This window comes from Seriola dumerili, unplaced genomic scaffold, assembly GCF_002260705.1.
Source record: "Seriola dumerili isolate Sdu_G_001 unplaced genomic scaffold, Sdu_1.0 BDQW01000149.1, whole genome shotgun sequence".
Classification (NCBI taxonomy): Eukaryota; Metazoa; Chordata; class Actinopteri; order Carangiformes; family Carangidae; genus Seriola; species Seriola dumerili.
In genome coordinates this window covers 6,084,036-6,225,633 of record NW_019174404.1, presented here as the reverse complement: position 1 = coordinate 6,225,633, position 141,598 = coordinate 6,084,036, and the positions used below count along the sequence as shown (strand labels likewise).

The 141,598-nt window shown below is 41.4% G+C and overlaps 10 protein-coding genes across 10 annotated transcripts in view; 6 read left to right on the top strand and 4 right to left on the bottom strand.

Moving 5' to 3' along the window:
- Positions 1-2,168, top strand: part of LOC111225456 (plastin-1-like) — an 8,412-nt gene extending 6,244 nt beyond the window's left edge. The window contains exons 12-16 of the mRNA XM_022750342.1: positions 701-815; positions 905-1,038; positions 1,192-1,315; positions 1,412-1,545; positions 1,657-2,168. Coding sequence (XP_022606063.1) covers positions 701-815; positions 905-1,038; positions 1,192-1,315; positions 1,412-1,545; positions 1,657-1,795 — 646 coding nt within the window. The 3' untranslated portion in view covers positions 1,796-2,168. The remainder of the gene's footprint in view (positions 1-700; positions 816-904; positions 1,039-1,191; positions 1,316-1,411; positions 1,546-1,656) is intronic.
- A 1,290-nt stretch (positions 2,169-3,458) lies between these two features.
- Positions 3,459-22,024, top strand: atr (ATR serine/threonine kinase). The gene is made up of 47 exons (XM_022750309.1): positions 3,459-3,511; positions 3,687-3,778; positions 4,520-4,672; positions 4,808-5,715; positions 5,832-5,971; positions 6,228-6,404; positions 6,632-6,795; positions 6,940-7,092; positions 7,316-7,514; positions 7,600-7,856; positions 8,046-8,242; positions 8,430-8,530; positions 8,674-8,845; positions 8,996-9,151; positions 9,240-9,434; positions 9,830-9,925; positions 10,112-10,201; positions 10,668-10,763; positions 11,009-11,139; positions 11,408-11,551; positions 11,814-11,907; positions 12,020-12,145; positions 12,299-12,505; positions 13,001-13,114; positions 13,257-13,372; positions 13,642-13,762; positions 13,854-13,991; positions 14,075-14,253; positions 14,542-14,725; positions 14,846-15,010; positions 15,163-15,254; positions 15,467-15,558; positions 15,698-15,875; positions 15,961-16,146; positions 16,538-16,697; positions 17,023-17,202; positions 17,515-17,657; positions 17,773-17,870; positions 17,987-18,216; positions 18,512-18,646; positions 18,886-19,086; positions 19,227-19,370; positions 20,147-20,454; positions 20,642-20,795; positions 20,976-21,127; positions 21,438-21,543; positions 21,631-22,024. The coding sequence occupies exons 1-47, from the start codon at positions 3,459-3,461 to the stop codon at positions 21,802-21,804; spliced, it is 7,851 nt and encodes a 2,616-aa protein (XP_022606030.1). The 3' UTR covers positions 21,805-22,024.
- A 1,200-nt stretch (positions 22,025-23,224) lies between these two features.
- Positions 23,225-29,673, top strand: LOC111225775 (endophilin-B1-like). Its single transcript, XM_022750804.1, has 10 exons — positions 23,225-23,528; positions 23,806-23,947; positions 25,847-25,975; positions 26,187-26,320; positions 26,478-26,570; positions 26,760-26,843; positions 26,962-26,985; positions 27,271-27,360; positions 27,738-27,838; positions 28,496-29,673. Exons 1-10 carry the CDS (start codon positions 23,472-23,474, stop codon positions 29,178-29,180), a joined length of 1,539 nt encoding a protein of 512 aa, XP_022606525.1. The 5' UTR covers positions 23,225-23,471; the 3' UTR covers positions 29,181-29,673.
- Positions 29,674-34,079: 4,406 nt separating this feature from the next.
- Positions 34,080-36,442, top strand: LOC111226079 (pentraxin-related protein PTX3-like). Its single transcript, XM_022751172.1, has 2 exons — positions 34,080-34,292; positions 35,694-36,442. The coding sequence occupies exons 1-2, from the start codon at positions 34,163-34,165 to the stop codon at positions 36,335-36,337; spliced, it is 774 nt and encodes a 257-aa protein (XP_022606893.1). The 5' UTR covers positions 34,080-34,162; the 3' UTR covers positions 36,338-36,442.
- A 2,054-nt stretch (positions 36,443-38,496) lies between these two features.
- LOC111225887 (solute carrier family 35 member G2-like) lies at positions 38,497-43,740 on the bottom strand. Its single transcript, XM_022750928.1, has 2 exons — positions 43,377-43,740; positions 38,497-40,117 (listed from the first exon to the last, which is right to left on the bottom strand). The coding sequence occupies exon 2, from the start codon at positions 40,089-40,091 to the stop codon at positions 38,730-38,732; it is 1,362 nt and encodes a 453-aa protein (XP_022606649.1). The 5' UTR covers positions 40,092-40,117; positions 43,377-43,740; the 3' UTR covers positions 38,497-38,729.
- Positions 43,741-53,468: 9,728 nt separating this feature from the next.
- On the top strand, positions 53,469-96,936 carry stag1 (stromal antigen 1). Its single transcript, XM_022750114.1, has 32 exons — positions 53,469-53,614; positions 81,407-81,632; positions 82,284-82,404; positions 82,634-82,789; positions 83,161-83,257; positions 83,382-83,458; positions 84,226-84,430; positions 84,883-85,034; positions 85,279-85,352; positions 85,516-85,639; positions 85,837-85,935; positions 86,039-86,118; positions 86,200-86,307; positions 86,552-86,666; positions 87,129-87,246; positions 87,458-87,561; positions 88,444-88,536; positions 88,862-89,155; positions 89,542-89,612; positions 89,857-90,025; positions 91,243-91,335; positions 91,749-91,923; positions 92,112-92,251; positions 92,357-92,458; positions 92,594-92,742; positions 93,281-93,409; positions 93,559-93,761; positions 93,903-94,071; positions 94,284-94,400; positions 94,542-94,656; positions 94,769-94,849; positions 95,293-96,936. Exons 2-32 carry the CDS (start codon positions 81,604-81,606, stop codon positions 95,314-95,316), a joined length of 3,783 nt encoding a protein of 1,260 aa, XP_022605835.1. The 5' UTR covers positions 53,469-53,614; positions 81,407-81,603; the 3' UTR covers positions 95,317-96,936.
- Positions 96,937-97,629: 693 nt separating this feature from the next.
- Positions 97,630-103,184, bottom strand: pccb (propionyl-CoA carboxylase beta subunit). Its single transcript, XM_022750115.1, has 15 exons — positions 102,925-103,184; positions 101,786-101,905; positions 101,610-101,678; positions 101,456-101,512; positions 101,185-101,298; positions 100,854-100,964; positions 100,588-100,696; positions 100,264-100,384; positions 100,072-100,153; positions 99,806-99,929; positions 99,623-99,730; positions 99,445-99,545; positions 98,986-99,084; positions 98,777-98,876; positions 97,630-98,694 (listed from the first exon to the last, which is right to left on the bottom strand). Exons 1-15 carry the CDS (start codon positions 103,168-103,170, stop codon positions 98,573-98,575), a joined length of 1,683 nt encoding a protein of 560 aa, XP_022605836.1. The 5' UTR covers positions 103,171-103,184; the 3' UTR covers positions 97,630-98,572.
- Positions 103,185-104,430: 1,246 nt separating this feature from the next.
- LOC111226218 (E3 ubiquitin-protein ligase MSL2-like) lies at positions 104,431-109,910 on the top strand. Its single transcript, XM_022751335.1, has 3 exons — positions 104,431-105,434; positions 106,562-107,973; positions 108,310-109,910. Exons 1-3 carry the CDS (start codon positions 105,293-105,295, stop codon positions 108,610-108,612), a joined length of 1,857 nt encoding a protein of 618 aa, XP_022607056.1. The 5' UTR covers positions 104,431-105,292; the 3' UTR covers positions 108,613-109,910.
- Positions 109,911-111,159: 1,249 nt separating this feature from the next.
- Positions 111,160-117,781, bottom strand: LOC111225861 (tumor necrosis factor ligand superfamily member 10-like). Its single transcript, XM_022750900.1, has 6 exons — positions 117,540-117,781; positions 115,838-115,981; positions 115,277-115,322; positions 115,049-115,159; positions 113,628-113,881; positions 111,160-112,082 (listed from the first exon to the last, which is right to left on the bottom strand). The coding sequence occupies exons 1-6, from the start codon at positions 117,651-117,653 to the stop codon at positions 111,873-111,875; spliced, it is 879 nt and encodes a 292-aa protein (XP_022606621.1). The 5' UTR covers positions 117,654-117,781; the 3' UTR covers positions 111,160-111,872.
- A 5,771-nt stretch (positions 117,782-123,552) lies between these two features.
- On the bottom strand, positions 123,553-127,968 carry LOC111225577 (neutral cholesterol ester hydrolase 1-like). Its single transcript, XM_022750536.1, has 5 exons — positions 127,679-127,968; positions 125,320-125,575; positions 124,802-124,871; positions 124,484-124,655; positions 123,553-124,384 (listed from the first exon to the last, which is right to left on the bottom strand). Exons 1-5 carry the CDS (start codon positions 127,817-127,819, stop codon positions 123,764-123,766), a joined length of 1,260 nt encoding a protein of 419 aa, XP_022606257.1. The 5' UTR covers positions 127,820-127,968; the 3' UTR covers positions 123,553-123,763.
- Between the last annotated feature and the right edge of the window lie 13,630 nt (positions 127,969-141,598).

The window sequence follows — 141,598 nt, the reverse complement described above, 5'->3', positions numbered from 1 at the left end:
GTTTTAACAAATGGGCTTTTATTTATTTAATTTTTTTAATGTACTGTATATGTTTTTTGTTCTTATTTTGAAGTTAATTCCTTTCGAATGGTGCCATATAAACAAAAGTTATTATTATTATAGTAATAGTAGTATTCTACTGGTAGACATTGAGCAGGGAGTTAAGTGCCTTAGTTAAGGGTTATAGCTGAATATTATTACACAGCTTCACTTAACCTCCTAATCTAAAATGAATCATTCATTTATATGATATTGTCAGGATTGTGAATGTGCTGTGTCCTTGAGTCCATGTGAATCTGGTGGGAAGTATTGAATGCTGCAATGATTTTAATTATTAATTGTCGTTAAAGTAATCAAATGTAATCACATTGACTCTAAAATATAGTTAAATTAACCTATGAAACATCAGCAAAGTGTTAGACGCCCTGACAACAGCCCCACCTTTTTATGTACAAGCCCAATAATGAGTAACTCTTTGAAGTTTACTTTCAAAAAGTTCAAAAGTTAGGATTAGTTATTACATAGTTATTCCGAATTAGTGATGCTGAAACAAACAAGGTCATGGTCATGGATTACAGTTGCCTTTGTTGTAATCCTGAGTACCTGTAGACTAAATCTTGAGCTCCTGAGAGATGTATAGAGTAGCTTTATGGAGTTTTGTGTTGATTCTCCTCACTTTATCTGTGCATGTCTTTTGCAGGGATCTGTGTGATGGTTTGGTGATTCTGCAGCTTTATGAGAAGGTTAATGTGCCTGTGAACTGGAAGAAAGTCAACAACCCACCTTATCCTGTCCTGGGAGCAAATATGAAGAAGGTACAGCTATCTGCAAACATACAAGAGAAATGCATTAAAAACGTTTTGGTCGGTAAATAAAAGACGTGTAATTCTTTCACATGTTCAAGCTGGAGAACTGTAACTATGCTGTGGAACTGGGCCGGGATGTAGCTCACTTCTCTCTGGTTGGCATTGGAGGAGAAAACCTGAACGAGGGGAGCCACATGCACACCCTGGCACTGGTCTGGCAGCTGATGAGGAGGTACATGCGCCGTCCACAGCCGCGGGACATGTCACTTGCCGTAGTAAAAATTGTTTCTGAAAGAGAGATTGTCCATTTTCATCTATTTCATTGGTTGGAATACAACTTATCTTTGTACAGTTTCAGTTATCACTTCTGCTTGTTGTCCTTCAGGTACACATTGCTGGTTTTGTCAGATTTAGGTGATGGAGAGAAGGTTGGAGATCAGATCATCCTCAGCTGGGTCAACACCACGCTGAGCCAGAAACGCAAGGACACACAGATCAGCAGCTTCAAGGTGTGTGTGTGTGTGTGTGTGTGTGTACATGCATATTATATTTGTGCAAACAGATGGCTGCATGTGCATTTGACCTGGTTTTCCTGTTCTCTGCAGGACAAACTGATCAGCACCAGTCTGCCAGTAATTGACCTGATTGATGCCATCGCTCCCGGTACTGTCAAGTGGGACATGGTGAAGCGAGGAGAGAAAGGAGTGCTGAAGGATGAAGATAAACTCAACAACGCCAAGTAAAAAAGCAAACATTTCAGCTGGTTTTGTTCCCCTTTTCCCACCACTTTGTATTTGTCACTTGATCATCATCTCCTCTCAACTCCTCTCTCTTCCCATTCCTCTCCCAGGTACGTGATCTCATTGGCCCGTAAGATCGGAGCTCGTGTTTACGCCTTGCCTGATGATTTGGTCGAGGTGAAACCCAAGATGGTGCTGACAGTGTTTGCTTGCCTCATGGGCCACGGTTTGAAAAAGGCCAACCGCTGAAAAGAAAAAAGAAAAAAGACATGAACAAACCTGGGGACCAACCACCAACGTACTCATTGCAACATGTTGTTTCCACTTGCTATCTCTTTAACTTTTGTCATCTTTTTCTCATCATTGTAATTCCTTTTCCTTTGACCTTGCTGAGAATATCCAACAGAGGCATTTATATTCTGTTCATGAAAAGAAGCTCTTAACTGTTCTTTGCTGTATCATATCTAATATGCACTTACATCTACTTATTTCTTCAATTTTAGCAGGTGATACACCAAAGCAGAACTGTACACACCTCTTCCTTCAGCAATACTTTAAGTCTGTAAATGTTGTGCATTGAAATATTGCCTATTTAATTATTAAAAATAATCTATTAAATGTACGTAACAGCTTTGTACGTGTGTGTTGTCAGAACATTCAGAAGTTTCAGAATGGTAGATTATAACATTTGTTAGTCCATGAGTACATAACCACATTGCTTTAATTGAAACAGTTTTGAATCTATTATCATTTTAGACTGTTTATGCTGGTTCATAATTCTGGTTTGTTTGGGGTACGATGAACACACTGTTGGTTGTTCATGCTGGGTCAAAGGGGTATTATTATTTTTTCAATAAACCTAGCTGCTATGTTTGACCTTCACACATCTAATGTCAATGGGAAATTAAATGGTGAGTGTAACATTAGCTGCTAATTCTGGCTATCACAAATTAAATACTGATGTGAGATGAAACAATGACAGTCACCTTACCTGCCAGTGTTGGCTACAAAACAAGATAGTAAGGTAAAAATAGAAAAAACAAAACGTAATGATTCTAAAGTGAACGTAATGAATATTTACTGATTTAGACAGAAATCTAAATAAGATTACTTTAACAGGTGCTGTTCCTTTGAGTAAATGCATAAAAACATAATACCTTAAACAACGCATTGTATTTAACTTTATTTTATGCTTTTCAAATTTTCCATTAAAACCACTCCCAGAGAAAAAGTATATAAAAATACACGAAACACAGGGGCATGACGTAAGTTATTGGTGGCTAAATTAGACTGGTGTTTCAGCCACAGCCCTTTTAATCATCATGTCCTATGAATTCATGAAAGAGAGCTTCCAAACAAGGAAATTCATTCACGCAACAATGCCTTAAGACCTGGTGTGTCCAAATTAGCTGTGTGTGTGTGTGTGTGTGTGTGGATTTGTGTGTTTTAATGTTAATGACAATGATAATTTTAACTATAATATTATTACTCCAAACTACTATTTCAAAAATAATTTACATTTAGATTGCAAAGACTGAGTTTGCCACTTGCTGGCTGGGCGCATGGCCCACTGTAATATTTACAGATTACACATCTTCTCACTAATTGTCAAATTATTCACACAAATAATATTGCAATCTACCTCCATAAATTTTCATAAGAAATTAAATATTTTACTGTGGTATGAAAAAAGGGGGGAGCAATTTGCCGTTCGAGTGTTTTTTGTAGGTATATTGACTCTCGGTGGCTTCCGTATCAAAACATATACGTCATTTTGGAGCGAAAGTTTTCGAAAGACTGGCTATAATGCACAGGACATGTAGCAGCGTCCTGGTGAGAATTACATGACAAATCCATGATTTAATTTCTCGACAAAGTTGTTAAAATAGCGACACACCAAGCTGCTGTAAAAATGGAAGGACTGGAGATGTCCGCGATGATACCGGCTCTTCAGGAGCTAGCTAGGTGAGTAACCGGCTAAGCTAAGTTAACAACAACTAACAGACTTTCAGCTTTAGGTTAAACAGAGTTTTGTCTTATCTATAAAACACTCGCTAAAATTAATGAAAGGTAAATGCTGTACCATGTTTTTTTTTTCTTTTTTTAAATAAATAACGTTATACCATGTTGGTATTTGCAGTGCCAGCGCGGCTGAGTATGACCAGGCGGTGCAGAAACCTCGACAGATCCTCTGTCAGTTCATTGACAGGATACTGGCGGATGTGGATGTCGGTAAGTCAGGAGTATCAAGCACATACAAGGAGGTGGACACAGTAACAGAAACACCTGACAGCAGAGTACAGTCTTAAATCACAGCTTGTTAAACCTATAAAGGCTGTAGTGTTCAGTTTTTGATGGATGCTGTTAACTAATCTTCCTTGTGCTATTATGTTTCATTTATTTGAGACTAAAGCCAGCTGTGACTTCTGTTCCCCTTTTCAAATTTAGTTTTTAATGTCCTCATGAATCTGACTGGTGCACTCAAGACTTGACATGTCAGCCAAATACTGTTACATTCATTAAATTATTTTTGTTTTAATTGTCGTTTTGTATCATAGCAACTACTTACCAGGGCTGTTTGGTTTGCTGTTTGGTTTGCTGTTTGGCTTGGGCTCCTCCTGAAGTTTCATTTAGGCCTCCATATTTTGCAATAAACCATCAGAAATTCAACAATCAACCAGCCGTATCGGCAGCTATCTGGCATTTCACTTTGTACTTCTGTCTTGCGTTTTCCAAAACCCTTGTCTAACATTTAAGATCGTGTTCTGTCAGTTGAGTGACCTTAGAGAGGCCCTGTGCAGTTGAAGAGGTTAATGAAGTAGTTCCTAACTGTTTTGGCTTATAACACTCACACAAGTGAGGCAGTGTCTGTCGGACTTCTTGCCGCAGGTTGCACATCTCAGACCTTGAGCAGATTAATTAAAGAGCGATTGTGGCAAGTTCCTGATCTCCAGATTGTCTGTGTTCTTCCAGTTGCTCTGGGGCTGAGTAAGAAGTCCAGTTCAGAGCCAGCTTGCGTGATGCTCTTGGACTTTGTGCAACACATAGTAAAATCCTCATCTCTGATGTTTGCCAATCCTGCCTGCCAGCCTGCGGAGTATCCAGACACCACACAGAGCTGTACAGGTAGGACATGCTCCTAAAGATTTCTGAGATTAAAAAAAAAAAAATGTCAAGAATCAGATAAAACTGTGGTTATTCATGTTTCCCTCTTTGCTTTCCCCTCCAATGTCTCCTCATCCCTCCCCTCCTTTCATTCAGACTTCAGTAAGTGGGTGGCGGTGCGTTTGCTTCGTGTGGCGGCAGCTCCAGACTGTGACATCATCCACGGACGGGTCTCTGCTGTGTTGTGCTCTTTACTTCACACTCTGAGAGTCAGGGCGCCGTTCATCTCCAGCCACCTCACTCAGGAACTCATATTTCTGGCCCAGGACCTCAGCAACATCTTGTACGCCCACATTGCCACATTTGCAGGACAAGGACACACTCTGGACACGCAGAACCGATGGCCTGTGACACTCGAGTGCTTCAGTTTGTCCCGTGGTTGTGTCTCCCCGTACCTCACTGCCTCTCCTCTTGTTCTCTCCTCGCCTGCTGCGCTGGAGTCGCTCACCGCTGTGGCGATTGGTGTCGTAACTGACGCCCTGAGGGGGGTGCTTTCCCGTCATGACCTCAGTGTGGCCTGGGAGACAGCTTGCTCCGTCCTCGCCAACGGCAACATCAAGCTGAGGAAGATCGCCATGGTGATGTTGAGGCGACTGGTGGAGCTTGGAGGATTTCCTGTAATGCAAGGACATGAGTTCTTCACAGCCTACCTTCAGTTGCTGGAAACACACTCCTATACATGCACAGCAAACACATGCTTAGATGAGACACAGCCCTATGAAGGGGAGCTGCTGCACCTGACTCGCTGCGTGTTTCAGTCATCCGGTGCCTCTGACACACACTTTGAGCCCATCTATCTCTCGCAGATGTTTGAGTGTGTTTGTACTCTTGGAGGAGCAGGTGTCAAGTTGGGGACAGAAGTTACCGAATCACTCTGCTTGCTGTTCAGCTTCTTACTATCTGTTGCCCCAGTTTATGAGACTGCTACGATGTTAAGGAGACAGCGCGTCACAGCGGTCTGCAGGACACTAGCACGCACCGTTGGAACAGAAAATCAAGCTGAAGTATGATTTTATTTCTTTGTGATTATTTGTAAAATCTCTCTCTCGTTCTTGCGGTATTTGTCACAGCTCTTTACTCTTGCCGTCTTCACACTGACTGTGTTGCATGTGTTTTGCAGTGTGCGGAGGGGTTTCTTCAAGCCGCACTGAAGGCTGAGACTACTACGGTGATGAAGGAAGCAGGAGATGGAGAGACTGCTGCCAAGAAATCCTGCAAATCTGCCGGTTCTGTCAGCAAAACAACAAAAACATCATCAGCGTGAGTTCATTAACCTTCACAACTGTGTTCTGTTACAGAAGTAGTCCAGTGGTCAGGCTTAGTGTTGCAAAAGACACCATAGTGCATTGTATCATATCATGCAATGAAATATGACAGAGTGGGGGGTGTAAACAGGTCTGTTGTTTAATGGAAACATGACACAACCATAACATCAAATTTAAAAGGGAGTTTTTTTTTGATTTGTCACTAGTTTCAAAATATATAATATACCAGATTTCCTGTAAAACTTCCTTAGTGAGTTGGACATGCGTGTTCGGAGCGAGGTGTGGGCTGTGGTGAACAGTCGGCTGGAGGAGCTGCTGGCGCTTTTGAACTCAGACTCTGCCGAACCTGAAACCACACAGACTCTCTCTGCTCTGGAGGGTCTGGCCCTCACCTTCCACCTGGCAGCCCTCTGCTCCTCTCCCACCAGGTAACACACCAACATATACACATGCTGCCACTCGAGTGCTGTTTCTCTATCTTTTGTCTTTTCCTTTCTCACGCGGAAATGCCATCTTTCTATTATTTTATTAATCACCTGACTATAAGAATGACTTATTTTGCTGGCATGCTGCAGTTTTGTGACATGTCTTTCACAGAGCTTTGTCACATATTCTGATAATGTCACTCTTTCTTTCTCTGTCTCTTTGGCAACAGTGTTTCTCCTCCCCTCTGGGTGCCTTCAGAGACTCTGGGCAGGGCTCTGAAGAGCTGTCAGTCAGTGTTAGAAGGAGGCTCTCAACCTGTCTCAAACCAGAACTACTTTCAGTCTGCTCTCCAGACGACTGTCAGGGTCCTTGACTCTGTCTTGTACCTGACAAGTAAGGATAGACACACATGCAAAACACACATTAAATGTGCAGCTCTGGTGGATTTTTTAATTTTTTTTATTTTTATGTCATAATAAAAGCATATTGTCATTTTCTCCACCCCCCCATCCCCCTCCTATGTATGTGTGACTATAGTGAGCAGCCAGTGTGAGGACGGGCTCCAGCGGCGTGTGTGTGCTCTGTTATCTCTTCCCTGGGTGTGTGAGAACAAGTCTGTCTCAGCCTATAAGAGTTCAGGATTCCCCTCCTGGCTTTCTACCTTGGCTCAGAGACTAAACTTTTGTTATTGTGAGTATCTCATCCGCACCGCAACTCACAAGTAAAATTTTAGATGAATTTGTTGTCGCCTGTAGTGGCTGTCTGCATCGGTTTTATGAAATCAGGATGTAAATATTTTTAGTTTTGGCTCAAATCAGTTGAACAATCACTTAAGGAATCATAATTTAGAACCACGTCACCAGATCATGATATCATTGTGATAACTTGACGTCGAACTTGCGTGTCTTTCCAGCACCTGAGGTCCAGGTCAACTGTGTGTCGCTGCTGGCCATCCTGCGTCGTGGTGTGTGTGAGACGTGGCGCGTGTGTGTGTTTTCTAAGGCGCTGCAGAGTCCAGATGAGGTGGCGAGAGCGGCGGCAGTCAGGGCCTTCCCTCTTCTTCTTCACCACCTGGGAAACACACATCACAGCCTCATCAGCAGTACTCTGCTGTACGTAAACTCCCGCACTTTGCTGTCATTGTTGGGTTTATTTTGCAGTGTGACTTATTACACTGTGTAAACTGGACATTTACAGTTCCACGCTGGAGGACAGTTCGGAGCAGGTAAAGAAGGAGCTTGCCAGGTCCATCGGTCAGCTGAGCTGTATCCAATCAGGGGTCTCCCTGCTCAGTGACGCTCAAGCAGAGTCCCCCTGTCTTCCCAGAATCCTCAGCCTCCGCCTCAGCCTTGCAACAGAGCATGCTGGAAATGCTCTTCCATCCCTCAGGGCAACTTTTGTCAGACCTTTTCTGCCATTGCTCAGACAGGAAGCTCCTAGCAGTGTCAAACAAGGTATTTCAGGTTTTCCCATTTTATGTTTTCTTCCATAATGAGCTGATATAATATCCAGTCAGCAGAAAAGTATGTTTACTTCAGTATACTGGACAGTTCATTGCTGCAAATGTCTTTATTGTTAAATTATTGTTTCATACAGCTTTTCTAAGAAAGCAATTATCTGTTTTATGTATTTCACTGTTCCAGCTTTCTTAGAAGCTCTGCCTCACCTCTGCCAACATGTGAATCTGATTGGTGGCGACAGCGAATCCAGGGCAGTTCTCTGTGCTCTGCTTGGCCTAATGGAGGACTCAGATCCAGTGGTCAGAATCCGTTTCGGCCAATCAGTTCGTTTCCTGCTAACGGAGACCAACAAAAACTCAGAGCAGGGCTCCCTGAGTGATGTGAGTAATTATAGTGGTAAGATTTTCACTATAAATATATTGTAACGATTATTTTTGGTAGGTATGCATCTTTGACTTTGACTTATGACTAGAATAAATACTTTTTAAAAAAAAAAAAATATTATTATTATTTTTTTTTGAGAACGACAGTGAGATCGATTGTGTGTGTTTCTTCTCACTATCCCAGCTCCTGGTTGCACGACTTAAGGAGGCATTCAACAACGCTAAACTCAACAGAGATGACGACCTGCGCAACACTCTCATCCTGACCACCGGAGAGATTGGCAGGTATCTAATATATTACTGTGACTGTGACTGTAGTTAGGTGATATATGTTACTCTTCCTAAAGTACCACCGTTTTGAAAAGTGCTTTGTAGATGACTGTTGTGGTGAAACTTTCATTTATTTTTTCCCTCTCCTCTTCTGTCAGAGCATCTCAGGGAAGTTTGGTGTCGTTCTCTCTGCTGCGTCTGCTCCACTGTCTGCTGTCCAAGTCATCCTCTGTGTCTGTCGCAGCTTACACTCAGATCAGAGCTCTGGCCACCGCCAAAGGCCTTAAACTGCAAACCCTCTTCAGTCAGTACAAGAACCCTATTTGCCAGGTATAAAATCTGATTAAATTCAGGGCAGAATTTGCTGTTGGAAAGTCAGTGTTTTTGATGTGACTGTTCAATAAAGGTGAAATTGCAAAAAAAAAAAACTGTAACAGACATTGTGCCATTAATTGTCTCTTTCTTTTTCTCTTTTTGTAGTTCCTCGTGGAGTCGCTGCATTCGCGTCATGCCGCAGCCCTGCGGAGCACACCTGACCAGGGCAGCGAGTCAGCCAATCAGAGAGAGCTGGCCCTGGACATCCTGGCTCAGATCGCACACGCTTTTGACTTCCCCGACCTCCACCGCTTCCTCACTGTATGTACAGTCACGGATGCAACCATTCTCATCTGATTCTGAGTGTTCTCCTGAGCATGTCTGCTTTTATGCTTGCTTTTATATGTAGAGGACCCTCCAGGTGCTGCTGCCCTACCTGGCAGCAAAGGCGAGCTCTACAGGCTCCTCCCTCATCCGTACATTGGCCAATGAGCTTAAAGCAAACAGGAGAGAGATCCTGATCAACAACTTCAAATACATCTTCAGCCATCTGGTCTGTTCATGCACCAAGGAGGAGCTGGAGAGGGCCTTCCACTACCTACAGGTATTAATAATATAACCCTACCTAGCTGTAATCTGTAATTATTTACACAGTAAAGACAACAGAGCAATTAGTCTTGCATTGTGAGTCTTGCAATTTTTCACCTTGTGGCTGTAGTGTTTAATAATGAATTTAGACATTACTGTCATTGTCACAGAACAGAGTATAAACATTTCATAACACCAGCATATGAGGAGCATCTCCAAGCACCGTGCTTTACCACAAGCCAAAATAAAGATCCAAGGGTGTTAATCACATATAGTAACACTTTGGTGGTGTTAGCCCCAGCTGTGTTGCAAGGCTTTCTCTGACAGGGTGAATAAATAAAGCAGTGGTCCCCATAGTAAATAATTCAATTACCAGACTGATTTATGTTTGCTTTCCTAATGTTCCTCCAGAGTGAGACAGAGATTGAACTGGGCTCTCTGTTAAGGCAAGACTTCCAGGGTCTCCACAACGAGCTGCTGCTGCGCCTTGGAGAGCACTACCAGCAGGTCGGCACACACACACACACACACACACACACACACACACACACACACACCCGCAAGCACAAGCACAGGTTCCCCTACAAATGAATCCTTTTTCAGTATATATTGTTGTTGCACACAGAGTGCAACCAGTGTGCTTTAAAACTAGTTATTGTTCACATATATTTTTTACACTTCTATGTACTGCAGGTATTCAATGGTCTGGCAATCCTGGCCTCCTTTGCATCCAATGATGACCCATACCGGGGTCCCCGGGACATCACTACACCAGAACGCATGGTAGGTGTCAAATATGGTGTGACAGCCTTATGTTGTGTTTTGGCTTAACAGATAGGTCTGCATTTTTTATTTATCTATTATTATATATTTATATAAACTTCATATTAATATTATTTTTATATATTTATATTAAGATTGGGTCAAATGTAACTTGGCCCCAAATTCTTTCAAACAAACAACATCACATTTCTCTTCATCATATCATCGTAAACCTTTGATAAACAAAAAATCATCTCTGGACTAATTTAAACATGCACATGGTGTTTTTATATAAATCTGTAGATAAATTGATAAAGAAACCAGTTGTTGGTTGTAGTCACATGCAAGCAACTGAGAACAGTTATTTTTTATGTTTGTTTTTTTTTGTTTTTTTTTACAAACTTAATCAATAAATCAACATTCTCCATTTTTTAACATATATCTGTAATTTTTCTTGCTTTTCTTTGCTTTGGTCATTGTGTGGCAGGCAGATTACCTTCAGCCGAAGCTGCTGGGAATTCTCGCCTTTTTCAACATGCAGCTGCTCAGCTCCAGTGCAGGAGAGAAGGACCGCAAAAAGCTGGTGAGGGATTCACCACTCAGAACTAATTTAATAACTGCATATTTGACAATGTATCACAATAGTGATTAAGTTCAATGAGGCACGGGTAGAGGTCAATATTGTTTAGTTAACAGCGAGAATAACCCAAATCTTTTTCACATCAGGGGTTTTCTATCTGAGTGGGCAGATATTGTTTCTCCGCTATAACTCTGCTTGGTTCGCACAGTTCAAAAACAGTCCTCACCTGTCCTCTCTTTTCTGTACAGGCCTTGACAAGTGTGATGGCTCTAATGCGACTCATGGGCTCCAAACACATCAGCTCTGTCAGAGTGAAGATGATGACAACGCTGCGCACCAGCCTGCGATACAGAGAGGACTTCCCTCTGCTCTGCTGCCAGTCAGTACACATTCACAATTTGAGGTCACAATGAAAGTGTACATAAGTGGCATTTGGCTTCTGTAGTTGTCAAAAGTGACACATTAACTTTTTTCAAAATTATTTAAAATGTTTTAAAAACCATCCCTCTAGATCCTTACCAACCTGATACTTAAATTTAACCACGTCTACATATAAATGTTTTTTCTCTTCTTTATTACACCAAAGGTTTCATATTAGAAAAACCTTAAACATATCATTTATCTTTGTGTCATCCCTGTGTGGACAGGACGTGGGATTGTTTTGTGAGGAGTGTGGAGCCTGCACACCTGGGTCCTCTACTGAGTCATGTTATCGTTGCTCTCCTCCCCCTGATCCCTCTGCAGCCCAAAGAAACTGCTGCTATTATCCGCTTCCTCATACTGGACAAAAGGTAACACGACCATGTTTTCCTACGTTCTTGAAACATGGTTGATCACCATTTAATCAGTATACGAAACACACGCACATCTTTGAGGTGCGTCCAAAAATTAGACACTGCAGACTATTCCCTTAAAATGTTTATAACATCAAAATAATTGAGTTAATCCAAAAAAGTGCAAAGGCTTTCATGTCATCTCACTACACACTGTAGATGTAGCAGATTCCTTGCTTTTACCCGACAGCAGTGATTTAATGCAGTCGATCTATCACAGGGAAGAAGTCAACGACTACCTCCATGAGATTTACTTTCTACCAGATCACCCTGAGTTGAAGGACATCCACACTGTTCTGCAGGATTACAAGAAGGTCAGTGTGGACAGAAAGAGTACAATGAAGGATGGTAGATGGCAGAAAACGTTGGTGTTAAAGTTGAAAATATACAACAAATAGTGATATGTCATGTCTGATTCCGCCCCAGCTGACAGCCAGCAGCAGTGACCTGGCCGCAGCACTGCAGCTCTCTATGAGAGCCGTTCAGCATGAAAATGTTGACGTCAGGATTCATGCACTCACCAGCCTCAGGGATATGATGCACAGCAACCAGGTACACAAACTCACAGACACACATTGTTAGACGAGGTAACAGCTCATCCCGTTGTCTTCGGTGCCTACCCGTCCTGGTCCTGCAAATCTGAAATGAACTAAAATGTTCTTTACTTAACAATAAATGTATTTCTGTGTGTGTCGTGGACTGCAGGAGTGGCTGCTGCGGCAGGTTTGTGCAAGTGAGGCGGTGGAGCCAGTCATCTCAAACTTGGTGTCGGTGCTGCTAAATGGCTGCCAGGACTCGTCCCCAGAGGCCAGGCTCCTCTGTGGGGAGTGTCTGGGGGAGCTGGGGGCCGTGGACCCGGGACGTCTGGACTTGTCACACACACACACCCATGGTGACCGCAACACATTTGTGGTAAGCTCGGCTAGACCAACACTGTGTAGGAACAAAGTGCAGCTAATAGCACAATGTGCATACGATACAACACACATTCACTGTCACTGGAATATAGTGTGATTTTGGAGAATTTTGCAATATTTCGTACGTAACCAGAGCTGAACAAATCCATGAATGTGTTTTATGTCTCTGGTTTACGCTTCAGTTTTGTTGATTTAAATCAACATTAGTCAATTAACTCAGCTGCTGGATGTCTGTGGGATCGAGAAGCAGCTCCTCTCAACAAGCAAAAATCTCAATCCTGTGTTAATAAAGTACAAAGTATAAAACCCTCAAAACTGGAGCTGTAATATGTTAATTTTGAGCATAGCTGCCATTTCATCTCATACACATACTGATGTGAGCTGAGCTAAGGTGAGCTCACTCTTCATTATGCCTTAAATATACAAACGAGAGAGATTATTTGAAGGTCTATAGGGAACAAAGGATAATATTCATTTTCCTCAATTACAGAGCGGGGTTGATGATCCCAACTTTGCCCACGACCTGCTGAACGAACTCACCAGAACCTTCCTGGCTTATGCTGATAATGTGAGAGCACAGGACTCATCTGCGTATGCAATTCAGGTACAGAGACACACACTCACTTAACAAAACCATCATCTTTAATTTGTGTGTGGGCCTTTGCGTATCTTTTTTTTGGGGGGGGGGGGCTTCTGTCTTTTGTCTGTTATCTGTGTTCATGTTGATGCTTTCATGGGCACTTCAGGAGCTGCTGTCCATCTTTGAGTGTCGTGAGGGACGGACCGACTCTCCGGGTCGGCGTCTGTGGAGGAGATTCCCAGAGCAGATCCAGGAAATACTGGAACCTCACCTCAACAGCAGGTATTCAAGTTTAGACACGCGCACATTCACAGAACATACTCACGGACCCTTTCTCTTCAAGTAATTCAAATCCCTCATGTGAAACATATTTTTCTTCTTCATCCTTTATCTCCTCTCTTCTCTCCTCCCTCCTTCCTTCTCTCTTACCTTTTTTCCTTCTTCTTTTACTCTCAATCCTACTTTAATTACAATGCATTCATTATTACGTCCTCTTCTTTACTTGCTTTTTCTTTACTCTCCCTCTTCCCCTCTTCCCTCTCTCCCTGCAGATATAAGAGCAGCCAGAAGGAGGTGAACTGGTCTAAACTGAAGAAACCAGTGTATTTGAGTAACAGAGGCAGCAGGTTCTCTGATTGGTCAGCCACCTGGGCCGGCTACCTCATCAGCAAGGTTAGCTGAGCTCTCTTTGAACTTTCATCTCTACAGTGACACTGATTCGTGCTTGAAGTCAGACGTAATTTTTGTTGGATTTTCTTTCCAGGTGAGACATGAGCTGGCCAGTAAGGTGTTCACCTGCTGCAGTTTCATCATCAAACACGACTACAAGGTCACTATCTACCTGCTGCCTCATATTCTGCTGTACATGCTGCTGGGCTGCACACCTGCAGAGCAACAGGAGGTGAGGACACGTCTGTACGCTCACACACATGCACAAGAAGATAAGATAAGAAGAAGTTGAAGTAACAACACTCCTCCCTCCAGGTAACGGAGGAGATGCTGGCTGTACTGAAAGACGGTGATGGGCGAGGAGGGATGCGTGTCCAGGAGACAGCCTCCAGCCTATCGCAGCTCAGCATTCAGACTGTGTTCAGCATGTTGTCTCACCTCACACAGTGGAGCCGCCACATCCTCTACTCCAAACCAAACAAACACAACGGTAAGAGACACGATCACCCAGCACACTAATCTTAAGTCTCTGAGGTTTTCTCTGCTGCGTTGAAACACATTCAGTGTATATGATCATTCATTTACTGAAACCCCTTGTGTTTGTAGATCTGTATTTGCATGATTGATTTTGACAGAAACTTGACAACAGAACAGTTATTTACATGAAAATGCAAAGTGATTAGTTCAGTACCTACACATCAGTTTCGATGAACCGTATGTAAGTGAATTTCCCGTTGTTCTTCACTAACCTCCATCTTTTAATAATGCTTTAATGCAAAACTAAAATGTGTCATCCCAGAGAGTGGGGATTATCAGCGAGTGGTGGCCTTCCTGAAGGGTATTCCACAGGACGTTCTGGCCAAGGCCTCTCTACGATCCAAAGCATACACTCGCGCCCTCATGCACTTTGAAGCTTACATACTAGAAAATAAAGAGAACATCCAGGACCATCTCACCTTCCTGCAGGTCAGTGACAGTGTAGAGAACTGAAAATGTCACTTTTATAAATCCTTGCTGATACATTTTGATGGTTACAACATGAGTCATCTGAATGTATGACGTGTGTTTTACTATTGGCCGCTGCAGACACTGTACGCTGCAATGCATGAGCCTGATGGAGTGAGGGGGGTGAACGCCCTGAGGAGGGAGGAGCCGTCGCTACGGGAACAGATACTGGAGCATGAGAGTATTGGACTGCTCCGAGACGCCACCGCCTGCTATGACCGTGCTATACAACTGGAGTCAGACCAGGTACACACACACACACACACACACACACACACACACACACACACACACATCACCATTTTTAAGTCTGTTTTTGTATTATTGTTTATATTAAGCAATACGTCTTTCTTGAATTCTCTCCCTATTTGATCATTTTCATGTCCCTTTGTTTATAGATTGGTCACTATCACGGGGTCATGACCTCTATGCTCGGCCTGGGACAGCTCTCCACAGTCATCACTCAGGTTAATGGAGTACTGGCCAACAAGTGAGAGACACACACAGACACATCAATGTTTGTCAATCATGGCCCAGATTCATCACTAGCAGTAATGTTTAAGGAAAGTTAAACCCACAATTGTTCGTCATGATGTTCATGTTAAACTCTGCTGACGGTTTCTTAACTAACTACTTAACTACTTAAATAATATATAGATTAATTAATTAATAAGTAATTAAGAACGTTGTGTACACATTTAGGCACCAGTGGAAGTCGGAGCTTAACACTTACAGAGTGGAGGCAGCCTGGAAGCTCGGAAAATGGGACCTGCTGGAGGATTACTTAAGTTCGGGTAAGCAGAAAAAGCAATGTGAAGATGTCACTTTAGCTTTGGTAGCTTGTGATGAGCATTTCTAATTATTATTGTTGACATTTTCTACTCAAAACAAGAAAACTCCAGCCCTGTAATTACACTACCATTGTGTCTCCAGACCGTCAGTCCAGCACCTGGGGTGTGCGGCTCGGCCAGCTGCTGTTGTCAGCTAAGAAGCAGGATGCTGAGACTTTCTATGAGAAGCTGAAGCTCGTGAGGAAGGAACAGGTGGTCCCTCTGTCTGCAGCCAGCTACGAGTGCGGAACCTACCAGAGAGGATACGAATATATTGTCAGGTCTGTGCGAGTCGGTGTATTTCTAGAATCGATAATATTTTGTCTTTTGTCTTGTTGTAGTTAATTCTGTGTCTTGTGTGTTTAGGCTCCACATGCTAAGCGAGTTGGAGCACACTTTCACTGTGCTGCAGAAACGGAGGGAACACTCTGCCCGCAGTCTCAGCCAGCTGCCTCCCCATTGGTCAGATCGACTGGAGATGACCCAGAACTCCTTCAGGGCAAAAGAGCCAGTCCTGGCCCTCCGTCGTGCCCTGTTCAGTCTGGGATCACAGTAAGGACGAAGCAGCATCTGCAGGCACACAGACACACATTATCACTTAAATCACATTGTCACATCATCTCTTAAAGAATGTGCAGCTCTCCCTTTTTTTTTCTTGATGTAGCCTAAGGGATCTTGTCTTGAGCTTGTCAGTATTTATTTCTTGGATATATAATACCCTTTTTTATTTTTAAATAACTTATGTGCACACGTAGCAAGAAGTCAGTGAAAAAAAACAACAATCATCTCCCCTATGTGCATTATATCAGGCTCCTCTTGTCCGTGTCTTTTTTCTGTTTACTACTGCATAAACGCTGTCAAAGCTCCTACATCTGAACAAAATCAGTGTCAATTAACCAAGTCCAGACCACATGGCAGATCCGTCCTCGTGTTTGCTCTGCAGGTCTGTGTGTCAGGAGCTGGTAGGGGAGTGCTGGCTACAAAGTGCCCGAGTGGCCAGAAAGGCAGGACACCACCAGACTGCTTTCAACGCTCTACTTAACGCAGAGAACACACATCTGGCCGAGCTGGTTACAGAGAAGGCCAAGTGGCTTTGGTCCAAGGTACAATCAGTCTACAATGAATATAGAATAGGGATCAGATTTTCATGCATAAAATACAGTATATTCACTTTAAGTTTGTTGTTTTGCCTACTATGATTAGTAGTACTTCATTATATAAATTATAGTAATACAACTTATACCTAACACATTTTGCATCTATCTTAACTGTTTGTTAAGGCTGACCCTTCTGTGCAACTGCATTTGTATTAACATGCATATTAATGTCAACAAATTTAGATGTTCTGTAAGTCAAATAAGTTTTTTACATTTACTGTACACAGACACAAACACAGAAAACGACACTAATATACTGGTCTTTCATCAGGGCGATGTACACCAGGCCCTGATCGTCCTGCAGAAGGGTGTTGCCCAGTGTTTTCCCGATGATCAGCCCCTCACAGACCCCCGCAGCCTGCAGACCAAAGGCAAGGCCATGCTGCTGGTGGGACGCTTCATGGAGGAGACCGCCAACTTTGAGTCCAACGCCATCATGAAAGCTTACAAGGTAATCGCCACGGGTTTTGTCGAAGGAACGAACCACAGGAATAGCAGGAAGTGAAAGGCTTTAGAAGTGATCAGTGAATTTGTAAATGCTGCCAACACATTAACAAACTGGACAGCTGAGCTGAGTTTGGAATTTATTTAGACAGTCCAGAATGGGCAATAAAAGAAACAGCAATAATGCAAATATTACAGACCATAACTCATGTTCATCTTTAGACTACAAAGCGGTGATGTTGCAGCTGCTCGTCAGAGATGCCCAAGAAGTTACTGTGTTTAAAGTGCGTGTGTTGTGTGTTTTTTGTTTTTTTTTTAGGATGTGACACACCTGCTGCCGGAGTGGGAGGATGGAAACTTCTACCTGGCCAAATACTACGACAAAGTGATGCCAATGGTGACTGATAACAAGCTGGAGAAACAGGGGAACCTCATTCGATACATTGTCACATACTTTGGAAAGTAAGAACAGATTTATTGTTTATTTATTGTGATCAAAGCTGAGCAAATGCTGTTGCAACTGTACTCCACCTTAGACTCGTTAGTTTCTTCATCAGTCATTTTATTTCCCTTCCAGAGCCTTGCAGTATGGAAACCAGTACATCTACCAGGCCATGCCTCGCATGTTGTCTCTCTGGCTGGATTTTGGAGCCAAAGTGTGTGAATGTGAGAAAGGTGGGTGGCTAAATATTACCTAAGTGTAAGATGAAGATTGACACAAGGCATATTCACTTTTAGCTTTTCATCGACTGTTAACAATGAAACTCTGCCAACTTATTCCTCCACCTCAGCTGGGCGAGTAGACAGGCAGATGCGACAGGAACTGGCTAAAATCAACGTGGCGGTGAGCGAAAACTGCGCCAACTTGGCGCCGTACCAGTTCCTGACTGCTTTCTCCCAGCTCATTTCCAGGGTGTGTCACTCCAGTGACGAGGTCTTCAATGTCCTCATGACCATCGTGGCCAAAGTCTTCCTGGCGTACCCCCAGCAGGCTATGTGGCTAATGACTGCTGTCTCCAAGGTGTGTTATGATAATGATCAGAGTCTTATGTACTGCACTTTTGAAGTTGAATGCCTACATATTTCCCCATCTACTAATTAAGTGAACTAACTTAATTCTTGTGTATGTGCCTGCGCCTCTTTTCTTTTCTTAACTTTAAATGTCATCCAACAGATGTTCCTTTTATTAACATTATAAGCCCAGTATTATATTTTGTGTCATCATTAAAAGGCCACACATTTCAGTACCTGCATAAACTTACTAAACAACTAAATAGCTTTTCTGAAAATTATTATGTGTATTTATTTTCTTTCAGTCTTCCTACCCCACGCGAATGAACCGCTGTAATCAGATTCTGAAAAAGGCCATCAGTCTCAAACAATCTCTGGAGAAATTCATCGGAGACGCCAACAGACTGACAGACAAGTTGTTGGAGCTCTGCAACAAGCCGGTACACACATACAAACACTGACACAGAACATATATTGCATGAAATTAAAATAAAATCACAACTACAAACTCTTTATACACTCTTTATCTTAATTTTTTTGAACTCAAGATGAAAATCTGTAAAAATGTTTTTTGGTTTTGCATTGTCCATACTCAATTTTAAAGTGACAACATAGGATTGGATCAAATAAAAAACAGTATATAAAGGTATCACCAGATGTTTGTGAACGTGTCCTTCAGGTGGATGGCAACAGCACCGCCCTCAGCATGAGCGTTCACTTCAAGCAGCTGAAACGTCTGGTGGAGGAGCCCACCTTCAGCCAGATTCTGATCCCCCTGCAGTCAGTGCTCATCCCCACACTGCCCTCGACAGGTGGGACAAACACACAGCACGACGCCTTCCCCGGACACTGGGCCTACCTGGATGGCTTCGAAGATGCTGTAAGAGAGAGAGGGCATGAGGCTGTTGATTATTCTCACAATGTTACAGACATTTTTCAGTAAATTTGACTTTTATAATCACAAAATCATCTGTACATGGTATGTGCCTTATAACCATGGTCTGTGGACTGTATGTGCAGGTGGAGATCTTGGCCTCCCTACAAAAGCCTAAGAAGATCAGTCTGAAGGGTTCAGACGGGCGGAGCTACACCATGATGTGTAAACCTAAAGACGACCTCAGGAAGGACTGCAGACTCATGGAGTTCAACTGCCTCATCAATAAGGTGTGTGTGATGTTTGACTCTTAAGTGATATAATGTACACAGAGTTAACAATTTATTTATAACTTATATCTTTACAATCTTTTCACTTATACAGGATTGCATTACTGGTATACAGTCCAGTACAACACCATCGGGGTTTATATTTCATAGTTACCTTTTTAAACAAAATTAAGTAAACAACAACAAAAAACTCTATATTTATAGTATTTGTGTTAAACAGAGATACATCTTTTTCATTGTTTATTCAATTATATTTATTAATATATCAATGTATGCATAAGTACATACAGACATATATTTACATTCATACAAATTCATATTTAAACAGAATGCACATTGTGCCTGTACAATAGCAAAAAGAAATATACACACAAATACAATAAATTAATCACATCTTCTGACAATTAAAAGAGAATGAAAGCTTCCCTGCTGATTTCTACATAATCATTCTAATTTTCCATCAATAAACTTCCCCTTTCTTCTACAGAGGCCCTCAGTGTTTTAAATTTTACCAGTTTTATTTCTTGACAGATTCGACCTCCTGCGTTGTATTTTTCCAGCTAAATGGGATTTTTTTTCTTCTTTGCTTTGTAGAATTGAACGCTTCAACATTAATATAGAGATTAGATTTACTACAGTTCTATTGTATGGATGCCATCAGATTGTACCTAATAAACTCGTATCTGTGTTCAGTCTACAGGATTTGTGTTACTACGCTGTCAAGAGACAGGATTTATGTGTACATGGTTTCTGTGTGTGTGTTTGTGTATGTGTAGTGCCTACGTAAAGATGCTGAGTCAAGGCGGAGGGAGCTACATATCCGTACCTACGCTGTGATTCCCCTCAATGAGGAGTGTGGCATCATCGAATGGGTCAACAACACCGCTGGACTTCGACACATCCTCACCAAACTGTACAAGGAGAGAGGTATCTACTTGTCGGGGAAAGAGCTCAGGAAGCTTATTCTACCAAAGACGGCTCCCTTTGAGGAGAAGCTACGAATCCACAAGGAAGTGCTGTGTGCTCGACACCCCCCTGTATTCCACGAGTGGTTTCTCCGGACCTTCCCTGACCCCACATCATGGTACAACGCACCCCACAACTCAATTAAACTTAGAAGGGACGCTTTTTTACAAGCCATGTGAATAATGTTATTTCTGTATGTTCGCACTAATTAAATAATGAGTTATGGTTATGAGTTTAAAAATATTTTTGGATGGTTATAAATGTGAAAATCTCATGTAAGGCCACTCATTGTGTTTGTTTTGCAGGTACAGCAGTCGCTCTGCGTACTGCCGCTCCACCGCTGTGATGTCAATGGTGGGTTATATCCTGGGTTTGGGAGATCGCCATGGAGAAAATATCCTCTTTGACTCTTTCACAGGGGAATGCGTTCACGTCGACTTCAACTGCCTCTTTAACAAGGTTCGTCTTTGTCCCAAATTGTCTTAAAATATTTTGTAGTGATTTATATTATACATTTTTTTGAATAATTAATTAAAAAATAAAATAAATAGTTTTATATGTTGTTGTCATGTATTACTATTTCTGTTATTTCCTTTTTCACTGCGTTTCTCTCATGCTCCTTCTCTATATCTCCACTAGGGGGAGACATTTGATGTGCCTGAGGTTGTTCCCTTCCGCCTGACCCAAAACATGGTCCACGCTATGGGACCCATGGGCACCGAAGGTCTCTTCAGACAGGCCTGTGAGGTCACTCTGAGACTAATGAAGGATCAGAGAGAGCCGCTCATGAGGTACGCAAACATAAATGCTTTATCATTATCAAATAATCCTGTTTCATAATCTAAGTATACACATATAATGGGGTGCAAAAGTAAAAGACTCTTCTTGAAAAACACTAAGTAGAGTAAATTTTCTAAGCATCAATTAACAAACTAAATTTAAGTTTAAGACCATATTGAATTTATTGGATTTCTTATGTAATTGGCACTTGACTCGTAATACATGATTATACTGTGTATGTGTTTTTTCTGTCACAAATCTACACAGTAACTCTCAATTAGGTTTCTAAATTCAACATTTCTGTTTTTAATTTTCCCTAAGTGTGCTCAAGACCTTCCTTCATGACCCGCTGGTGGAGTGGAGCAAACAAGGCAAAGGATTTTCCAAAGCTCAGGCCAATGAGACAGGAGAGATAGTTAATGAAAAGGTGTGAGTCTAATGTATTCCAAAAATGTCACATTTTTCATATTGGTATTACTGTATTGTCTTACCTTTTTCTCTCCTTCTCTACCAGGCTAAAACACACGTGTGTGACATCGAGCAGCGTCTGCTGGGAGTGATAAAGAGCAGGAATAAAGTGCTGGGTCTACCTCTGTCTATAGAGGGACATGTCCACTACCTCATACAGGAAGCTACAGATGACAAACTGCTCTGTCAGATGTATCTGGGCTGGGGGCCCTACCTATGAAACGCACACCTACATTTACAAAACGAGAGGAAAGCACTTTGAAGGCAGTTCGGGAGAATTAAGGCTGCTTTCCTGTGATAAAATGCCTACACAAGACAACCTTACTTGCTATTATGTGGCTCACAGCAAGTATAATAGTATAAAGAAAATATCTGCACATGCATTTTGCAATAACAACAAAAGCCCTTTACAATGCCATTTGTTTGTTCTGCTCTTTCTGTTATTCTTGAAAGTTTCCTGTTTTCTGGAAACAAAGGATATGTGTTAAATTGCTGTACATTACCAGGTAATAAAGGATATGTTTTTTCTAATTTTATTTGAAAGGTAAATGTGTCTTTCAGAAGGGTTTTTTTCTAATCTCTTAACCCTCCTTAGATTCACTGTAGCAGTCTCACTGGCGGATGATTGCTTTAATCCCCTCTGTGTCTCTCTGTTTCTCTCCTGCACACACCCAGTAGTCCAATCAGCTCACCTTTTTCACACAAGCACCAATTAGAGCTAAGTGCTTCCTCATGAGAGGCGTAAGCGGCTGAAGACAACTCGGTGAGGATACCAGTATGAAGTAAGGGAAGTGGAAATTCTTCAAGTGAGCAATGTTTTTGATGTTCAGTTATGGGTTCAGACACTCAAACGGTCTCTGTTTTTTTGATAATTACTTTTCTCCTTTTTGTCAATGCTTGGCTGCTGTTGCAACTTGCTTTTGGATAGAAGCCATTCGTACTTGTTTCAAATTAAGAGGAGCATTCCAAACAAACACTTATTGGAAACTTGTCTTTTCTGATGATGTCAGTGGGTGACCCTCTTGTCTTTACACTCTGCAGCAAGATTATCTAGGAGCTTTTCTATGGGAAACAACTGACCTGTGAACTATACAATGCTCTGATTATTGATAAAATGTCTGCTTTATTGGCTGACAAAGTAGATGCAGTAAACTTTTGCCAGAACTGTTATTTGTATAAATTGTACTGAATGTGTAGTTGTACTTTGCAGCTAAATTGCGTTTTCTGCGTTTCTTTTTAAATAGTTCATTGGCTTGTGGATATTATGCTTTTATCTTGAAAAATCGCACCCGGAAGTTTAGGGCTATCATCAAGATAAGGACGTCTTCAATCGGATTTTTTTTTCACGGTTAGAGACAGCTTAAGACTATATTTATATTTATTTATATGTATCTATTAAACTGCTCATTAGCAGCAAAACATATCCCTATTTGAAAAATAAAAAAAAAGTTAGGCGTTACATCCAGCATTTGAGGCATCAAAGTAAAATTCTTAACGGTGATAACGGTTCACATAGACAGGTCATTCTTGTGCTCACCGCCCGTTGGTACTACACTGAAAGTCATCCGTTATGGCCAAACCGAGGCTGTAAACCATCAGTAAATACGGCCAGCTTGACAGAGGAAGCACTAAGCATGGCTGGAGAATAAACTGTCAATAGCTCGAGCAAGCAGGTGCTTGCACTTGTGACGGCTTTATGTCCCCGGCTGGTCGGTGTTAACGAACCATAATCTGGCTAACAAGCGAATGGCGGTTAGCGGTTGAGACCATGGCGAGGTATGTTGACTGTTGCTGCTCACTGGGCTTTTTATAGCTAGCTCAGTCCTGCTGGGCCGTTAACAGCTTGTTGGACCATCGGGGGCAGCGCGCGACCTTGGGGACGTTGTCATGGATTTGACGCGGTTGGCTGTGGATGCTGGTCAGTTCATCAACCGGGCTGTTCAGGTAAACGACACCGGCAGGAAAATAAATATAGCTACTGAACAGGGTAGAATTAGCTAACTATTCAATAAACTGTCTTGTGCTCGCGGTTTATTGTTATTAAACAGTCCTGAGATTTTTTTTATCACTCTTAATGATTGTGTTAGGACATTGAGTCCCTCTCATAGCATCAAAATACAATTAATACAATTACAATTCAAATAAATACTACCTCAACAAATAATCAATTAATTTTTTAAGTGGTTGAAGCTTTAATGTTATCCTTTTCATTCCGCTCCAGTACACGGAGGAGAGTATTGGCCAGGCGGACAAGACAGAGTTGGACCCTGGTCTGGAGCAGCTCCTGGCCCTGGCAGACGCCACCAAGACCTGCACGGACAAGATAATCTGCCAGACTGAGGTTTTACTGCAGCCTAACCCCGGTGAGAGAGACTGGCTTGTTTATTTATTCTTTGGTTGTCTTTAGGTCCTGGAAAGAGACTTGAATGCCAATTACAATACGGGATTGTAACAAGTCCTGTGAGCTCAATTTATCAAGGTCTCATTTAAACACAGACAAAAATTATTATTATTTGTATTTTTGATAATTAGTTAATGTAAAAACCTATCACATGAAGCTCAGCTTCCACAGTGACCTCTAATATTTTAGATTATTTACCTTTATTACATTGTGAAAAGGACTATTGTCTGGATGAACCTCTTTTATAAATAAAACTACCTAATATTTATCTGTCATACACTTCTCAGTGGAGAGAAGTCAATAACTAGTATTTATGTATAACTAAGTAAAGGTGTTTGTTTGTATGGCTATGATTTCAATGAGAATATATATCAACTACTTAAAAACAAAATATTTCATACATACGATACCTGTACACTTAGTATGTTGTACTGTGCATGCATGCCTGGACATTTGTCCCGACAAAGACATCTTCACCAAATCAGATTGTTACGGGCACTACCTTCAAGTGAGTACTAGCGATTATGGTTCTCTACATAAAACCACCGAATGATGACTACGAGTCTTTACCTCTGAGGCCCAATATTTCAGCTTTATTTGCTCTCAGACGATAAATACGTCTCCTGTGTGCTCTTCTGTTTGCATTGACTGCAATTGGCCTGTTCAGATGAATCGGCATGGTTATTCTTTTGCCTGTTTGAATCCAATTACCTCAGATAATGGAATTATGAGTGGATGTGGTCTGCAGTCTGTCAAATAACGAGACCATTCAGCTGCCAGAAATAATAATCTCATACATTCTTTTCAGCATCAAGGATATTTTTGCAGGTCATGTCTTGTTTATCTATCGATCCAGGGCTTTTAGTTGCTCTATAGAATCCTTTTTGTTTACCTTAGGTTTACCTAATATGTGTGGGATAGGGAAGGGCCAACAGTTTCCAGGAAGCTGCCTACTGTTTTCAGCAACTGTACAGTTTCCAGCAGTTTTCCTTGCAAAATACAGTATTACATGTGTGCAGAATGTTAAGTAGTGTGTTTAGTGGTATGTTAATATCCTGACACTTGCTTTTGACACTTATCTCAAGGTTAAACTGCGAGGCATTGGTTGTATGTTTAGGTTGCACATTGAAAAGTTACTAACACAGAGTCCTGCAGTATACCACTGTATTCATCCTGTTGCTTCTGTCGGGAGTGAAATCATCAACAAATGCCAATGTGCCAGTAACATTCGCAGCCACACAGGCCTGAAAGCCAACAGAACCACCATCACGTGTGAAAGATGAGGTGGTGGCTGTTTTTTATCCACTCATATTTCTGTTTTTATTTGCATCTTGTGGTGAATTCTCTGAGGTAATGGTCATGAAGTCTTCTCTTGATCGTTGACAAGGAAACATGTATCCCTACATCCTAGAGAGCATTTTGACCTGCTGTGCAGTCATACAGGGGCTTTTCTTCACTATGCAAACGATTTTCTGCTCAGCCACAAGACTTGTGCTTCTTATAGACTACAAGATTGTTGGATATTTTCTAGTTTTCCTGTGAGTGACATTTGAACCCTGGCAGATTGGGCACTGTGTGTTTAAAGGGCTATATCTCCCACACAGTTCTTTCTATACTAATATATTGCTCAAATTAAAGGTGAAATTTGTGGTATGGTATTATTATATTGGTATTATTGCATTTTAAATTCAATGTGCTGAGACACAACAATAAAAAATGAGTAACTGTCTATATACTTACAGTTTGGACTGACAGATTTTTGGAGTCTCCAAGAAAATAGAAAAGACATCTAGACAAATTCGTAGGTGTTTAAACATGTAAACCCTTAAATCTGAATTGACCCCCGAGTCCTGATGAACAGGAGCACGGCTAGAGGACCGGCTGTATGAGCATCTGGATTGGAGCGTCCCATCTCGGCCTCGTGCCCTCGAGGCTCTGGGAGATCAAATGACCCAGGCTGGGCTAGAGATTGGGTCCACCACACCCTATGGTGAGTGTAAATTATTCTGAATGTTCTTGGTCTCTAAGTATTATTTACACATGCATCCATGAATAGTTTGTAGATGCTGGGTTGAAATTATACAAGGAAAAAGAACAATATTTGCATAAACATGTCATATTAGCATTTTTTCATTTACATAGACATGCTGACATGTTGTCGGTATGTTTTCTTTTTAAACTGCAGTATGTTTTGTGTTTAGGAGCCGCACTGCTAAGGTGTGGAGAAGTTCAGAAGCAGCTCAGCGAGGAAGAAAGAAAGTTAGTCCAAAGCACTAACATCCACTTTCTCACCCCTCTGAGGAGTTTCACTGAGGGGGAATTCAGAGCCATACAGGTAAAACAACACACATACACGCCCGTCATCTGCGTAATGTGACACTGATATACCAAGATGTTTTCAGGTCTTGAATCTCTTTCTCCATTCTTTCCATCATTCATGTTTAGTATGTTGTTTATATACCAAAAAAAAGTGTTTGTGTGTTTATTCATAGGATGAGCGCAGGATGTTAGTGAACAAGCGTTTGGACTTGGACATAGCTAAAACTAGGCTGAGGAAAGCCCACGAGGCCGACCGAGAGGCCAGGGTGAGTTGCAGTGATGGCGTCTTGACCTTCACTGATGAAAACATCACCTTTGAATACATATCAGTTTACTTCAGTACATTAATCAGGCCCGGAATGCAAAAACACAACAAAATATTTTTTTCCCCTAATATACAGCTCATATAATATCTTCTTATTTCACCTTCCTGCTCTTTCCTGTCTTTCTGTCAGAACCTGAATGCAAACCCACTGGATGATGACTACTTGTCTCACGTCTCCTACATGTTCAGCTTCCTGCGTGTTAAATGGCTGAAGGTCAGTGGTTGTGTACAGGGACATGCACATGGACAAGCACATGGACAGACATAGCTGAACTTGCTGTTTGGTCACTGAGTACATTACTTGTCTTGCTCTGTTTCTTTACTCCAAACAGGTATGGGCTCAGGAAATCACTCAGGTAAGTTCATATTTATCTTTGTTTATCTATTCCTCAAGTTGTAAAAGAGGGAGACAGTTTTAACACTGCCAATAATTATAAAATTGTATAGAATTGAGTATGGTCCTGATAGCTGCAATAATAGTTTTCTTCCTATTGTTTAGCTCATTCAGACTTAAACCTTTCAGGGCTAATGGGAATTTTTCGGAAACAAAGCTGGTAATTTGTGGACATAATTGGAAAGACTAAAAGGTGTGTGTGTGTGTGTGTGTGTTCGTGTGTGTGTGTGTGTGTGTGTGTGCGCAGGCAGAGATGGAGCTCAGGATCTGTCAGAGTCTGTTCGATCGACAGACAGAAATTACAAGACGGGCCCTGGAGGGAATCAGCAACACTCACGTATGTGCACACAGAGAAAGACAGGAAATAAGATTCTGTCATATTGCTTAAGTCATTTTTGTAACAAATTCCCCATTCCCAGCAAAAATTCTATAGTGTCTTCTGTTTTGGAAAGTAAATAAATTTTTCTGTGGTTTGTCATTCACTATCTCTCAAATAGGAAGATTGTAATTTGTAAAAATCACATCAATAAAGGATGCACATTATGTTCATTTGTTTTTATTTTGTGATCTGTTATTTTTTTAGTTAGTAGCTTTTACCTCTTTCTTTTAAATATTCAGTATTTTTAATTCAGAGCCAAACTGATGTTGTTACATTTGCCTTGTAGTTTATTTGTCTTGTGTTGTGTTTTTTGTTGTTGTTTTTTTTCCTCTCAGACCAACCACATGCGGAGCCTGACTGACTTTGTGGAGGCTCAGGCATGTTTCTTTGACCAGTGCAACCAACATGCTCAGGAGCTTCAGAAACAGGTGGCCAGGTGTGTATTGTCTGGTTTGCACCACCTAAAGATCTGAATCTGAATTGAGAATTGGTGATTGGTTTTTCTTGTTTTTTTTGGGTTTTTTTATACTTTGATTTTATTAGATCTTTTTTTTGACAAGAACAACAACATTGTTGCCCGGCACAGTATTATCAAAATACAATTTGCAGCTGTCCAATTAATCCCATGTACCTCTAATTATTGCAGCTTTGATGAGGTGTTCCTTTATGTGTTGAGGCAGTTTACAAGGCTGTTTAAGTGCATGAAAAGTTGACATATTGGACCATTGACAAAAAGCACTTCCATGGAGTTTTCATTAAGTTTATGGAGGGTTTTGTTTTCTCAGGACAGAAAGGAAATTATTTAAAACTATTTTCAACAGTTCTCCTTTAAATTCAGAAGCCAAATACCACTCTAAAATGTATATAACACAACACAACATCCATTACTTATATTACTTTTATTTAAAACTATAACCCCAGTTGGCAACAGATTGCTGTTAACATGGAGATATCCAACTACAGAGATGCATTTGTAGACGCAACTCGTGACATCTGGTCTCACAAAGGAAACAAGAGTATTGGGAATTCTTTTTTAAAACTAATTCAATTACTGACATCAATGACTTGCTTATGATTTTGTTTCTCCCTGCAGCATTCCAGCTGTCCTCTGCTCCAATAATTGGCAGTCAGCAATTACTAATCAGCCATCAACAAGCAACCATGTAGCAAATGAGCCCATCGGGTTAAATCAGGTCACTCCAATGCCAGTAGTCGTCCATCAACTTCCAGAGTTCGACCAGGACTCGTGGACTGCAAATCCACCAACCGGAACTAAAAAAATAACAACAGCTTCCTCCGCAACCACACAGCCACTGGACCAGACAAACAACAACAATAACAACAGCATCTGCTCAAGTGACAGCCAAGAAATCAGGTACGGTTCAGCAGCCAATCAAGCATTTGATGCCAATCAAGCAAATTCAGATAGTCACTCAGTAGATCAGGTCTCAGCACCAAACAGGACGGCCAGCACATACGTGGCAACTGACAGAACGACTGCTGAATCCCCAGCTTCAAGCCAGACAGAGACATTCAGTTCCACAGCTGCAGTAATCAATGGTGCAGGTAGTGCAGTGCCAACAGCATCCTCTCAGCCTTCACAGCCTAGTGGGACTGTGAATGAGCCTCAGACAGCGAATGCAGTGGCTTGTGAGACCATGACAACCAGTGCTGTGGCTGATGAGCCCCAAACAACTAATGAGATGGCTAATGAGCAGCCCACCATTAATGGAGATGGCCAGGAGTCATCATCCGCCAGTCAGGATGTGGTTCAGTAGAGACTCATATCTGGTGGGGGATGTGATGGCAGGCCAAATCAAGTCTTGACTTTAATGGAGCTTCAGCTGAATTAGACCAGTGGTAACTGACATTGTATATCTGAGAATACAGATACACAATCATTATAACATGTGGTACAGTAAAAAGAAATGTAATTAATCCCATAGGGAAGATGATGTGAAGTGGTTGTAAAAGTGCTTATTTTTCTAAACGTTATGTAGTGCCACAATCATTTTAGCCTTTAGGAATATTCATATATTATTAATGTTGTATGAAAATGATGAATGTTGAGTATCAGTCCTGTCTTGTGGCAGTAGATGTAAAGTTTCCTGGCCTCAGGCTGCAAGTCAAGGCCTGACTGTTATATTTGCAGCGTGTGAGTGCTGTGTGATGTTGATTTCAGTCAATATCTGTCAAACTAAATCTTTATTTTTACATTTAGCAAAGTGAGAACTAACAAAATGAAAGCTAATCAAGCTTTGTGCCAAGTATACTGTGTGTGTGTGTGTGTGTGTGTGTGTGCGCGCGTGCGTGTCTGTGTGTTTGTGTCCATATATATGCACTCTATCACTTGTATTTACAGCTCAGCCAAACCTGTGACACCTTTAAAAAGAGGTGTGTGTGTGTGTACATGTATGTGACTTTCAATGAGTTGAGGTCATTTTCCATATGAAACGTGTCACTTGTGTGCTGGGGAGCCCAGCGAGGTGACAAAACACCAGGCTTAACGGGATCTTTATGCTGTAGCACAGTTCAAAATATTCTCCCTCATACACGCTCTGGGTGTTTCCCCCCGCACATGCTCAAATCACATACTCACTTTAACCCTTTTACCCCCTTAAAGCCCCCATTAGATGAAATGGGTAGAAGTTTCCATGTCCAGATGTTGTTCATTTTCTTCGCGAGGGCAGCCCTGCTCTACTGTGGCGTGGGTCTGCTCTGGGGACCCTGGATGGAAACACACACATTAATGTAGCATTGGCCCTACTGATGTAATCACCCAGTAACTCTGTGCTCTCTGCTTTTGTCCCAATACGTAAACATGTGTGCGAGTTTGGATAGCTACAGTATTCACAATGTAGTTGCAAGTTTTAAACTGCGCGTACATGCAGCCACGACTCATTCACATGTTGTTCGTTGAGCTGGGGTTTTCACTTCATTCATCTGAAAATGTGGAAATAAATATGCAAACTGTGACGTCATGTCAGTCCAAATCAAGTGTGGATTCTAACTATGTTCTCCAGTTGAGGTGTTTCTGTTATTACCTTGTTAAAATCTACAGCTTGCATTCACTCATATACTCTCTCCTACCAGCCAAAACTCTTGACCTAGATTTACACACACACACACACACACAAAATTATTTCCAGGTTGAGGTCTTGATCGGGCTTTCCAGGCCAAGTCTAATAATATTTTACATCTCTCTAATTAACACCATCCTGACACTGAAGCTTGTGGTTAAGCTTGGCTCACTTCATTATTATTAATTGTGTTAACCACATAACACAATAAAGAGTCTTACCGCAACCCCTTAACACGTTTACACACTGAAAAACTACTCCAAAAACGCAAAGTGTGTGTGTGTTTTCCTCCTGCATTTTGCTCCCACATCCTCACCTCTCTCCTGTCAGAGGCTGAACAAACAGATTATATTGATTAAGCGCAGATTGTCTGTTATTGATCTCAGTTAAGTCAGGAGGCCTGAGGTTCAATAACATCATAAATACTTATGTCACGCCACTATATCACACCGCTCCAAATTTTTTAGAGACGCCTCACAGGAGGCACAGTCAGTGCTTGAAGACAGATTAAATTGTGTTTTGTCCCGGCAACTTTTCCTATGACTCAGCCAAAACGAGAATATTCTGCCCCCAGCTTTTTCACGAGTGCTTTTCCACCTCAACGATACAGCGAGTCCTTGTTACATTTCCAACTTATTTTTATCCTTTCCCGTATGCTCCCTGTCCATCAACAGAGACAGCAGCTCTCTGTCTCTCTGTCTCTCTGTCTCTCTCTCTCTCTCTCTCTCTCTCTCTCTCTCTCTCTCTCTCTCTCTCTCTCTCTCTCTCTCTCTCTCTCTCTCTCTCTCTCTCTCTCTCTCCCTCTCTCTCTCTCTCTCTCTCTCTGTGTGGTCTTCACACGATGCTCCCTGTGTGATGCAGGAAGGGGAAGCTGAAATGATGTTCTGCAGACTGGTTGAGATGAGTGAGTTATGAAACCCGATAAAGGGAGTTGGGATGCTTCTAATTATATTTCAGTTGTTTTTCTCCCCCTGGGGGACACAGCCGGATGATCTTTCCATGGATAAGCACAGTATATTGTTTTATGTTCTTATTACTGCTGAAGTTTTTCAAGGGACACCTGCCCAAGACAGCAGTATTAAAAACAATACCTCAGATAGCTGACACTGCTAAATATTAAAGGCGGACTGTAGTTTGGGTGAGAAGATCCAAAGGTAAACTAAACCATATCAACTGCATAGCAATAAGTATTTGCATTAATAATTAAATTATTTATGTAAATAGAAAATGACGTTAGACCAAGCACAAAGCCTTGAGTTACTTTATTTAGTACAGTAAGGCAGTTTGAACTGTGCCTACTGACCAGCTGTAACACCTATAACGTTATCATAAACTAAGACACTCCTCTTAATATCATTAAACATTATCATCTTTCTATTTTCTTGCAATGACTGTATTGTTTGATTATATCTCCATGGTTTCCTCTCCTATATTGGGTACCATTAAAGGGAAACACCCAAGAATACCACACAGTTCTCATAATACTGGCCTGTGTTGGCTCACTTTGCCGATTTAGTGTTAGTGTTGCGGTTTGTTCATCAGTGAAGTCCTGTTGCTGCTTTAAATCAGTGTAAATTCTGCTGACAACACCCACTGTCCCACTTTCCCTGGCACGTCTGGTTTCGTTGGGAAAAACCCAAACAACAGGATCCGTTCTCCCCTAATACTCTGAATTAAATTAGTGCTAATACACAACCCAACTTCAGTCATCTCTATCTGTCTTTTTCCCTTCCCATCTTCCTTTCTGTGTCTGTTATGTTTTCATCTTCCCTTCATCTCTCATCACTCCCTCCCCCTCAGTGCCAGCTGGGAGTGTTTTGTGTGACAGCTAAACTGTAGGTGTGGTGTGCAGGTGGGGGTGGTAAACAGCGTCTGGCGACTGCTGATAAATGTGGCTCCCCTGTCATGGAGTCACATATTGACTTAAATAGAAAGATGACCTAAAAAGAGAAGAAAAAAAAAAGTGGACATGCCTAAGATGAGGCAAAGATGAGAACACCAACTGTTTCTGACATGCATACACATCGAATTTTACACTCCACCTGCAAGTTTTAACTAAATTTTATTGCCTTCCTGACGGGATCCTAATTACTTCAATTTTATGGAACTGAGACAGGGGAAATTCACACACTCATATCGACAGTGTGGAAAAATGATACAAATACCCTCTGGTCTGTACCCTTTCTCACCATGTATCCACCTCTCTGTCTTCATCTCTACCTAACTCTTCCTCTGCAGGTTCTCTATTTTCCTGATATAAACCTGCCAGCTTCCCCTCCAATCAGTCCCTCTGCTGCTTTTATAACCTGTCAGACAGAGAAAATCAGACATAGTTACTGGCAGACATGCTGACGTCTGCAGTTGGGAACTCGGTCTGGAGGTCTGCAGAGAGTAGAAAGGTCAGGGCTTTTCCTATGACCTTGACATGTCCTACTTCTGCTGCTTAACCCCAACACCTGTTGGCCAGAGCGCTCTGTCTTCAAGAAAAAGGTGATTTGGCCACACTAGGAGTTCAATAACATCTCCACTGAATGTCTAATCAACAGTGTAACCAGGCAACCAAATACAATCAAAACTAGAAAGCAAATTTCACTGGGTTGCTTAGCAACTAAATTTAATTCCAACTGATATTCAATATAATCCAGAGTCTGCAATGTTGCAACTTTTTTTTTTTTTTTTTTTTTTTTTTTTTAAGGTTAAGGGATTTGGCGTTGAGACACGGAGCAGCGAGTGACTCTGACTCATCAGTGAAAAGGTTAAAAGGCAGACAGACCTGAGAGAGTGTGGATTGAAACGTCCTGTGGAAACAATGTGTATATGGATGTGAATGACTGAAATTTAAGACTGAAGCTCAACACAGTGGTCTGCTTCTAGAAACAACAAAAAGTACTTATTTGGCAGGATCATTAGATTTGGGTCATTGATAACTACAAAGCAATTTTAAAGAAGATAGAATCAATATAGGTACATATTATGGGTGTGTTTCTATACAAGTATGTGTATATATTTCCAATGTAGTAGATTTGTTTTTCCTTCAGTCTTGCTACTGCAGAATTACTGCGATTTTTTCTACCTTGTTTTGTCTCTGTTTTCTGCATATTCTTAGACTGTTTCATTTCTTTTTCTTATTAAAACTGTGTGTGTGTGTGTGTGTGTGTGTGTGTGTGTGTGTGTGTGTGTGTGTGTGTGTGTGTGTGTGCATTTTAAAGCTCACATAATTTTTTTATTTGTCTGGTTGAGATTTTATTTAGTGTCATTTGTGACATAAATTCAAAGAGGAAGTTCCCTTTACATACATTTAAACCTTTTTTGTTCTGCTTGGTGTTTCTCTCATTCCTCTCCTCCCTCTATCCCTTTTTTTGCCCCTGTTTTCCCAGTGCCCCTGTAATTCCCCCTCTTTCGACATAATGCCCCTATTTCCCACTCAGTTTGACTTTTGACACATTACCTCCACCAAAGCATGACTCACCCAACCTACACAGCACCCCCCATCTCTGTCCCACCCTCCCTAACCTCCTCCCTCCTTCTTCCCCCTTGTTCAGTTTATAAGTCAGCACCCACAACAGTTGGCTCAGTGTGAAGCGTTATACATTTCAGCAAAGGGGTGAATAAGAGAGGAAAGCAAGGTGACAAACACGTCTGTTGTTAACAGTTTCTTTCGTGGTATTCAATGCTCCATCATGCATGTGTTCAGAATCCAGCATGTGCTGTGTGTGCTTGGTTTCGTGGTTGCATCCTTGTGTGTGAACGAGTATGAGGGGAACTATACAGACAACTATGACAATGAGATCTCTCAGGACCAGCAGGAGGGTGAGTTTTGTTTATTTGTCCTTTTGTTGCTTTTGTTTCCAACTTGTTTGAACAGATGGCTCATTGTGAAAAAGAGTGTCCTCAATTGCCATGCCTGATTTAATCATGCCAAATATATTTTTTGTTATGTTTTAAAGATTCATTCAACACAAATTGGATTATTAGTTTTTGAAGGTAATATAGGTGTCCCACAGGGCTTTATTCATGGTCCACTTCCATTATCTTACATACCATATCTGCCAAACCACTTTGTAATGTATACTTCTGTGCAGATGATACCATCTACAGCCACTGTAATTGTACATTACTTATCTATTTTTCGTCTGAGAAAAATGCCCATCTCTGCTCCCAGTTATTATAATGTTAAATATAATTTTAACTCTAGCTGTAACACATGTTCAAACAGAGCTAGGGAAATACAGCTATCATACAGCTTGCAATTTACATTGTATTTTTGTTGAATTAATCAAATATGAATAAAATACTTACTACTTTTACTTAAATGTAGGTAGACACTGTGGAAGGAAACTATGGTGAACAAGGGTGTAACAATTGAGCATTTTAGAGGATTGAAACTACAAGTGAGTGAAACTACAACATACACTGTGATCTGGACATAAAAGCTTGTCAGGGTTCTCCTTTGTACCAACTGTATCACTTGCAGCTTTTGTCAGATGGACATTGTGTGTATTGTACTTTACCCATAAGGAACTATAGGGAATGGTATCCATGCTGTAGTCAGTCCAAAGGGCTACTATTCAACATGTTAAGTCCATTTAAAATATCTTTACTCCATAAATGACGAACAAGTCCCTGATTATTCAGAGATTTCTTCCCCTTTTCTTTGAGTTTCCTACCCCAAAACTACTTTTGCTGCACCCCAGTATTGGAGAGTACCCCTGTCATCATTTTGGAAACGTAATGTTCTTCAATAACACTTCCATCTGAGTTTTGACAGATTTCTCCAAGGCCCCTTTTATTACCTTACTTGGCAGTATATCATGAAATACATGAAACCATCCTTTCTTTTATAGGTTTAGAAGAATATGAGTGTTAACACCATGTGTCCCAAACTTTAACTTGCATTTCCCAGTACTGTATCCTTAGGGAGGTGACCCAAAAATATTAATCTATTTCTCATTTACTCTAAAATGCCCAACAATGCCCGACAATGGCGAACAAGGGAGAAACACCTTGTTCGCCATTGTCTTGTTTTCTTCTACTACATTTAAGTACCAATAGGAACTGGTAAGTATTTTATTGGTACCTGATTCATACTCTGAAGTTACACTGTTACTAGATTAAATAAATAAATTCATATTTTGGTTATATTTGGTATATGTACATTTCAATAACCTTTTAGTTTCATAAGTGATGCATGCCTGTGGTTTCTGTCCACAGGGGAGTCTCCAACCACACCATGCCAGGCTGCTGATTTCTCCCGCTGGGACAAGCTTTTCATCGCTCTGGAGGACTCCCACATGAAGCAGAACATGCTGCTGGAGTCTCTGCAGCAGTGTTGTGGAGGAATGGTCTCTCTCAGGACCCAGGTAGAGAAGCTGGTCAGGGGGCCATGCCAGCAGTGTGTACCCAGCATGGAGTCAGTGTGCAGGGCACAGGCAGAGCAGGCAAGTCTCAGGCTGCAGCGAGGTTTGGTGGAGCTCAGAGAGGAGGAAGCAAAGAGGGAGAGGAGGTTAAACGCTACCTTGCAGATGCTCCTGCACAGTACTCATGAGGAGAATGTCCGGCTGAACCGGCTAGAGGAAAGTAGCAGCCACAGAGTGGTGCCATCGGGACCAGCGGACGGCAGGATGCGACACCAACCAACGCCAAGACCTGGCGGTGTAGGGGCAGCTTTTACTTTGGGGATGAAGCCGTTCCCATCAGTCCTGAAGGAGCAGGAAGTGACTTCACCGCTGGACATGGCCACAATGGAAAGGGCCCTGGTTGCCATAGCAACAGAGCTGCAGAGGGTTCACCTGCAGCTGAGCAGAGTGATAGAGCAGGCAGGAGCATTGAGGACGGACAACAGAGGAAACACATGAATTGCCCAGAGGGACAGAATATTAAAAGATTGGCTGACATCACTCCAGTGATAATGATTTTGCACATATACTTATTTTTAAAGGGATTTTCTTTTTCCTTTTTAATGTGAGCTTGTTTATGTCTTGTAACAATGGATTTAAATGTACCATAAATGTTTTGGGTTCATTATAATGAATAAAAAATTAATTAAACAACCTAATCAGCATCGTGGAAAGGTTTCCTCCCTCCTCCCACACAGTAATCAACTCATTTTCAGAGCTGCAGACTTACTAATGTATGCCTACACTTTTCATTTGTCAGTGCATGCGCTTCACTGCCTCAACGCTTGTGTGTAGTTGTGGTGATGTCTGCAATTACCTACAACCACAAGAGAGTGTGTCAGGGGTTTTTGGATTGTGTTTAATTCTGGGCAGGTCTCTCCTTCTCATTAGCTGCTTTAAGAGTCTGTATATGCTAAGAGACCATGACTTACAATGCTCTGGGTGTTTATGATTTACGAAACCCTGCCAGAGCTATTACACTGCTGGCCATCCCTCCTGCAGCCGTACACACACACACACACACACACACACACACACACACTCATTGTTACAAACCACAAAGAGTCTCATGTTGACGAGGTACTTTCTGTTTATTCTAAAGTTTCTGTGTGATGGCGCTTGATCCCAGATCACTGCTTCATTCATTTATAAAGTATTTATACTTTTGTTTTGTGGTAATAGAAAGAGGTCTAATGAGAGAACAGGAAGATGAGGACAGGACGAAATCAGTGATGGAAGAAATATTCAGATTCTTTACTTTAATAGCTATACCTCAATATAAAAACTCTACATAACATTATCAGTAAAAGAAATGTACCCAAGGTATCAAAAATAAAATTCCCAATATGCAACACCAACATCCCTGTCAATAACATACTATATATTATATTATTTGCAGAATTTTAAGGTTGTAGCTGATCAAGGGGGAGCTAACATCTGATGATTAATATATTTTTAAGTAGTTTATGACAAAACATCACACAACTATAAATTGGTCATAGCTTGTTTACTGCAAAATCTGCAGAGTAATTAGTAATTACAGCTGTTAAATAAACCTTGAGCTTGTACCTCAGTGGTGTGCATTCCACCACCGCGCAAAATATAGCAACAAAGAACATTTGAAACGTATGTGAGTTTAATTAGGCCAGCGCACTGACATCACACAAGTGCTTTGACTAATGAAAGACTTACAACCATGGCATGAATGTATACGTATGCTCACGGCTATGTATATGTGTGTATGTATGTGTGTGTGTGTGCATGCACCTTTCCTTATAAATCTGCAGCTGGGTGGAGAACTGCTGCCAAGATCTGAAGTTTTTTTTTTTTTTTTCCCCGGCCTTCTTTCTTTAAATGTCACAACCAACACGATGCAGAGGGGTGTCGTGGAGTAACAAGGATAGTAGTATATACAGACTCCTCACTACACCTGTTTCACCATGATATCCACACTGGTACGCTCAATGCGGGGGCACTTGTTTTCATTAAAAAGGCTCCATCTGTGCAATGTGTGTGGGGATTTCAGTGAATGGAAGCTTTGTCATGTTTTCAATCATTTTTAATGGAGAGAAAAGGTGACAAAGAGGGAGAAAAGGGAAAGATGGAGGCTAATGAGGAGGAAAATAGAGGAGGATAGACCCAGGAAGGAGAGTGCCAGTGGTTACGTGCCTGACAGACCATTATTAGACATAATGACTGACTGCTCCCCACACATAGCACAGTGTTTTTATCAGCCAGCTGTCCTGACACAGCACAATAAGCAGCTGCCATCAGATCAGCCTCGCCTTCTGCCCTGGCTTCCGTTCGTTCCGCTCCTTCCCTTTCATCTCGGTTTCGTCATCTGCCATCACTCTCCTTCCTCCCCTGCTTCTTATCTGTATGCCAATCCCATCATCTTCTCTCTCTCTAGCCCCATTTATCTTCTTCTGATTGTGTGTCTCGCTGCTCTCCCTTGCCTCACATCTCTTGTTTTTCCTCTGCAGCCAGCAGCCAAATAGATGGCATCAATCCTTGGCCGACCCTCAGCTGGCTGGTAAGAGTGACTGACATTATACTCCTGTAAAATGTCGCCAATATCCACACACACACACACACACACACACACTTAATAAGGCGAGATCTTGATTACAAGTGGCTTCAGGAATGCATTGTGGTCATCAGAGAGATTTTAATGTCACATCACATAGTCACCATAACAGACAACACAATATTGGCACTTTCCCAAAAGCAAAGAGGACAATACAAAATAGATAACGCTCCAATAAACATTCAGCAGTCTCTTATGTACACTGGAACCAATCTCATGGAGGAGGGAGTGAGCGGGAGAGAAAGTGGAGGTGAGAAGAGGTGTCTATTTGATGGGTGAGTCCAGAATCTCTTCATACTCTTCCCTTTGGCGCCGCCCGCCCCCTCGAGAGGGGAGCAGCTTCATCGCCACCAGCCAACCGACGCTCAGTATGACCATCACGCTCCCGACGACATCAGGCGCAGTGGGAACCAGCGGCAGCACGATCAGATGCAGGAGCATGGCGATAGGTATCTCCAGGCTCTGAGAGGCGGACACCAGAGCCGGGTGGAGGCGTGTGAGGGCGTGCGTCATCCCCAGGAAGGCTGCTACCGAGCAGGTGACCAGGCCCAGGACCAAGCCCCAAGCTGTGGCGCTCGTAGGCCAGGACCAGCCCTCCTGGAGCAGAGCCAAGGAGGCTGGGGCGAGCAGGCAGCCCGTCCAGCTTACTGTGAACAAAGCTGTTCCAACTCCCACCCTCTCCTTCAGCGAACGATACCCGACCAGCGCCAGGGCCATCCACAGTCCCGCAAGCGCCGAGAGAGACCAGCCGAAAGCACCCCTCCAGAACACAACCGGGTCTGTTGGTCGGTCTGAGTTGCTCTCATCCACTGTGGGAAGTAACAGAAGCCCCAAACCACACAGCCCTGCACCTATGGTGATCCCGTCAGCCAATCCCAGCCTCTCCTCCAGGAGCAGGAAGGCCAAGGTCGCTGACAGCGCTGTAGTCGCCAGGCGCCAGGTCGTCGTGGCGTTTCCGGGAGAGACGAAGGTTAGGGATGAGTAGGCGCAGCAGAGGGAAAGTGAGTAGGCGATGCCATAGCAGAGCAGACGTAGACGATGGCCCTCTGGTCCGAAAGGGTTCTCCCCCCTGTGCAGTGGTACAGCCACAGAGAGGAGCTGGACGACGGATCGAACTAAGAGTAGAAAGAGGGGGCCGAGGCTGAAGCGTTCAGAAGCCAGGCGGGTCAGGACGATCAGACAGCCGTGAGCCAGCGCGGCACCCAGCAGCCCCACCCAGGTGAGCCGAGACGCAGACACAGACGCCTCCCCAAAACTGGCCAGCTGTTCCCCTACCCCTTTCCCAGAACCCTTTGCTGTCTTGGCTGCCCCCTCGCCTCCATCTCCTCCCACGGCAGCCTGAGCTTTCGGGGCTGTATCCTTGTCTTTGTCTCTGGAACCAAACAGAGTCAGAGGCCACCTCCTGGTCTCCGTCAGCTGTTTCCTGTCTGACGTCTCCACGAGGAAGGAGCCAAAGTCCTCAAAAGACGGGGCGTCGTCGTAGCCGTCGTCCCCGGGCTGAGGGAAGTGCGTGTGCACTCCAGGTTGAGGGGAGTATGGGGCGTGCGTGGCGTATTTGGCTGTGACGGTGTGAGGGTGGATCTTGACTCTCTTCTTTGAGCTGCCCAGGAGGTGAGTGGACTCCATTTTGAAACTTCAGAGAAGACAGACACCTGCGAGGAAACCAAAATGCACTTTTAGAGCCACATTCAATTTATATTTTACACCAACACACACACACACACATACACACACACACACACACAAATCCTCCCTCCCCGTGTGTGATATCTCATATATCTTTAATTTCCAAGATAATTATAGCAGTGACACATCTTCCCATGTGCCCCACGTGTTTGGCAGCGAATGTACGTAAGCTGTGCCCTTCTGAGCAACCGCCAGTTCAAGAGTTTGTTTTCTTTCTGTGTGATGAGAGTTGACATTAAGTCCATATCAGCAGGACCATAAAGAACCGTAATAGCATATTAGCAATGCAAATTATCCCGCCTTTTAGTCTTCCAATATAACATGACCTTGATTTTATGTAAAAGATTTTATCTTTTACATAAAAAACAGGTACAATATATGAATCCCATGTCCCATCTATGTACGAATCCTATGTCCCCAACATACCCATCTCAACCCCCCCCACCCCACCCCCACCCCTCCCCTCTTTCATCCTCATCTCTTTAACTCTTCTCCTCAAGGTGCTGCTCCACAGATGACTAACTTATAACTGACGTAGTAAAAGCTCTCTGCAGCAGAACAATACGGCCATGCAGGTTGCTACAGCGGCGCACTGCTGCATTTCTGGCTGTACAACACTCAGCAGTGCACTGGTTACCGTGGGAATGGGGGGGGTACTTTCACATGACATAATGTTTATCCACTCAAAAGCATGGGGTTCAATAAACAATGTTTAAACAGGATTAAATAAATAAAATTGACCCATAAATAAAGTGACTTTTTGCTGAGATGTATTCATCTATGAATGAAGAATTTCCCAAGTTTATTATTGCTATAGCTCTTCAATCAGTCTCAGCCAGCCCATTTTAAAAAAGGGATTTGTGAGATAGATTATATACAATATAAAATATACAAATAGACTAAATAAAGTACGAAAGCAGGGACCTACAGCGATACTATGTCCCAATGATGCTTACATGCAGATTTTGAAATGAAATGAAATTTGAAATGCAAATAGCATAAATTGCAGCTCCATGCGATTTTTTGCACCTCCTGCAATTTGGATATTGCACTTGACCATATAGCGATTATATTTCAATTCCTACAAGATTTTCACATGTTCCAGCACATGTGCATATATGGAGTTTGTTTTGATTAGTGAAACCTATCAAAATGAGCGAGAGGAAAATGATCTCATACGTGAAACTGGCTGCTGAGTAGAAATGTACTAAAAATACAAAAAAATTAAGAATTAAAAAATAACATCACAGACACAAGTATGGGGTGATATGGATAAAATCTTCAATCATGGTAAAAGTAGTAAGTAATAACTAAATAGGAATGTCTGTTTTTATCATGGCACACATACTGCCATAAAGCAGTCCTGCACATTGATCGTCCACAATGACCTAATAACTACCAGTAACTACCACTGTATAAACAGTCTGGCAAAAACTCAGTTGAACACAGCATGCTTCGTTCTATTTCTTAGTAATATCATCATATCACCCAACCCTCACAATCATCACACATGTATGACAGATGTGCGTCTGCTCAGGTTGTAAAGACATCATTGCAGTTTTCTTGTATTTGACTGATCAGGTCCGGGTGAACGATCTGACTGCAGCAGTCTCTGTGGCTGAGGCTTTGAGGCCTTTGCTCTCTCCGGAGATGTGAAGTATTCCCACTTTTGAGCCTGAACTGCCCCGTTACAAATTACAACAGTTAAGGAGTGTGAGTGCTGTTTGCCGTGTGCTCCTCTGTGGTTAATGGCAGGCGCTCATTAATTATTAAATATAAAATAGGTTGCAATTACCTTTGCTTTGAAAATATGGATTTCTGAGGAAATTCTACTGAAGGTGAACTATTCTTTCAACCACTGAGCCTCAGTTCCTCCAAATACGCCCTGTACTGCTCTGAATTCAGTCACAAACTGTAGGTTCATGATTTCACAACTTCACAGCTCCCTGGATGAAGTTGTTAAAACATAGCCACTGGCATGAGGTTACACGCTAATGACATTTGAGAGGATCTCGTCATCTACTCCCAGCAAAGGTTGCGTGAAATCTGATCAGCTGCTCTTTGAAAACACAAAGGGCAAAAAAAAAAAAAAAAAAAAAAATCATCTCATCGGATCAGGATGTTCCTGTCTGACTCTTCTCTTCTCAGTCTGTTAAATTTACTGTTGTGGATGATGCATCCTGCCTCTGCAATGCTGCTACCGCTGCTGCTGCCGCTGCTGCTTCTCCTCTCCAAAGCTTGTTTCACACCTTACACAACCCAAAAGTGAGCCGCCACAACCGAGCACACCAGACCTTCACAGTGTGAGGACGGCAGGAGATAAATCTCCAGAAGAGTGAGGATGCTCTCACTGTAAACTGTCCTCCTGGAGTATTTACTTGCATCCTCTACCATATTATATTTACATGACTTTAAAAGCAATAACATCTTTCATATTGCCTATTAACATGCCAGTCACTTTATGAATGGTACTCCTACTGTTAATAATTGAACAGTCTGGAGGCATTATAGAGCTGTCAGTGCTTATATATTTAAACTAAGACTGATCAGAGCTAATATACTGCATAATATGTTATTATAGAGGTGAAAATGTGTGTGTTTGTCTTGCTTCAGGGTTGTTGCATGTTATTATGTAAATGCATGTGCAGGCTGTGTTTCAGTGAGTGGGTGTATGTGTCTGTGTGTGGAGGGAGATGTTATTCTCAAGGTTATCTAGGTTCCTCCGTGATGCGCCCCTGTGACGCCAGCGGGTTGAAAACACACACTCACACACGCACATGCGCGCGCACACACACATGGAGAAACACAGAAAGGTTTAGCTGCACGTGTTGAACCGCATTTAGATTCAATTAAATAGTCGTTTTTATATCATTGGACATCACATCCCTGCTTCTTCCGTCTCCAAGGTTGACGGTTCGATCGCCAGCCCCCTGACAGACTGAGAGGTTGTGTTAGCTTCTATCAAAAGGCTTGTGTGCAAGTATGATGTTGTACCCTACAATGACAGCCCGACCCGTGACCCATGACGAATTCTTGAATGGGGAGAAGCGCGCACTCGCTCACACTCCTGCGCCCTCGGACTGGCACACGTACGGCAGCTGGATCAATGAGACCACAGACTGGTTTCCCAATTAGTGACCTGCTGTCATTTGGTGTTTTTGCATATTTCGGTCAAATCAATAATCCGCCAGTTGTGTTGTTCATATCCTAAAGTCATAAACTCACCTGCTTGCCCGCAGACCAGCGGATGATCCCACCGGGTTGAACGTCACTCTCGCTCAGCCTCAGTCATTTACAGAGCATCTCCAACGCTCCATCACCTCATCTTGGCCAAACGCTCTCCTGCTTCTTTTTAAACCTCTCCTCCTTTTTCTTTTTTTTCCCTCTTTCTCCTGCGGCAGGCAGTCGGGAGTGTTCCTCAAGGGCACCGCGGCACGCCTCGCGCCTCAGCCCGGCCGGACCCGACACCTGCGGTCACCTCACTCCCCACTCCGCTGGAGGTTTTTTTTATTTTATTTATGGCGACCGTCTGCCCGCCTGTCACACACTGAGCACTGATACAGATGCTCCTCCAGAGCTTGGCCAAAGAGAGGGAGAGACGGAGAGAGAGGGAGAGAAGTCATCATGACGTCTGAGCATGCGTGGCAACCAGTGAACACCAGCACTTATCAGTGTATGTTATCTTATGTCATTCCACTCTCTCTCTCTCCTCTCTCTCTCCGTGTGCGTGCGTGCGTGCGTGCGTGCACAGTAGCACTGTCTGTGATGAGCAAAGACTGGGAGATCAAGACATCAAAAGACTTTCTTGAGGCCTTTTTAGAATGTGTTTTCTTTAACTATAACCTTTTTTTTTTACCATTTAAACATTTTACTTTGACAAATACTAATAATCATGTAGAGTTGCACTCTACTAGCACCTATGGGTACTATAGAAAAACAATTAAAGCATGTGATTGATGACTATAGTGTATACAATATATATTATTGTAGTAGTGGTTACTATGTTTGACTGTAGTTACAAAAATCTTCCAACATTTTTAAAAACTCGGTTGCAACTTAAGTAAAACTTTAGCTGCTCATAGTTTTCCATCCCATAATAAGCCTACACAGCGTAGTGTGGCGGTGTGGAGGCTCGAGCATGCAGGGCAACAACCTCATTAGTTATATAAAAAATGATCATTTAACCAGCTCATGCCCTTGTGTTGATGTTGCAGTAAAATGCTCAACACCTGTGGTTTTCCGTCACATAACAACCAGCTTCATCTATCTCCCAGCAACAGGCAAGAACTGGCTCTGACACTGCACCACTGGTGCCTTATGGTCATAAACCACCAGGTCTCCCTCGCTCTAAACGCTCCTCTCTGAGTGTTTTTCTGTTTCTACTTTGAGTGCGCGGCTTCAAAATTCACTGTAACTTATAAAGACTGAACTCACAACCTCAAAACTTTCAGGCTGTCCTTTAACAGTGTGAACTATTTGACCAGAAAAACGTGAGCTTCATTTCTTACAACTTCGGATTCTTCCCTCCGGACATTGGACTTCACAGTTTAGAAAGCATCACGATGATCGAACCCTTGACCTCAAAACTTCTAAATAGTCTTCTGACTTCACAAGCCTCATCAAAAACAAAGCTCAGAACTTCCTCTGGCATGCTGAGCTACTTACTTAAGGACTATTGCTCTTTTTCTTTCAGCTTTCCTCTCTGGCTTTCGGGTGCTGTCCAAAGGAAAAGTTGGCTGCACCTTTGGCTGGTCATGGTGGTGAGGCACTGGAGTGAAAGGACCATTAAGAAGTTTTGTGGTTTCGTGTTAGTATCTCAGGCAACTTATTGTATTTTGAAGAGCTACACCCAGAGGAAAGACTCAAAGGCTATAAGAAGTGTGGCCGGTCAAGTGGATCAGGGAATTAGAGGATGGTTTGGAAGCTTCAGGGTTTGGCCTCCTTCTGATCTCCACAGAAATAGAAACAAGGGGAAATGCAATGGAAAACGGTCGATAGCTAGCGTTTTACTACAACACCAAACTGTTTGTATCATATAAACAAAGAAAACTAACAAATATACGCCCTGCACTTCATGGTGGTAGCGGTAAGAATGGTGAGAAGAGATTTCATGGAGGCAGGTTTCTCTCTTTGCTCTTTTCTTCCACTGTTTGACTCACAGACTCTGCACAACCTCACACGCTTTCATCTTCCTGCACCCCGACAGTGATTGCTTTGACATTTCGCTGCCATAACACTTGCGTGCTCTGCTCCATTTCCAGCTGTATTAACCTTTTGCTAAATGCAGCTGGGTTCACCGTCGTTACAGGTTGGACCACCGTACTGTTCAATAAGACGCCTCCGGCTGCTGCTACATTGTTAGCTCAGGAGACTGACTACTCTGCTGGGAGATGCGCGGCGGTCAGTATCAAGATCAAATACATTATGTAGTGGGAGCATGTGATGAAAAGCAGAAGACCTCTCTCCTTGTTCACCAATTGCCACAGATATTAGGATTATATAAATACTATAGCCCGTATCATATTAAACTGGAACATTTCATGCTTGCAAATACTTTACAAGCCTTTTTCACAGCAGACATTTGGACTAGTGGACCACAGGTGTTACTAATAACGTTAACAATGACAATGTTCTCATCTAGCGTCCCATGAAGTCATGACAGCGTGACACAGAGTCAGCATGTGTAATACCAGTACCATCATTCATTTAAGTATTTACACCTGTGCTACTGTGACATGTCAAAATATCTTCTGTGAAATAGGTCTACGGAAAATCTGTGCCATAGATTATATAGCACTGATGTTTTCATCAGGAATCTCGGGGGGTGGGGGTGGTGGTGGTGGGGTGGGGAGTGGGGAGTGGGGGGTTCTGGCTATTCTCATTAGTTAAGTCATGATCTGATGCCTGCTCAGCAGACAACTGAGCTTACAGAGACTTTGCTGTTTTTTTTTTCCATCCTTGCATTGTTTTGTTTCATGCTACAGTGGTCAGATATCATGTAAAATGAACCATGAAGAAAGCAAAGAATATCTGAGAGCGATATTTTATTATGAGTGACGGGCTAAAAGGAAAACTTTCAGGACAAGTTGATCTAAAATGAGATAGTACACAGCAACTTGATCACCTCATTTGTTTCAGAAACACATGTACTTGTTGTTGCATCTGCATTATTTTCAATGTTTCTCTCCTTTAAGGTGACACAGCAACTTAAATCTTTAAATGAGATATATAATATAAGTAAAGGAATATAATAAGATTTTAAAGATCCAGCAAAATGATTTAATTCAGTCAGGAAACATATTCACAAGGGATTTTTCATACCAAGACTGTGCTTTTTTTCAGTTTTTGATGGTTTCATGGCACAAGCTCGTGAGACAGTGCGAGAGTATAAATCTTCCCACTGCAAAGCACCAACATCCAGTATTTAGACATCTGATGGTAATTCATTCAGATTTCCTCCAATGACATAACAAAATGTCTGCTGTGAAAAAGACCTATTAACAATGGAAGCTCTAAACCAATTACAACATTTATTAAAATCTTATCGTATGTAGACTGTATTTATATAATAGCTTCATTATGTTCATGACCTGAGTTTCTAAAGAGGCATTTTCCACAGAGACATAGTCTATTGTGTTACTTTCTACCAGTAATAATGGATTTTATTTTTTTATAGGTCACTGTCAGGCAGTAAAATGGTGAGTGTGGCAAACATTTGCCTCATTACACATTCAGCAGACACTGAGCAACATTAGCATGAGTGTGGATTCATGTTTTCTAACAAATAGAAGACCAACATTCACTCTCCCTCGCTGGGCCTTTGGTTTTTATCAGACTCTTTTCCACCTGTAAAGGATGAAACCAGAACAGTAAAGTTGTGGGCCACTACACCAAAAATAATCAGCTGATGCTAAAAATGCTAAAGACTAAAGCAGAGGGGAACTGCGTAGTTGGGTGTTAATTCTCCGTGGGTTTCTCATTACGAACAACCCCTTTCGCATTACACGCCATTTGATCATTGTTGATACAAAATTATTGATAAGTGCAGCTTTAAGTTGTTAAAGTACTTTAGCATGCTATTTGTGATTGGGAACAGTAAGTCTCATCACACTGCAACTGTTAAAGCTCTTATTTTCTCTTCAAAGAACAGGGTTTATTAACTCGATAAAAATCGGAGCTAATTTATAATGTTAATTAAATGAAGCCAACCGTTCAAAAGCCCTTTATCAGAGCAATACTTACTGGTGCAACAGTGCTGTAAAAACCTAGCATCTTATTGGAACATGCAGGGATGTGGCAGGGATTATGGATGTTTTTTTCTTGCAGACATTTTTCAGATACAACTCAAAAACCACCCAGCTTCATTTTCCTTTTTCTTTTTTCCAGAAGACAGAGTTTACTCTCAGGAGTCCTGTCCCCCTTAAAAATCACAAACAGCAGTATGAAAATCAGGGGCGTCAGGCGCTAAACTTGTGCTGTTTATTTATCTAACACAAGCAGGGTGATGTTTTCACCAAATTGCCCTCGAAATGCTGCGGAAATTGGCCGTTCAAATGAGTTCAACACACACACACAGCGCTGATAGAAAAAGTTAATTTCCCTGTGTACTGTTGTAATTGGCCTGTCCCTGGGGCTATTTTCACAGTGGCCATGCACCTCAAAAAGCTGCATGGTGGTCAAAAATTTAACAGAGCACTTCTTTCTTTCTTTCTTTCTTTCTTTCTTTCTTTCTTTCTTTCTTTCTTTCTTTCTTTCTTTCTTTCTTTCCCTAGCTCATCCATGTATTTGCTTTAGGCTATTCCTCTGAGGATGAGGAGGAATATCTAGTGTTTCCATGGTTACCGTGAATAAGAGTACATCGGACTCAGCTATTTAGAGCACTGTTCAAATCCCCACCAACTACTCTGCAGCCAGGTTTTGGGAATAGGTTCATCATATTCGGGCTCGAAGGCGCAGGCTCCGGGGAGGAGGAGTTGGTGACTTGCTGTGATAAGAATATGCCAAAGGAAGCAGAGCTGAGCTGACAGCAGGGAGGAAGTGGTGGAGGGAGAGAAGAAGAAAGGGGGGGGTGTAGTGGAGAGACGACAGAAGGGTGAAGAGTATGGGAAAGGCAGAGAGGCTTTTTGATATATTCAAGCACATGTGAGGGTTATAATCAAGATGCTCCCTGTACCTTCTACCACTCTCACTCCATCTCTGGTCAAGATGAAATGAATTATAGAGTATGGTGAAGAACAGAGTGGCAGTCCGAGTGTACTAAACTTGGATTTCTTTCGCTATCTGCTGCAGCCTCATCTCTTCTTTCTTGCTTTTCTTGCTTCTCTTCCTCTGTCTCCCTCTCAAACACATATTTCCTCCTACCAATGACACATGTAGGATGTTATGTTTCTGCCAATTTCACACTTGTATGACACTGGAGGCCTCATGATTTGCAGTCTATCAGTTAGATATTACCATTCATAGAGAGTGAATTCACATTTTTTTTAACAGTTTAATTAACAGTTTGGTGATTTTTAGAATAAATAAATCAGGCAGCCTCCTCTGATTTAGGCTTCTGTTCAGCATCAATCAATATTATGTTGGGCGTTTGGTGTTTATGAAGTATAAGCAGGATGTCATTATTCAAAGCTTGGGTCCTTGGATGTCTGAACACTTGTTCTCATTACAGCAGGAGCTGATGAGAGCAGAAATAAGCCAACCGCAGCCGCAGACGGGACACATTCATCACCGGGCCTCCTCCACGGTGGAGGGGATAAGTGAAGGAGTCAGACAAAGGAAACTGGAAAAAACACACCCCTGCTGAGATTAAGATGGGGGTAAAATTAAGATCTTCAGCAGGAATTGGGAGCCTGGTGGTGTATGGCACACACACACACACACACACACACTGCAGCAAAAAAAAAGAAAAAGAAAAAAAAAAAAAAAAAACCTTGGCTGTGTCCACCACCGTCTGTGTGTGTGTTCCAGGGAGTGTGTATGTGAGATGTGTGCCTGGTTCACAAGTGAGGTTGTGATAGACTGTAATGGTTTTCTCCAGCTAATATGGCACTCTAAATCTCATACATTTTGCATTACCACAGTGGTAGAAAGGAAGACAGAGGGGAGGGGAGAGGAGAGGAGGGGAGGGGAGGGGAGGGGAGAAAAGGGGTGTCAGAGAGGGAAGCAAGTTAAATGAAAAAAAAAAAAGCCTTGGGAGTGAAAACACTGCAAGCAAGGTCAAAGGAAATTAAAAATAGAACAGGCGTACCGGCGTAGAACAGCCATGTGAAGTCTCTCTGTTAGTCAACAGCCCCAGAGATGAGACAGAGCAAAGAATAAAAAGCACTCCTTTATTGCATAACTCTCAATGACTGTGTTTCAGCCTGAGCAAAGAGAGAAGGTGTGAAATGAGTCCGTGCAGCCGTCATCAAAGCGCCACCGAAGCCCCCCGGGCCTATGTTTTCCCACAGACTGAGATGTTTGTCAGTGCTTTTGACTATTGGAGTGTGACCTGTGATTACCTTGATACTGTAAGAGTGTTTGCTCCGCTGATGTCCTACTAGTCAGCCTCTGTTTCCATGGTTACAGCCCCGGGAAAAGTTTTTCTATCATGCTGGACGGTGTGATTGAGCCGTTATGTGTGTGCGCCCAAGTATGTCCGTGTTTGTGTATGTGTACCCCAGTTTCTCAAAACCCCAAACTGGAGCAATTTCAACGTCAACGTGGATCCAGACATTCCGATGCAGACGCCATGGAAGTCTGTTGGTTACGTAACTCAACACTGCACCATGCATACTTAAAAAGTAAGGTGTAGCCTCACTGAGACGCCTCCGTGAGCTTAAATACTGGATAGATTTGAAACAGATTAGCCTGTGCAAGTGTCTGCCAAACGAGTTTAAGAGGATGAAGCTGTTACTGATGAGGATTTGAGCCCAGAGGAAAGATAAAAACAAAGCTTCAAAAAACCAGAGCAAAACATTGCAATATACTGCAACACCCTGCACGCACACGGCTTTCTTTTGTCAGTTTGTCTGAGCGTGGCGGAGAAAAAAAACAAAAAAAACAAATGTACCAGACAAGAGGATAATCAGCCAGACAGTTTCTCACAAGTGGCAAAGTGCCCCTAGACTGTTTCAAGGCTGGATTGTGTAATAGTATAAATGTTAATGATGAGATAAAGCAGCATTTCCTACAGCAATGCAGGAGGCTAAAAGTTCTATCTATTGTTTATCTTTTATCTGTTCATAAATGTATGTTTATTAATACATCATCATTGTTGTCATCATCATGTGTATATGAGAGAGCAGTCAAATCCTAAATTTAGCACGTACAGCAGGCCTCTATTAAAATTTAAACTTGCGAGAGGAGCCATGAAACATCACTGCACCATACATCAGCAGCAGGAGGGTTCAACTGAGGTACTGCTCGACTCAGGAGAAATATATTGTCACAGAAGTACATATATAGCTCTACATGTGTTGTAAATAAAATAATCCAAATCAACTTCACAGCATCAGTGGTTATCTGACATGCACCCCCCCCCCCCCCTTTGAGCTCTGGTGTAATTCACTTTATTTCTTTTTTAGGACAAAGACACAATGGCTGCCTCTGTTGTCTGTGTGCTGCTGTTCTGACCCACTTCTCACATCTTTGGTTGGTGCAGGTACTCTAGCTGAGCATACACTACCTTTTATTGTACACATTGTTATTTGATCTGGAGAAGGATTTTTTCTCATGGTGCATCTACCATGATTACCGATTTCAGTATTTAGTTGAAAACTTATTTAATAACTCAGGTTACAAATTGAAAATGCATTGAGATGGCACAGGCTACTGATAAGCAGATCATCCGCCATGTTGGCAAGCCTCTGAGCTGCTGAATTGAACTGGAAGAAAACACTGAATTCCTGCTTCTTCTTTTTTTTTCTTTTTTTTTCCAGTGTTGCTGTTCTGCAGCTGATTCCTGACCTCTCTGTAAAAGAAGGAGCACCAGAAAAGGTGGTTTCCTTCATGTGGATCAACTGAGAATCTTGAGACAACAGAGATGTGAATTATTCCTCATGTCTGGATCCCCAGAGCCACCGTGGAGATGTGGATGGAGGCTGTGAATCACTAAGACCTCCCCTGAAGTACCCTTCAGTGAGACACCTGCCTCCAGAGGATTCTCATGAGGGAATGTGTCTTTTTTTTGTGTGTGAATATACGTGTCTGTGGAGATGACTGTGAGTACACAGCAAAAACAGAAACAGAACAGGTTATTAAGTGTGGAATTACACAAAAATTATGATGATCTCTGAATGTCACGTGCATATGGTTATCGGGAAAAAATAAAAGTAAAAAATTTGACTTTTTCCTCTCATTTAAAGTGTCGAAACATATAATTCCAGTTTCACAAAATGATCCTCCGAGGATTATTTCAAAAGAATTATGAAAGTGGGCGGCTATATTATTGTTTTGATACACATGGCACCTGCCTCATTACACCAAACATTAGAGGGTAATAACGTTTGAATATTTGTTTGCGTATGTCTGTGTTTGTGTGTGTGTGTGTGGGTGTGTGTGTGTGTGTGTGTGTGTGTGTGTGTGTGTGTGTGTGTGTGTGTGTGTTTTTATAAGCGTTTGTGAAATAAGCTTGAGGGGAGGATCTGGCCGCAGCTTTTATGGGCAAGACGTGCTGTTGCTATGGCAAACAACAATGCATTCGTCGAATAAAACACCACGGTACCTCAGTACATTTGCATGTGAGTGTGTGTGTGTGTGTGTGTGTCATCGCTGCCTTATCTATTACAAAGATGCAGAGGAAGAAGATGCACACAAGAGAATTTTTGTCAGCCTTTCTTTTTGTTTTATGCACTCTCTTGCTCTCTCTTTCTCTCTCTCTCTCTCTCTCTCATACACACCTAATTCAGGTATCTGATATCCATTTAATGACCCCTTGGTAGGACTAATATAATTAACTGAAGCCATTGCTCTCCCAATCTATCTATCTCTCTCTCTCTTTTTTTGGCATGACCAGGCCATGGTGAGCAAGAGTGAGTAATGTGAGTACATCCAGGCTCTGTAATTGGGTTTATGCGTGTCCAATTCCAGCCCAAGGACCTCATGGAGACAAACGGAATAGGGGCTTGGCCATGTGCGCACACACGCACATGCACATGCACATGCACATGCACACGCACACACACTTTTTTTCTTTCTCCACCTCAGGTAGAGAGGCACAAATGAAAAAGAGGGGCAGGGAGGTAGAGAAAGCATCAAGCAGGCCTGCAGGTCAAAGGTCATTAATGCACTGACATATACTTTGCAAGCTGAGTGCTTTTATTATGTTGCTCAGTCACATGTTGTCTGTTTTGGAAATATTTCTCCAAAACCCTAAATACACTAATATCTCTATGCAGACATGTGCTTCCAAACATTCACTGTTTCCAGCTTTTCCAGTGTAAAGTTTTGCTGCTTAATTTCTTTGTCATATATGATAAATGAATTACATTTAATTAAATTAGGGTGGTTTGGGATCTTTGGATGGACAAAATGAGACATTTGAAGATGTGTTTTTTACAAATAAATGTTTAAGTGACAAAATAATCTAGAGATTAATTGATGATGAAAAATTATTGTTAGTTGCAGCCCTATAATTTATATTCAGTTGCCTTTTTATTAGGTATACCTACACATATTAGGTTATATTGACATGTGTTTCTAAGATTTTGTCCAGCCCATTTATATCACTGAGAGTAGGCTTAATAACAGCATCACCTCTCACCTATTGTACAATACAAATCAACAGCACCACAAACTACATCCTTCAAAATGACCATAAAGTTGAATCACGTCTGAATCACCGTTTTTAAAACAGTTTGAACAAAAACTGAACATTATAACCTTCATGAAAGGAGAATTTATTGCAGGACTGTTGTATTAGACAGACTGGTAACTGGGTGTATGTGTCATATTTATATATCTTCTAGTCTTCTGTGGTACTACAAAAGGATTTTTTAATGTATTTTGAGTCATAATGGTCGCATTAAATTTTAGTGTCTTGCTGAAATATGTGACATATTCCAAAAGGCGTGTTTTCATGTGTTGTTTCTGAGTCCAGTGTTTTTAAAGTGCTACTTTTAATAGACAGTCCTGTCAAAATAAAAGGGGGGAGTCTCTCTGCTCCTGTGCGCGTCCCCGTGAGTGTTGTGTTGGCGGGGTGTTGCGGTCCCTCCCTTCCCATGCTCGACCCCCGAGGCGCGTGTCCGCCGCGGCCCGGTGTGTCCGCCAGGGGGCAGCTGTGTCTCGGTCTGAGGCTGCGCCGCTCCCGCTGCATCACAGAGAGGAAAATACCACCAGATGGCGGTTTAGGATTGCTGCTCTTCTCTCAAGGCGCGGTTCCGCTCGCACGGCCAATTTTCAATATTAAAATACGCACGATATTTAAACGAAAATCGATTTATTAATTCGGAAGGTGATAATCGATTCGGCGATGGTCGTTAAAGGTGAGTGTCTTGTGTTTTTGTCGTGTTTTGTGCGGTGGGAAGGGAGACGGAGCACAGATTAAAGATGGTGGACACAGACAGGGAAGACTGGTTGGTTGGGGGATGGGCGCTAGCGGCTAACGGAGGTGAATGTGCTTTCTCTCTCTTCCTCAGTTACATTATAGCCTAGCGGAGCTGTTAGCTTGCGAGCTAGCCCCCAAATTTTCGGCAAGACAACTTGCCAGAAGGGCAAGTGGTTGCCGCAGCGCCGGCCTGTTTTGCCAGCAATTTCCATCCGGCGCTGGAGTTTGGCTTGTCAACAAATAAAGAGCCATGCGGTGTGACGTGTTTTCTTGCTCTTTGCAAGACAGGATTCAGAGCATCACCTTCTCTCATTTGCACAGCCGTATTATGATTGTACAGTATTGCCCTCCTGCCGTGCGGTGCTTTCTTTGGTTTGGTTTGTCACCAGCTCAAATGCTACTTGCCACGTTGCTGTTGACTTTGTTGTCATCAACCTATGGCAGTTTTGTTTATTTGTACACTCAGAGATATGCAGTGAGAGATATGAACGTGCTACTTTTCCTGTGTCAACATGAGCATCTCAGCTTCTTCTTGCCTTCAAGTTTTCAGAGTAGTGGTGACTTTTTACACGGCTAATAGACGTGTTGCTTTTTTTTATGAATGACAGCACGTGAATGAATTTTAAATATGTTTGCAGGACGGGCTCGTGCATGCTAAACAACATTATTATGGCGCTTCTTTCCCCTTTCCCGCCCCCTTCTGTGCGGGAAGCAGGCAACACTGAGCGGGGAAACATGAGTCACATTAGGGGGGATGGGCTCCACCAGCCAGCCCTACAGGTTTAAACAGGCTCTAGTCCTGCCTCCCCTCCCACACTGACCTATGTGTAGTTGGGGGGCAGTTGATAGTGGGTCAGAGTGCCTCCAGGCAGTATGCACGAATCTCAAATTGTTGCATAACTGCTTTGTTTACAGTCAGCCATGTGATTTCTCATCCAGGCTGTCTTGGATTGCTATCTGCAGCCCGCTTGCCTGCCAACTTGTCCTCCATCATCATTCAATGTTTCCACCCTACACTGCACAAATCACATTTCATATATCCTGCAAAACAAGTTAAGCAACACATGTTAGACATTGTGAGAATTGCATTTGGTAATGAAATTGAAATGATGGCCCTTGTTTAGAGTTTTGCTCTGTAGAAGTGGTTTTGTTCCTGTTGTGCGGTTGACATATTTTTTTTAATATATGGCTGATATAATTATTTTATGAAGCATCATACGTTCAAATCCTCTGCAAAATCTTGGTGTGTTTTAAATAAGCAAACATCTCCATGAGCATATTTTGAGTGCAAGTGTGAAATGTAGCTTGTTCATATATGCATGGGAAGAAACAGTTGCATATCAGAACTGTTTTACATTACGTTTAGTTTTCATGCAGCGGGACCTTGTGTCTTTATATGTTGTTACTTTTCTTTTTCTTTTTCTTTTTTATCGTTCTCCACAAACCAACCATGTAGAAACACCTCATCTGAATGAGGTTGCTCAAGTGGCTCCAGTTCATATATAGAGGTGGAATGAAAGAAATTCTATGCGTCATTTTCTATCACAATATCAATGCATGTGGTGACAAGATTTTCTGGCAAACCAATCATGCAATTTTTGTTAGTGATATTGATAAAATAACCAGACATGAATCTAATCCAAGAATTAGGCAAACAAATTGACAAACTGCTAAATTGAATACTTCACGACATTGATGCAAAAATCATTATAACATTTCAATATTGCTATTAGCAGCCCTGGTCATTGATTTTCAGCATTGCCCACAATGGCCAACAAAAGATCAGTGACCTCAGTATATGGCAAAATCTGTGACGGTTGACAAATTTATATAGTCTCACATTATAAATGATTAAATTTCCTACCCCTATCATTATATTTATTAAGTTTAGCTTATTTTTTATACTTGTATTCCACTGCCTTATGGAAATGATCCAATAAGGCTTCAGTCCATTTTTCTAAAAACATATTTAACTTCCTGCTACCGTCAGTCAAGTAAAGTGCAGTAGGGCAACTACCATTAGGTATGATTATTTCAACTGGTCCTCTTTTACATCCATTTAGTCTGTTGTACATTATTGATAATGGTGAACCAGTTTTCTTCATATATGGAATTCATTTAAACAAAATGTTTAAGATCTTTCGTAACCCAAAATATCTTTTTGTATGTTATGTCTTATCAAAATTTTAATTGAAACATGTGTGGAGTTATTGAAAAAAATCTATTGGGATGGTGCAACCATTTATGTCTGTATAAACTGGAAAATCAACATTGCTGATCAGATATTAGATTTGCAGGTCTGTTTGGAAATTTGAGAGTATACCTCTCATTGTTGACCAATTTATTTCGACAGTTATTTGAGATCCTCTCTGACCACACAAAACATGCATATGTACACACCTTTGCCCCTCTTCCATATGAAGAGTCACAGCAGGCCTTGTGTTTTGATGCCAGAGTGCATAGTAGTCAGATTGCACTGCAGAGGCTGTTTACTTTTCAAGCAAGGGAACTATAAAGACTATTGTCCATTGCTATAGTACTTGGATGCTATAAAACACATAATTACAATTGTCATACAAGTATCCACCAAACATAAGCACACAGTTTATTTTGGTCTCAAACAGTTGGTTTAGATAATCCACATTAATATGAATCTGTATACAGTTGGACTGATGCCAAACAAATGTTCTGTGTTGTGGTTTGTGTTGCAGAAATCCTTTGGAAAAATACTGCTAGGTGGTTTTATCCTTGAAGAAGAAAGACACAGACTAAATATCCACATAGTTTTTATCTGTTTGTTGATGCTTCTGTACAGTGATGAATATTCAGTTAAACACCAGCTTGTCTTTGTCTTGCGAATCAAACAGTTTAAAGCTGACACTCTGTGGCATTTCTTGCATAACTTTCTAAAGCTGACTGATGTGAAGAACATGCAACTGTTTTAAACCTTTAGATTACACTGAGGGTTAACAGGAATAATCCCTCCTCCTTCCTGTGTCCCTTGAATGGCTTGGCTTTTTGCCTTTGCTCTCCTATGGTAAGGCTATAAACAACTGAGAATCACATAATGGTGCTCATCAGTAGTATCCACACATAATGTATATTGTTGTAATTTTAAGGTAGCAATGGGTAGCAATGAATGTGTAATGTATGTTTGTTTTGAGTACATTTGGTATCAGACAGCTTCTGTCAAGAAATCAAATGTTTTGCAAAGCAAATTTACTTAATACATAATTGGGTTCTAATGATGGCAAGTTACTGTATTTATCATAATTATTTTAAACATCAAGGTATGAATCACATTGGAAAGAGTCGACTAGATTCTGTGTTATGAATTGTGCCATTTGATAGCTTCTAAGCCAGAGGCTCTTAGTTACTCAAGTGCAGTGTGTGCTTTTTGTTAGAGCCATATGCTTATAATGACACAGCTCAGGAGATTATGTAATGGGTTTGACATTTGTCAGAGCCTATTACATGGTGACCTTGATTCAAGATGTTGGCTATAGAAAGAATATTCCCTGTTTCTATTGTTGTCCAGCCTTTGGCGGTTTTTGGCATAGTCAGAGGAATGTCAATGAAAAAATGTATATTACTGTCATCTGCCCTCATTAGTCTGTTTATATCGGTATGTTAATAGTAACACTTCTTTAAGCATCGAAACTTACTGAAGAGAAGCACCGTGATTAGAGATAATTACATTCAGTATAAGATCAATCCAAATTCCAGTTTTCTCCATAATTGGCTTTATGAATGGAATAAAACCAGGCAGATATACAATATATAATTGCATTTGGTCCAATGTTCTGAATGCATTTAACATACCAGCAATCTCAGAGGTATCCCCATAATTCATTATTAATCCATATACATGCATAAACTTAGACAAGCATGCATTTTACACCTTGTTTTCCAAGTGATGTGTGTGCTACAGTAGTGGGTTTTTTTTTTAAAGGAAAGTGCCCTAGCCTCCTCGTGTCTTTATGCAAACAATCCTACATAACACTTTCAGAAACAGTTTTGTCACCCCTGGCTGGTTTAAAGCTTTCATCGCGATGCAGTTTCCTGTTGTGTAATTAGCTGCATTGCTGTTGTCAGACCTGCTCAGTGTCACTCTTCTGGGCAGGGCAACTTAGGTCAAGTCAGGAATAAGACTGCTGTAACACCAAGTTGAATTTGTTTACTTAACTGTTGGCTCATGCTGGAGTAGCTCTGAACATTTTGTGAGCCTGTGAATCAGTGGAGTTATGTGATACTTGAGACTAAGCAGAGAAAATGAATAGGATAAAAAAAAATACTTTAGAAGCATGATAAGCACAGAAATAACTGAAAATGTCAGTTTGACCTGAATCATCATGTTGCACAGTTTTGCACTGGTTTGGTTTGACTTGTATCAGCATATATATCCCTTAAATAGCAGGAACGTGGAGTCTCTGGTTGCTGTGGTTGGACCAGGGTTATACAAAACACCTCTCACACTTTCATAGTGTTACTGCTTGAGGATAATATGTAGACATCAGTTCTGACCTTTTCTAAAGCTGTTACATTTACACAGAAAACTCTGTTACCATTAAATGAAGTATTGATTGTTCAGATATGTAATGTTTATTAACAGTAAGAACTGTGGAATTTTGAGGTTTGATATAAGATAATATAATTTCTTAAAACTAATATACAATAACATTAATGGTTCCACTGTAATGAATCAAAGAGCCGTACAGAAAACAGAGCCCATACACTAGGAGTGAGAAACATCTGATGCAACATGCACTAGTTATTCTCAGTTATCAGCTCAGTTACAAGGTGGCAGCAGATAAAAGAACCAAAAGGCCTTTGGTAATTGTAGTTTTTCTGCATTTAAGTAAGATGACAAAGCTTTATTTAACTCAACCTGGGCAACAAGGTTACACAGCATTGCCAAGTTTTCCCCTGTAGACATTTATACACAGATCAGTGAGGAATACTTTGATTTCCTCCTAAACCTCAGGGTACGGGATTGTATAGCTGTGGCCAGGTATTAATCTTTTACTGCATGGCTAGAACTGCTAGTGGTGTAAAAATGCAAAATGTTGCTAAGCCAAGTATGTTGGAAATTGGAAAGGCAAATTGTAAGTTGTCAGATTACATAGTAATGCAATGTTGACATAATGATAGGTGAGATAACGTGACGACAACCAGCTCTATTTCCAGCACCATAAGGGAGGCTTAATCTGTATTCAGAGGGTATGTGATAAAGTAATGCTATTCAGCTGTCAGGTTGAGCAGTAATGAGACAAGGTGCGTCATGTCAAGTGTGTGTGTGTGTGTGTGTGTGTGTGTGTGTGTGTGTGTGTGTGTGTGTGTGTGTGTGTGGTGTGTATGTGTGTGTGTGTGTGTGTGTGTGTGTTTTGGAGGTGTGTGAATTCTCCCTGGCATTCCTACAAGTCTCAGTGGTTGCTAGGCTGAGCAAGCTGCTTTTACCTGCAGCTGACGCACAAGTGTGTTTGCTGATGCAGCCAGGCTATTGACCTGCAGTCGCTATTACTAGTTTTGGGAAGAGTCAAGTGTGTAAAAACAATACCAAGCTTTACTTTCCAACCTGGTGACACTTTCTTTTTCTGCTCCCATGCCTCAATAACAAATAACTTTGTCTCATCTGGGATCTGACAGGAGCATACTTGAACATTCAGTGCAGTTACAAGTTTCAGTACCTTTGACTTGGTTCCTGGTATAACTTCCCTACAGTATTCAGTTGTTGTTGTTTTTTTTTAATAGATCTGATTTAACTCCTCTGGTCTTGAAAGACTAGTTAAGACTGTTAGTTGACTGTATTGCGATCTTTCTGAAGAAGCTTGGGCGCTTGAGTATTTACACTTGTGTAAACACACAGACCTTTATTCCACTGCCTTTCAAAAGGAAATACTGCAGCTTTGACACAACTAAATTTATTTGACAACTGAACTAACTAGTTTCATTGAAGGTTTAATATTTGAAACATAAGCTCATAAAATATGATGGATGGATTGATGGATCAAGTTAAAAGTAGCAGCAGTAGATGCATTATGTAGACCCACTGCACCCTAAACCTTGTGCTGACATTATAACACAAATAATTTCAAACACTCAAAGGGAAATTTTGTTACATTACACTTATATTTTGCTCTTAATATTTATTTTGCATAATGTAAACTTAAAAAGCTATGTTTACATTTAATGTAGTATTTTTACATTCACCATCATTCTGAGTTTAACATAGTCTGTGATAATGCATCCATTTAAATCCATTTAAAACTGGTATTTTTTCATTTTGCAGTTCTGTTTGTATAAAGGAATGAAATCACTGCTATTATTGGCTCACTTGCATCATATTTTATGAAATTTATTACAGAATAAGTCACGTCATGTGTTAAGAATTATTGTGACTGCTGCAATTTGGCATCCTTTTAAAATTGTCTTGTTTCCCACTTTATCACCCAGTGTATTAAAGGATGTTTAGATGGACGTTCTGTTGTGTGTCATCTGCTTTCTGCTGTTTGGACAGTTACGAAATGCTTCTCCCACCTGTGTTGGAATTGCCTGCTCAGTTGATACTGACAGCTGTTCATTTTTACACCAGAGCTGTAACACAGAGCTTTGTAGACTGGAACACCTTATTAAAGACTGAGCCTCAGACAGATGGCTCAAAGAAAAGACTGCCACTAGCGCTTCACTCACACTTAATGCAGGGGAGAGTTTAAGGTGGTATGAACAGTGGGCCTTTGTGCAAAATAGCAGATGCAGGTTACTGTACATTCACATTTTTGTAAGCTTGATATTTAGCTGACGACAGAGACATCAAGCATGAAAACGTCTGGTAACATTTTTAACCCCCATTATGCAGCATTTACAAGATGAATGTCGAGGTGGTTAGACACTCTAATGGGAGATGTGATTTGTGAGATTTGAGATGTTTATTAATGTATTTGCTAACAACTATAACTCTTCCTGTGAGGCATCCATAAGTGGATGCTGTTGTGTAAATAAAAAATTAATGACATTATTGTAAAACACAATTGCAATAACAGAATATGTGTTTATAGGAGATGGTATAACTGCAGATAAATACTGTACATTAATACATGCTTAAACTTGTCCTTACATATGGTTACACCTCAATTATAATTGTAAATAGATTAAAGTGTTGCTAAAGTTGGATTACTACTTTACATTTCAAACTGCATAAATGATCCTTTAAACTTTATATGTATAGCACCTTTCATATAGGTTAGTGCTATAAAGATGACTTACATGGAGACAATAAGGACAACAATTTGAGATGAATACACACATGGAGTAAAAATGGTGAGAATGAAATAATTAAATTAATAAAACATACAAAAACAGTAAAATAGAGAAAAACAAATAAATGAAATGAAAATATAAATTGAACAAATAATGTCTATAAAACATTTTAATCACAAGTTAGGCCAAAAACGTACCTTTATGAGTTTATATTTAAAGATCTCAACACTTTCAGCTGCTCTCAGATCACTGGGCAGGCTGTTCTGATGGCTTGGAGCATAAAAACTAAAGGCAGCCTCAAAAAATAGTGCACATTTGTCAGTTTCCTAATTCCTAGGTGGAAAGAATTTCTTTTGGGGCATTGGCCAACAGTATGGTGGTGAAGTGAAAGCCCAGCATTTGCATAAACATCGATCGAGAGATGTGAATTGTATCTGTCTCCCCTCCGTGAGTGCAGTCCATAGTTTAGAGAGGTTATGATGCATTATTAATATCTTTGTGGGGCATTAAAGTTTGCCTCCACTTTCAAATGCAGAGATTGATATCCTGCTCGTAGAGTCTCCGAGGGTTGATGTTCAGGGGATAAGTAAATTCTCACCTCGGCTTGAGAGGGATTTGAATGGTTATTTGGATTTATGTAGGTTCAAGGCAGCTAGATCTAAATTTGGCACCAGACCAGCAAATCCTTTAGGTTTCATTTATACAGGCGATGTTAACAGCTGTCTTCAAGCAACAGCGAATACCACCTCCTTAGTATCAGCTGTGGCAGTGTGTGTGTCTCAGCAGTCAGTACTGTTTGTACACACTCTTACTTAATATTGATTCGCAGCCCTGCGCCAAGTAATTTCTTTGGATGAACAGAGTTGAAATGAAGTACTTGCAAAAGTGCGCAACTTAAAGCAAAGTGAGCTGCTAGACAGGGCCCCCCCACAAGTCTGGAAACTATAAATAGTTTGCCAAATCTTTATTGGTATTGGCAAAAAATATGAAATTATTTTATTTATTTATTCCTGGTTAGATAGTTTGATGCTGGGACTATGGCAAGACAACTTATCTAATGTACATGTTTGCACTGATTTCCCATAGAAGTCTCCTGCAAGTGGTGATATGACAGGCAGGAGTTACCGATGATACATTTGTTTTGGTTTTGTTTACTTCCTTGCAGAGGAATTAGTTTGCCCCATCTGCTCTTTTGGCCTGTGTACAGGGGATTAATGGGTTTCCCTGCCCACACTGGCTAACTCCTGCAGATTATTTATCCATAAACCCCCTTCCTTATTCCTACTTCTGCATATTATCTTAACAGCATTATTCACATATCAACCAAGCAGTCCAGCAGAGTATCAGGCAGACCCACTGCAAACTGCTTCCTCAAGCTGTTGACAGCTACAGTCAATGTAACTAGGAAACTAGCCTTGTTTGAATACTGTCTACGGTAGCTGATGGACTCCAAGACAATTGCTGTTTGACTAATGTAATACATTATAGTGATTTTATTTAAAGACAAGAAGCCACCATGGACATTTTAGGAGCCACCATGGAAATATGGCAGATGTAGTCTTGTATCTAGTTTTGTGTACAGTGTGGTACAAAAGTCTGAGACCGCTTTCCCATTCGTCTGTTTAAAAATAATCTTGTGTGCTTCATCACACACTGGATTAGTTCAATTGTCCATGCAGTTCTGTGAGACTGAAATAATGTGAAATGGACCAAGTAAATTGAGTAAGAGTATATGACCAGTTCCTGCTTCTTCAAAATGTTATTGTGCAATTTCAAAGCTGAAATATCACACAATATAATGTCAGCAGTTAAATCATCTTCATCATGACACCGTTGCTAATAGTAGTAGAAATGTTTATGTCCGACCAACAGTCGAAAATCCAAAGTTATTTGATTTAAAATAATACAGAAGACAAGCAGCAAATCTTCACGTTAAAAGCTGGAACCACACAATATTTGGCCTGATCAAACAACTGTAACTATCCTTACAAGTCTTTGCCTACGTTCTGTCCATCAGCTTATCTGTTTGTTGACTAATTGTTTGAGATCTATTGTGGACAATGTATTATGACAACATTCACATCCCTAATCTACAGTCATGATTTACTTGTATCTGCCTCGCAGTAAACGTTATTTCCCCCCCTCAGGCTTTTTAAATTGCATAGGCCGAGCAGTCTTTCCCACTTGGCTCTGTGCTCTTAGCCCAGCCAGGCCTGGCAACCACCACAAACTGCCAAAGATCCTATGGGGGAAGCTGTTTAACGATGAGAAATGATAATACCCCAACTCTAGAGTGGTGGTATGTTGTACGACGTGTTCAAATGTCTTGTTTTGTCCAACCAATAATCCAAAACCCAAAAGATACGGATATAGATTTAATTTACCAACACATAAAAGTAATAAAAGCAGCAAATTGTCGAATGAGAGAAGTGGGAACGAGAGAGTCTTTGGCATTTTTTTCTTAAAAGATTAATTGGTGATTAAAATAGTTGCTGGCTTGAGTAATTGATTAATTGACTTAGATGCAACTACTAGTGATCATTTCCATGATCAATTAATATTTTATATCTAATATTTCATGTCATCAGACAAAATGGAGAAAACAATTGTGTAAAGTTGCAGCCAGTACATGTTGACTATTTATATAGTATTTAATGACATAAGTTACATAGCGGTTATCAAAATGTCATCAATTATATGTTTCTGAATTCATCACAGCACCACTCTGAAGTAATGATCTGTTTGTTGTGCATTGTCAAAACACTTAAACAGCCCCCAGTAGACATAGCTATTGTGCGTCCCTCAGCTGGATAAGTTCCTCTTAAACATTATTGAATGTGCCTCTGACTAAATTACACACTTCACACACTTAAATGTTCCTGCTTCTCTTTGTCTTGCCATTTGTGTCAGACACCTGTCTGAGATTTGCATACACTACTTGCTAGAAGCACTGTTTTGAATTAACCATCTGCTTCAGTCAAAGCTCACCAGCCTCTTCTTCTGATTCCCTGAGCCTCAGTCTTTATCTGGGCAGTCATTATTTCCCTCAGCTGCCTGTACTTTATGACTACACAGCAGCATTTTTTTTTTTTTTTTTTGCTTTGACATCTGCCTTCTCAGATTAGCAAGCCTCTCTCGCTCCAGTGAAATCTTCAACGTGCCACTAGATCATTAGGAAGTAATAATGGGTGTGAGGTCTAATAGCCTCCGCAAGGGGTGTGTGTCAGTCTGTGTGTGTTTCTATGGGTGTCTGTGTGTGTTGTGCCCCGTCCACCACTATTCTCCCTCTTTCTGCCCCTCTATTAGAAGTGAATATGAGACAGACTGAAAATCTGGGCCAAGGTGAGAGAAGGAACCCAGACAGATGAGAGAAGAACAAATGAGTCTTTTCCCCCTCCACTCCCTTGCTCTTCTCCTGCTCTCCCCCCCTCTGTGTTCCTGTCACACTTTCTCCCTCTCTTCCTCCCCTCCTCCCCCTTTGCCCCCGCTTTTTTCCCCGTCTCCCCTCACTCTCGCGGCTCCATTTTGCGTTAGCTGCAGCCAAGCAGGCAGCCATTGCACTGAGAGGGGGAGAAACATTGTCTCCTCTCTGCCATATCCTTGTCTTGAAAGCCTTTTCTATAGCCTTGCCCTTTTTTGGCTTATGATCTATTTATCCTTTATTCACAGAGGTAGTTCTCAGGAGATAGGGAAAAAATCTATTTTTCAGCAGAGATCTTATCAGTTTGTGGAGTTCACACAACATCCTTCCCCTCCCCTCCTCTTTGCCACCATCAGGCTTTGTGTGCTGCAGAGAATGAGCATACAGTGGCAATAACAGATGGCTGTGCATGCATGTGTGTGTGTTTGTGTGTGTGTGCACAGAAACATGACTGTGTGTCTGACTCCGACTTTAGTGTGTCGGATGGGTAATCTCCCGTGTGACATAATCATAATCTGGTTAAACCAGACGACCACAGTTGGCCTGAAGGCTGCTCCACATTATGAGGCCAAGGCTCTTTGGTCTCAGTATGTATGGAAGCTGGCAGCATTATAAAGTGCAATTATTGTTTTGGTGGTTCAGCTCATAGCAGCGGCCCAGAGGGACCGATTGTGGTTCAAGCTCACAAGTCAGGCTCTCTTTGGCCTTCATTGTGTGGAGTGATTTTAAAGGCACAAGAACTTGCTGATTCTTTTTCTTCTTTTTTGGTCATAGTTTAGAGTTTCATGATCTTGCTGCTGTATGTTGTGACTCTAAGTGTAACCTCCCATCAGCCCTACAGAGCTTTTTAACATCTCTCAGCTTATTGTTCTAGTTTTACTGCCTGCCAACTTTTTGGTTTTGGTTCACTGTTACCACTTCATAGTGACATTTTTGGCCTCAGCAGGCAGCTGGTTCAGTGAAAAAAAAAAAAAAAACCTACTGTACACTACCTGTTCAGGACCAAGCAGCAGACACACACAGCTAGAGACTAGCTGGTGAATATAGTGGAGCTTTTGGCAGCTAAAGAGTAAGGAATTTCCCTCAGGAGTTGGTGGAGGCCAAAAAAGAGCTGAAATGAGAGTGAATATTGGATTTACATTCTCTGGGTGAGCAGAACACAACTCCAAATGAATGCTAATACTGCCCCGTATCAGCTTGATGTGTAAATAAATGACTGTTTGCTAGAAGGTTAGGTTATCAACTTTAGTGATATAGTGGTGGTATGTCAATGTTGTGTCTACAGATAATGTCCGCTACCCACAAGTGGCCAAGAAATCAGTTTTTGCAGCTTAAAGTTGTTTGTTTTGTCCATCCAACTGTCCAAGACCCAAATATATTCATCTTACTGTCATATAAGCCAAAAAAACAGCAAATAATCACATTTGAATGGTTGAAAACAGTGGATTTATGGTATATTTGTTTATAAAAAAAATCAGTTAGATGAATCAGTTATTAAAACTGTTGCTAATTAACTAAACTGTTGATCGTCTAATCTATTAATCCACAAATCATTTCAGCTCAAGGTTAACAAATGCAAAGAAATTTTTCACACCTTTGTCACTGGAAGAAAAGCACAGTTGGAACTCATCATTAATGATGGCTCTGTTTTGTTCAAGTATCACAGTCAGTCATGAGTGTGACAATGAGCCTGTACGCACAATACCAGGAATTCAGGACCATGAATTTTATTAGAGACACCTGTGATTTTCCTGATGTGTTGTGCTGAAACATCTTCAGTGAAAAAGGCCTATTGTACCCTCTTAGATTAGATTCATTATCCATTACATCCGCATTTTTCCCATCTCCGTAGCTCGAACACTTAAAGATCAGTAATGACACATTTTCCACTCCAGGCTTCCCACGTCTGGTCATAAACATATTCAGTGTTACATATTTGCCAAGGCTGAGAAGAGACAGCAGAGAAAGCAGTTGGGGCAGCAGGAGGATTTCAGTAGCAGAGAATACTGTCTTCAGTGTGCAAACTCTCTCAGTCTACTGAGGTGCCCTTGAGCTAAACAGTGTTTTAATGTAGCTGATGTTGGGCTTGTGGGGATCAATAAAGTGCGCACAATAGAATTTAAAGCAATGTGTATGATTAAACCATGGCTGACATAACACTGTCTGTATGCCTGCGTTTTGAAATGAGCAGAAGTGAAGGACATGTATTTCAAATCCTCTTTGTCTTGGGTTGTAAAGACAGTGACATCACTTTATTGCCATTTTCATTTGAGCTGGCAGGTACTAGACTGAATGCATTATCAGGACCAAGTTAGAGCTCTACCTGGTCGGCCTTTCTTCAGTTTGCAAGAAAAGAAATGTCACAAAATTTAGTATATAAGAACATAGATCACCGGTAAGTTAATATATAAGATATGGTGCAGTTTAGGTTGACATAGGCATATGAATTAAAGGCATTGATTCATCCTTGTAATGAGTCACAAGGATGCCTGAGCTTCCACTTTCGAGTTGGTTATTGGTGCAGCTCATGCAGGTTACTGCCTGCATGATCTGTACATGCTGTTGTCATCTTCAGTTTCTCTTCCTCTTCTCACAGTTATGTCTGATGTTCCACAGTATCTCTACTTGTTTACTCTCTACTCTGTCTTGATGTTTCTTCCTGAACTGTGTCTCTGTGCTTTCATCTTGAATGCTTTGCGGCAACTAGAAGACCTTTCATCTGAAGCAGTTTTCCCAATTGTAGTTCATACACTGACACCAGAATAGTGTGCACACTTCAATATGAGTTCAAGATATGGCATTGCAGATTACAAGATGCAGCAGAGCATGAGCAGAGAAAGAGGAAAGTGAGACAGGAATCACAGAAATTGAATTTTTTTTTTTTTTTTTTGTCCTTTGAACATTGTTGTTACGTAACAAATTAAAAATAGTGGAAATAATTCAGAGCAGCACTCGCGCACATTACTTGTGACACATATTCCCGAAATTCTATTGGTCAGAGTAACACATTTGGTAAGGAGTTGCACATTTCCAGCATATTTGGTACGATTGGGACTTGCAAACACCAGCAGCTGATTTCCTTCCAGTCATTCTGTCAGGTCTCTCCCAAATGCACGCGCTGCCAATTTGGCTTGAGCCAGTTTTAATCCTCACTTAAAGCAGTCCTGTCTGTAAATGAACAGCATTTAAACTGTTAAATATATTCAAATTAAATTAAGGCTCTACTCTGGTTATAAAAATGGCTATGTTAGTGTAATGGTCTTAGCAGCTGAAAGCTCATTATCAGCGATATTCCACCATGAAAAAAGACATCAACTCAGCTCTTTCATTTTCCCACGCTTACTTTGTAGTGTGAAGACACTTCTTGCAACGGTACCACAGTTTTCAGACCTGTACCCAATTATCAAACACCTTGAACTGTTGGAGAAGTAGTTTTTTTTCTTTTTTTGAACTATAAAAGGTTTAAATACAGTATTATCTTCATCTGATAATTCACAGTTAGCTTTTTGAATGGGTGAATAGAAGTATCCTACACTGACCTTTTAAGTGATAAAAAGTACAGTGAAAATGTACTGCATTTATCTGACTAATTTTCTCACTGTGTGTGTCTCTGTGGTATTCCTCTGTGAGCGTAGTAGCCTCTAAAGGCACATCTGAGAGATACTCACACTTTTACATTGGTATTTGTCCCTATTAATGATTTTTTCACCCCATATTTTGCAGATCAGAACTGTGAAACACGCTGTCTGTTACAATCAGATGCCAGCATGTAGAATAAGAATCACCCTACCTGATGCAGCAGGACTCCTAACTGAAGCATTTTCAGTAAAAATGTAGCTCGGTACGACAAGGCAGAAAGGTCCAGGATGACTGAAATATTTAAAGTTGACATGTTTTACTCATCATGGACCTCGTTGGCCCTGCAGCTCCAGAATGTTAAAACTGAGCAGCTCATTCAGAGTTGAACTATTGACTGGATGTTGGCCACTCGCCAGAGCGTTTTGTAGAACAGAAAAGTCCTCACATTTACCAGTTTTCCTCCAGTGGCTTGTAGTTACTGGCAGTGTATTATTATATTTGATTATAGTAGTACATAATGTGTCAGTTAAAACCACTGGTTGACATTCACAGCGCTGCTAAGCCAGTCCTGTAAATGCCTCTCCTTTTAATTATATCTGTGTGGCAGCTAACAGCTTCTCACAGAGTCTTACAGGCATAATGGATTTGACCTTGGACAGATTATTTAATGAAATTCATAATAGACAATCTCTTTATGTCACTGTTTTATTTCCTATTTTGGCAGAGGGCATGCTAAGAGATGTCACTGCTGTCACCCCTCTTCCATTGTTTTTTGTGCTCTTGAACCTGACTTATTGAAATGGCGCAGACACATGTTTGTTCATGGTGGCGTGGTGGTTTTATGGGGGGGTGGTATGTGTGGGACTATTATTTGGCCAGCCAAGAAATAATGTGGCACATAATTGCCATTAAACAACATCTTTTGCCTTTTATTAATTACTTTTTGTACTGATTAAACAAACAAAATATAATGTCTCAGTTAGTGAGCTTTATAGGTGCTGGAAGGCAGATTTACCTTAGGACAGAGCCAGGCTAGCTTTCCAGTCCTTACATTTAACAGACAGGGTGGTTTTTGTCTTCTCATCTAATGCCTTGCAAGAAAGTGTAAGTGTAAGAATAAGCTTCTTTCCCAAAATGTTTAACCATAGGTGAGAAAAACTGACTATACTCATCAAATAATTGTCTTAACAGATATTTGGCCAAAATAATAGTGTTGATTTATCTGCTAATTATTTTCTCGGCTGGTCTATTAAGCCAAAAATATTTAAAAAATGCCCAGCACAGTTTCCCAGAGCCTAAGGTGGCATCTAAAATCTAAAGTTGTTCAGTTTACAATGATGTAAAACTGGGCATAGCATACCAGTTTGACCTGCTGTCTGGAGGATTGACCCTCTCATTTTACAGTCACAGGATGAGCCCTCAGGTCAGCAGGTCCACCAAGTTCCAACTAAATTGAATCCATTTAAATCTATCTGGACTAAACAAGTCCGCTACCCTCGAGGGCCCAGAGTTCACCCCTGACACTTCTGCAGCACAATTCGGGAATAAGCCACAGAAGAGTGAAGAGTAGAGTCACCTCTCTCTGCTTCTCCTTCTGTAACTGTCATAAAGTGAGGTGGTAAAAGGACACTGACTTGTCAGTTTATTAGGAACATCTGGCTAAAACTAAAGCAACAGTCCTGCAATGAATAAACTGCCAACACAGTGCACATTAAAGAGACTAGAGTCTGGCAGGAGAGAGAGGAAATACGCAGCGTGGTTTACAGTTACTGATAACAGCTGAGGATGATGGGTCAGATTCTCCACAAGCTGAAAGCGTTGAGATAAAAATCATTTTAGAGAAAATAATGAAAGTGGTAAGTGGCTGTTAAGCAGAAAATGACTCCATTTGAGGTCTGTATGTTGCTACGGAAACCAACCTTGTAAAGACCGGTGGTTTTCATGCTTTTAACATTTTATTTGTGCAGACACAACCTTCAATCAGTTTTTAATAATTGAGTTAAATTATTGTTATTACACAGACCAGTTTTGAATGTAGCCACACAGATCGAGAGAAAGGGGGTGTGAAAGTTAATCCACTTCAGCCTGAGCTCAGTGTAACATCAGCTCAGCAAGTCAGTGGCTATAGTGTACAGAGGCTGGAGGAACAAAGTTAAGCAGCTTTAGCTTGTGCCAGTCAGTCAGAGCGCTGCAGTGGTACATTTCCTGATCCTATGGCTGTAATATAAAGAGAGAAGAATACCTCTGCAGTTTGTTCCAGTCGGCTCTACTGAGCAGTACAGAAGTACAGAGCAGAACAGACTTATTTTAACTGTGGACTTGTCAACAGTTCAATAAGTAATAGAGAGGGTATTTTTTCCCTTAAGTGGATTTTACTTTTACTCAGCTTCTGTTTGCTTCAAGGCCAGCAATTTTATTTGAATACTAAATATCAGTCTGGATTTACATTTTGTGTCTGCATATGTAGCTTATTAATGTCAAGTTAAGTATACCCTTTCATTTTGAAGAGCTGAGGTGAGCTGAGGAGACAGTGAGGGAACACACTCCCTGTGGCATGCACTCGTGTTGTTTTCTGTGCGTGACTGCACTCTTGACTTAAAGAGGCTCTTCAGAGAAAAATGATTTTGCAGATATGTTGAGCAATGGAGTTAATGATGCATGCTATTGTGGTAGAATGCATAAAAGGGAAATGCTTCTTAGCTGTACAGGAAGTGTTTATATATTTTTCTTTGACCACTGACCACCATGTCTTCTGTACTCTGTACTGTACTAATAGTCAGCACTCATTCTCCCAGCATCCGTCTCTAAGACTCTTGGAGATGCTGCCGTGGAAATGCTGTAAATTGTTCTGATATGGGTCAAGTAGGAAGTGCAGATGGTCATAATGGTTAGTTATCATTTCAGTTCTACAGGCTATGAGGTATATTCCTGGAGAAATCCTGACATTGAAAAGTACTCACATCTTACCCTAGGGGGGAACTAGGGGAAAGCTGAGGGAATCATTTCTTTATTTAATCAAAGAAGAGGTATTGCAATTTTCCTTCTTAACCCTGCATCAAAAATTACACATGTGCTCATTCAGTTTCAAGTTCCTAAACATAAAAAACATTTATACCGAAATGTCATGTGTGTGTCTGCTTCATGTGAATACATATTAAGGCTTACAATTGTTTTTCTAGTCTTGGATTTCCCTGCATTTGTAATAAAATTGCTGGGAGTCCTCTTGACACTTCTCTTGTCCTCTTGTTGCAGCTCACTTTGATGCTTTGCTTTGTGCCAGCCACCTACCTGAGGCCACACAAAAAGGCTGTAAAAACAGGCTAATTATGTATTGCAGCTGAATTAACATGACAATAAAGCCACTGACTTGCAAACAGCTGGTAACTGAAAACAGACTGTAAGCCAGCTTTTTCTATTCAGCCTTTACACACCAGCACAGAAAAAATGAATCATATTAATAATACTTAGTGGACTTTACAGCACCAGGCCATTCATTCATCTCCATCAGGGCGTCTAGAGTTGTTTGTATTTCGAAGCTTACAAGTCATTTCCATGTAAATGAGCAATACATTATAGGAGGATTAAGTTTTTCATGGTTGGACCTCATATCTTATTCTTTCAGTTTATCTTTCACATTACTTTTTTTTTTCTGTTTTTCTGCTTTGTTCTGTCCTAATCCCATTTTAGAAATTTACATATTCCTCTCATAGGTGGCCCCAGTTGGAAGTGTTTATACCACAGATCCTTTATACAGAAGATACCGCATTACAGGCAGCGCCAATGGTATGACACGGGACACAGTTCCAGTCCAGTCTAAGTGGACGTTGTCCCTCAACCCCTCCCTCAAGCGAAGGCAACTGGCATGAAATGTGACAGTAGCTGATATTAAAATCTATCCCTGTCTAGACTAACCTCTCTGCAACCTTTGTTAAAGAAAAGACAGATCTGGTTTTCTTGTTATTACAGCCTGTTGCTGCACAAAGCTCGGGCATTTTTAACACCAACATCTGGATTACTGCCAAAAGAATACAACAATAGACGATACAACCCGGACAAATTTGCGCCTTTTTGTTGCTGTTTTTATCAACTAACGACATCTGATCAGCCCAGTACAAAGTCATGTCGATTTAATAGGCTAATAATCTGTTTTAACAATTGTTTAGCAATGAAACATGTTTTATGTAAGTATTAAACTTTAATCCATGGTTTAACGTATAAGTAAGTCAATCCAAAAATAACTCTGGTCCATCTAAACATCTGGTTATCGGTTGGCAAAGGATGTTGGCAGTTGACAGATCTGGCGAGAGTATGGCACCGAGACGGAGGCAGGTCTCCAATAAAAATAATTTTCTCCTGATCTGTTGATCTGAAAAATGTCATTTTGATGTCAGAATGTTCTGAAGACATGTGGCTTGTGAAAACTGGATCCAATATTTATTACAGTGACTATGGAGCAAAAGAATCTGTCATCATCTGTGATCTCGTTCACTTCTCCCATTGGATTGAATACACACAGACCTGCTTCCGGTCTCCTAAAGGGGCGGGGAGGGGGAGAAACTCACGTCACACAAATACAGGAAATAAAAGGAAATGAAGCATCTCGGTTTCTCTACTGTCTCTGTTAATACCCAGCTTTACTCACCAGTGTTGGACCTCTGTCTCACATCGTTTAATATTGACAGTAGAGACAGAAATAGCCCACAAAGTCTCAATTGGCTTTATTGATGGCAACATATGGGAGGTGTACAGTAACTGAGCAACCATCCTTTTTCTTCTTAACTCATTGCTTTTTCTCTCCTGATGTTATCAGGAGTGAATATAGTCTTGTGTTTTTCTGTCTGGAAGGCTGCACAATTGTTGCCCGCGATGTTGGAAACGGGCCGACTACAGTCGAGTCTCTGGAGATAGTGGCCAATTATAGCAGATGCAGTACAGGTTATAGTTGTCAGAAGAATCGGCCAGCAGGGACTGCGACAGCAAGGAAGCATGCGTGACACTGTGTGTGTGTGTGTGTGTGTGTGTGTGTGTGTGTGTGTGTGTGTGTGTGTGTGTGTGTGTGTGTGTGTGTGTGTGTGTGTGTGTGTTAGCGTAGAAAAATATTTGCAGCTCTCTGAGAAACAGACTGACCAAAATGCAGGCGAAGGCAATTACCAACTTTTTTATCACCTCTTCACGGTGCTTTAAAACCTTTAAACAATTAAAGGGGGGAAGAATCAAGTGAAACTTAAGGCTAGAGAAATGCTTTAAGTGTTGCTTGTCTGGGCAACATATCCACCACTATTGTCTACATTTCATAGACATGTCATATTTCCAATGTTGAGACATGTCGCCGCTGTATATGAAGGTAGTTACAAGTGACGCTGAATCATTACCAGTTGCAGTGTAGTGTGACTAACCCCTGCACTCTCTCATTGCCCTGTAGAAAGAGTGGAGAAAAGGACAGAGAGGTTTCCTTTGGTGGGTCAGTGAAATGACACATAATAATAATATGTTGGCATCCTTGTTGTTGCCGTAATGTCATAGCTGTTCTTTAAGTATAAAGTGGTTAAGCAGTGTTGTAGAAGAAGTGTCATTTTGGTTATTGGTATATTGCCTGTTGTGAAATTGCTGTTGTTTTTATTTTTGCCTTGAGACAGTAGCAGTTTTTAAATGTGTGAGAAATTAAAAAAAAAAAAAAAAAGCTTTCTCTTTTCACAGTTGTGGGAACGTGAAGTGACCATGAAAGACGTTAGCATTGGTGAGAGGTGCAGGAGCCTGATTTATGTTTTTCTGTCAAGGGGTTTTGTCTGTCTCACCACAAAAGCCTCTGGCATTGGAATTGATTTATTACTTTGAATATGATTGCACTCGATGATTGTTGTAGCACCACTGCATCACTACCTGGACACGGTATACATTATCAGCTTGTGTATGCGTGCATGCCTTCATTATGACCAACGTCAGTCTGCTTATTTATAACTTAGCGATACAACCTGACAGAATTTTTGGTTTTTGAAACTGTTTTGGTTGCTAGAAAACACTTTACAAATTTGTATAGCTACTAAAAATGACTGTTATGCATTTATTCTCTAGCCATTGTAATCATATTTCTGTCACTAGTAGTGAGGAGGGTGTGCATTGGAGATGACTTTGCAAGACCACAAAAATATTGAAATAAAGAGAGAGTAAAGATCATTTTGTTGCTTGTTGTTTTCGCTATCAATAACCTCTGGCAGAGCTATTGACATGTAGCTGCCACCATGATGTGGAACGCTAAGTCTGCCTTATCAAACCGAAAACAGTATTGCTTTAAAAACACAAGGGATTGTTTTGGAGGCGTGTGTGGTTTCAGGTACAGAGACAATTACTCAAAATAAGCCAGTTTGAGTAATGGATTAATGAGCTTTTCAAAAGCCAAACCACTGCACAACAGTTTGCTTATAAAAATGGATTTTAAAACTTGTTACAGTGACAATTAATTTGTTCTCTTGTCACGACAGTCACAGTGTAAGTATTCAAATGACAAATGCAACACTTTGCCGGATGACACAACACTGCATTGTGGCAGAGTTAAGAAAGGTTTAATGTTTTTGCCAGGTGACCCTATGTTTCTTTTTCTTCTTTTTTTTTTGGCCTGAGGACATGTTGAAATGAATGAAGGGGTTGCAATTTTTCACACAGTGCTGTTGTCTGTTTGAATGCAGCCTTAGTGGATGTTCATGTTGCCCTAACAGACCTGTGCAAAGACATCATAAAGGGCTGTATTGTTGGTTTCAGGTACAGGTTCCCTGTTTTGGGTACCAGTGAGACAATGAAAAATATGATCCAGCAAGCGCAGTTTGAGTAATAGATATAGAGCATAGAGCAGAATAATAGATCACCCTTGTTGTGTTTATGCAGTTGTTGCATCTAAAAACGACTTTAGGCGAGACCTCCAGGCTAATCAGACCTGTTTTCTGATCTGAAAGTTTTGAGAGAAAACTGTGTTAGTCTGCACATTGATCTAAGTACGCACAACTTCACATATTAATATGTTCATGCTTTTATAAATCTCCATCAGTCAGCTTGTTGTAACATTCAGGCAGTGCCATGAGTTGGAATGAATGGGACTGAATGATGTCCAAAAGGATCATATCATGTCCTTCTGTGAGGAACATCCAGACAGGTCGTAGGGATGGAGAGGCCAATCTGAAAACAACTTTCACCATCACTGCAGGAGTCCTGTAAGAGTGCACAAGTCAGATTTCATGTAGCACTGATTGGATCTGTAACTGGTCCCGTTCTGTTCTGCCCCCCCCCCCCCCCCCCAAAAAACAAAAAAAAAAAACTCTATGCTCCCTCCTGTCTCCACTCAGCCAATCAAATATGCCGTCACCGCCGGGCTTATGACCCACACCAGTTGCTATAGCAACGCCGGCCTGCCTCCTAGAGAACATGTCATGCATGTTAAGTGGTTTTCAGATGCTCGCTCGTTGTCTCTCTGTCTTGCACTCTGTCTTAAGTAGACACACACACACACACACACACACACACACACACACACACACACACACACACTCACTCACTCACTCGCAGAGGATGAAGTGATGCAGCAGACCACAGATAGTTAACACAAGGGTTTGTTTTAGTGCCTCTGAGGCAGCACTCATAACTGTACCGCCTAACCTCTAGTGCGTTTTATCTTCATCTCTTTAAGCATGAGTGGCTTAATATCTTGTCACTATATTAATTTCGAACCACTTTAAAAATAAAGCGCTCAAGTTTTTATGCTTATGATTGGAAACAAACTCTGGGGGCATGTGTGTATATGTGCAAATGGCAGAAACAAAGAGGTTTTTACCATTTCTTAGTGCCCCAGTCAAATGTATAATTTTTCCGTCTTTGATAATTATCCAAGATGTGCTCAGCTGTGTATGTCTGGTAGCCACCAGTGTTTTCAGCATCACCATCATCTTCAGCCTCAAATTTGATCTTGAAAAGTATTTGTATTGCCTGGTGTTCAAGACCATGTTTTAGAGATTCTCAATGAAATCACTGTGTCAAAGCAAAACAAGCTGCACACAACATCATTTGTTTCAAACAGAGAAGTCCATATAAAATTTTATTTGGCTATTAGCTCATAATGTTCCCCATAAATCGGACAAAATCTCATTTGGCCCGGCCTTTCTGTTTGAAGTGGCTGTATTAAGTTTTATTATTCTGACTGGGCTGTAACTCAGTTTGTTTATTTATTTATGAATTATTCGGTTCAGTGTAAGTTGAGGTTTCCAAACAGTTGATTAGAGAGAATGTTCTTCCTGGTCCTGTTTGATCCTGAGATGAAATATACACATGCACACAGTTTCTGCCACACCACCTGCAGTGTCAGGGCGAATGTTTTGAAATGCTTGAAGTAGAGAAGCTGACCTCCAACCAGCCACCAGTCGTACAACTGTCTGCATTCGTAACACCAGAATGCAACTTCTCATTTGGCTCGGTGTATGTGTGTTTGTAAGGACCTGTGTGAACAAGTGTAATTTTTCTTACTTATTCTTACTTACCTTTCCAGTACAAGACAAGACATTTCTCACATCTTGTGCCATTTAATGTGAATAATTAACTTTACTTCCTTTTCTTCACTCATAAATCCTGTGTTTATGGTTTTTGTGATATCCATGGCACTGTGTCAGAACCTGTAATGCAGGCATTGGTTTTCTCCTCCACATGACAGGATGGCACAAAGTGCAATAAGCACTTCTTACCTGCAGCTCTTCATCTAACCAGCCTATTGTGGGGCTGCTTTTTTACCTACTACCCCTTGCAATAATTAAAACTGGTCCACTTACTAAAAAAGTGCTGAAAAATTTACATACAGTGTAGACTGGATCAAAAGTGAATTATAATATTTGTGTATTTGTGTATTATGTAAAATAATTGCCATCTGTTGGATTAAAGCAACCCAATGCTGAAGCGAAAGTTTGTTGAATCACCCACCTTATTTAAAAAAAGACAAAAATCTTCCCTGACTTCTGTAATAGTAAATGTAATACCTTTAGACAAAACAAGACATTTGCATTAGCATTTCCTCTGTAACCTGCATGACTGCACATGTTTATCAGTTTACAGCGATGACACACTTCAGCTTAGGGCAGATACAGTCACGTTTGAGCCCTGCTCCTACGCCGAACCATAAGTGCTGTTGTCCCCTGCTGCGAGGAAGTAATGGAAGAAATCCATATGATCACAGTTCATAACGCCACAGTGTACTTAAGTGTAGTATACTGAGCAAAACAGAAAAGGGCCTTTACATGTTTAATTCATTGTTCTGCGTGGTTGTCATTTTAAAATTGTACTTATTTGATAGGAGAGTTTGTTTTCATTCATGCTCTCAGAGTGGAATTGGGAGTGAGAGAGGGCAGGAGAGGTGCAGAGTAAATGCAGTTGGCACCCTCTGTCCTATCCTCCAAAATTGAGAAATAGTTCAGGAGACTCGCTGCAAATTATTCATAGCCTGGTGTTGAAGCTGCTTCAATCTTGCGTGGTGTGTAACATTGTGTGTGTGTGTGTGTGTGTGTGTGTGTGTGTGTGTGTGTGTGTGTGTGTGTGTGTGTGTGAGAGAGAGAGAGAGTATGAGGAAGGCAGAGAGTACAAGTGTTTCAAGAAAACGAGGAAAGCCAATGTGCGTTCAGGATTATTTAGTTGTTGGTTGATAATGGGTCAGGCAACTCCCAGCTTTCTCTCTCTCACACACACACACACACACACACACATCCTTTTCCTGTTCCTCTCTGCATAGCTCAGGACTGAGAAAAAAAAAACATGATGAGAGAATTGATGATGTCCCTTTTGAGAAAGATAATGCGATGATGAAAAGGACAGAGATGCACGTTTGGCTAAAAAATAAGATGGGATATAACAGTGTGGAAAGTACAGAGGGATGACGGTGGAGGTGGGGGTGGCGTCCCCAGCAGCGGAGGGGAGAATTAGCAGGTGGGGCAGTGATGAAATTACATAATGAGAGTCATCCGGCGTCCTCTGTTTTGTGCTCTGTCTTGTCAGTCACCTGAAGCTGCTGAACTGTGGCTTTAATCCAGTTGCTTTGCTAAATTTTGTGATTACTTCTTATTTATCAGTTATAGACGAGCGCTGATTACCATTCACAAGTGTATGTGATTGGAGGAACAGTGTCATCCCACTGTGCGTGTGGTGTTTTGCATCTACATTTTCATCTACCGCTTGTTCTCTGAATGATGTGAGGTGTTTTAGTGCAAATTAAAATCACTCAAGATAATTAGACAAGACTAAATGAGGTTGTTAACAGCAACATCTTTTGTCATAGTCCTGTCAGATATAACCACATTTACTCTCTTTCACTTCTCACTTCCCAACATTTTTTTTTCCTTGTAGCTTATTTTTGACAGTATTTCTGTTCAGACCCTCAGGCACTTCCCATGTGTTCCTGTCTCCACATTGTTTACCTTTGCCATCTTTTTTTTTTTTCTTTTCTTGTTTGTTTGTCAGATCACATCCCTGTGTCCCAGTTCAAATTCCCTAGTTTTTCTTGTGCTGTGCCTATGCCCCTGAGCTTAGTGGGCAGACTTTGTAGAGGGGAAGAAGAAAGAGTCCCTCCTAGGCGACATCTGTACTGTACGACCAGCTGCTTGTGCGTGCACATGGAATATGTTGCAGAAAATTTTAGTTCTTCAGTTCAGTGTTAAAAACATTGAAGTGTTTAATGAGTAATGTAAGCAGTTGAATAACTTTTTATGAAAAAATAATGGTTGTTTTGCTTTTTTTTGAATGTTTTCAATAATTAATGAGGTCTTTTTCTTATTCCTCACTGTCATTTAAAAAGTCCCATTCTAATGATAGCATTATCTCAGGAATGCTGCAGGGGAATTTCTTCAACTTTAGCTTAAACATTAACTTGACTCACTTGGATGAATTGTTTATATTGCGATGGTCAAAGGTCACTGTGACCAATCAAAACATGTTTGTTTGTTTTTTGGGTTTTTTTTTTGCCATAATTCAAGAATTCATACACTACGATGGAGCTTCTTTGCAGCAAGATCGTATTTGAAGCATCGTCTACTGTCATGGCTACAACTTGTCGTGTTCTATCAGAGTCAGCCGTATTGGCCAAGCATGTGAACACATACAAGGAATATGTCTGTTTTCAGTTTCTCTCAATGAACTAACACTAATACAGTAGTCCAACCAGTTTTATTTATATACCCTTTTATATATCACAAATCAAAAAACTCAAATTTTCCTTAATTTATGTATTTGAATATGGTTATAAGAAACACACCCTGTGCATGATGTCCCAGCAGTTCATATCCTTTTATTCTAGTGTAAATAGTTAATTATTTATGTACTGTACTTTTTCCCTGGTCATGCACCAGCATCTAAATTATGTTTTGCACATCAGAAGTTTAGATTTACTTAAAACTTACTGGAGTTTTGGAGATGTCAGGTTTTTCATATGTTCCCACTCCCATTTTATTAAATATCACTCCAATGCTGACGCCCAGCTTATGCATGCAGAAAAACATCTATGGGTTACATAAAACGATTTTAAAAAGAATTTGTCGTCTTTATTGTGACATTTTGCAAGTCAACATTTCTTCCTTGTCCATTCAAGTTTTTAGAGTGCTGTTCTACGGACAGTCAGGATTACTTCCCTCGCCATTTATACGTGCAGCCATGTCAGCAGAGTCAGGCCTCTTTTTTCCTTTTGTGGGTTTCAGGTCTGTGCAGCAGGAATATCAAATGCCAAAAATCGATTAGGAGTTTATGTGCCAGTGGCTCACCTGGTTAAGCACGTACCATATATCAATGCCAAGTCCTTGCTGCAGAGGCCCGGGTTCAAATCAGGCCCGGGCCATTTGCTGCATGTCATTGCCTCTCTTTCCACTCACAAGCTGACATGCAAGCAGGCAGAATCCCAGCTATTAACACTCGGCCTCTGTGGGCTCTGTTTTTAGAAGTTTCACTGTGGAGGCTTGGAAAAAGGAAACTTCTGATTTTATCGAGTATTATTACAACCAACTAAACACCACACAGGCTTTAAAAAGAAACTCAGAGCTTGTAATGACTGAAATCCTGTGTTCACTCTTTCTCACAGTCCTGCCATGTTTTTAAATGATGGGCTGACAGTGTGAGAACAGTGAGCCAGACAGATGACTGTATGTGTGTGTGTGTGTGTGTGTGTGTGTGTGTGTGTGTGTGTGTGTGTGTGTGTGTGTGTGTGTGTGTGTGTGTGTGTGTGTGTAGTTCAGCATGGTGAAACAGGGGGCTCTCTTGCCAGTGCTACTCCTCAGTACAAACACAGTATTTAAATACACACTCTCTTAGCCTGCCCCCTACTGTTGCCCAGACCTACTTTCAAACACACACGTATACACTCACACACACTCTGGGGAAAATAGAGCCCTAAAACACTTTTCAGGTGAACAGAACTGGACTGGTGCTGAGATGTGAGTTAAATGAGTGTTAGTTGATTTTTCTGAGCCCACTTTTCCCAGTTAAAACCCACTTAAGCAGTTTGGAGATAGACTTTGGGCAGAGGACTTTGTGGATCATACTGCCTCTTGTGGTTAAGAGCGGCATTGCTCCACCTTTGCTCTGCTCTTATTAGCATATGAACAGGTCACTAACTGCTGTTATAATTAACATTGCTGCCAGTCTCCTAAATGAGAATTTACCCTCATTATCAGCTATGGCTGGAAGGCATTCTGGGATTGTTTCATGGAGTTTGCATCATTCGTGGCACCTGGGATTTTTCTCAATTTAGGCCTGCTGGAAATCATATTTTTCTCCTGCTTTTGAATAACAGACTCTTTTTTCTTTTTTTTTTTTTTTTTTAAACTTCTTTTTATTTTTTAACCAGAGGGCAACACTTTGATTGAGTCATAGCATTTTTATCTCTATTTTAACAAAGTTTAAAATAGTATAATATCACAATTTTGACACAGTTTTGAGCAGAACTTCATTTATTTGATGGACTGTGATACATTTCTAAGTGCCATCATGGTGCTGAAATTGTTTGTCAACAACACTCCTGTGAGCCAATACTCCCTGCATGTCCCACAATATTTTGCTGTTGTAGTTCTCAAAGTGACCAGTTGGTGCCCTCCTCTCCCCATTTCCACCTCCACAGCCTGATCCAGCAGAGTGAAAGACAGAGCTGTCTATCTCTGCTTTCTGTGACATTTTACAGTTGTGACACTTTGGACACTGATGCCTGTGTAATGTCTAAATAAACTGTCAGTGGTGTGTTAATGTAGAAAAGAGCAGTCGTGTCCTGGTTTATTTATTAAATCATCAGTGATTTGTAATGGGCACTTTTTTACCTCATTAGTAACTTGACAGTTTACTCTAAATGTCTTCATGAAGTTTTTGTTTATGTGCACATGCTTCACTGTTGCACACACTTCATTATAGCTGCAGCCGAGTCTTGTATCATCAGTGATTCTTACAGGCTGGATTTGTTTGTTTTTGTTTTTTTTCCAGGAGCTGAAGAGAGTTGAGTTCTAGTGCCAGCAAGTTGAGTGCCGTCCGTCCTGGAGCCTCTCCTCCCTGCCCTTCTGGACCTTTCCCCCAACTGAGCTGCGCATCTTGTACCTCCATCTTTGGAGCTGAAACACACTCAGTCCTGAAGGCTCACACAAACGCAGTCACACACCTGACCACCTCCCCACCCGAGCAGGATGATCACCTCGGAGCTCCCCGTCCTACAGTGAGTGAAACACTTAGGAAGCTCATTGTCAGCAAAAACATACATGAAATATGATTTTTCATTGGTCAATTCATCTCTCCATTTTCTGCCACAGTCGAGATTATATTCATTTAATTAATTATATCATTAGGAACTATTGTTATATACTGCTGGGAAGTACTGAAAAATATATAATAGATAAAATAATGAATAATTCTCGGCCATTTGACCAGGAAATAATTATTAAATTGTGTTCTATGTGGTATCAAAAAGGTCTTTTAAAGTCTTAAATTGAACCCCGAACAAACTCTGTTTAGTTAAATCCTAAGACCCCTGTGGCCCTTATTAAAATTTATTTTATACCAAAACCTTTGTCTCGGTTTTTTAATGATTCTCAGGAGTGTATGTTTAAATCTCAAAAATATATCTGAAAACACAAGTGATTGTGTCATTGTTCATTTATCAAAATAAATATTAAAATTATTTTAAAAATGTATAAATATTTATATAAATATAAATAAAAAAAAAAATTCATCCCTAAAGTTTCACTTTTGTGAAAAAAGTTATATGTATCATTTTGGAACTGAACATGTCATTTGCTCTAGCCTGGATGAATAAAAGCTTTGACCGAACGCACATGAATCATACGTGTTTTGTGTTTCGCTCCGGCAGGGACTCATCCAATGAGTCTGGGGCAACAGACACAGTGGGCTTAAGTATGAGCATGAGTGAGATGGAAGATCCAGAGGCAAAAGGGAAGAAGAAGAGGGGGAGGCCTGGAAAACAACCGCCGGTATGAGTCTGAAAATCCTGGTTAACTATATGTCTTTGTATGTGACTGCCTCTGTTTTTGATTGTACGAGTGTGTGCATGCATGTGTGTAATGGAATAGGCGAGGAAACAAGCTCTTACACCCCCAGTGTGTGGAAATCTGCATTTGTGTATATGTGTACAGGAGTTGTGAACATGAGCGTTTGCATTCTTTATTCCTTACTATGTATTCGACAATTTCCTCCCCACAGACATCCAATAAGAAGCCTCGAAAGTCGCCGACAGACAAGACTCTGGGAGTTGCCAGAGGGCGAGGGAAAGCCAATGGTGTGGCTCAACATAACGGAGATGGTGGAGACCCTGTCACCCTGTTTGAAGTGGTTAAACTGGGCAAGAGTGCCATGCAGGTGGGTGAATGTAGATCTGTTTTTCAGTTTTAGAAACTCATATTCAAAATATATACTTGCAAAATATATTCAAGAATGAGTCAAATACAAGAGGTTTCATTTGAAAACTCTGCCTTGGACTCAGGTTCAACCTTTGAGTCCAGTCCCATGTGCTGTGGTTCTTCATGGTTTGAATGTGACACCTGTCGGTTTTGTCCTAACAGAGCATATTTGTGTTTGCACCTGTGCTCCTGTTGTTCGAAGTCTGTTCTCTCTCCTTTAGGAAAATAGGTTTTACAACGGAGAAGGAGCCGTTTTAAATTCTCACTGTTTTGATTGTGTGTGTTTCTCGCTGTGTGTGTGTGTGCGCGCGCGCGTGTTTGTGTATCCAGTCTGTGGTGGATGAGTGGATCGAATCGTACAAACAGGACCGAGACTTGGCGCTGCTAGACCTCATCAATTTTTTCATCCAGTGCTCGGGGTGCAAAGGTGAGACTACCTTTAACTACTGTAATCACCATGGTCCTTTCCTGAAATCTGTAATTCTGTGTGCCTGTGTGAGCTGAATAACAAATCTGAACCTGATTGAATGTCATCATTGTTGTGTAACCAGGCACTGTGAGGATTGAGATGTTCAGGAACATGCAGAACGCTGAGATCATCCGTAAGATGACCGAGGAGTTTGATGAGGTAAATATCTGCCTCTGAAATGAATGATTGAGTAAAGATAATGTCGTCTGTTGTAGGAATGTATGTCTGTATTTATTAGCTCTCTAAAAATATCGCCTTTCTGGAGAAGCTGTGTGCACAATGTGTTCTTTCCTCAGGTCCTGGTTATAGCAGGATTAATCCTCCACAGGATTAATGAATGCTTCAAATGGATGTTGGCTAATGTTAGTTGAACAGAAAATACAGAAAAGGAGGGATATTCGTTGGTGGGTGCACTTTGATTTAAATCACGCAGTTAATTGAAATTACTCTCACGTCAGTTTTCACTTTTCAAGTTTTTCACCAGCTTCTCACCACATAAAACATTTGCAGCATTACACAATCATACAAGCAGAGCAGAGAATAATAAATAGCTGTTGTTGAACAGATGAAAGGGGCTCTGGTCTCCTCCTTCATTGGTAACAAATGTGATGATGAACCGCAACTAGAACAGAATGAGCAACAGCGTCCATGTTATTAGAAACATGCCCCTGGACACCCATTTTATGGTTTAATAGCAGCGAATGATCGAACAGTCTGAAGACACAAATTGAATATGATCACTTGTTAATTAAAATCTGAGCCTTAAAGGTCAGATTTAGTTCAGAGTAGAAAGCAGATTTTATTACCTTTAACACCTGCAGAAAATATTTTGTTTTGCTCAAAAACAGTCAGCTCAGAGGCTGGAACCAGTTCTGATGAAGTACGATACAGTCTCGCTGATCCCTCTTGTGTTTCTTTGTCAACAGGACAGCGGAGATTATCCTCTCACCATGCCAGGGCCCATGTGGAAGAAGTTCCGCTACAACTTCTGCGAGTTTATCAGCGTTTTGATTCGCCAGTGTCAGTACAGCATCATCTACGACGAGTACATGATGGACACGGTGATCTCTCTCCTCACCGGCCTGTCTGACTCTCAAGTTCGAGCCTTCAGACACACGTCCACGTTAGCAGGTGACAACACCAGCTTCACGAGTTCTTGTCACCACAGCAACGAGTAGACGTGTATTTGTAGAGCGTTTTGCTGAACATTGATTAAGTGGGTTACACAGACCTCCGCGCTGGCTGGCAGTGAGTGATGTCATAATGAAAACACTACATCTTACAGGTGACAGTAAATACTTTTGTTCAGGCCTGTTTAAATAAACTCCAATTAAAAACCAGTATCATTAACAATCAAAAGGCAATTTTTAGGAAACAGATTTCAGTGTGTGAGACAACTACTTCTTTTTACGTCTTCATGCTATTGATATATTTGAATCTGACTATTTGATCAAAGGTCAAAGACAGAAAATGTTACATCAAAAAGTTATGTCCCACGAGGAAAGGTCTGAAGCATCTGAGTGTGTGTTTATCATTCAGCTTCTTGTGTGTATTTTATTTTATTTTATTTATTTTTTGACCAGCAATGAAGCTGATGACAGCACTGGTGAACGTAGCGCTGAACCTGAGCATTCACCAAGACAACACCCAGAGACAGTACGAGGCAGAAAGGAACAAGATCGCCGGCAAACGAGCCAATGAGAAGCTGGAGCTGCTGCTACAGAAGAGGAAGGAGGTTGGATAGTGTTTGCTGTGACTATTTAAATGTGTGGTGGAGAATCAGAAGTATTCTAGATAATAATCTTAGGATATCTGTTCATCAGCAGCAGTAAATGTGTAGTTAGTTATCAGGATGTGGATAGAAAATGTTAAAGTTCCCCCCTTGAAATCATCACTGCTGATATTTTGGAATAACAGTTGTGCTCTGCTATATATCAAAATGTTTGCTTGTCTGTAGCTTGTTGGTTTTCTCTTTGCAGCTTCAGGAAAACCAAGATGAAATTGAGAATATGATGAACTCCATCTTCAAAGGAATCTTTGTGCATCGCTACAGGTACGCCTCCTGACTGCTGACGTTCATGTGATTAATTTAGTGTTTGCCAAATGTGTTTTTGAACTTGTTAAATGCCATCTTGTGCCTAGAAGGATGATAATGGTGACCACAAGCATTAATAATAGTCACACATGACTGATTTCTGTCTCTCCTTACTTCCCAGGGACGCAATTGCAGAGATCAGAGCCATCTGTATTGAAGAGATCGGAGTGTGGATGAAGATGTACAGTGATGCATTTCTTAATGATAGTTACCTGAAATATGTTGGTTGGACATTACACGACAGGGTGAGAACACAGTCACAAACAACCACACAGTTTTTTTCCCTCATATTTCTCTGAGACTTGGCTGCTGCGGTGTTGATATTTTGGTTGGCCGCTGCTGAATAGATTATTTTCACACCAACACACAAAGCTTTAGGCCTTTATCCCACCAGGGTCTGCTTTTCTTTGAGATGTTTTTAATCGTCTCTCGCTTTTTCCAGCAAGGAGAGGTGCGTCTAAAGTGCCTGAAGGCTCTGCAGAACCTGTACACAAACCGAGAACTGTTTCCCAAGCTAGAGCTTTTCACCAACCGCTTCAAGGTAACGCCTGCAAGAATGTAAATAAACACCCTGCTGCTTTTAAGAGACTGAACAAAAGATCTGAACAGAAAAAAAACTCTTGCTCTGGTATCTGTTTTGACAGGACCGTATAGTCTCAATGACACTGGATAAGGAGTATGATGTGGCGGTGGAGGCCATCCGGCTGGTCACACTCATCCTGCAGTAAGTAACTTTGCCAATCACAGTGTACGAAATTTTTATTCTGCATTGTATTGAGGAGCTCATATTGATTATCTTTTGCAGGGGCAGTGAAGACGCCTTGTCCAATGAGGACTGTGAGAACGTGTACCACCTGGTCTATTCTGCCCATCGGCCGGTGGCTGTCGCTGCTGGAGAATTCCTGCACAGGAAGTGAGTCCACGCTGAGGTCACATGTCATGTATCATGTATCCATATGTAGAAGTCAACTTGACATAATGTAGAGCATCACTTTCAGCTGCATCTACATTCAGAGATAGTTTGATGTTATTGGTTTTTTGTTTTTTTTATGGTCATGTTGAATGAGTGGAGTTTATTTTAGTGTGTACGCTTTTCCTACGCCTCTCTCTTCTTTTCCATCTCTCTGTGTCAACCTCTCTCGCTCTCTCTTTGACAGGTTGTTCAGTCGTCATGACCCACAGGCAGAGGAAGCGCTGGCGAAGCGCAGAGGGAGGAGCAGTCCCAATGGAAATCTCATCCGCATGCTGGTGCTTTTCTTTTTGGAGAGCGAGGTAACACTCAAAGTCACAGTTTACTGTTTTTCTGTACCAATCAAACATACTATGACATTTAATGTTTTACTTTCTTTAAAGTAATGTATTGTTTCTGTTTACCTCTGGTTTGGTAGAATTTAGTCAAATACAGAAAGTGGTAAATTTATATTGTTGTAGATTTCACACTATACAGCTATTGAGAAATATTGATGATCCTGCCCTGGCTGACAATATTTAAAGTTGATTGATGGATGACATTGAGCACACACTGTGCTACATGCGAGTTACCAGGAAAGATGAGGATAGCTTTAGGAAGTGCAAGACTCCCCATCTTTGTTGTAGTTATGGATTTCAGCTTTAAGTTTTCACACAATTCCTCCAAAATTTACACGTGCCCTTTCTTTCTTTCTTTCTTTCTTTCTTTCTTTCTTTCTTTCTTTCTTTCTTTCTTTCTTTCTTTCTGTGTGTTTGTGTTTGTAGCTCCATGAGCATGCAGCCTACCTTGTGGACTCACTGTGGGAAAGCTCTCAGGAGCTGCTGAAAGACTGGGAGTGTATGACCGAACTTCTGCTGGAAGAGCCGGTGCAAGGAGAAGAGGGTAAGACACACACATACACACCGTTCCTGTTCTCTTTTTAAGCCTATGAATTGGCTTTAGGCTCCTTCACAGAGATGATGCAATAAAATCTTGTTCCTTGAAACTCTCTCTTGGAGTCTCTCCTAATCCCTCTCTGTTTGTCACCTCTCTGTTTGTCTCTCTTTCTCTCGCTCCTTCCCTCCCTCTCCTTCTCTTCCGTCCGTCTCTGCAGTGTTGTCAGACAGACAGGAGAGTGCGCTGATAGAGCTGACAGTGTGCACCATCCGACAGGCAGCAGAGGCACACCCACCTGTTGGCAGAGGCACTGGCAAACGGGTAGGTCATGTACACACACATCATACGCCTTCTGATGTGATGAGAGGTGAATACATACCTGCCAACAGACACCTTGAGCAATACTTAAGAACTGCTGTTCACATGTTGTAATTTAGCTTGTAAAACGTCTGTTCAAGGGGAAACACTGGTTCACAGTACAAACTGAGGTCACACTTGTTGGTCCAGCTGAATCAAAGGACTGAGATGTACAAGTCCAGTCTATGACTCTTTTTGATGTCAGTCCAGACTATGTTCAAATTTCAGGTTAACCTGAGACTGACCAATACATATCTTCACAATTTGCATCATGAGGCCTGTGATAACCCTCAGAGCTCTGTTCATTTTGAAAAAACATTAAACACAGAGAAGAAGACTGATCTAATCTCGCTATGTATGTTAAAATAATAAAGTCTGCCTTTTTGCTCATTTGTATATTTGTTTGCTGTTTGTCGTTTTCTTCTTTACTCTACTCTATCTACTCGTTACTGGGAGAAAAGTGCCACTGTCCCCTTAGATTATATCTGTTTCTTAAGTGTTTAATGTGTAACTGTGTACATACATCTTTATGTGGAAGAAAAGATTAAAGGAAAAGTCGAGTGGAAAAAAAAACACAACTCTAACCCCTTGTCTCAGCAGGCAACCAGTTTAGCAAGACATAACATCTTTGGCAGATTCATGGGTAGGGAACTGATATGGCAAAAGGAGAATTGTCCTACACTTGAACAACTTCAGATTGAAGAGGAGGGGGACAACATTTCTGTTTTATTTCTAACACAAAATTGCATTTTTTTGTTCCTGCCTCCTCTCCTTCCTATTTTTTATTTTTTATTTTTTTTATATCCCAGCAACATTTGACCTCAAGTTTTGTGTTTGTTTGTGCAGGTGCTGACGGCGAAGGAGAGGAAGACCCAGATAGACGACAAGAACAAACTGACAGAGCATTTCATCATGGCCCTGCCCATGCTGTTGTCCAAGGTAAGACTTTCCAAAGCTCCAGCCTGCAGCGTGCACACAGCCAGAAACGGGCGCTGATTAATGATTGGGCAGGTGAATGATTGGCTTGTCGAAATAATTGATCAAGGTGTTAGTTATGTGGTCATGAGAGGTGTTATTGACTATATGTCGCTCCGGACAAGTGTGTTGGCTAAATACTTAAAATGTAATTGACCATTTTACGAACTGAGAAACGGAAACAAAGCATCAGGTGTTGATTGATGGGTCTCTCCTCCTCTCCACTGCCTCGGTGCATCTGTAAGTCTTCTTTATCTAAGTGTCTGTCTCTCCGTTCCCTCGCCCACAGTATCAGGCAGACTCAGAGAAAGTAGCCAACCTGCTGCAGATCCCCCAGTACTTTGACCTGGACGTGTACAGCGCAGGGCGCATGGAGAAGCACCTGGACGCTCTGCTGAAGCAGATCCGGCTGGTGGTGGAGAAGCACATCGAAACTGACGTGCTCGAAGCCTGCAGCAAGACCTACAGCATCCTCTGCTCTGAGGAGTACACCATCATGAACCGTGTGGACATCGCCCGCTCGCAGCTCATCGACGAGATGACCGATCGATTTGCACACTCGGTCGAGGAGCTTCTGCAGGAGGTATGATGGGAAGAGGAGATGGTGTGGATTTGAAAGGGATTAGTGAAGAAAGGGAAAGTGTTCTTTATCTCTACTCTCGCTGTTTAAATGAAGGAAAAATGCTGTTTATTTATCAAATATGTATTTGATTGATAATCTACATCAATGAAATAAGGTTTAAATTGAGCCTCCAAACAAATTCAACTCATACTATTCAGTGAACATTAGATAAAGTAAGTTTTATCAGGCTATAAAAATACACATTTAGAAAGAAATCTTTACTTTTAGAAATGGGGAGGTTTTCCACAAACGTAAACAGGTCGTGTGTCAGTGTTTGTTCTGAGGTTGGTGTTTGTTACAGTATTTGTCTAGTCTCTTTAAACTAACTGGTGATTGTTACACTGCAGGCTGAGGAGGCCGACGATGACGATATCTACAATGTTTTATCTACTCTCAAGAGACTCACAGCCTTCCACAAGTATGATTCTCTCTTTACTTCTTACTTTCAAATTGGTTAAGAATGAAAATAAACATTTTTTATATTTATTTCCATTTTGACACAATTATTCAATAGTTCAAAATAGTTATTTTTTGTTGATTAATATAATTTCAGCTACATTTCACAGAATATACTATAAGAATGCGATAAGATGAGAAACATAAGTGTCTGAAATTTCAACTAAATAAACTTGATGATTTAACCCTCTTGTTTCCTGCCTCAGTGCCCATGACCTGACGCGGTGGGATTTATTTGGGAGCTGTTACCGGCTGCTGAAGGCGGGCATCGAGCAGGGCTCCATGCCAGAGCAGATAGCCGTCCAGGCCCTGCAGTGCTCACACTACTCCATCCTCTGGCAGCTGGTCAAGATCACAGAGGGGGCTCCCAGCAAGGTGCCGGACTCCACTCACTCACAGGGCTCACAACACTGAGCACACTCAGATCCCAGCGTTATCTTTGGTTAGGGGCTCAGAGTTGAGGCTGCCATGTCTAAGCATCGGTGACCCCAGAGGGACAGAAGCTTATCTGTATTTCTGCAGAGACGGGCAGCTTAGGCATAAAAAATCCATCACACTATCGGACAGGATGCTTACCCCCGTTCAAGGGGCTTACCCCCAATCTATCTCATTTAACTCTTGAACACTGCTCAGAGGCTACAGATCCCAAGGCTGTTATCTTGCAATGGACCAAAGCCCAAACATCGAAGACACTTTAACCCCTAATCCACTGCGGGGGAGTGTTCGCCCCTTTCCCACAGTGCATTATTTAAAGTTGAAAGATAACCTCTTTAGCTCAAGCTCAATGGGTCTGCTCTCTGACCTACAGTAGCTTAAAGATTTCCTCATGTGCCCCCACTGTATGTCACTTCATTTGTCAGTATTCACTAAAGCTGCAACTAAAGCTTTTTTTCATTATTGATTATTTTCTCAATCGTTCTATAAAGCATTTGATCTGTGAATGCAATGCAAGGGCAAATTTCCTATTCTATTCTTTAAAAAGCCTAAAAAAAATGCTGCACATTGATGAAGAGCTGCTGAACGGACTTTTGTTGTTTTTTAACGATGACAATAAAGATCTATTCTATTATTCTATTCTTTAAAAAAATCAATTATCTATCAGCCAATTGATTCAGCTCGACCTTTAACCAGAAAAAATAACTTGCAGTATGTGTGAAACAAGCAGCCAAAGTTAGTATAAAATGCCATAGATAATATTCTGTTGACCATTAATATTTGAATTATGCAGATTGCTCTATATAATCTGCGCTGACAATGTGTCAAGAATAAAAAAAATTAAAAAAAAAAAGACAACAAACATCATCATGAATAGTCGATTAGTCTCCCGCGTTCCGCTGAGCTCTCTGACCTGCAGCGACACAAGTGTATTGATTCTCGTGTGTCAGTGAAGTTAGTTGATGATAGATTCAAATCATTAAAGTTTGATTACTTCATTGGTGCAGTTAGTCAGGGCCAGACATTTAGTCTGACTGATACTGCCGTTTACTATCGATTCCTTTCCGAGCGCTCATTATTTGACACTTGGCTAATGATGTGTGTGTTGTGTTGTGTTTTGTTTTCTGCTGTGCGTGCGTGCGTGTGTGTGTATGCAGGATGACCTCGTGGCTCTCAGGAGAGTGGTGAAGTCTTTCCTGGCTGTGTGCCAGCAGTGCCTGTCCAATGTCAACACCCCAGTTAAAGAGCAGGTAACAACACGCACCTGATGCGACGAGCTCCACCTTCACTGTGAAGGAAGTAAAACGGCGTCTTCATCTGATTGTGAACGTTATTGTCAGAAACGTGTTTTGATGGCAGATAACAGATAAAAGTAAAAACTGTTTGCTGTCTTCATTACAAATTAGCAACGGTGTCTGATATGTTGATGAGTTTGATTGATGAATATCATCAGTACAGTTCACTAACTAACCTCTCAAAACACTAGAGAATTCTTGAAACAATGCAGAGTTTATTTTGAAGTCCTCTGGCCCTCCTAAAAAAAAAAAAAAAAATTCCTTATCAAAATAACAATCATGTTTTCTTGGATCTGCAGTTTTATTACTGAACAGGTCAGACTCTCTGTCAAACCATAACTCTCTTATTTGTGCCTCTATTTGCTCAGGCGTTCATGCTTCTCTGTGACCTGCTGATGATCTTCAGTCACCAGCTGGTTTCCGGCGGCAGGGAAGGCCTCCAGCCGCTGGTCTTCAACCCAGACAGCACTCTGCAGAACGAGCTCCTCAACTTCGTCCTGGACCACGTCTTCATCGACCAGGATGATGAGAGCCAGAGCATGGGTGAGAGACGGAGAAAGACAGTTTTTTACAGGGCATTTTGTTTTAATGAAACCACAAATTGTGTCTCATTTAATGATTAATAAGCTTAAAAGATATTTTGACAAATTAACTACTAAATGACCCCACTTGTTCAGTCTATTCTTCTTCTTCTGTATAACCTCTCTTCACTTCTGCGTATGCGCCTGTAGAGGGAGACGAGGAGGACGAGGCCAACAAGATCGAGGCTCTCCACAAGAGGAGAAACCTGCTCGCTGCTTTCTGCAAACTCATCATCTACGACATTGTAGACATGCCCGCTGCTGCCGACATCTTCAAACACTACATGAAGGTGTGTGTTCATCTGTACTTAACATAAAACAGACCATGACAATCCATGAAACCACAACCAAACCAAAATTGTATAATCTTGCACTGTTTGTTTTCTCTGCCTCAGTATTATAATGATTATGGAGACATCATCAAAGAGACTCTCAGTAAAACCAGACAGACGGACAAGATTCTCTGTGCCAAGACACTCATCCTCAGTTTGCAGCAGGTGAGACGGTGAAACACGCCACGTAAAGGCTTGTAACAATGCACTCTTGAAGTCATGACTGCGCTCATGTGCAAACGTAAAAAGAGTCAACTGTTAACGTGCAAATTCCCGTGCGTGCGTGCGTGTGTGTTTCAGCTGTTCAACGAGCTGCTGCAGGATCAGGGTCCCAACCTGGACCGAACGTCGTCTCACGTGAGCGGCATCAAAGAGCTGGCCCGCCGCTTCGCTCTCACCTTCGGCCTGGATCAGATCAAGACCAGAGAGGCTGTGGCCACGCTGCACAAGTAAGAACCATGATCTGTTTGTGGCATAAGGCGGGGCTAACAGCTGTAACCAGACAGGGAGGAGGGGAAGAAAAACTGAGTTGTTAAAATAAAATGTGCAGGTTTTACAAAGCTGCGTTAGTCAAATTTAGAAATTAGATCTTCTATCGGGTAAGGGATTAGGTGTCAGGTTCCATCTGGGGTTCAGAAAGACCAAATTAAACATGGACAAACAAAATGATGATGACACAGGTTGCTACTTGGTCAAAGAGGAATTAGATATTTTACTAGGAAGTGTCAATTCATCATCTAATAGACTGAAGCCAAAGTGAGAACAACGTGTCATAAAAGTGACTTAAAAATTGAAACTAAGAGTTTAAACGCAATATCAGAGGTTTTCTATTTCTGTAACTCTTGGTATCTTTGGGACTTACTCTGTTTTGCTCTATTCCTTTTTTTACATTATTTCACTCTTTTTCTAACTGTCACCTTTCTGTCTTTGTTTCTCTCTCTCTCTCTCTCTCTCTCTCTCTCTCTCTCTCTCTTCATCATGTATCAGGGATGGAATAGAGTTTGCATTTAAGTACCAGAATCCCCGAGGACCAGAGTTTCCTCCTATCAACCTGGCCTTCCTGGAGGTCCTGAGTGAATTCTCCTCCAAACTAATCCGCCAGGACAAAAAGACAGTGTAAGTGTCCAGTCATATCATCAGACTATATTATTCACATAGATTAAAGATCCTTTACTGTCTTGTAATGAAAAGTTATTCATAAATAAATCCCCATGGAGTAAGTGGTATCATCCTGAGTCAAGTTCAATTGCTGGATTTCTCCTCAGCCACTCGTATCTGGAGAAGTTCATGTCAGAGTCGATGTCGGAGCGTCGGGAGGACGTGTGGCTGCCGCTGATCTCCTACAGAAACAGCCTGCTGACAGGGGGAGACGAGGACCACATGTCCGTCACGTCAGGCTCCAGCAGCAAGACCGGCTCAGTCCGCAGCAAGAAGGGGCGACCGCCGCTACACAAGAAACGCATCGAGGGTGAGCAGACAGTAGAGACTAGCGTTACGCTGTTTGTTTGGCTCGGCTGCACTGAAACCATTACGGGAAAGGAGACATGTACGCGGTTACCTACCACTGCGTTGCTGAAGCTGTGGACTTTCTCTGTGTGTTCGTTTGCAGAGGAGAGTAGTGTGGAGGGCTCGTGGATGATGCGTAACGACACCCTACAGACACCGGGGGCGCTGCAGACCCCTCAGCTCACCTCAACAGTCCTCAGAGAGAACAGACCGGCAGAACACTTGCCAGACCCGGACTCAGAACCCGGATCAGAGAACGACTTCGTACACAAGTGAGATCATTCACATACCGTGCACACGCATGTACTGTTCATCCACATACAAATGCTGAAATAGAGCATTTGTGTCAGTCAGCATCTTTCTTCCATTTATTCCTACATATTGAACTGATGTGTATTACTGTGAAAATTCAGCTTTTTTTGTAATAGCAAGTACACAGAATAGATATAAAAGAGGAGCATGTTGACCGTCTGCCTGTCTGCAGTCCTCAGATGCAGATGTCGTGGCTCGGTCAGCAGAAGATGGAGGAGGTGAACAGGAAGGACCGGACGGGCATGAACTACATCAAGTCACGCAGCAATCAGGGCGTCCGGCAGACTGTGTAAGTGTGTTTAGCCTTTGACCTTACGGCATAGGCTACAGTAGATCCATGATGCTCGGTGAAACCTGGATCACAAACTTTGTGTGATAAATAAACTGATAACAAGAAAAAATAAACTGTTCCTTGCCTCCGACTCTTTAGGCGCGGGTTGATGGAGGATGACGCAGAGCCAATCTTCGAAGATGTGATGATGTCATCGCGGGGTCAGCTGGAAGACATGAACGAGGAGTTTGAAGACACTATGGTGATCGACCTGGTCAGTAACATCGCTTCCTCTTGAACTGTGACTTTCCACAGAAGCACTGAGGACCCTGTTCATTTCTTTCTTCTTCATTATCTTTTTAACTTTTGGTTTTTTACCTTCTCAGCCGCCATCGAGGAACAGACGTGAAAGAGCAGAATTAAGACCCGACTTCTTTGACTCTGCAGCAATGATTGAGGACGAGTCGGTGAGTAAGACTTTGCACACTTTGTCATTTATGTAAATAGAGCTGAAACAAGGAGTCAGTTAATAGATGAGAACAAATGACAGAAAATTAATCTGCATCAATCTTTTTATCGCAAACATTTTTTATAGCCACTGAATTCTGATTTTATTTTTTTGCCTTTTATGGCAGTCACCCTGGGCTTGATGATGTAAACATTTTTCACTATCTGAATGATTTATCAAGAAACGAATCTGCAAATTAATCTGTAATCATTAGTTTCTTAATTAATCTCAAATTACATACAGTATTGAACGTTCTGTAAACTTTCACATCACAGTTTAAAGCCACTATGTGTAGAATTAGAGCTTTTTGACTTTGGAGCCCTCTAGTGGTAATATTAAAAAAGACACTGCTATGCACACTGCTTACTGTTTTTCTGACATTGTTTTGGTCCATTGTTCCAGGGATTCAGCATGCCCATGTTCTGATCCGGAATGAGGTAAAGATCCTGAGTTCAGGATCCAAATCAGGAGTACAGATGAGGGGAGGGGTCTAACCCAGATCACCTGCCAGTCAAACTCTTAAGAAGAAGAAGAAAAAAAACATTGTTGAAGTACTTTTCTCTTTCTGTAAGACATGATGGAAGGATGTTTGTCAAGCGGATCTACTGATGGATCCCAAATCGGCTGGATCTCACCTGGAAGCATTAAGCGAGGATCCGCTCTGTTTTTATCAGACGGGCTGGAGGATCCAGAACCTAGTCCGGATTATTCAAGAGCTTCATCCTGCTCCTACTCTTCCTCCTGTTCCTCCTCAGCCTGTTGGTTTAGCTCTTCTTAGCGGTAGCTCTGACGGCGCTCTGGCTGCGTAATCCTGCAGCCAGCCAATGAGTACTCGCAGTTTTTACGGTTTTCTGTTACACAGATGTAAAGTTGTTTGGTTCCGCTCGCGATCAGCAGCACAGAGCAACGTAACACTCTGTACAGCCCCCCCTTGTTTTGGTGTCGCACTTCGATCCGTCTGGTTAAATCCAACATAGAGAGGATCTCAGTACTAAATGTTCTATATCTTTGCTCTTACTACCACCCACCCACCCCTCTCTCCTCTCTCTCCTCTCTCTCTCTCTCTCTCTGTTCGCCATCTGAGTCCTTGTGTGTGGTGGTGCTGGTGTGTGATATGTGTGTAAAGTGTTGGTGGTGATGACGATGGTTGAGTAGTCGCACATGCACACAGAGGTCAACAGCTGTAGGCCGACCTGGAGGAAGTGATGTAACTGTCTTGTGTGTGATGTCAAAGCAAAAGCGAGTGTTGTCGTTTGACGGTGAAGCCGCACCCTTTACCGCCCTCAGACAGAAGCCCCACCCTCTCAAATCTTTGAAACGTTCTGTACACACACACACACACACGCCCTGAATAATGGCTTTTTGAAGTAAAAAAGTTTTAAAAAAAGACAATAAACATATTTTGAATTCTGTAGCTTTAGTACTAAAGTTTTAAATCAAGTGTGTTTTTGTTTTTGTCTGATGTTTGTACAGCTTTTTCTTGAATATGTATCTTGTTCGTTGCCAAATTGTGGCCTACATACTTACAGTATATTCCAGCCCCTCCCCCTCCACCTGTAAGTCATATCTAACGGTTACCAAGCTCAGATTGTTGCTGTGGGACACCAGCTTTTAAGCGCTGTATGGTCTGATTGTAATCGTTTCACAGTTCAGTATTACAGCAGATTATTTGTTCAGTTCCTTCATCTTACAGGTCATAATCAAGTTACTTCAATTTTTACACCTGCAGAAACAGTGTTAACTGATCCAGAGTTGAAGATTTGTTGTTATCATTGTTCATATCCAGTGCAGTGATGGATCTTTATGTCTGACAGATTTGTTTGAATGTGTTTTGAATGTGTCCAGCCATATCTTTATTCACCCTCTGTTGGTTAATCAGTCTTTTATTTTTCCTCATTGGCTGGCTCAGCAGTCCTCCTGTAAATATCAGAGACAATTGGATCTTCTCTGCAGTGCAGTTGACATCAGTTGCCCTAAAATGCTCTAAAAGCCAGTTTTTTTTCTGTGAACCTAAATTCTTTTTAATAAAATAAAATCTGTAATCGATTTACGGACCGGTGTTTGTGTGTCTCACGTCCTCAGTATTTGTTCAGAACAGCTGCAACAGTTTTCAGCTTTTTCAGAGATTTCATCGTCAATTTCATCTCATGACATTTCATTCTTGACCCGGGAAGCAGCAGCAGACTCAAGGCCCACTTACTCTCTTGTTCTAGAGTTTTTGACTGTATAACACAGGCCCATGGAGCAGGTCTACTGGGTACAGGCTCATTTGACCCCTTCATTTAACCACCAAAAGACAAAGCAACCACATAAACACTCAAAATGACGACAAAGAGCCCATGATCACAAGTGCATGCAAAACAACCACAGAGACGCAACGTTGTCATTTTTACACATCACTTTTTGTATGGTTTGTCATATTTACATATATTTTGTATGAATGAAATAGAACATGTTGATTGGTTATCTTCAGAGCTGTTGGTAGATTGATTTTTTTTTTTTTTTTTCTTGGCCATACTTGCTGTTTTAGTTGCACTAAGCTTAAATTAGCTTTAGCAGTGAGTGACATCAGATAATTTTCTCATTTAACTCCCAGCAGTGAAAGATTTTGTTCCTTAAACACCAACCTAACTTCTGCACTTCATTTTTAATTCATAACTGCTTGACTATTTCAGCCTTCTGTCGTAGTCCTTCAGTTCCTCTGAATGTTCACATACATTGGACAAAGCAGCCATCCACTTACTCCATGTCTCATTTTATTTTTCAGATCAATTATTTATATTTGTCAAAAAACACTAAGTTGACAACATATACTACATCATTGGTAGAATTAAATCAAACACACACAGTAGTGTCCTTGATTTATTTTACAGATGGCAGAGCAGAGCCTGCCCGAGACAGAAGGCACAGTTCCAAGATGTGAAAATGACTTTTTCTTGACCTTAACGGAGGATATCAAACAGAGGGAGCGCAAACTACTGTACAACCTAGAGGAACTTAATACAGTACATCAGCAGGGTTTGGAAATACCGTACATGACAACAGACCACAGCATGTTTGCATTTTGCTGTCGATAGTTGCCTGTGGTTTTAAAAAATGCATATTATTGGCAACATGTAATCTGCCCTTTCAGATACAGCCTTGTTTTTAGAATATCCAATCGTACCAACAATAGTGACCAATATGGCCACTACTGACATGATAGTCATTTAAAATGTGTGTGACTATTCCATTCAGATATTGTAAAATGTGTTCAGCTTTTCCCATGAACATCTTGCATATCAGTGGTGAAGATGTAAAAGTAAATATACACGCCCTGATTTTGTTTACAGAGCTCTAACATTTCCCACAAATCCTAAAAAATCCCCACAGCTTGAGGCTGATGCAGTTTATAGTTCAAAAAATAGCTGGGAGGAAATCTGGAGCCACTATTAAAGCAGGAACAAGATCAAGGCGTGTATCTCCATGTGTTGCTTTCAGTGGAGTGGTAAATGACAGTTTTAAACAACAGCAGCAAGGAGAAACTGTGAAATGAAACATGACAACTAACATCTGCTGAGCAGGCTACCAAAGTCGTCATCCCGGGTCACCACTGCAGTTCATTTGTTTCGTTTGAATACTAGTGAAATCCCGCAGCGAGTGCCTTTAGGTAGTGTTAATGTGGAAACTGTCTGGGTGTGTTTCACAGAGGAATGTTGGCGTGTTTCTTCCAGGGGTTGACTTGCTTCTTGCTGGCCAGCACTTCCAGATCTCTGCAGATCTTCTTGCGAGTGGTCGACGGCTCGATGATGTCATCCACAAAACCTAAAACAAAGATTAGGACAGTCAGAGAGAAGTGTATCATGTATTATATTTGTTTGCTGTTTTTTTTTTGGGGAAAGTTTACCTCTGACAGCAGCTGGGAAGGGGTTGGCAAACTTCTCCACGTATTCAGCCTCTGCCTCTGCTTGGTTCTCCTTCCCTCTGAAGATAATCTGAACAGCACCCTGAGAAAAAAAAGCAGAACAGAACATGCACAATGTCAAATCAAAAAAATAAAAAAATAAAGGAGGGGGAGAGATAGAGTCAAAACAAAAAGAATGAGCGTGTTTGTACCTTAGCACCCATGACAGCAACCTCGGCCGTGGGCCAGGCGTAGTTCACATCTCCTCTCAGGTGTTTGGAGCTCATCACATCATAGGCTCCTCCATAAGCCTGACATGCACACACAAAACATACTGAGTCTCAGTCATGTCACACTGAACAATATAATTTTTTTTTTTCTAATCTGAAAACCACTGATTTTATTTTTATACACGACAACATGAATTCTCTACCGACAGAGCTCCCCCTGCATTGATGAAAAAAAAATGTTAATTTGCCTTAAGCAAGTTGAAAATACTGTAGCAGGCAGAGATGAAGCAGTGCATGTTGCAATGCAAACTCTGCACTTCCTGCAGCTGCTTCACAGTCAAAGTACTTCAGTGAAGGGAATTTATAATGACCTTTGTGATGAGGAAGCAGCAGGATGTGTTGGTTAGCATCTAACATGAGGTTTTAATTAATCACACGCACCTTTCTGGTAATGATGGTTATTTTTGGGACGGTTGCCTCTGCAAAAGCAAACAGCAGTTTGGCTCCGTGTCTGATGATGCCTCCATACTCCTGAGCGGTACCTGTTGACAACCAACAGTGTGAATTTACAGATATGACACAGACTATGTTTCGGTGTAAAGAGGTTATTGAGGAATACCTGGCAGGAAACCTGGCACATCCACGAAGGTGATGATGGGAATGTTGAAAGCATCACAGAAGCGAACGAAGCGGGCTCCCTTCACTGAGGAGTTGATGTCCAAACAACCTGATGCACAAGACAGAAATAAATTAATTTCCTAAGACATTAAGAAATCATTTATGCCTTTCTTTCTTTACTCACCAGAAGCCACTTTGGGCTGGTTACCCACGATGCCCACGGTGCGTCCATTCATGCGGGCGAATCCCACCACAATGTTCTTGGCGTAGTTGGGCATGATCTCGAAGAAGTCCTGCTCATCCACTATCTGAACAGGTGCATGAAGAAAGGAAAATATTACTACTGGCAAACTATTACTACTTACATGAGATGTAGGTGCACACATTAGAGTGTGTGTGTGTGTGTGTGTGTGTGTGTGTGTGTGTGTGTGTGTGTGTACGTGTACATACTGCTTGAATGATGTCCAACATATCGTAGGCTTTAGTCGACTCAAACGGGACGATAGTGTCCAATGAAGTGACCAGACGATCACTGAAAAAGAAACGAGATATCAGACACGAGTTGAAAATAAAAACAGATATTCTCTCACGAAGAAAGGTGATCGGTTGTTCTGTGAAGCGGAGGTAAAGATGATTGGTTACCTGGGGTCGTGGCACTCCCTGATAGGGGATGGTTCCTGATTGCTGAGCGGCAGGAAGTTGAAGAACTCTCGCAGGCTGAGGAGGGCTTCGACGTCATTCTCAAATGCATGATGAGCCACGCCTGACAACAAGACATGAAATGACAGTATTTAGAATCAGAAGTATCTTAAGTGTCTTTGAATCAAGGAGGTGGTCACAGGTGAGCTACTGCAAGATTTACATGTTGATTTGACACTTTACACTAAAAATGTTGGAGGTGAAGATGATTTATAAAAACTCAACGAGAAAATCAGTAGAAATAAATGCCTTAACATGTAAACTAACCTGACACGCTGGTGTGTGTTTTAGCTCCACCGAGCTCCTCTTGAGTAACGTCTTCGTTGGTGACAGACTTCACGACATCTGGTCCTGTGATGAACAGGTATGATGTGTCCTATACACACAAACAAACACACACATCACACACACACGTCAGAAACTGGCATTTGGAAATACTGAAACATTTTGGTTGCCTTCAGTCGCTAACATAAAATGAAAGCAGAACAGTTCTGGATTAGTATGTCAGCTGTATTTTTGTGGGTCCTTAATACCTTCACCATGAAGGTGAAATCCGTCAGCGCGGGAGAGTAGACGGCCCCTCCTGCACAGGGACCCATGATGAGGGAGATCTGAGGGACAACTCCTGAAGCCATCACATTCCTCTGAAAAAGGAAAATGTTTTTACTTTTACATTGATAAAAAGTAAAAAACAATTTGCATTTCAAAATGTTAACAGTGGGAATATGTTAAACCCACAAAAATGTAAGGTGCCTACAGTCTCTGAGGAAAGACTCAGATCTTGAGGTTTGGTAGGTGTGATTTTGATATTAAGATTTCAGTTAATGAGCAGTGACGTGCAAAGACTCCACAAAATGACCACACCAGGAAAATATCTGCATATCCAGCCAGAGACTCCACTCCCTCCTGGATCCGAGCTCCTCCAGAGTCATTCAGCCCGATGACCGGGGCGCCAACTGTCATGGCCTGATCCATGATCTGAGCACAGAACATTTGAAAAGTCTGAGTTCAAACATGAAGAACCACTGACAAAATACAAATACACTAACAGACAAAACATGCTCAGAGTGCACAACGAGGTTATGTTTTAAAATATGAATTGGTGATAAGGTTCCTGGTGGTTTCACTAACCTACCTTACAGATCTTCTGTGCATGAGCTCCAGACAGACTGCCACCAAACACTGTGAAGTCCTGAGACAAACAGAATATTATACAAGCGAAACGGAGCTGCTCTGCATTTCAAAAATTTACAATTTCCTACAATAAAGTTATGTATTATGTGTTGTACCTGACTGAATACATAGACCAGTCGCCCATTGATCCTGCCTCGGCCTGTCACGACGCTGTCACCTGGGAACTAAGACAGCGAGAGAGAAAAAGATATGCTGACAATAAAATTTCAAAACCCAAGAGGAGGGAACTGTTGCGAACTTTAATTGGACGAAATAGGATTTGACCTGTCACCTTGTTTCTGTCCTGCTCCATGCTGAAGTCAGAACAGCGATGCTCCACAAACATGTCCGTCTCCACAAAGGACTCATGGTCCAGCAGCAGCTCCACTCGCTCCCTTGCTGTCAGCTTACCCTGCAACACACACACACCCAGTCACTACATTGTGATTGTGCAGTTTGACTATATATATACTGTGACACAATATTTAATTTGTCTGTGCTGTATTAAGGCACTACACTGTGTTCAGTGTTGCAAATTATTTAGTAAAGCTGCTTTATATTGGTCACCGGTATTAAATATTGGTCCGATACCACTGCTACCTTGAGGTCAGGGATTGCTGTTTCCCTAGAAACTGAGTCGGTAGCTGATCATGAAATCTTTAATAACACCATCAGACAGATCAGCATGATCCCAAGCAATTCAACCGATCAGCCAAAAGCAGAGATTCCTGTCCTCCATTTAACTAACTAACTACAGTTTCTCAAGTGATCTTCCATAAAATTTTAATGTATTCTGATATAAAATTGCATACATAAATCTTAATAGGGAATTTTATCAGTGTTGCTGATAAACAGTTGATCTTGTATTTGCAGGTACAACCACCTGCCAAATAATTTTACTCAGCAAAGCAGAGCAACATCCCTAATAACTATTACACTAACTTTTACCAACAAAATAGCAGTAATGATCCTCTATAGTATCTTTTAGGCACAGAAATTCACGTCATGTTGAATGTACTGTAACATTGGATACTGGGACTCTCATTTTCAAATGCCAGAGGACTATAGGAATATGTTTAGGGGTTTGTTGTTTGAGCTTTAACTTCTATCTGAAGTTGGCAGAGGATTAGTACCTTGCTCAAGGGCACTGAGAGGTGGATGTTGCTGAAAGTATCTCATGTGCCACTGAGTAACACATTTTCCAAGAAGAGCAAGAAAGTTGGTTCGTGAAGATAATTTAAATGTGTTGTAGGGAAAACAGTGAACACTCCAGCAGTAACCACGGACTTAGAGCCTTTGAGCCAGGCATTTTACCCATCAACCCCTCCTGTTGTCAATGTGGCCACAGCAAATTAGACTAAAAACCCGCAAGCATGCTCAAGTTAATGCATGTTAACATAAAGACATAAAGTCAATGTTAGCTGACTTTACCCTTTTGTGTTGTGCATCTATTCTCTTCTGACCTCCCCCGACTAGGGCCGCCTTTCGTTTCCTGTCAATCCTCTCCTTAACGGACAGGTGGCTGACCGAGTACCAGCGGCTGTCCCGTTGCAGGCTCGTCTGCGGCACTGAAGCAGCGACTGCGCCATGTTTCACTTGAGCCAAACTCCTGAAAGATATCTTCAACCCATTTATCAGTCCGCAGCTGCTTCGAGCCACACTGAAGGCCGCCATCATGGCTGCGCGTGTTCTCGGATGACAGCGGCCGGGGAATGAAAGGCAGAGATTTGAGCCAATAGCGAAAGGGGGACGCGCTCTCACAGCCAATCAGAGAGAAAGAAGTTGTAGCTTTGGCTGATGGGCGGGACCCAAAGGGGATCGGGTTTTCCTGTAGTTCATAGGGGCCGAAATCTGAAAGTCAAGATATTGGGACATTTTCCGCCCTGAATTTATTTTGTCAGGTAAACTTTCCCATTTGCTTGTCATCGTTTTCACTGCTTGGCAATTTTTGCCCCCAAACATTGCCCTAACCGGGCATGTTGTTCGGGGAAATGTGAGCTCAAAAATAATTGCTGCGAGTCTTGCGACCCTAGGGGGTGAGGGCTGCCTGAAAGGTCTAACACGGGGTAAAAACAACCCAATTAAAATCCCAAATACTATATTTTCATGTCAAGTTCATTAGTTATGCAGCAGGCAATGTTTCACACGAGTATGCTGCCCTGTAGAAACATGTGTAAGACATATAAATTATGCTTTAAACAGACATACTTATATATACTATATAGAGGTTATACCAGCAGGACAGAAATAACCAGTGTGAGTGAAATGATGTATGGAATATAAGAACATCACAATGTTTATGTACTAGATATAATACAACAACATTCTCAGCTGTGCCTGGATTAATTTTGCACTGGAAAACAAGGTCTGGTGCAGAGATATCTTTGAGTCTTTGACAAAAACAACTACCAGAATAGTTGTTAATTAATTTTCGGTCAACTGACTTATGATTTCAGCTGTACTCTAAGAATCCAATTGTATACGTCTTTCGTATTTTTATATGTAAGACGTGCATCTAAGTATCTTGTAAGTAAAACTATCAAATAACTGTTGTCGGGCCAAAAGTAGAATATTTCCCTATAAATTTTAGCAAGCTGATCGAGTTTCAACCCTCAGCTGCACTTTTCTGCAGCGTGATTCAGTGCCGATTTAACCCTTTGAAAATTTTAGTTTCTTAGAACGAGAACTGGTAAAAGCCGATGATATGGCTCCATGGTTTGATCTTTACTCTTCTTTAACTTTTATCTTTCCTCGCCCTCTTATGAACAAAATAAATGAATTGCTACTTTTAATTCTGAAGTTGTTTATGACAATAAATAAAGAAAGCGAACGAGGGCACTAGAATACGCTGTGAAGGCTTCGTACACTACGGTAACCAGGGTAACTAGACGAAGTCTCGCGTGATGATCATGCCTGTCGAGAGGGGTTGATGCGAGGAAAAGTGGAAAATCGAATGCTTGATGCAATTGTAAAACGGCTAGTTAGCTATGTTTCGGTCAGCACTCGCCAAGTATTATAGTAAAACGTATCAAAATCGAAGGATTTCAATTTACAGCTTGTTTTTCCCTCCTGTGCGTGAGGTATAAGGCGGCCCTAGGAGGGATAGTGATACGGTTGATTTTTCGCTAGCTAATTTGGCTAGCCATGCTATCGCTAGCTGGTTAGCTTTGTTTACATCAAGTGCGCGCCTGCGATCTGTTAGCTAATTGCTAACCAAACAAACTTGCGATCTTAGCAGCAGCTCAGCGTTCAGTTAGACATCGGCACGGAGACAGTGTTGGATAGTAAACTGGCTCTATGGCTAACATCGACCATCTCTCGTGTAAAACGTTTGGCTGATATCGTAAGCTAACGTTAGCTCTATAATGCTAACCATGGGTCGTTTGATCATTTGGTTCTTCGTTAGCTGTTAAGCTACGTTAGGGATAATGTGAGTTACTATAACATAGGGTCGAACTGGTCCGAATTAACAGAAACTTTAATTGTGATCTGACAGATCTCGATGGTGAATAGTAACGACTACCGGTGATGCTAACTTTAGCTAGCCACCTGCCGAGCTAACGTTGTGCGCGTTTATTGATAACCGCTTCACCATGCTCGTTGTCTATTATTGTGTCTATTATTAATTCGTATGTCTGCATTGACACACTGGAGTGACTGATTGTTGCACCAGCAGGCCAGCTTATATTTCCTCCATCCACCCTGAGACTCGGCTATCTTTAGCTCCGTCGTAGCGAGTAGCGAGTGGCTGGATTTTTTTCCCGGGCCGTGTTTCCCTGAGGCTGCGGAGTACACCGCTATGAACCCCGTTAATGCAACCGCTCTGTACGTGTCTGCGAGCCGGGCCGTGCTGCAGTGTGACCCGCGGCAGCCACAGACCTTCGCAGAGATGTACACGCTACTGCCCTTCTTCCGACAGTCCCTAGCATGCCTTGTCTGTGGTAAGCATCCTGATGATATTAGTACATCACTGCATGATTATTCTGTTTCCTACCGCTAATTGGTTTAACTGTACTACACTGGACGAGCGTTTCATAACCTTACTATTCATATTGATTAAAGTGTCCGTGGGCGTGCGTGTGCTCGCAGCAGTTGACACGATTTGTCGTGCTCACCACCGTGGTCTCCTTAGCAACCGAGGCTGAGCCCCAGTCATCTGTTCTCTTGTCAAGACAGATGACTCCTCTGCTGTTGTGCCTGCTGCAGAGCCATGTGTTTCCTATTCATGCCTTATTTACTCACCCCGCTTAGCTAGTGGAATATAAACACTGGCCCAGCTTGTATTTAGAGATGGGCAATATTTGCAAAGTGATATATGACGATATTTATGACCTCCATTGAATATTTATGGTTTTTTGGCATGATTATTTGTGCTTTCATACATTATTTAACCTGAACTGTTGGTTGGATGATGTAAGCAGTAAAAATCAGTAATGCCAACATAATGATTAAGCAGGTTGGAGTCTTCTTTGTTTATTTCAATAAACTGGGACAGATAAGTTACAGAAAAGTCCAAATACACCCATATTTAAGGTGTAGAAACAAATAAAATCCCAAATGAGTAATACTGTTATTGATTTCCCTGCTCTGTTTGATCAGTGCATCAGTTGGTACATTGAGCTGAATCAATACAGTTCATAAATTGTTGTCAGTTGACAGAAAATTGTTTGGCATCTATTTTGAAAATCTATTAGGTGTTAAGGTAATTTTTCAAGCAACCACTCCAGCTTCTCATTTGTGGGCATTTTCTCCCCATCTCTGTTTTCTGTCACTGTAAACCTAATGTCTTTGAATTTTGGACTTTTGGTAAGCGAAAACAAGATATTAGAAGAAGTCACGATAGGCTCTGGGAAATTGCAATAGGAACACCAATGGTTAATGGAGAAAATAAGAGGAAGATTAATCAATTCATCTGGTAATTATGATAGTTTTCTGTAGAGGCATGATGGTGAATGGAAATGGTTTTAAATGACTCTGGTACAGCTAGTTGATTGTGTCATATTTGCTGTGCGTAAGCACAACGTGCATAAATAAGTGGATTAACAGCTCCCTCTTGTTTTTGTCTCAGGTAAACTGCTCCAGGATCCCATTTCCCCAACACATCCAGAGTGTCAGCATTACGTCTGCTTGGGCTGTAAAGGCCAGAAGATGCAGATCAGGCCATCGTGCAGCCGCTGTAAGGACTATTCCAGCTTCCAGGAGAACAAACAGCTCTCCCTGCTTGTTCAGTGCTACAGGAAGCTTTGCCTCTATGTAACTCATTCACCGTTGCTGCAGTTGGTCAGCAGTCATGCGGGAGGATCTCCAGAGGTTATGGCCTTGCTAGAGGAGGTGCTGATGTCACACGAAGAGGACATAGAGACAGAGGACCAGAGCCTAGCACAGGAAGATGTGACTCCTTCTGCCCCTGACTCACTTACCCCCACAGAGGCACCACCTGTTCCTGCAGAGCTCTCAGCTGTACCCCAGAGTTCCTCCTCTGACCCTCCCTGTTCCAATGGGCCGCAGGGATGCAATGGAGAAGTGCTGGAGGAGCTGGACCCCTCTTCTCCTGAGCTGGAAGTATGTGAGCTGGTAGAAGAACAGCCACAGACACCCCTGTCTGTTTCCAATACTGGTTGTAGTGGTCTGGAACTGAGTCTGACCACTGGACCTTTAGCCCCAACTCCAGGCACTGTGTGCTCACTCAGGGATGGGGAATCTAGCAGCAGGGAGCTGGAGGAAGGGGAGGTGTTGCTCCTCAGTGTGGAGGAGGTGTTACAGACTTTGGATCCCCTTCAGCCCAGTCGAGATTCTCCTCACACACAGCCAGATAGGACACACACTCACACACACATAGCCACGGACAGAGCACACGCTCAAATGTACATACAGCTGGATGCAGCTCATAACTACACACAGATTCAAACGGACAGGACTAACACAGTGGCAAGCCATGGTGCTCATATACATACATCCTCCTTTGATCCCCCTCCAACCTCCAAACCCCCGCCAGTCCGCCTTAACCGTAAACGGTCTCGTTCAGAGAGTGATAGGGAAAAGGTGAAACCCCTCCCTATCACCTCCATCCTACAGGGCTCATCTTCAAATTTACACACTCCAAAGCCCTCTCATACACTGCACACACAACCACCCACACCCTCCTTAACTGTACCAGCACACACATACTCATCCCTTCCCAATGGGGCGCCTCCCAAGCCCAGCCGCCCTGCACCCAACCACAGTAAAGCTGCCAGGAAGCATGTTGATCCGGGCCCTAAGAAGCCGCATGCCAAGGCCCGCAGTGGCGGAGGCTCCAAAACTAAGGACCGAAGCAAAGACCAGCGGTTGATGGCAGGCTGCCTGGTGCCCCCAGCACCTGTCAGGCCTCCGTACAAGAAGCCAGTGGAGAAGAAGGGCTGTAAGTGTGGCAGGGCCACCCAGAATCCCTCTGTGCTGACCTGCAGGGGGCAACGCTGTCCCTGTTACTCAAACCGCAAGGTGAGACTGATTATTGCGTGCATGGAATTTATTAATGTATAATGCCATCATTAAGTGATATGTAGATTTTTGTTGCAACTTTTTCATGTAGTGTAAGTGTAAACATTTGTGAATGATACTATCATACTATTTTTAGTTTTTTTTTTTTCCATTTTATTTAAAGATGTTTTTGATTTTATTTGTACATTGCCATGATTTTTAATTCAGAAAATGTGATTTATGTGATCTAAAAACCAAGCTTAATATTGAATCCTGACGACATTTTTTAAGATTTTATGTGACATTAGTGTGATGCAAATAGGCAAATGTCCTTATCTCTTCTGTCATCTTTCTCAGGCGTGCTTGGATTGTATCTGTCGAGGTTGCCAGAACTCCTACATGGCCAACGGTGAGAAGAAGCTCGAGGCCTTTGCTGTGCCAGAGAAAGCCTTGGAACAGACACGGCTCACGCTCGGCATCAACCTCACCAGCATCACGGCGGCCGCGGCGCTCCGCAACCCGGCAACCACCAGCATCCGTGCAAACACCCTCCTCAATGTCGCCACAGCAACAGGAACCCCTGTAGCTACAGCCTTCCTGGCCCCAAGCCCCCCGCAAGAGCCCAACTATGAGGACAGCCTGGAGCTGCTGATTGGATGAGAGGCTGGGACTCCAAAAACAGACAGCTCGGTGCTGATTGAATGTGACGGCTGATCATTGTGTCTGTCAGACAACCTGTACCTTCCCCTCTCAACAGGGGAGGCAATCTAAGGCAGCTATGGGTCTGTCCTGTCCTGTAACCTGCTCTTCTCGTTTATTGGAAAATGCTGAGTAGTAAGACTAGCATGGGTGTGCCAAAGCCTCCTGTATTGTGCCTGTGTGCCGGTGTGTATTGTTGCCTGTCTGTAGTTAAACACTTATACTCGGTTCCACAGCTGTTCTGTACTTCAGAGGTGCTTTTTGTTCATAGACCACAGACATACTGTAAGAGGCAATAGGAACCCATACCAGGTTTTGTGTTTTGTTAGTGTGTGCGCACAATTATAAATCCAAGTGTGTGTAAGTGTGATTTTCTTTTTCTTTCTTTTTTTTTCTTTTTTGGTGCATAATGACAAAAAAAACTGCATCACATCTCTTTTACTTGTCACAGCATTTTCCATGTTTAAGTATTGCTCCATGCTTGAATGCATCATTGGTATCAGGACGACCCTTACTAACCCATAACCGTATACGTGTTCACACCTTAATTGTGAATGACTTTTTGTGACTAATCTATGGAGAACTTCTAACTCAAGACTGTATTGCCTTTTTCTATCTCATTAACTCACTCAATCCAAGTACTGTTGGCTGTTAATGAATTTGTCTTAATGAACTTGACTGATGCAGGCATTGTACAGGCAGCGAGATAATGTCAAAGCACTTGGCTGGCTCCACGGTTTCCCTGTATGTGTGTAAGTGTGTGTGTGAGTGTATGTGCCTGCTGAGATTTACTGTAGTGTCAGTGGGGAGGCGGATGGTGGGTTGTAAGCACTTAGTCTGATTGATTGGCCAAATTACAACAAAAACCATTTTTGGTTACCATAGCAATAGGAGCACCAACAAGGAGCCTCCCAGCTCTCATGTACACATGCTGTTGTTTACAGTATTGTTACTTGTAAACTATGACTGTCTTCTAAAATATTACACCATCATGTTTTGATTATGGGATTGTACATGACTGTGTGTGTGTGTGTGTGTGTTTTTGTGTGTTTAGATAAACTGAAGCCATAGGTTGTCATTAACAAGACAAAATATCCTCTGTGTCCATTTTTTTCCCCACAGTTGTAGTGTGCTGACTGATTAGAGACCAACTCAAGAGACTATTTTTGATACCAAGTGTTTGAGATTTGGTACCACTGTCTTTGTGTGTGTGTGTGTGTGTGTGTGTGTGTGTGTGTGTGTGTGTGTGTGTGTGTGTGTGTGTGTGTACGTGCGCGCACGAGCGTATGTGTGTGTGTGTGTGTGTGTGTTTTGGTTAAAGCACCTTGAAGCCCTTCATATAACCCAAGAGGCTGTGTATTGTCTGTGTTTGTGTTTACTGTCTCAGCTGTAACTACAACATGTTTTTCAGTCCAGTCATGGTGACCAAAAAGAGACTGAAGGAAAGAGAGAGTGAGGACTCAGGCTGACCAAACAAACACCTTGGTTCCCCACTCATAGACCAGGAAGTAGCAGGTGGATTACAGTGTGATCAGCAAATATGATCTATCTTCCTGCGTGTGTGTGTGTATGTTTCAAAATGTATTTCTTTTGGGCATTACTTGAACCCTGATTAGTTTTTGGTATTGTTTTTTTTTTATGTAAAAACTCTTGTTTGAGGAGTGACTCTTATTATTGCTGAAACATTCACTGCCATAATATGGAAACATGTAATACAACATGAATTAAATGATAGTTTTTTACTTTTTCAGTTTTGTGTCGTTTTTGTGTAGAGGGGGTATCTGACTTCAACCAAACCTGAGTGTGGCTCAACACCATATCCTGATAAACCATAACTATGAACACAGGAGTAGATGGAGGTTTGTGGTGGAGGCTAATGGGCTTTTTTTCTCAGAGAAGATGGGATGAATCTGGAAAGTGATGTTTACCAAAAAATAAAATTGAGGGATTATTGTTTACTTTTATTGTGATAGTGTTTTGTGCTGTAAACCGCTATAATTTTCCATTCAAGAGGGTTAAGAGCAAGAAAACTGAGTGGTCCAGTGAACATTGGGCATTTTGCTTCACCTCCATTACAACACATGATACGAAGCTCCTACTAAAATCTTGATATAAGTTTAAAACCTGGGAAAAGTAAAGTAGGAATTTAAAAAAATTACATATGTTATGCTTGAGTGTCATTTAGTTTTGTAGGTATTTGGTAAACCTAGAACCACAGTATGACACATAAAACAATAAATCTAAAGGTGATAGTGGCACTACAGGAAAGTTCAGGGGATCTTCAGAGTTATTAGGATTAATCATCTGGGGAGTTTTCATAGCAGTTGAGTTGTTGACTAATAAGGGATGGAATGTGTGTGGTGGTTTATTCCTTTGCCTTATTATCATCATTGACTGGGGGAAAAGCAAGGATTTTTTTCTATATTCATACATGGCAACCATTTGTAAATGTCTAAAGAAAACACAGATGGACATCCATTGGCTGTAGACCTGTAAATGTATCAGACAACAGTTTTAATATTCAGTTCATACTCGATCAGTGCTTCTCTTTAAGGCTACAGGTCATCACAATCATTATCACACTACACAGTCATTCATGACATTCCCGAAAAGGAGTACAGTACAGTGAACATAAATGATGCTTCATTCATTATATTGAGCATCTAAAATCTCATCTTGTGGCATTTATTTTTTGATACTTATTTTTTTTTTAATAAAAGATCAGTTTAGTGTCATGTATCCAACACTGCTGTCATTTCCTGGGGATGACAACTCAGCTGTTGACTGTTTGACCTGCAGGCAAAACATCTCACTGTGCTCTCAATGGGAGGCATTCACACACGAGAGTGCAACATTTAATCTGCATCTATTGTACTGCCGCAAATGCCTGAATGCACCACATAATCTGTGCTCTGTCAAGCAGTACATTCTGTTTGACAGAGATAACACCCTGTGTGAGGTTTAACAGTGATCAATTAATTGGTCACTGTTGGAGTAAAGGCACGCCAAATGGCTCTTCATCCTTGTCATATTGGGCCCCTGAGAGTCTGCCACTGCAGATCGGTTTGCTCATATCATCATATGATTGCACTCCAGGCAGTCCATCCTTCTCCAATCCTATATCCTCAGACAGCTGCCCATATTATCAAGCAAACCCCTGACATTTGGGTTAGCTTCAAGTCATCCTAGTCCTGGACACTTCTATCCATGCTTCTCTCTCTTTAGCCCACCAGGAAGGCCCCAAAGTAGCTCGCCCTCCCGTCCATCTCCATGGCGCTGGCATTGCTAACTGTGATGAAGAGGCGGTCAGCAGGCTGTAAAAAGGCGGTACCAGCCTGATGCAGAGAGAACAGACCAGGCTCCTGACCCCGAGGCCAGCAGGCACTCCTGGATGATTTCATCAGTAGGATGGGCACCGTGTAGGAACTCATCTGTTGGCAACACCACAAAAACTGGTCTTGAACAAGCCATTACATTAGACATTATATTGGCATGCAGCATTGATTTAAGAGAATTATACCCTTCTGACACTGTATGAAATAAATAGCTTACTTTTGGTGCATTCAAAGACACTTGGGGACATTTGAGTTTTGAGAGTTGGCTTGTGTTTACAAGCTGTGTAAACTGACTAAACTTGATTCACTTTGTCCAGCCTTACATTTTGTTCATATTAGCTAATTTGTGTTTGGGGAGGGATTTTTTTTTTGTGTTGCCCTCACTAATCAGTAGCGAATGGTAGTGAACGCTGGAAAACACTCCCCCATTGCTGCTCTTGAACATATCCCCTGCCAGTTCACTTGATCCTCCTTTCCTATAAATCAGAGCCAGGGGTATTTAAAACACCTGTTGGCATGTACCATGATTGTAGGTCGCCCCACTACTACAGCGGTATGTGACCTCACACTTTGTTTGCTTTAGAAAGAAACTGCGTTACGAAGGGTTTGACAGCTGTAGGTACTGTTTTAGTTTCGGTGCCAGGTTATTCCAGTGAGGCTTTCTGGTTGTAAACCTTTTCATGCCACTTTCATTAGTAGCGCCTGGACAACTGTTCAGTTGTTTTATTGTACTACATTGAGGATAATTCTATATATCGTGTTAATTAATTGGTATGTCCACATCTGCTTCTGTTTTTGCCTAGTTTTGTCTTTGTTTTAAATGCCTGCCATATGCTAACATTGTTTATACAGCTTTGAACCATTTTAAAATACTGTCTTACAACAGGACTTACAACAACCTGTACAACTTATATTGCGGTCGACTTTTTTTTAGCATTTGTTTTTCTTGGATTTAGCTGGTTAGCCAGCTAGTTAAGTGAGCTAGTTCTGTGAGGAAAAAGCAAATCGTTTGTGCCTACAAATCTCTAATTGGTCAATTTTTTTTTTTCAGCTGTCAGAAATAAAAGTCAAACGACACTAAACAAATCAAAGATGTGGTGTCAAAGATTAAAAGGTGTGGACCCAGGCCAATGCTCAACAGGTATGTAGTAGTAGTGTTTATGCTGAAGGTGTCTAAATTAGTCACTCAAAGATGACTGTATGCATATTAAACCTGCTTGACACATTTCTGAATGTGGTGTTGAACAGTATTAGTTAGGTTGCCACTGTCGCCCCAAGGCAAGAAGGTTCTGGGTTTCAACCCTGCTGTCTGGCTGGGGCCTTTCTGTGTGCAGTTAGCATGTTAGGCTAATTGGTGACTTAAAAAACTGCCTGTGTGAATATCATTATGTCATCCCTGTGATCCCTGGTGACCAGATGTCAGCTGTACCCTCAAAAGGATAAGTGATATAGCTGATGGATGGGTGTATGGTGCATAATGTCCAGGATTGTTTGTACAGTGATCATTTCTTGGATCAGAAGGTTGCTGTTGGACAGCCTCATAACAAAGTTATGACATAATCTTCACTGTGATGAATTATCTATCACAACTGTTTTCCAGTTCCAATATTGTCCTTTTTAATAGGATGCACAAAGCCTAACCTTCTTGTAGATATACTGGACAAGCTGTGCTTCTTCTTCCTCCCTTGTTTCCCCCATCTCCCCCTTTGTTTCCCCTTCTGTCTCCCCCGAGGAGGGCAGTCTGAAGTAGGTTTGTGCGTAGATGTAATAGAGGCCCGCTCTTGGCACCAGCAGCTCTCCACCTCTCAGCTCCATGTTCTGCAGGAACGATAAACCTCTCTGTCCCTCCCACGCTCTGATACACTCCCCCAGGTACCCCCTGCTGCTCCGCGAGCCTGCGATGGCACATAAAACACACAACTCATAAAACGAGCAGAAACACACACATGCACAAGGGTTGAAGCAGTTCACTATGATGCAAGATCATTTGAGATTGCAGGGTGGAGTGTTGCTGAGTTTAAACAGTCACTGCTCAGATACTCAAATTAGAAACAAATGTTAAAGAGCCTCTGTTTGTAAATAACACTTACAGATGTGCCCACAGCCCAGCAACTTCTCTAATAGATTAAGATAAACTCAGCGATGTGTTGTGAAGAAAAGTTGTCATTTCATTCTGCCATGTTTTTTTTTATTTTTTAAGCTCAGTGACAACGGCCATAAGTTTAAAAAGCACCAGAAGTGACAGATGAGATCAATCCCAAAAGGGTGTGTGTGTGTGTGAAAAGGAAGAGATTGATGACGGTCCTTTTTAGATTTATGACGCACTTCATTGGTTTGATTTCAACGATTTGCTTCCACATCACTGGTGATTACAGGTGCAACAGAGAAGGTCATGGAAAAACTGCCGTTTTATTTAGAGTAAAGTTATTCTTTAATGACTTAAGAAAAATTTTCCACCCTATTAGATGTGTGTTTCCAAAATTTGGCAATGGGGAAAAAAAAAACAAAACCTCCCAAGTAAAACAGATGGTCTACTGGTCTGTGGTGCATATCATGTAAACTTTCTGATCTAATTCTGGCTGTGGGTTTGTTGCGTGTTATCCTCTTCTCACTGTTTACTGAAAATTCATTCTGAAGCCATTTTTGACAATAAAACATGTATTAAGGTAGATTTTTGCATGTGTGTTTTTATGTTAATTTGCAGAACAAAGGGTGATTACGACATTCACTTTACCAACAGAAAACTGCAGGAAGCTCCAGGTTATACAAAAGCAGCTGCGCATCTGCGGGTCCTGACAGATATGCAGGTAGGCAGATGTTATTGAATCTGTAAGTAGCCGGGGAAGCCTTGAAGCACATTCCTCACCTCTGACACTGGAAAGGTATGGGTGAAGCAACACAGGGCTCATTTCACCTAATCTATACACAACACACCTATGACCTTGAGAGCCACAAAGTCCAGTCTCACAGATGTCACTCGTATGCTTTCGAGGACCACATTACCTTTTAGAAAAATAAACGTCTGTAGATACATTGCACACTACAATGATAATGATACTCACCTTCTGCTGTTGGAGCCTCTGTGGAGGAGGAGACGACACCCGTAACATGAGCCGCAACTCTAGGAAGAGGGACCCCAGGGCTCAGGATAGGAAGCACTCCCGTCAGCTTATCTGTGAAAACGCAAGCAGATAAGAGACACACACACACACACTGGACATTTTTATAGGAAAAAGTCTTGCTTAAACCCATTAGCAGTAATTGACAGTCAATGGAGGCATTGTGCTTACTTCTCATAGCAGAGGATATCTCTTTCTGGAATCTGTCAGCCATCGTCTGAAAGAAAAACACCCAGAGAGTCAGAAAGAAAACGAGAGTGAAGGGGCCGGCAAGTTAATGTATCATGGGCTGTATAACTGTTATGACTTTTAGGTATCTTTTAATCTAAATTTACAATATCAACAATCTACCAGGGACCTTTTTAACCCCATGAATCATCCAGTCCTCACTCTGGGTCAACAAGTGTGTCATCTTTTGACTTGTAATAGCAGCATTCCCCTTGGGCTCAGTCAGTGTTACTTGGAAGAGAGGTGGAGTTGTGTAATTTTCCCACTTCCCATCAGTGGTGTCTGATTAAGTTGCATGTAATGTATGAACAAAGTGTAAATCTCATTTCTGAATGTGCTGTAACATTGTGGGGAGAGCATCCCTGAGAATACTGTTTTTATATATATATAAAAAAAAGGCCACTGGTGTCTTTAGAAAAAGAACAAATGGTAAATTATCTTTTGCACATGGAATAGCTTAATTAGGAAAATTCGAAGTTAGATTAAACAAAAATAAATCAAAACCTTCTCTATGTGGTAGTGGAGCTGTTGCGTGACTTGCCAGCAGGGGTCGCTCTTCTTGTCCTCAGCTGCTGAATCTTCGAACCGCAATTGCAGATCTGCGTTTATTAGGCAGGAAACGCTGCTCCTGGAGAAACTCTCCTGCATCTGTCACGAAGAAAAGATGCAAAAGAAACAGAAACTAACTGATCAATTAGCCTGATCTATTAATTATTTTCTAATTCAGAGATTTTCTTTTTATGAAAATGTTATATAATCGTATATGATAAACAAAAGTAAGATCTCACATTTGAGATGAATATTTGCAAATATTTGTTTTGATTAAGTGATTTTTCTGATAATCGACTAATTGATTCAGGTCTACAAAATACTGCACATAAGCAATAAGGAACAACAGGCTTTACTTGATAATCATCAAAGTGCCGGTGTAAGAGACTGTGTAATAAAAAAAAAAAAAAAAAAAAAAAAAAAGATATGAAGCAACATTCACTTTGTGGTGTGCTCTTAGGTGATGCGTGAGGTGAGGTGTGTGTTCTACTGTGACCCCCAGCCAATCAGAGCTCAGGAAGAGATCTATCAGCTTTATAAAGGGGGTTTTAGCAGCTTGTACTGCTTCTCATAATATCTGCTCAGGTCTGAAATATGTTGCTTTAGGGTGTCACAACCCCTCTGGCCCAACTAGTCTCATTTCCTCCCATTGTTTTCTGTTATCTGCTCACCCAACTTTCTCCTCTCTCATTGTCCAGTGTCAGAAACAGAAATTCCTGCATGAGTCATGTAGGACTTTTACACCTTAAATAACTAAATAAGTCATCTAGACTATTATTCCTGTTCAGTGGTGGAAAGTAACTAAGTATATTTACTCAAGTACTGTCTTAAGTAATAAAATAATAGGCCTATATGTACTTGTGAATGTGCCATTCTGCATAATGAGTAGTTTTACTTTTGGTACTTTGAATATATTGTGATGCTAATACTTATAGACTTTGTTTTAGACTAAATTTTGTATGCATGACTTGTAAGAAATTATTTCTACACTGTGGTTTTGCTACTTGTATTTCAGTAAAAGATCAGAGCTTTTCTTCCACCACTGTTCCCTGTCATATTTCATCCCTGTAGGAACAGAGAGTAGGTCTGTAACTACTCAGGGAATGTGATAAGGAAATTTCAAGGCATATTTTATCTGATATGATGTTACAAGGCCTTAAATAAGCTCTTGCAGTCACTGCCACATGTTTCTCATATATTATATTTGGGTATTTACAGGATTTGGTCATGGATAGTTGAGAGCCTTGAGAGCCATGAAGCATTATCCAATCTCTGCAGTCATCCTGGCAGTTCCACTTACAGGATGTTGGAAATCTCTTTTCTATATAGCTTATAGTTTTATTTCATAGTTCTTGGCTCCAAGCAAAGGGCCCCCAAAGAAAATCTTGCCTAGGGCCCCGTGTTGTCTAGAGCCGGCCCTGGTTTCAATATCTGTCTGTGGTGCCAGTAATTTTAAATGTCCCATTCCTATATTCCTATGGAGCCTATTGTGCAAACGGTATTGTGTCCCAGCAAGATTAATGGTAGATCACTATGAAAATGTTGTAAACAAAGATAATTTGTCATTGTTATAACTCCCCTTTCTCCAGTTCGATGGCAGTCAGTTTAATGCCCACACTGTCTGTCAGATTGAGGGCAAGACAAATGCATAGCTTACCGTGTTCAGGACTTTGTTGAAGTACATAAAACTGATAGCCACTGCGATGGTCTGGAGGAGGACTGCTGCGAGCATGATGAGCCCCAGACACTGGAGAGAGACAGAAATGGCCATATCACAGCGTGAGAAAAGCACCCAAATAAGTCCCGAAGAGCAAGAGAGTACTTCCAGCAGGCAGGACAAGTCAGATCAAGCTTTGCTGCATTTCTGCTCTGGAGGGAGAGAGGGAGGAACAGAGCAGCAGTTTGTAGGTGGAGCACAGAGTATGGAGGATTATAACAGCCTCAAGATGTCACTGTTATTAGACAGAAATGAGCAGGGAGTTTTAAATAATGCAAATGTAACTTCAGGAGGCCTTCAAGTGCTGTAGGAAATATGGAAGCTTTGAGGTGACTTGTTGATTTACCACTGATGTGCAGCCTAATATGATATTCACTTTCCATTTTTCATACTTGATGCATATAATTGAAAAGATGGGGAAGAATTTAACTGAACTCTTGCAGATTATTTTCTTGACAAAACGATCTCACTTCAAGGTCCATTCACTGGCTATTCTGGAGCTTTTCATCATCTCACATGATCTTCATCTGCAGATGGAGTTTGCCCAGTTGTAGATGTTCAAATTTTAGCACTTCTTGTCCATGTTGATTCAAAAGCTGAAGCTCAAAATGTATTCTATTCTATTAGATATCGTATGTACTAATAATAGAATAAAAATGATCAAAACACAGCAAAACATGTTTTTTATATTTAAAAAAAATGATGAAACGTCTTGTTTGTGTGTGAGCTGAGCAGAGGGTAGCAGTTTTCTGTCCTTTGTCTGTGACCTTTTTATTTTGTTTTCTAAATTATATTAGGTTAAATCCTGTCGTCACTGTATTTGTAACAGATGGTAATAGAAACAGTCTTTCAGTCTTTGAAATAGTTTACTCTGTTCTCAGTTCAAAATAGCTTTGTGCCATTTAAATCCCAATTTGCCAACATCAGCCATAATTTGTCATGGTGTCTATTTAGTTATTACTTCAAGCCAGGAGGAACCGTTCAATGCATTGCAAATCTTTTTTATGACTCCCAGTCTCCACATTTTGAGCAGCTGAAGAGGGAGTGAAAGATAACTGTGTTGGCTGAATGAGGCAAGAGGCTCTGGAAACAATCAGTGTTAAAAAACTGAAGTGGTTTATTAAGGTATTTGGCCTTTTGTCTGTAATTTAATTCTATTTCCACTTTGATCCTTTGTTCAGCTTTCATTTTCACATTTTCGATCTCTTGGTGTTTAGCAGTCAAACAGTCTTAATACTGTAATTTAATGTAACTTGATTTTCACTCCTGATGTCTGTTTCCTCCTGTTGACTCTTGTACTGTGGACAGAAGGATCTCCAAATTGCTAATGCCTGATTTAAAAAAAAAAAAACAAAAAAAACAAAAAAACCAAAAAAAAAACAATGTTGTGTTGTCACATAAAGTCAAGTTTAAATTGTACTGTATATAGGAGCTTTGAATGGAGCACTTGAACGCAGCATCACTGCATGAAAGCTTGAGTATCAGTGCAGTGCAGGTAGCAGATTATCAGCACCTTAAAGTAAGATGAAGAAAAAACCCCCACCCTTCTTCTTCTCTTTCCTGCTATTGTGAAGTGATCTGAGAGAATGCTGGGCGATTAGTGCCAAATGACCCGCCATTGTTAGTCCTCCAGTGTAGCCCCAAGTAGCATTTGTCACAGGGGAGTCATTCAATCTGCAGAACTTAACCTTGAGTGATTCCTGTACTTTCATTCTTCCACCTTTAACCCCTGCTCCATTGTCAGTGTCAGGAAGAGAGAGTGGAGCTAAAGGAGTTAACGGCTCCTCCTGGATGTGCATGACCCTCCCAACAAAACCCGGACCTGTGTCAAAGCTTGTGAAATTCAATCATACCAGCACCCATGCAGCCACAGTGTTAACACAGTCGTGCACATGCACCACTTATTCCACAGCTGCTTCACAGAGATACTGTTATGTATGTAGCGTCAAATGAATCTGAGTATGTGGTCGTAAGTGCGAGCACCACATCTGAGGGAAAAAAGTATTTACTTTGTTTCCACTGTGATCAAAATCTGAAAATGCGGAAGAGAACGTGATAAGAGGTCCCTGCCCAGTTCCATTAAGCGAGTCAGTTCCCAGGCTTGTCAGGGAGAAGGAGGGGAGACAGTGAGTGATAAATTAAGACACTCTGGCCTCAGGCAGGGAAGATGACACCCTGAGAGAGATGCCTGTCTACAATACCATGGCAAACGGGCAGAAAGAGACAGCGTGTGGAAATGTGTTTGAACAGTTTCGTTAATATCTTTCTACTTGTTTTATTTCTTCTCATAGGTTCAATCAGTCGGTGACCTTTGACCTCTGTCAGACATGTCCACATGCAGCAGGCCCTGGCTGGTTCAAACTTAAAGAAATGGGTCAAGTTGAGAGGATCGATTCCATGACGACAGGAGCCGGTTGGCTTAGCATTAAGACTGGAAACGGCGGAAACGGCTAGCCTGGTTCCTTCTAAAGGTAACAAAATCTACCTACCAGCATCTGTGAAGATCACTAAATAACATGTTGTATCTTGTTTTGTCCACACAAAAACCAAAGTGTAAAAATGACATGTGGTGTAATTGGAAGGCTCAAGTGCAGGACTATTCCTGTTTATCAAATAAACAGGAATAGTTTATTTATTCAGTATTTTTTTTTTTTTTATTCCTGTGGACGGGGAGAGTGAACAGAAAACAGTGAGGCAGATATTGGTGAGATAAAATAACTAATAGTAACTCTGGATTACATGCATGTATTGTTTCCTGTGGATCCCTCCTGTCTGTGAAGACAACTTCAATCCAGCTCAGGAATCCACCAGCTGTGAGTGACAGCTACTGTAAAGCCAAGTAATCACAGGATGTAAATACATTGAATGGCTGTTATAAATAGGATCAGAACCAGAGGTTTTAGGGAGCATAACTTTGAAACCCTGAAACTGGAAAATAACTTTGGTTAACACCAAAATCATCAAAAGCTCATGTGTTTGTGTGGAACACATGCTCTGACTGTGAAACTCTTATACACTATGACTTAAAACGTAAAGTATTTTCCAACCCCTAAATCTGAAATCAGTTACAGGAAGTATTGAAAACAGGAAAGCATAAGGAGAGCTGTTGCTTCACTGGGAATGGAAGCAGTTTCCCCCTTTGAAGCGGAGAGCCTGTATAATACCCAGAAGACACATAATCTATTAAAAGGATGGATCATGCTCCATCCACCTTCCTCTGCCCTCCACTCCTCTCTTTTCTCCCTTGAGGCTTCTCCTCCCAGCGTTCCTCTCGGTAAAGTCATGGAATCTCCCTAAATTCCCGCCTGAGCGCTACAGCTGCTCATTGTCTCCTTCATAAAACAAAGACTACAGGCAAAAATGCTACGGCAGCACAATGCACACACAGTTGCCAATGACTGAGCCTGTCAGTGGAAGGGTGTTTGTTTATGTGACTGTGGGAGCATAGAAACAGAGCCAATACACACAGTTTAATATCTAACTCAATCTACCATCATTTCAAAAGAGTACTAAATAAAATCGTAAAGGATGGAGTTAGATTTTAAATAGGTAATTAGGGTTTTGACTAAGATATAGCAGTTGTTAGGGTTCATGAAATATAATGTTAAATTTAACAAAGGATGTGTTCAATGCCCCACGTGTCATACCGGCAAATGGGACGTGAGTATTTTATGACCATATGGTCTATTATTGCATTGTTCTTATTGGTGTATTAATATGTAAGTATAGCACTTTACTGTTGTAGGTGGTTGAAGAGGTGGCGCTATTTTCAACTACTTTATAAACTGTTTGGTTGTTTAATCTATAACAGTCATATTTTATCAAGTCATATTTTATAAGATGGTCATATGTAAAAGCTAAATCATAATAAAAGGAACTGGTAACTGAAACTGCCACATAAATGTACTGCAGTTACAGTAAAACGGTATCCATCCATCCATCCATCCATCCATCCATCCATCCATCCATCCATCCATCCATCCATCCATCCATCCATTATCTATGCCGCTTATCCTTATAGGGTCGCTGGGGGCTGGAGCCGATCCCAGCTGATATTGGACAAGGGCGGGGTACACCCTGGACAGGTCAGTAAAACAGGATTTCCCTTTGAATTGAAGTTGTATAAAATAGAAAAAGGTACCTGAAAACTGTACTTGAGTAAATGTACTTAGTTACATTTCACCACTGTTACCCCATAAATATTAAGAATACTAAATGTGTTTTACATTAAGAACATAGAGCATCCATGTTGTTAGCAGACCACTAGAGGGCAGTGTTGTATTGATTATTGATGCTCCTGGATTTAGTGACCCAGGAATGCACTTTACTCTCTTGAAGCCCCTAAGCGGTGGGTGGGTGGGGGTGGGAGTGGGGGGGGGGGGCAATGGCGTGTGTGATCATGAAAATGTATTGAAAGCTGATGCAGCTGTGAGAGTCTTTGCATTCTCTGATAATAGCATGGTCATTATGTATTTAGCAGCTGTAAGCTCATCAAAGCCCCAGCGTTATTCATTCCTTTCTGGTGTATTAATAGATCAATTTTATTAGTGGGCATGTGTTAACGTTAGGCCTGGAGGAGTTAGCTTCAGACTTATGAAAATATTTGTGATTAGGAGAAGAGAAAAAAACAATCTGCAATTTACACATATTTCAATGCAAATTTGGAGCAACTAAGGGTGCATTATAAAAACTGTAGGCTGGAGGATTAATGAATGCACGAGCATCCTGGAAACAATCACTAGCAAAACAGTCACTTCTGTCACACACAACCTGCAGGTAAATTCACACCTTTTACTATGAGTTAAAAGGTATTTTGGGAAACGTGAATGTCACTCACTGAAAATAAAAACAAAACACACGTGGTAAGAAAATAACTTTTGACATATACTTAAAATCACAGACTGATGGTAGGCTACACTAACAGAGTGTTTGCAGATGGAACTTTGGTTTAGGTTAACCAATAAACAGAAAAAAAGCTGTGCTTCATGAGTTTGATGTGATGTTTTTATTGACAACCTTCAATAAATCACAGGAGGGAATTTGTGTCATGTGAAATGAATCTCGGGAGATTCTCAGTTTGAATAACTGCTGCACCTCAGGTGTCATGTATGTTACTTTCCCGACTTTTCAGGAGTGATTTCATTCATGTGAGACGTCTGACAAAGACCTTAGACAACTTTACAGTGCTGACCCAGCAGAGCCAGTACAGCCAGTAGGGGCGCGGGGGTTAATACCACTACTTTTTGGAACGGCAACTGACAAGTGAATGCAACTTCAGTGATTAATTCATGTTCCATAGTTATTCTTATTCAGGCATTTAAACCGCAAAACATTTCTCTCATAGTAGCCTAAGGCCAGATACTTACAATATCCCGTAGCTACAACACAGAGTGGGTAATAACTGGAATAAAGCTGAAGGAAACAGTGCATTTTCTTTGTGATTGTCAAGTGGCAGCATCATTTGTCAGGGAAGACCTCACCTTATTGTCGTGCAGGGACTAGGGAGCATGAGATGGGTGTTTACTACAGCTGTCAAACACACACAAAGTTAAATACTGTCCTTAAGAAAGGTAATGAATTCCATATTTATTGAAAGAAAGAATATCAATTTACAAATGTCTTTGTCAGTTGTGTTTCATGTGAACAACAAGAGAACAAACCACTGCTGACATCAACTTCTGATTGGGGGGGTTATGATTTTGAAATTAAAAAATAGAAAATCATGTACTTCTCGTGCATTGTTTGTCGTGTGGATATGAAAGTTTGTACTGATGTGGAACCAGCTTATTACTTTTAAACTTGTGGATGTGATGTTAGTTTTTTATGAGCTGGTCACAGTGTTAGTTGATGTTACTATATTTGCCCTTCTCCACTGTCAGCAGAGTGTAAATCTGTGTGTGTGTGTGTGTGTGTGTGTGTGTGTGTGTGTGTGTGTGTGTGTGTGTGTGTGTGTGTGTGTGTGTGTGTGTGTGTGTGTGTGTGTGTGTGTGTGTATACATGAGGGCCCTGAGCTTTTATATTTTTAACACAAAGAGCAGATAGATGTAAGAGCCCTTTATCAAGTCTATAATTCACAAATCAAGGGGTAGTGCATTTGTATCAGTGACACACACACACACATGCATGCACCCATTACTCACTTGCACAAACACGCACACACACTCTTACAAGTTGTTCTGGAGCCAGTTGATGTAACCTCTGAGCGCCCTCTTCCCTACATCAAAGTCCAACGGCCAGACTATGAAGCTGAAACATCCGTGGAAGCCGTCCTCGTAGTGTTCGTTGGTTACCGTGACCCCTGCGTCCTGTAAGCGCCGAGCGTACATCAGCCCATCATCCCTCAACACGTCATACTCGCACGTGAGGATGTACGCCCGAGGGCATTTCGCCAAAACCTCTGGTCCTGCCAGCAGTGGTGACGCCCGCACATCCAGCAGCCCCGGCACCTCCTTCACGAGCCCCTGTGAACCTTTCTCCACGATGAGGGGCTTGTACGTCTTCCTGTATTTCGGCTGCAGGAGCACGGTCCAGTCTAGTCGCGACCTCAGCTCAGGGGTGATGGCTGAGTCGTGCAAGGAGCTGTGGTTGTTCACTAGCAACTGGGGCTGCAAGGAGAGGTCAGCACCAAAGTACTGCAGCCAAAAACGAACCATGACGGGCCGGTACAGGATGGGCATGTCTTGGTTCTGCAAGTAGGAGGGCGTGTTGAAGTCCAGAGCCTGGAGCACCGGGTAGATCAAAGCCTGGATGCTGAATTTCACGGTCACAGTGTCGTCTATGGAAATCTGGAGAACATAAAGACACACAAGAGGCTTTGCACTTTAATCCATTGGATTATATTTAGAATCTGACACACATTTCTACAGGAGATGGCTTCTTTTTACCTCCTGAGCGACCGCAGCAGCCAGATTTCCTCCAGCGCTGTCTCCTGACACGGCCACACGCTCGGGGTCGATTGCGTACTTTGCCAGAACCTCTGAGGACAAGAAGTGTTTGGCAGCAGCGAGGCAGTCTAAATATGGCATTGGAAAATGCACCTCTGGATACAGGCGATACCTACACAGACATTGATCGTAAATGATGATTTACTTGAGGTTTAGAAAATGATTGTAAGCACATGTTCTATACTTAAAGGATAACTCCACCGCAGGAGGATCAGTTTACTTTCTCTATGAGCAGAGGAAATGTTGAAACACACTTACTCAACAGAGACCACGACAGTGTTGAGCTCATCCGAAACCATTCGGTTGATGGCATCATATGAGCCTTTCTCTGAGGAGGTGAGAGAGAGACGGAGCGAAGGATGGAGAGTGGAAAAGTCAAATGAACAAAAGTGATGTCCTGTTGAATCATCAGTTTATTTGAAAATTTACAGGAAGGCACAAAAGAAAGTTACTACACAAACTCCTCTTGTTGAATCTAGACAAATCATTCCTCTTAGAGGTTTTGGCCAAACTTGAGATCTTAAAAACGAGCCTTTTTCAAACTGAGTGATGCTGGGCAATATGCAAGAAAAGACATACAGAACTGACAGAGAAAATGTGTGCATATTGTGTTACTCGCACTGTTGGAACAACCTGCACCTGCAGTGCAAAAAACTTGTAGTTATGTGGTTAAAAAAAAAAAAACAGCAGAAGACTGTGGGATGAAATTCTGCAGGTCTCTCTATTTTAAGGATTAACTCTTGATTATACTTTAAGACGGTAACGTCCACACTCACTGGCACTGCCGAGGGCCCAGCCTCCTCCATGGAAGAACATCAACCCTCTCCTCAGATGGCCCTCCCCTCCAGCCGGGGGCTCATAAAGTCGGACCGGGACGCCGGCGAAAGTCATGTCGCTGACCTTCACTCCGGGCATGACCCCTCCGTTGGACTCAGAAGTGTCCAGCCCCTTTATCATGCCCTCAAAGCCCTCTGTGGTCCGCCTGATAGACTTGACGTAATGGTCCAAGCCCAGCCAGTCCTTCAAAGAAGCCTGAAAAGGAAAGATTGAGGGTATATCTAGGCAAAAAGTGAACACAGCGGGTACAAGAACGGAATATGGGAAAAGAGAAAATGCATTCGTCTTTTGGCAGAACTGTCTCACCCAGTCGCCTCTGTCCTCCTGCGCTCTGTCTTACTGATGTGTCTGCCCTCTCCCCCAATAACCTCAGACTGTCTCGACACTCAGACTGTCTCAACCAAGGCCAGAACACACAGCTGCTTGGCACAGGGAGGCCTTAGATCCAGCCAGCTAATAGTTTCATTGTAATAATAGTTTTATCACTTTGGCTGAAAATGTTTATTAATGCGAAGAGACATTTGACTTTGACTTTCAGTCAGGGATCCACCTACTCTCTCTCTCGATACCGATTCCGATACCTCAGCTCTGTACCTGCTGATACTGAACACAGAACCAGGACCAGCGCTCCCTTCTTCACCGGTTTAAAATCTGTAAACCTCTCACTTCGTAAAATCACTGGAATCATTTTTGTCTGGATTGCTGTTACACTAAAAACTGAATGAATGAGACCGATAGTATAAACACTTTTCTTATAACGACAGTAGCTGACACCTGATCTAAAGCTAAATAAAGTCAGTACTGGCCCTGCATTGGATCGATGCCACTGGATCTACTTTATTAACTGACTGCACTTGAAATACAGAAGTATGTCATTCTGAGTGCAGCAAAAACCTGAGTCACAGATCTTATTTAGACTTTCCTAGCTGAAACATTAAAAAAGAAGTTATATTTTAACTTTGTCTGGTAAAGAGAAGCACTGTAGACTACACACAACTTAAATGCTTTGTTTGAGGTATTTTATCTGACTTTATTACTCGTGTGCTGTATTGTATACTTCTTTCAAGTACTTTGTTCTATATGTTGCATGTTCTTGTGCTGCTTTTATGTTTTGTTGAACGACAGTTTTCCTCTCCGACGTTTAATACATTTGCATTGTATTATATTCTTTTCTGTTCTGTCATCAAAATCATGCTTTCACCTGCAATTTAAAGCAGGTGAAGATCAGTTTGGTTTCTTCTTCTAGAGTACTTTATAGACAAAGTATATGCTGTTTTAAAGGTTAGAGGGACACATTTTAAAAAACACAGCTAACTGAATTTGATTTAGAAAATGTTTGAATTAGGATTATTTGCTTTGTAAACAAGTTAAACCACCTTATCTCAGTGCACATACAGTATACAAAATATTAAATGACTTGTGTATAGAGTATGATCTGATTTTGAGTAAACACCTTATAGGTACAGCACATCATTCTGCAGCCTCTCTCAAACTGTGTGGTAACATGAAACTGATGTCATGACTGACTACCTAGACAGCCACTTTTGAAATGTAGATCAAAGGTGAACGTGAAAGGCTCATTGTCCTCATGTAGGCCCAGAATAAAAGTCACTCTCTGATGATTAGAACTGTGACAGTGTGAAAAATTCGAAAGCAAAAAATGTTCAGGGACTGAAAAAGCCCTTTCACGAAGTTTGTACATTTTACCCTGCTGTTACAAATGAGCCCGAATCGATACAGCCATGAAGAGACATGTTGTCATCTGGTGAAGAGAAGCACTGTGGACTACACATAACTTCAGTTTATACCGGTGCATGGTTCAGGACATGATGGGCTTCAGATTTCTGATTTTACACCTTTGCATGTCACATGCTTGTTCATATTAAATAAATATACATTGTAAGATACTGATCATGCAGTTATTATCTTCTTACTTAGCCTCAACAAGCCCTGTAGTGGCCTATATTATGGTTGGGTTTGTCAGGGCTGGCATAATTCCAACACAGGGTTAGTCAGTGGGATTAAAGTCCAAGTGTCCAGAGGGAAGGTGTGTAAATGTGCTGAAGGTTACCAGGCGACACTATCACACTATTTCACACCTGATAGTACAGTAGCTGTTCGTTTTTCAAACATACAGCACATGCATGCAACACCTCCTGTCAATAATATATTCTTTATTTAGCTAAAAAGAAATGTGTAGTTGCACACCTGCTGCATTCACCTGTTTGTGACAACAGTCCATTTACCACCTTAACATGCACCAGAATTTATTCCCTATGAAAACACCTCCTCTCTTACCAGGTGCATCGCTGCCCGGAACCCAGCATCCAGCATCATCAACTTCCACGGCTCCTGGATGGCATCAGGCAGCGGGATGTAAACGTAATAAGCGACAGCCACCGTCAGTAACACCGTAAGGACAACTGGCTTCAGCCTCATCTTGAATGTGACAGCTCCAGTATTTTCAGTGACTCATGAAAAGCCCCTGTGCTCACATCCAGAGGACTGAGGATCCAGGACGACTCTGCTGGCTGCAGCTGGTACTGGCTGATTTGACTCTGCAGGTCTGAGGAGGACTGGGAGGGCCAACCAGGGCCCAGAGTTAGCACTAGAAACGTACTATAAAGCCAAGAAGCATGGAATTAAACACTTCCGTAGCAAAACTTCAAAATAAAATCGTATTCTTATATTTTCAGTGGGTTATTTTTTGTTTGACAGAAACGTTTCCACCAACGTTTCTGACATTTTGTTCTAATGCAGCTTTTACCTATTCCACGAAATCAGTTGTGAATTGTGAATGAAGCCTTTAGTCATCACTTTGCAGTCAGTAAATAAGGTTGTTATTTTTAATTACAGTTGTTTCCCTTTAGTTACTGTTGCCGTCTTCTTCAGCCTGACCCTTAAAAGGTTTTTTAATCAAGAAACTTGACAAGATTCATGCTTTTATTTTGGCAGGTAGAAAGGCAACTACGAATGGGCATCTGGGAAATTGAGTTTTTATGTGACAGCTGTTTGGTTGGAACAAAGTTGTATTACATATATGTGACCACGGCGAGGCACAATAGAGCTGCAGACTGCAGCCAGGACTCCACACATTAAATCTCATTTTATCCATATTTTTACTAGACAATGTAAAGTGAAGATGTAATCACTGAAGGAAGAAAATTGGCTTGGAGATTATTACGTTATATGTTTAATTATTACTTTATAGCTTTAATAATTGAAAATCTTAACTGTTAAAAAAAAAAAAAAAAAAGGTACCTAATCAAATTTAAACAGAATTCCTTTTTTCCCCATGAGAAATAGAATATAACCTATGGAGGTGAGTTCTCTCTAAATTTATCATTTCTTTTCACTTTCACTTTCTAACAACACTGCCTCCTCTTCAACAGTTACTTTAGACACTTCATGCAACTCTTAATTTGACAATTTCCTGTTAATGCAACAAGCCATTAAAGCAATATGCTCCTAGAAGTTTAATAACTGCTAATGAAACCATAGTGCATCTACTCTTTTTAATACACAGCCTCTTAGTTAATTGGTAATTATGAATTGGTGATAAATGAGTATTGACTGTTACCATTAGTTAATTATCATTAACATTAAAAAGTTCCTCATGCTGTCAATGCTGCAAAGGCCAATTACAACAATTATTTCAATGATGTGGTTAAAAAGCAAACAAACTTTGCAATAAAACCCTATTGGTTGCATTTTTTAAAAGCTTTGAACAGGAGGGTAAATGATATGTGGTGGAGTGACGCTCCTGTACATGCGGAAAAATCAAGAGCACCTTTCTCACTGACTATTGATCCCTTTTCATGTGAAGATATCAATAGTGGACTGAGGTCTCACTGGAAGGCATTAGTAGTGAAAGTTACCGTTCAGAGGCTATCGATCCCTCCACAGTGCTGTGAAATCGGACTTTTCTGTTTCTGCATCTGCTTTTAGATAAAAGAGTTTTTTTTTTTGACATTGAAGTGTCCAGCAAAATCAGTAGTGTTGAATATTTACACTGGGCCAGCACATAAATCAGAGAAATCACTGAAAGATCAAAACCACCCGGGAGAATATGTTGCATGCATGACTTTTAAATCAATTACAGAAATGACTTGGCATGATAGCAAAAGATTTTCTTGTTTTCAAGTTTATTCTTTTGGCCATTTTGAATCAAGGACACTGTAGTTATGTGGTCTGCATCCTAGACCACTAATGCCACAGTGACACCCCATGACAGATTTTTAAGATTGGTCTGAATTCAGGTCACAGTCACAGAAAGGCAAAGAGCAGCACAGTGCAGTCAATAGTGCCACAGCCCCCTGTGTAGACAGGGCAAAGAGTCTCAGTATCGCTGCCTCACTCTCTCTCTCTCTCTGTGCTATTTATCGCCCTGCTTCTTCCCACGGTTTAACTTTTAAATGGCCACTGTCTGTCCCTGGTGGCCCTGTGTGAGAATGTAAACAAACATCAGAGCTGATGAGGATCTGACCCCTGCACTGGGCCCGTTTTCCAAAACATAGCAGCCAGGCCACTAGACCATGTCAGATTAGCCTCTTGGAAAAACCGGAGTGGGGTTCTCAGGAGAAGACATGGCAAGGTGAATACAGAAAGTCATAGTGATCTCTTTAATAAAAAAAAAAATGACTTTGTAATGTTCTATATCAAAACTTGATAAGAATTGTTAATGCAATTTGTGTGAGTATTGGAAATGGTCAAAATGTAAGAACATGTGTTGTTTGTGCGGTTGAGTTGCTCAGCAAATGTTATGGGGTGATGACCTTCTACCATGACCTCACACATGAACTCCAGATGGCTGTAAAGACTCAAATGAGCAGTTTAACATTTTGTAAAATAAGCTTATTACCTTTCTTGCCAAGAGTTAGATGAGTAGAGTGATGCCTCTCTCTTGTCTGTCTATTCAACATAGGGCTTCAGACGAGACCTGGTTATCTTAGCTCAGCAGAAAGCCCCTCTAACGTTCACTACTTAACAACTTATTAGTTGTTTGTGTGATGAGTCCCAAAACTTAGGTGTAAAAATGACAATTTGTGATTTTACATGGAGTTATGTGCTGGACTATTTCAGGGCTGGCAGTTGCCTGGCAACCAGCAGAGACTCCAGAAAGTTTCAGCTCCTGGCCAAGAAATAGTCACATAATATAATAACACATAGAAACACACTGTAAAAATGATCATCTGATATTTTTACACAAACAAGGTGTAACGTGTTTATTTGTAAACCTTAGCGCTGCTAGCATACAGGCTTTGTTATCTTTGGACAGAGCCAGCAAGCAGTGTCTGGTCTTCATGCTAAGCTAAGCTAACATTCTCTCGTTTACAGTGCCATATTTACCATACATACAATTATGAAAATGTCAATCTACTCCTTTAATGCACTCTCATGTTGTTTAACCTCTTTCTGCCATCATCATACAAAGGATTTTATCTGTGCCTTATGCTACTTTAGCTTACAGTGTAACCTGGTAGAAATTGTATGTAGGGTTTTTATAATGCATATTATGGTAAAACAGACTATTTGCTCCACAGTAAGCATATGGGTGGAGGTGGCTTGTGCTGCAAAAGTGGTACTATTCATTTCTGCCATGGTAACATTGCAACTAATACACTTCAGTCTGACTGCAGCTACAGTTAGGGGAGAATAGACATGAGCCACTTTTAATATTTAATAATTTTATTGCAAGATAAAACAATATTTGTTTCAAATAATAGTTACTATATGCCTCCGGTTGATATGTACCCATGGAAATTAAAACAGGTTATCTGATAAAATGCAATTTCTGAATAAAGCTCAATGGGATGTAAGCAGTGAAAAAAATTTATTGTGCAAATGCAGAAAGACTGAGCTGCATTGCTTCATGCGTAGCCTAAATCCCAATTCGCTCATTCAACTTAAAAGTTTATTGGAAACAGCTTGCACACAGAACTTTTAGTTTAGTCTAGTACAATAACATGTTCCAAGTACACCTGACACAAAATAACTATCACATGACCTTTGTCTGACTGGAAATTTATGTTAGTTATGTAAGTTTTCTTTTTAAATCACACAACGAAAACGTTTTTTGGAGAATTCAATTTTTATTCTTCATCATATTAACAGTGATCATATGTTATGTGATATGAAATTACCGAGTTGCTGAATGTTTATTTTTATGTTTATTATATTAGCTAGCCCCCGTTAGCTAGATGCCAGGGAAGGCAGCAAGCTTGCCTCCGCTCCGCCCGGAGCCGAGCCCCGAGCTGTAGCTGCCAGCATGACTTATCCCCTGACTTATCCCCTGACTTATCCCCCTCCTCCGCGTCACAGTGGCACAACTTGTCCCAAGGTAAGGGTAAAATGAACATGGGGATGGGGTAAATATAGCCCCACTGTTAATACTGATATAAAAATGATACAAAATCAAACAACTTTGAGTTCATTTGGATTTTTATTAATGCCATTTAGCAAACCCTCAAAACAAAAGATACTAGACTGATAACTTTAGGAACACAATGAATTCCCTTGGCATGACAAAAATAATTTTTTTTTCCCCTCTGGTTTGCTTACCATTCTCTCCATGTGCTTGAGTCAATGGATTGAGGAACAGACTGAGTAATGTGAACTATACTTCCTTAATTTGTTGTCACATGATTACTCACCATTATTACTTTTTATGCTTACCTTGAGACACAAGGTGGCTCATTTCACCCACTGACTCGACTCACCCCGTTCTCCCCAATTCATGATGCACAAAACTACACACTTTTTTTTTTTGCCGTCATCTTGTAATCCTAAATCCTACGGGGGGGTCAGTGTTTCACACTCAAAAGATCAGTTTAAGTCAGACACAGATGCCGTACTTGCTCACTTTCCAAAAATCCCTCTGAATGAGAGTGTCAGCAGAAAGCTTAAATTGTAAACGCTAATGTGATATATGTGCTTTCGTGTTTGTGTGCATGTGTGTGTGTGTGTGTGTGGTGTAAGAGAGTGTGCATTAAAATTCCCTCTTCCTGCCCCCTCCCTCCCTCCCTCCTGTGTGTTAGTCTGGCGTCTCCCTCCAGTCTGTGGTATGGAGGGCAGAGAGAGGGCCCCTCTCTTGTGTCGCTGACTGGAATTACACTTATGGTCATTTAACATGACTAAACGCATGAGGCAGAAATGGAGGTTTTCCATTTCAGTGAGGTCCCGTCTCGTTGTTCACTCTTTCCTGACACAGCCTTGACACACACGTTTGAGGACAAATTATTGGGTCGACTGTGGTGAGATATATTATCAATAAAAAGCGCCTTGAACTAACTGCTTTCACTCTGTTATTCTCCATTCTTATTTTCCAGCCCCTGCAGTTGAAATGTATCAGGAATTAACCAGGACTTGGATGAAAAGATGCAACGGATGTTTTACAACGTCATGCTGCAAGAAGAAATGACAGAACACTGGCTAATTGGCAGTGGTGAAAAGAAAATGCGCACACAGTAGTTTTATTATTTGGGTCTGTCACAGGCACAGTTGGTTCCTTCAGCTCGAACAAGATATTTTTGTCTTCACTCCCTTTTAATCTTCTGAATGTGTTCCCAAAAAGATGAAATCACTTCTTCTGCACAGATAATTTACATTATCTTGATGTAGCTAATGTGCATGTAAAATCAGGAATGTTCTTCCTGAATGTGTCTGAGAGGCAGAGACACTTCAACGGGGATGCTGACAGGGGCTTGGACGAGTATGACTGCTCAGGGATGAATGCGCGCCTGTGCTTATTATGGCTTAGGCTTATGTGTCTGAGTGCATCAGGAGAAAATAAGAAGTGAAGTGCACTTTATCTCAGCTGGGTTCAGGTAAAATGTTTCAATTTCATCATTATAAACAGAGATTTCACTCTCTGAAATGTCCAGCACGTTCACCACCTGTACTGACTGATCAGACCTCTTTTCAGGTTGATGTTGCCCTTCTTTGATAATTCTGGGAACACGCAATCCACAACAGGGATCCATCATGAAGCTCTGAATATATGTAACCTGCCACCAGGGTTAGATAGTTGAAACAACAAGAGGATAAAGTGACATTTCACTTAAAAGCTAACTGACATCAATTCAAGTTGACCACAGTTGCTGTTCTTTGTAAAGGAGGAAACTACCAGCCACTTTTCAAACCCACAGGAAATGAGCTTTTGATACTAAAAATGAATGCTGCAGCTTGGTAGGCTTCCTACACACTCTGATGAAGCAGCACTGGTCAGCCACCAAAAAAAAGCAGCCCAATGATCAGACTGAATTCCCATTTTATTTATCACTTTTATCTATTTGACTCACTAAAGAAATTAAAGATAAGGATAGAGATACATTTATCTGGAATCACTTGCTCTGTAAGGGGATTCTTGATTATGTTGTCATTGTAAAAGCTAGAGAAATGTAGTTGAAGAGTAGTATGGACTTCTACTTGTTACAGAGGGCAGAATCAGTGACATAGGAAACACTACAGACTTCTTCTGTGGTATTACAGCTATGATAAATCAAAATTTTAAATGGATCCTTTAAACACACCTCACATAAGGATACAATGTATTGCCTTACAGGACTCACTGGGCACATACACACACACACACACACTCACACTCGAACATACACAGTGACAATAATGTATTGTGGTATTTAGGAATGTCATGGACAGCAGGCCAGTTGGTATGCTTCAGCTGCAACACAGACTATTTCTGAAATGACAAACAACAACCTGTTGTTATTTTGCCCTCTGCAACGCAAGGTGTTTACCTCTGAGAGAACGGGAGCAGAAGGAGGCTCGGGTTTTGTGCCGGGTTGCATGCTGTCGTTGGTGCGAGGCGTTCAAGTGCACAATGTTCTTAGCTGTTTGGAGGCTATTTGCTCTCCTGCTGAGGAAAAAAAAAACATCATCTTAGCCGGGTTGACTCCTATCATTTGTAATTCTTCAACTTTATTGCAACATTTACTTCTCTGCAAATACACACCAGACTTTCTATTATATATTCTACAGCAAAACCATTATGGTGTCATGTTGTTAATTTGTTTCAACATGGCTTGCTCTGTCTGATGGATTAGTGAGTATGTGTGTATTTAGTTGCATGCAACAATAACAAAAACATAATTATTCTTCTGCTACATCTGTATTATACACACTTATTATATACACAGTTTGACGCAAGTGGCCCCAAATTGTTGAAATCACATCTTGCAACATGGGATGAGGCTTTGTTCTTGCGCCTACAATGAAGTGAGGATGTGAAACAGAGCTGATCATGGTGAAATCAAACATCTCCTGGACTGAATTCACACACACTATCCTCAGCTATTAACACATGTGTAATGTGGTTTTCATTTCCTTTATTGAAATGATGCGCTACCAAAGAAAAAGACCTCTGTGGACAGTGACAATGAGAAAAACTGATCCAAAATGAAGAAGATCCATCTGCTTACATTAATCTGTTACAGAGAATCTGCACTCCTTTTTGAGCCATGCTTGTCATGTGGCTCTTAGGATGTCAGTAGTCTGATGGTCTGTTTCTTGGTCCTGAAATATCTCAGCAACGATTTGATGCAATGCTACAAAACTTTGCACGGACATGCATGGATTCCAGCAGATGAATCCTACAGACTTTAGTAATCCCATGACCTTTCCTACTTTTAGCTGCAGGTTATTGACATAATTGGTTTTTAGTGAAATGTCTTGACAACCATTGGATGGATTGCCTTGAAATTTTGCATTGACATTTATGTAAGTGTCCAATAGTTTGGTTCATGAGTGTGCTTTGTGTTTAGCGCTAATTAGCATGCTAACACACTCAACTTATACCATGAACATGGTAAACATTATAGTTTAATTTGTAGTTATCATTAGCATGTTAGCTTGCTGGCATGATTAGCTCAAAGCACTGCTGAGCCTGAGTAGAGCCTCAGATGCTAGAAGTGGTCATACACTCTTGTCTGCAGACACATTTTAAACCTTGCATCTGTTTCTCCTTCATCTATTCTGTAAGTTTTTCACACAATTTGCATATAATTTAATGAAAAATAAACAGAGAAGTCCATTATGCTAAGTTGATTCTGAGTCATAATTCCCAGGCCAGCTAACAACAATACATTAGAGATGTTTTCCGAATCTCATTTACTGTCTTAAATGCCCACACAAAATAGCCAGAGGCGAATACAGTCTCTGACTAATGTTATCTTCTGGAGTGAGTTAAACTCTCTGCTTTACTGTCAATGTGAGGAGGAGATATAAAGTGAAATCAACACGGTTATATACAATATATTCTATACAATGCTGATCTGGTCTCTGCCAGAAAGAACGTCAATTAGACTCTCTTCTTTACCGGTTTCACAGTTTCTCCCCTCATTTTTCCATCTCCTCTCCTCCACAACCAACCAAATCTTTCCACCACCAACTCAGAGCCAGCTCATATCTAGTTACTGTCAGAGTCAAGTTTTCCGTTGGTCTCCTGGGGATCCTGGACTTCAGAAGACAGATGGTATAGTCTGTCCACTGTAGCCAACAGTAGATGGCACATCAGTTTCCTCAGTTTGTGCATCCCACAGTGAAGAAAAAAGCATCAGGCTGGCAGCAGGCCTGGGCAGAGAGAGTTCAAAGGTCAAGTGTCAGACAGGGACTGATGTGGACAGCCGCATGCCTCAGCCCTGACCTTTAACCTGGAGGTGCGTGAGGACAGTACTGTACTGTTCTGCTGAGGAGAGACTCAGTCACACACAACCACAGAGTCTTTGATGGAAACAGTGGCAAATACAAACCACCACATTAAAGACAATTTACAAATGCACACAAGGCAGTAGAGATTAACAGAGCAGCTGTGATTAAGCACGCTTTAAAAAAACATACAGATCAACATGCGCAGACACATGACCTCCCACTTCCTCCCCCAGCATACTCAGCCGACACCCTGTCCCACTCTCATGAGCCTCGCTCTGGTCTAAATAGGATCCTGATGTTCTGTTAACCAACCCCCCCCCAACCCCCACGCCGCCCCACCTCCCCTTCGGCCAGAACCAAGGCAGTTAAACGCGATTTCGCACTCCACCCCTCATCCTCAGCTGCCGCAGAGCGACGTTGACAAGAGGCAGCTGTTGCGGTGGTGAGAGGGTGTGAGTGATGCAGTAGGCAGCAACCAGAGAAGATACATAGATAAATAGGCAGATACTCAGACATATGGTAGGGGGGGGCGCTTACCTCCAGCATGCACACCCACATTATAAATATGTGAGCAATTGCCATTTTATTAGCACATAAGTCTGTGTTTGTGGCTTGTGGGATTTCTTTTAGCAAATTTGTAGCTTGAGCGCCTCAGAGATGTAAGGATGAGCACATTTGCACACAGGAACAGCAGTAGAGGACATTGAAATGTTGAGGAGCTGCTAGAGGACGGGGGAAAGAGTGTCTTGGTCTGGAGAAGGGAGCCAGTTCAGACAGCTGGTATCATGCAGCACTCTAATAAAACTCTTCCCCTTTTACTAACATTTCCCTGTGGAGACAAAACCCAAACTAACGAAGATGCAGAGTTTGGGAAGCCTGCTGATAGTGTGCGCACATATGTACGCAGGCAGGCAGGCAGGCAGGCTCACCTTGTAAAAATGCACATGCAGTCAGGGGTTTTATTAACTTGGGATTAGTAATAAGCTCACCTCTGTCTGCCAGATTCGGGCCTGGATAACTGAACTGTGGTGTGTGTGAAAGTGAGTATGGTTGTGTGACCTGCTTGTCCTTCGCTCTATATGCGCTTCTGTATTTCTGGCATCTGTTGCTTTCAGCAGAAGCTCAGATCCAGGTGCCATGTCCTTAAGGCAAAGCTCTCATGTGCAGCATGTATGTGAGTGTGTGTGTGTGTGCGTGTGTGTGTGTGTGCATGCGTATGTGTGTATGTAGTGTATGCCCATTAGTGTGTGAGGTGCTGAGTGACACTCCCTGTTCCATTTTGTCAGGATGTGTCAGCACCCTCATTGCTTTTCTTTTTGTCCCTCCAGTCCTCTCTCCTCCATCTCTTTTTCAGCTCTGTGCCGCAGCTATCACCAGTTCAGGATGGCTCGGTATTTTCTGAATTTCAGTCAAGGTGTTTTTCTTTTCTGTGGGAAAGAGGTGCTGCTCTGCTCCTCAGGTTTCCCCCTCAAAGGCCTGTTGTTAACAGAGCTAGCCGCACTCATTATGAAACAACGTTAGCCTCCAACTGCTTATTGATTTGAATTGGCGATGTTAAAAATTAATTTTATGGAAAACAACAGACTTAAAGGTATATTTTTTCACAAGTCACAAGTGTCTTGTGGGTGAAAAAAAAGCTGTAAATGGGTTCATCTAAATTGCAAAAAAGCTTTTTTCACATAGTCGTTGTAGAAGCTAGCCACATTATGATTTTAATTGACATCTGTCACAAAGATTTGTGAAATCAAAGTAGTAAAAGGTTAATATTTTTGGTTGAAACCAAAAGGAACACTGGCACACTTTCACCAGATCCTGACCCCACTAAAATCTTGTCATTAGCTTGTACTACCTATGCTAGCCAAAATTAGCTGGCTAAGCTGAAGAAACAGGAATTTGTATGTAAAAGCTAGCATACATAATCAGTTTTTTTTATATTATTTTACACAACGTTCAGTTTCAACCCCCCTGAAGCTGAAAGTGAGCAAATTTGCATTTGCCTAGCTATTCAGCATCTGACTTATGCAGGAGACCAGAGGTCCCCTCATGATTATCCCCAAGACTTTGTTGCCTAACCCTAATCATATTTTGTTTGCCATAACCCCCATATATCCCTACACCTTATCTATACAGTACAAATATTGCACAAAGAGAGAATTTTGAAGAATGCTATCTCAAAAACTGTGCAAATAAGACCGAATCTTTCTCCGAGGCTAAATACCACTGGAGCTAAATTAGTAATTTGGGTGAAATGAAACATTAAAGTTTCACTTTATTGCTGCTCTTTACTGGGTGCAATATGTGGTAACGTATCTGGGCAGAGTTCCTGGGCATGGCAAACAAAATTAGATGCAGGGTAAAATTGTATTTTGCTCTCTGCTGCCTCCAGGGATTTGTTATGTAAGCAGTCTAAAATGTTTAGGCGAATTCTTGTTATTCCTCTAGCTGATCCTCTTCCTGTAACGCTGGACAGGTTCCTTCGCTACTTGAGTGTTGGTGTTTATTTTTACCCCACGGGCAGAACAAGGTACTGTCCAGCATGTGCACACACACTCTCAGAGATATATGGACACACACATACACACAAACAGGCCCTTCTTGTCATGTGATGCAGGCCTTGTGATAGTTGATGTTGTTATAGGAGACACATTCCAGCAGGATTTGGAGAGGGGGATCTTAGGTGTGAGTTGGTGTGTGTTTCTGGGAGTGTGTGTGTATGTGTAAAGAGCTGGGGTGCTTTAAATCAAATCCACCGCACATCGTCCATCAGCAGATCTTACTCTCAATCATCGGCACAGTAACTTTACGCCGCCAGCAATGCAACCACAGACCATATCCCATTTTAGCTGTTTTTTTTTTCGCCCTCATGGGTCATCTGCTAAAACTGTGGTTTAAAGTCTACGATCAAGTGGCGCCAGTGTCATCAACGCCTCTCATAACATGGATGGAGGACACAGAGTCCCGTCGACCCCTTTGACCATGTGCATCTAATAGTTCATGCACGTGTAACATCTCTATAGAACAACAACACGACACTGTGGGTATTGTTCTCCACCTGAAGTCATTATGAGGGTATCACTGTCTAACTGAAAAAAAAATCTTCTTATCTACATTTATAAACTCAGACTGTATCACGATCTGCACTCCGTGCTGTAGTCGACTACCTGGTCTCCATAGAAACACAGATTTTCAGACTTCTGTCTTGTACTTCACCAAATGAGTTGTGTTGCTGAACTATACCTGCTGCCTGATTTGAACACTACACTTCAGTTTTGTCATGTATAATTCACTGATTATTGAGAGAGGCCCTGGGCATAAATCTCCCACACTTAGACTGTGGTTGTTACAAGATCCTTATCTGCTTCAGTGATGAGTGGGCTACATCCACTGAAGGCTAAACTATGGCCTTGAAGCTCAGGCCCCAAAATGAGAAAATGTTTTGTTGCTGATTACTGTCAGCAATTGTACATTTTGAAAGAACAGAGTTAATGTCATATTGAAACCTGTGACTAAAGGAGTCATTCTCATGCATTATCTCACCGGATTCATCTCAGTGATAGTGAAACTGAAAGAGAGAACATTAACAGGTGTGACAGTAACCCCCTAAATGACCCCTAAACATCCCTGGACCCCACTGTGAGAACCAGTTGTATGTCCTACACCTGTCATTGTTCTGCAGTACTGTACAGTGTATAGCCACATGAGTCAGGACCATATGTTTATTCTATTTAAAACGAACAAGCAAGTAAGACAGGTTGTACAGCAGATGACTGATTAGATTCTTAGATTTCGTCATATTTCCCGATAAATAAATAACATTTTATTTTTCTCCTTATAGAGTTCAATTTATTCAGGCAGTTTTATATTGCTGCTTCATTTGTCTTAAGGTAAATTTACAAACTAATGCATTTGTTAAGTTTTGCCTTAGTTTGTGGGAAATCATTTTTATATTTGTCAATTTGCACTTTCAAAAAATGATCATTATGGCATCAGCATCAAAATTCAAAAAGGGTATTGACACCAGTATTGAAAAATAGCAGTTCATTAATCGATTACTTGAGTAACAGAAATTTATTCAGCAATAATTTTGAGTATCGATGAAGCATTAAGTCATTTTTAAAGCAAAAATTCCAAAAGGCCCTAGTTCTAGCATCTCAAATGTGAATATATGCTGGTTATATTATTTCTCTATTACATAATTGATATTTGGACAGTTAATTGAACATAGTACAATATGTATAAAGTGAAAAAGCTGCTATTTAAAGTAGCATACCAGTAGCTACATCACAATTATATGCAACCACATAATCTACAGTGCATATAGCTACAATACTTGGATAAATGTATTTGTTACTCTTCACCTGTGGTGCTAATGAGCCGCGAACCTACAAACTAGTCGGTCTGTCACTCTCCTCGAGCCCCCGCCCCGCCGCTCTGTTAACGGGAACTCCCCCTAAGTTCCCCGGTTCTCCTCTCTCTGCTCATTCTCTCCATGAGCTGTCACACACACACACACACACACAAACACACTCATACACACACTCACATATCCACCCCCTCCATACACACACTCACTCACAGCGTCACACACATACACGGAGTCGCTGCATGTTGGAGCAAACGTCCGTACTCTCTCTGCTGTTCCCCGGTTACCGAAAAAGCGGCTGTTTGATTTTCGCAGTCTGCGGCGAGCCTCGTCGTGACAGAGTTTGGAAGCGGCTGAAGGGAAGGGGAGTGAAGGAGTGAAGGGGGGGGGGAGAAAAAGGTAAGAGATGGTGTCAAACGGAGTCTTTTCTCTTCTCTCTGTTTGGAAACTTTACCGTGTGTTTACCGTCCTCTCCGCCGTCTCGTGCGTTGTAGGGCAGTGGTATGAGCCTGTGCGGGTTGATTTTTCCAGCTGCAGGGTTTTTTGATAACCAGGGCGTGTTTTGTGAAGTATTTCTGTTTGCGCGCGCGTATTGAGTGCGTGCGTTTTTGCATGTGCGTGCGCCACCTCATTCACATTAGAGGGGGGGATCCTCCTGTTGTGTCAAAAGGAAGTTTTGGAGATTGGACGCGGAGATTGTGGCAGATCATTGAAGGGGGGGGACCAGCCTGTTCACTGCAAAAAAAAAAAAAAACGTGAGTGAAATCTGATTTTTCACTGAGAAGGAAGGCTGCTCCTGAAGTATGATCAGGTAACTTCATTTTGCAAGCGCAAGGCGACCCAATTTTTCAAATTCTGCTCGGGCTAGAAAGGTACAGACTCGTGTGAGCGACAGAAGTCCAATCAGGCACAGAAATCAGAATTTTCTCACCGAAATTTTATGTTTTTTTAATGTACATATTTTTGCAGTGCATTTTGGTGTAACTGTCAAACCGGTCTCCTATCAGTCTGTATCAGAGCCTCATATTGGACTTTAGAGAACAGTTTAGTCACTGTAGCCAATGGCACTGCATATGGTGAGCACCTCTAAAACACAACAGCAATTCAGTGTGTTACACCAGCCAAAGAAATGTGTAATTCTTTTTTTTTTAAAACAACAAACAAGATAAAAAATCAACTAAGGTGTATTG

Bases quoted from the DNA above. Each gene is read 5' to 3' on its own strand.
- atr (XM_022750309.1), top strand. From the start codon at position 3,459: ATGGAAGGACTGGAGATGTCCGCGATGATACCGGCTCTTCAGGAGCTA. The intron at 19,371-20,146 runs GTGTGTGTGATG...GTGTATGTGTAG, and splicing joins TCAACTGCCTCATCAATAAG to TGCCTACGTAAAGATGCTGA. The intron at 21,128-21,437 runs GTACGCAAACAT...ATTTTCCCTAAG, and splicing joins CAGAGAGAGCCGCTCATGAG to TGTGCTCAAGACCTTCCTTC.
- LOC111225775 (XM_022750804.1), top strand. From the start codon at position 23,472: ATGGATTTGACGCGGTTGGCTGTGGATGCTGGTCAGTTCATCAACCGG. The intron at 27,361-27,737 runs GTATGTGCACAC...TTTTCCTCTCAG, and splicing joins AGGGAATCAGCAACACTCAC to ACCAACCACATGCGGAGCCT. The intron at 27,839-28,495 runs GTGTGTATTGTC...TTCTCCCTGCAG, and splicing joins CTTCAGAAACAGGTGGCCAG to CATTCCAGCTGTCCTCTGCT.
- stag1 (XM_022750114.1), top strand. From the start codon at position 81,604: ATGATCACCTCGGAGCTCCCCGTCCTACA. The intron at 85,353-85,515 runs GTACGCCTCCTG...CTTACTTCCCAG, and splicing joins ATCTTTGTGCATCGCTACAG to GGACGCAATTGCAGAGATCA. The intron at 85,936-86,038 runs GTAACGCCTGCA...CTGTTTTGACAG, and splicing joins TTTTCACCAACCGCTTCAAG to GACCGTATAGTCTCAATGAC.
- pccb (XM_022750115.1), bottom strand. From the start codon at position 103,170: ATGATGGCGGCCTTCAGTGTGGCTCGAAGCAGCTGCGGACTGATAAAT. The intron at 101,513-101,609 runs GTACAACACATA...TGTTTGTCTCAG, and splicing joins TGGTCTATGTATTCAGTCAG to GACTTCACAGTGTTTGGTGG. The intron at 98,877-98,985 runs GTACAAACACGC...TTTTTTTCTCAG, and splicing joins TTGCTGTCATGGGTGCTAAG to GGTGCTGTTCAGATTATCTT.
- LOC111226079 (XM_022751172.1), top strand. From the start codon at position 34,163: ATGCATGTGTTCAGAATCCAGCATGTGCTGTGTGTGCTTGGTTTCGTG. The intron at 34,293-35,693 runs GTGAGTTTTGTT...TTCTGTCCACAG, and splicing joins CTCTCAGGACCAGCAGGAGG to GGGAGTCTCCAACCACACCA.
- LOC111225861 (XM_022750900.1), bottom strand. From the start codon at position 117,653: ATGGCCATTTCTGTCTCTCTCCAGTGTCTGGGGCTCATCATGCTCGCA. The intron at 115,982-117,539 runs GTAAGCTATGCA...TCTTCGTGACAG, and splicing joins TCAACAAAGTCCTGAACACG to ATGCAGGAGAGTTTCTCCAG. The intron at 115,323-115,837 runs GTTTTGATTTAT...TTTTTCTTTCAG, and splicing joins TCCACTACCACATAGAGAAG to ACGATGGCTGACAGATTCCA.
- LOC111225577 (XM_022750536.1), bottom strand. From the start codon at position 127,819: ATGAGGCTGAAGCCAGTTGTCCTTACGGTGTTACTGACGGTGGCTGTC. The intron at 124,872-125,319 runs GTGAGTGTGGAC...TCACCTCCTCAG, and splicing joins CTGGGCCCTCGGCAGTGCCA to AGAAAGGCTCATATGATGCC. The intron at 124,656-124,801 runs GTAAGTGTGTTT...ATGTCTGTGTAG, and splicing joins ACTGTCGTGGTCTCTGTTGA to GTATCGCCTGTATCCAGAGG.
- LOC111226218 (XM_022751335.1), top strand. From the start codon at position 105,293: ATGAACCCCGTTAATGCAACCGCTCTGTACGTGTCTGCGAGCCGGGCC. The intron at 105,435-106,561 runs GTAAGCATCCTG...TTTTTGTCTCAG, and splicing joins CCTAGCATGCCTTGTCTGTG to GTAAACTGCTCCAGGATCCC. The intron at 107,974-108,309 runs GTGAGACTGATT...CATCTTTCTCAG, and splicing joins CCTGTTACTCAAACCGCAAG to GCGTGCTTGGATTGTATCTG.
- LOC111225887 (XM_022750928.1), bottom strand. From the start codon at position 40,091: ATGGAGTCCACTCACCTCCTGGGCAGCTCAAAGAAGAGAGTCAAGATC.